General features: G+C 47.9%; 1 protein-coding gene across 1 annotated transcript; it reads right to left on the bottom strand.

Moving 5' to 3' along the window:
- Positions 1 to 41065: 41065 nt before the first annotated feature.
- On the bottom strand, positions 41066 to 123232 carry ALDH1A3 (aldehyde dehydrogenase 1 family member A3). The gene is made up of 13 exons (XM_075346005.1): positions 123066 to 123232; positions 116667 to 116771; positions 101089 to 101229; positions 100685 to 100814; positions 72167 to 72228; positions 71929 to 72057; positions 71687 to 71800; positions 67573 to 67675; positions 65191 to 65375; positions 57372 to 57536; positions 55000 to 55157; positions 52964 to 53038; positions 41066 to 42032 (listed from the first exon to the last, which is right to left on the bottom strand). Exons 1-13 carry the CDS (start codon positions 123159 to 123161, stop codon positions 41960 to 41962), a joined length of 1536 nt encoding a protein of 511 aa, XP_075202120.1. The 5' UTR covers positions 123162 to 123232; the 3' UTR covers positions 41066 to 41959.
- Between the last annotated feature and the right edge of the window lie 20947 nt (positions 123233 to 144179).

Raw genomic sequence — 144179 nt, 5'->3', positions numbered from 1 at the left:
CCCTGTATGACCCCTGCCTGACTGCGTTCTCTCCCCTGTATCACTTCTGAATGACTGATACCCTTCTCCCCTGTATGACCTCTGCCTGACTGAGCCTCTCCCCCTGTATCACCCCTGCCTCACTGCACCCCCTTACCCTGTATAATACCTGACTGATTGCGCCTCCTCCCTTTGTATTACCCCTGATTGGGCCTCTTTTCTCCTTGTATCACCCCTGACTGGCTATCCTCATTCCCCCAGTATCACCTCTGACTGACTGCGCCCCCTTCCCGCTGTATCATCCCTGACTGACTGCGTCCCCATCTCCAGTATCACCCCTGACTGACTGCGTCCCCTCCGGCTGTATCGCCCCTGACTACGCCCCTTCCCCCGTATCACCCCTGACTGACTGGGAGCCCTTCCCCCTGTATCACCCCTGACTGACTTCGTCCCCTCCCCCAGTATCACCCCTGACTGACTGCGCCCCCTTCCTCTTGTATCACCCCTGACTGATTGCACTCTCTTTCACCTGTATCACCCCTGACTGCGTTCTCTCCTTCTGTTTCACCGCTGATTGACTGCGCCCCCTTCCCCCTGTATCACCTCTGACTAATAGCGCCCTCTTCGCCGTGTATCACCCCTGATTGACTGTACCCCCTTCTCTTTCATCACACCTGACTGACTTCATGCCCTTCCCCAGTATGACCCCTCACTGACTGCGCCCCCTTCTTCTTGTATCACCCCTGACAGATTGCAATCCCTTTCACCTGTATCACCCCTGACTGCCCGACCACTTTTACTACATATGGTAGGCGCATTCACATAATGTATATGCTGCAGAATTTCTATAATGCAAATCCCACAGCAAATTAACAGCGGTAATATACACGCAAATATTGCTGTGTTTACTAGTATGCAAATGATTTATTCACCTTTACCACTGACCTCTTTCTTTGTATTAAAAGGATGAAGTCAGTGGTGAATATCCGTAGCATAAATTGACACATTGTTCATGTCAAATCTGTAGCATTGGTCAATTCGTTTAGTGGTTAAAGGGAACCTGTCAGCAGAAATTTCGCATTAAACCTAAAAGATTTCCCTTCCACAGCTCCTGGGCTGCATTCTAGCAAGGTTCCTGTTTCTATTGTGCCCCCTTTGAGACCTAAAGAAATACTTTATAAAGTCTTGTGTCCGTTAGTCGCCCTTCTGCCGCTTTACGCTGTCCTCCATCGCTCATTTCCATAACTGAGGACACCGCCCAGTGCTCCCGAGGTCTCGCGCATAAGCCGTGCCACTCTCGAGGGACTGAGCACTGTGCACAGTGTGACCGCTGGTGACGTGATTGCGCAGGCGTGAGATTATGGGCGGCGCTGTGATTATCATCAGCAAGTACCCCCCCCCATAATCTCGTGCCTGCGCTTTTCACTCTGCCTCCACCGTTATGCTGCTCCGCTCCTCCCATCTACTTCCTGCTCCAGGGAAAAATGGGTAAGAGGTGACGTGTATTCATATGGCCAGTGCTTGCGCATAACGGTGGAGGCAGAGTGAAAAGCGCGGGCACGAGATTATGGGCGGGTACTTGCTGATGACAATCACAGCGCCGCCCATAATCTTACGCCTGCGCAATCACGTCATCAGTGGTCACACTGTGCACAGTGCTCACTCCCGCGAGAGTGGCACTGGGCATGCGCGAGACCTCGGGAGCACTGGGCGGCGTCCTCAGTTATGGAAATGAGCGATGGGGGACAGCGTAAAGCGGCAGGAGGGCGACTAACGGACACAAGACAGCCCGCCCCCGTGTACATAAAAAAGATTTGCATACAAAAAGGTAAGACTTTATAAAGTATTTATTTAGGTCTCAAAGGGGGCACAATAGAAACAGGAACCTTGCTAGAATGCAGCCCAGGAGCTGCAGAAGGGGAATCTTTTAGGTTTAATGCGAAATTTCTGCTGACAGGTTCCCTTTAATACACATCAGGGTACATTTATTTAGTTTTCACCAAATTTGTACCCAGCTCTTCCTATAAGGCCGAGGCCACAGGGGGACTACTGCGATCCTCGCATGACACTCTGCTCACGCTGGCAGCACAGCAGGAGCCAAGTCTCATGCGAGTGTCACTGCGACTGGGTTCCGATCATGCGATCGGACCATAGCTTCAGGGGGTGGCCCGGCTCTGAGGAGGGGAGGGCCAGTGCTGAGGAGGGGCGGGCTGGCGCTGAGGAGGGGAGGGCCAGCGCTGCGGAGGAGATGGAGGGATTTATCTTCCTCTCTCCTCCGTTGCTGGCTATTGCCATTCTCGCTCTGCACTTGCATTACACCAGGGGTGGGATTCAACCGGTTCTGTCCAGTTCGGGCGAACTGGTTGTTAAAATAACAGCTGGTTCGCAGAACCAGCAAGAATCGGCATCCACGAGCCGGTTCCCTCTATTCATTTGTATCGGCGTCTTTAAGACGCCGATACAAATTAATCCCTGTACCGCCATGCACGCCACACTTTCGGGTTCAGTGGGCCAGTTTGCTCTCTGACCCAGTGTCCGGCAGCGTGATGACGTTTAAGAGGTCACGGCAGCGTGGTGAGATTACCTCACCATGCTGCCGCCTGTCAGCGTCAGTTTGTGTGCCGCCCCCGCGTCAGCAGCCGGGCTGCACGGATCCGGATCCGCGGTGGCTCGAGAGGGCTCCGGACCTTCGGGTCGGGGTCGTGTGGCTCCTCTAAAGGGCGGTTATGTACAGGGCATGGTGTGGAAAGTTCGTGACGCCACCCGTGGTGCGTGGTAAGGTGGAGTACCACCGCTGCGGTTGGGAGTATCCGATGGTGTTGGCAGCTAGGTGTTTAACCCCTCCACGGGTAGGGGAAATGCCCCGGGACTCTGTGATGGTGACGGGGAGGTGCCGTTAGGATGGTAAGGGTCAGTTGCGTGCTCACTCAGTCCAATAACGCTGACACCGACAACTGTAGTAAACCAAAGTTCTGGACATCGCTGCCGCTTGAAGGGAGCACGTCTGGATCCCGTGCCCGTTGGTGTTGCCTGTTAGTCTGTGACCTTTTCCTTGGCACCTTGTCTTTTAGTTGGCCCCTATAGTATGAAACTAATTGGGTCCCCGCTCCCCAGTATGGCTAACTGGAGGAGCTTGCTCTCAGGGTTCACGCTTGGGATTTTCTGGACCGTATGTGTGGAAAGTCCTATCCCCCTCATTGCGCTAGTACCCCGATTTTGGAATGGGCGGAGAATGGATCTTGAAGGCTCCGTCCTCGTTGGGTAAATTGTCCGGACGCCTGAAGCTACTCCCTGACCTAGGGTCCACGTACCCCGTCGTGCCCTGGCCCCTACCCGGTGATGGCACAAGGCCACCAGCTATCCTCCTCGACAGTCCGTGCCCCTTGTTACGATCCCCCTGCGACCGAGGTGCAGCTCCTACCAGGCCCAGACCAACGTCTGCCACCTAGTAGTTCCAAGGAGCCTAGCTCCTGACCTCTTCTCTCCTTCACCTCCAACACTACACTGAACTGCTCCTGACACTCCTGACCTCCCCTTAAACCAACCCCCCAAGTGGGCGACCCTATGCCACTCAGGCCGTCCACTGGTGTGTCTGGTGGGTGTGGTGCAGAGTGTTCCTAGGATTTTGATTAGCTTGTTCTTGGCAACACCAATGGTTAGGGATCCTTAACCAAGTAGGAGGTGGATATTGCACAGAAGGGCAGATTGCACAATACCCTGTGACGATCTGATAGGCCAGGGCGTCACATTCCTCCTTGGTTAAACTAGCTCGTCCCCGAGCTACAGGACATCAGAGGTTTATTTTTTATTTTTTTTCTTCAAACTGTAGAAAAAGGTATGCAAGGTTAACATTTTTATTTACATATTCATCCCACATTAGGGAGGCTTGTTACTTGAACGTTACTTAAACATTTTTAAAGAGTTCATCTTCCCAATGGTGGGACGCTTCCGGTTTCAGTGGTAGCGGAGACTCAACCTGCTCCGTTGCAGCCTCTTCTCACGACAGTCCAGTCCCAATGTCCCGGATCCCAATAACCCGCCACCAAAACAACCTGACCCCCTGGAAACCTATGGTGGGTCCGTGACCAGGTTAAGGTCCTGGGCGTTGTGTTAGACGACTCTGCAACAGTCCTGAGCAACCTGGTAGCCGTTGCCCCTTGCGCCGTCCCCCACCGGGGCCTCCTAGTGCCGTCTATCAGCACTGCACCATCCAAGGCCCTGATGGGTTTTTCCCTAGAACAAAGGGTGGAAAAAGGTTCAACAAGGAGGGCGCAGTCTAATGATAACAGAACTCTTCTTGTCACCTTCCATCAGGAACCCTTCTGCCGGTCCTCGACAGCCTCCTCCATTTGAACACTGTAGAACGTTCAACAAAGGTGACAGTCTATACTCAACTTTAAAACATGCAGGTTCCGGTCCCTTCAGCGTTGGGCACCCCCTGGACACACGCAAAGTGCCCTGGTAAACCACAACGATGACAGATAGGCACCACTTCCATGGCATCAACTGGGATTTCCTCATCCGAAGTAGACTCTGCTTCCATCTCCATTATCTCCAATGCCATCTGCGCTCATGACGACAGTATCATCCTACAGCCGTTTCCCCCATAACGTGGCACCCAAGCAACCTCTGGGGTACTGGAACCCGAATCGCCTTCCTCCATCTCTTCCGGTTCCGAGTCCACGGCAACCGGGTCAATTTGGTCAGAAGCCACGGACTGGTCATCTCCATACGAGTTTGAGTGATCCGCTGCCAGTGTTACAGGCAGCGCCACAGGATTAGCCCTGGTTGGGTGACGGCGAACAAGTGCCTGCCGTGAGCGAGGGCGTCCCAGATCCCACAGCCGCATCGGCTGGATTTGGGAAATCAACTGGGACTGGGTGACCACTTACCCGGTCTTCACGTGGGGTTTCGTTCTCACGGGCTTGCACTGCCGCTGCCATCATCCGTGTCTCCATCCGCGGAGCTGCTTCGGGAGCCTCTGCTGAGCAGCCACGTCTCTCCGCCATCTTGACTCTGCGCTGTCCAGGAACGTTATGGCAGAGTCCTGGAGTCCCTGCTTCTCGTCCCCTGTAGTTACATTCCAGCACGCCCCCTCGGTTTTCACTCAGCACTCCTTTGCGCGCTGTGGCCCTCTGGGAACTTCCAGTTCCGGCCTCACTCTCAGAATGAAGGGCGGGGCTTCTGCTTTGTGTGCTTTCGGGGAAGAAGACGCTGTTTTGGCGCGAAAAGATGGCGGAAGATGGCGGAATTGGCGGGAAAGGGATTTTGACTCGTGGTTTTCGGCTCTAAGGCGTCACCAGGCTGTATTTGGGCAGGATGCATGAGGCTGTATTAGGAACGTATGGACCAGGTTGTATTTGGGCTGGATGTGTACCGCCCCGTGGCCTCGGCTGCGACCGCCGAGCCGCTCGGATCCGTGCTCGTACTGCGGGCGGTGGCTCGAGCCTCTCACCGACCCGGGGGTCACGTTGCTCTGCAAGGGGGGGTTGGCGCTATGTGCGGGGGATGCGGGTATTTGGTTTTGGGATGATTGTTCGTGACGTCACCCACAGGTTGTGTTATGGTGGACACCACCGCTGCGGTGAAGGCACGGGGACTCCAGGGAGCGGTGTAGTAGCGTAGCTAGGTGTTGACCCCTCCGTGGGTAGGGGATGTTGGTCCCGGGGCCCGTTTGGGCGAGGGCCGGGGTGCAGGGCGCAGTGTTGCGGTGCGGCGCAGTGCGGTGCCCGAGGGCACAGGTGTACTCATGATTGAACCACACAGAGTCACTGGTAAACCAAACGGGGTGATGAACGGGGCCCGCAGCCGGCTGCAGCTTCCTAGTCGGGTTGGCAATGTCCACCTTTCTCCTGCACCTGTGTTTGCAGTGTGACCACTGTGTCTGGGCACTGGTAGTCCGCTCCCCGGCGTGTATGTGTCATAGGAGCCCCTTTTGCCCGCAAACGCTGGCCCTTGGATCTCTGGCCTCTGGCGGTGGCTCTTATCCAGATGGGTTGGGCTGTTGCCTTCAATCGGGACTTTGGTGGGAATGAACCCCTGAGGTCCAGACCGCAATCAGTTAGTTCGACTATGGTGGTGGCGTATAGCCTAGTTCGGGGTCTGAGTACCCTGCCTGGTGCTCCGGTATCCTGTTGGCTCCCCGGTTCGGTTCCGGCGGGCCACTACCCTGTCCCGGTCCCTTACGGTTCCACCGGTTGTATTCCCGGTCTCCTGCATGCAGCCACTGCGGTCTGCCTGCCTGACTGTTTGGGGGTCCTAGGCTCCAACCCAGGCCCCACGCAGAACCGTAATCCACTACTCTCCACTCTACTGTACTGAACTGTCTGTGTACTGTTTTTCTGCTTCAGGCCAGCAGACTCCTCGGAGGGCGTGGCTTTCCGCCTGACTCCGCCCACCTGGTGTGCCTCTCTGACTCTGAGGGAGGCAATCAGGTCTTTGTGGTTGACGGGTGGTACCTTTCTAGTGTGGGGGGGGGTGTGGTGAGTGTAGTAACCTGTGACCCCTGGGGTCCAGGCCGTCACATTCCCCCTTGGTTTAATGCAGACCGTCCGCGGGCTGCCCGTCCACACCGCTTTTTATTTCTTTTCTGAAAGATAAATAACAGGTAAAACATTCAAAAGCATTTTTTTTTCATTTTTTCCCTTGCGGGAGGCACATTACTTGAACCATTGCAAACGGGAAACATTTTTAATAACGTTAACGGGAACGGGTCCATCCGCTTTCCCACCCAAGCAACCTGAACCTTGATGCCCCTAAGAAACAGGCAGCACCCCTTTTCCCCAGTCCGGAAAACGGGAACTGGCCCAGGCCACCCAAGCGGGAACGGGTACGGTTATACACACCCGGCAGTCATTCAGAGGCCCAACGTCCAAGAGGACTCCTGACCCGGAGGATGGTCACCGGTCCTGATGGTGACCGGACCCCAGCCTGCTCTGCTGCGGGTCCTTCCTCCAACCAGCCTCTCCGGGGACTGGCAATTGCGGGGAGGGGCAGTTGCGGACTATTTACAAACCCAATAGTTTTTGGGTGGCTTGCGAGTTCTCAGCCTTGTCTTTGGGGGAGGGGAAAAGGGGACAACATCAGTCCCAACGGGGACGGGCACTTCAGCAGCCAACGGGCTACCACAAACACTTTAGGTCCCAACGGGGAACTTGCTGATGGGTCCCAACGGGGACTGTCCTTTTTAATAACGTGAGTCTGCTGCCTTACTCTTCATTGTGAGAAGGCGGTGGGGAGGCTCGGACATGCAGCTGAGCACCCATGCACGCCCTCCTTCTGACATCAAGGGCGAACCAGCCCCTCTCCCCGCAGTGGCGGGTGTAGGTGACCAGCTCACCGGCCTTCAGGTCACGATCCGGGTGACCCAGGGACAGGTGATGGTAAACGTCCCTCCTGGAGAAAAAGACTTCGACCTCCAGGCCCGATTTGTAAATAAACCCCCATCCACGCCGGGGGAAAAACTGCCGGACCTGGCCCTCATAGGTCTGGCCCCGCACCCGGTATGTTGCATTCTGGAGATTCTCCTTCTCCCGGATGGTGCGGGCCAGTACCGCCGCCTTCTCCTTTTCACGAGCCTCAATCTCCCGGCCCGTCTGGTTCAGCTGCAGCTCCCAGAATGGGGTTTCCACACACTCCTTCTGCACGGGGGTCGGGCCCAGTCGGCGCTCCCCGATGCTGGCTACAACCGGCACCATCTGTGTTGAGGAGCCCCGCTGTGTCGTGGCCTGTCTTGCTGCCTTGCAGCGACAACCCTCCGCTGCCTCAGCTGAGGCCTGTAGCTTGGGAGCGGCCAGCCTTACCTTCCGGGCCTCCTTCCGGTCAGCGTCCATCATTCTTCTGGCCGGGCGGACTGCCGGGGTCTCTTCGGGCGTGGTCACCTCCGGGATCGGCGGTTCCTCACGGGGAACGGGCACCTTCCAGGGCAACGGGATCGGTGCCGACCGGGCAAGCGGCCGTCCGCGGGCCGCGTTTACAGGCCTGTCCTTGCGGGCAGGTACGGTGGAACCCGCTGCCGGTGTTGAGGGCAACAGACCGATCGGCGGGGCAGCAGCGACCGGTACAGGCAGTGGGGGACGCAGCAGGGTGAGTGGGAGCAGACCGGGCCCCTCGGCAGCAGTAGCCATTCCCTCTGGGAGATAGGGACGTGGGGCGCCTACCCGCTCCTCCAACACTGCCTCCACCTCACGTGCCTGCACGGTCGCAGCTACCTTCTCCATCTCAGCCACCCACCCTTCCACGAGGAGCTGGACTTGGGCCTGTAGACGGCAACTCATCTGCGCCATCCGGGCTTCCACCCACGCCGCTGTTCCGGGCGCGGGCTCCCGGCTTGCCGGACGGGGCGGACATGTTTCTATTCGGGTTCTAGGAACAAGACGGGTGCAGAGTCCTGGCGTCCATGCTTCTTATCCCCGGGATCACATGGAGCCAGCTCCTCGCCCGCCCCCCTTGTTTTTTCTACAGCACTTCTCTCTTTGGGGGCGGGGCTTCACATTCGCGTCATCACTGCTCGGGGAAGACGACTCGAGCGGGAAACTTTCGCGCCCAAGATGACGAATCTTCAGATTTTTCAGCGGGACGCCGCTGACTGGAACCACAAGGCGCACTTCTACTGGTAAGTAGACTTGGTCGATCTTGTTCGCAGACGCCAGAAGAGTCGATGTGTACCGCCCCGCGGCCTCGGCTGCGACCGCCGAGCCACTCGGATCCATGCTCGTACTGCGGGCGGTGGCTTGAGCCTCTCACGGACCCGGGGGTCACGTCGTTCTGCAAGGGGGGTTGGAGCTACGCGCGGGGGATGCGGGTATTTGGTTTTGGGATGATTGCTCGTGACGCCACACACGGCTTGTGGTGATGGTGGACACCACCGCTGTGGTGAAGGTACGGGGACTCCCGGGAGCGGTGTAGTGGCGCAGCTAGGTGTTGACCCTTCCGTGGATAGGGGATGTTGGTCCCGGGGCCTGGTTGGGCGAGGGCGGGGGTGCAGGACGCAGTGTTATGGTGCGGCGCAGTGCGGTGCCGGAGGGCACAGGTGTACTCACGATTGAACCACATAGAGTCACTGGTAAACCAAACGGGGTGATGAACGGGGCCCGCAGCCGGCTGCAGCTTCCTATTCGGGTTGGCAATGTCCGCCTTTCTCCTGCACCTGTGTTTGTAGTGTGACCACTGTGCCTGGGCACTGATAGTCCGCTCCCCGGCATGTATGTGTTGTAAGAGCCCCTTTTGCCCACAGACGCTGGCCCTTGGATCTCTGGCCTCTGGCGGTGGCTCTTATCCAGATGGGTTGGGCTGTTGCCTTCAATCGGGACTTTGGTGGGAATGAACCCCTGAGGTCCAGACCGCAATCAGTTAATTCGACTATGTTGGTTGCGTATAGCCTAGTTCGGGGTCTGAGTACCCTGCCTGGTGCTCCGGTATCCTGTTGGCTCCCCGGTTCGGTTCCGGCGGGCCGCTACCCTGTCCCGGTCCCTTACAGTTCCACTGGTCGTATTCCCGGTCTCCTGCAGGCGGCCACTGCCGTCTGCCTGCCTGACTGTTTGGGGGTCCTAGGCTCCAACCCAGGCCCTGCGCAGAACCGTACTTCACTACTCTCCACTCTACTGTACTGAACTGTCTGTGTACTGTTTTCCTGCCTCAGGCCAGCAGACTCCTCGAAGGGCGTGTCTTTCTGCCTGACTCCGCCCACCAGGTGTGCCTGTCTGACTCTGAGGGAGGCAATCAGGTCTTTGTGGTTGACGGGTGGTACCTTTCTAGTGTGGGGGTGTGTGTGGTGAGTGTAGTGACCTGTGACCCCTGGGGTCCAGGGCGTCACAGATGCAAGAAGCTGGATTAGAGCAGTACAGACCAGGCTCCATTAGAGCTGGATTAGGCCTGTATGAACCAGGCTGTATTAGGGCTGGATGCACAAGGCTGGATTAGGCCTGTATGGACCAGGCTATAGTAAGTCTGGATGCACGAAGCTGGATTAGAGCAGCATTAACCAGGCTTTATTAGAGCTGGATACACAAGTCAGGATTAGAGCAGTATGTACCAGTCTTTAATAGGGATGGATGCACGTTGCTGTATTAGACCTGTATGGACCACTCTGTATTAAGTCTGGATGCACGAGGCTGGATTAATCCTGTATGGACCACTCTGTATTAAGTCTGGATGCACGAGGCTGGATTAATCCTGTATGAATCACTCAGAATGGCAGAGCAATCCGTGATATACAGGCAGGGTCTCGTGGTACGCTGTCCAATCACTTCTATGCCAGTACTCGGCATGGATGTGTCGCGGGCGGAGGAGGGGACGCTGCGCTCTCCCACTGCTCGGGTCCGGCCGCTGCTGCTGCGGCTGCTGCTGCTCGGTGGTGGCTCGAGCGGTGGGCCGGATCCCGGGGACTCGAGCGGCGCTCCTCGCCCGTGAGTGAAAAGGGTGGGGATTGGATTGTGGGGATTTGGTTATTGTCCGTGACGCCACCCACGGTTGTGGTGATATTGGTGACACCACCGCTGCTCTGGACGGGGATCCCGGGAGCGATGACTGGGAGCAGCCTGGATGTTAGTTCTCCCCTCCGTGGGTAGGGGGTTGGTTGTCCCGGGGCCCGGTGATGGGGTAGGGATGGATGACAGGTGGGTTACAGGGCCTGGTGAGGTGCAGGGTCGCGGGGGCAGCGCTGTGCCGCACGGTACGGTGGTACTCACTCAGCCAATGATGAGGACACAGTTCTCGGTAAAACACACGGCTGGATGGACGGGTCCCACAGACGGCTGCGGTGTTGTTTCTCCCGGCAGGTTGATGGTGACTGCCTTTCCCTGCACCTATGTACGGTAGATGGTTCCAATGGGTTCCCACCGGTAACCCGTTCCCCAGCTTGGATATGGGCTGGAGGAGCCCCTTTTGCCCGCAGGCTCTGGCCCTGGGAAACGGTTGCCTTGGCGGTGGCGGTGTCTCCCTCTCTTGGTTGGACTGTTGCCTTCTGTCGGGACTTGGCTGCTGGGAAACCCAGGAGGTTCCCTTCACTAACGAATTCGGCAAATTCACGGCGACTCCTAGCCTTGCCGGGGTCCGTAAGCCCATGCCAGATGGTGCTGGCTTCTCTTTGCGTACCGGTCCGGTACTGCTGGGCCACCGCCCGTCCACGGACGTTACGGTAAGCTCTGATAGGCCACTCCTGCAGACGGTCACCACCGTCTGCCAACCTTGCTGCTCCGTCCGGGCCACACACCCGGACCAACTTTAGTCTGCTCAGCTGCCACTTTCCTTCCTTCCACTTTCACTTCCCTAGCTGAACTGTTTACTTTTCCCGCCTCCAGGACTGTGAACTCCTCGGTGGGCGGGGCCAACCGCCTGGTCCACCCCCTGGTGTGAACATCAGCCCCTGGAGGAAGGCAACAAGGGTTTTGTGTCTGACTTAGGTGTGCCTGACCGGGAGTGTGGGGTGTGTGGGTGTTGTGCTCTGTGGCCCCTGGCTTGTCCAGGGCGCCACATTCCCCCTTAGTTAAATGCAGACCGTCCGCCGGCTGCCCGTCCATCACCGGTTTTATTTTCACAAACTGAAAAATTAGAAAAACGGTAAAACAGGGATTACAATTAAAATAACATCTTCCCACATCGAGAGGTACTCTTACTTAAACGTTACGGTTACGGCTTCCGCTCTCTCCCACCCAAGCAACCTGGCCCTGATGCTGCCCCTAAGCAACAGGCAGCACCCCTGACCCCAGTCCTGCACCAGTTGCCCGAGCGGGTTCTGTCCTTTCCAGGGGACCCACGTCCATGGGGAACCCCTGAAACCCCCAGAGGATCGCCACCGGTTCCGGTGGTGGCTGGGCCCCAGCCTGCTCCACTGCGGGCCCTTCCTCCAATCTGCCTCTCCGGAGGCGGTAACGGTAAAAGCCACAACAACATTATTTACATGCCACAAGTTTGTGGTTGCCCTGCTAGTTCTCGGGGTTGTCCGTAGTAGTTTCTACGCAGAAAGGGGGGTCCCAACGGGGACCAGTTGCCAGCAACGACCGGTTCTAAGCAAGCTGACAATCAGGTAGCAAATCAGATGACATCTCGGTTGATCCTTCACTTATCATCCATAAAACTTTTAAACGGTGCTTTGGTGGTCCCAACGGGGACAACTTTTAGGCGGAGGACCGCTGACCTTAATCTGATTCTTCGGTGTCGGCTGGGGGAGGGGACGCGGTGGACACCCGGGCCTCCTGGCTGCCCCTCAGCTTGGCATCCAGCGCAAACCACCCCCTCTCCCCACAGTGCCGGATATACTGCACCAGGTCGCCCGGCATCAGGTTGTGGCCTGGGTGCTCCTCCGGCAGGTGGGCATTAACATCCCGCCGGGCTATGAAGACTTCGGCCTCCAGGCCCGGTTCATATATGAAGCCATAGCCCCGGCGGACATCAAACCGCCTCACCTGCCCTTTATACAGGGGGCCCCGGACACGGAAGGTCGCTTGGCGGAGGCTCTCCTTCTCCCGGATCGTATGGGCTACCATCTCCGCCTTCTTCCTTTCCCTCTCAGCAATCTCCGGGCCCAGCGGTGTCGGCTCCCTGTCCCAATACGGTGCTGCTGCGAGCTCTGGTGCACGGGTCGGGCCCCGCGAGACCTTCCGGACACTGCCCACCACTGGCGATCTGGGTGGAAGGTCCCGCGGTGACTTGGCCTGGGGTGCTGCTTTGCAGTGGCAACCCGGCGCAACCTCAGCCAAGGTGTGGGGGATGGGCACAGGGGCTTTCTTCCGTTGGGCCTTCTGCACGGAGCGGCCTGTCGGCTCTGGCTCGGGGGAAGTCTCTGTAAATGCCTCCGGCTCGAGCTTCTGGACTTTCCAGGGCAGCACTTCCGGTCGGTCACGGGCTCCGGCTACAGGTCGATACGCCTGGGCGGACATGCAGGGTACCGCTACCGGTTGCGGGGATAGCGGGCCTAGTGGCGGGGTCACGGCAGCCGATACGGTTAGCGAGGGAGGTAGCAGGGCGAGAGGGTTCAGACCGGGTCCCGCAGCCGCGATGACCGACCCACTAGGGGTACCGGGGCGTGGGTCACTCACCCTCCCTTCCGAAGCTCCCTCCTCTTCGCGTCTCCGCACGGTCGCTATAACCTCCGCCATGTCGGCCTCCCACTCCTTCAAGAGGAGCTGCATCTTGACCTGCAGCCGTTGTTGGAGCTGCGCGGTCCGTATCTCCACCCACGCCGCAGTTCCAGGCGCAGGGGCTACGGTGCTACGGGACGGCATATACATCTTGCTGGCGGCCTCTCCCAGGAACAAGATGGCCGCAGGGCCCTGGCGTCCCTGCTTTTATAGCCGCGCGCTACATGCGGCCAGACGCCGTCAGTCCCCCTTAGTCTCTTTTCGGCTCCTCCTCTCCAGGGGCGGGGTTTTGGCCTTCGCGCCTCCACTACTCGAGGAGACGCTCGAGCGGGAATTCTTCGCGCCCAAGATGGCGGCTTCACAAATTTTCCGGCCGGAAACCTCCGGCGGTCACACAAGGCGCACTTCCACCAGTTGGTAGAACGGTAGGATCCTGTTCGTGACGTTGTCGTGGGCGGAGGAGGGGACGCTGCGCTCTCCCACTGATCGGGTCCGGCCGCTGCTGCTGCGGCTGCTGCTGCTCGGTGGTGGCTCGAGCGGTGGGCCGGATCCCGGGGACTCGAGCGGCGCTCCTCGCCTGTGAGTGAAAAGGGTGGGGATTGGATTGTGGGGATTTGGTTATTGTCCGTGACTCCACCCACGGTTGTGGTGATATTGGTGACACCACCGCTGCTCTGGACGGGGATCCCGGGATCGATGACTGGGAGCAACCTGGATGTTAGTTCTCCCCTCCGCGGGTAGGGGGTTGGTTGTCCCGGGGCCCGGTGATGGGGTAGGGGTGGATGACAGGCGGGTTACAGGGCCTGGTGAGGTGCAGGGTCGCGGGGGCAGTGCTGTGCCGCACGGTACGGTGGTACTCACTCAGCCAATGATGAGGACACAGTTCTCGGTAAAACACACGGCTGGATGGACGGGTCCCACAGACGGCTGCGGTGTTGTTTCTCCCGGCAGGTTGATGGTGACTGCCTTTCCCTGCACCTATGTACGGTAGATGGTTCCAATGGGTTCCCACCGGTAACCCGTTCCCCAGCTTGGATATGGGCTGGAGGAGCTCCTTTTGCCCGCAGGCTCTGGCCCTGGGAAACGGTTGCCTTGGCGGTGGCGGTGTCTCCCTCTCTTGGTTGGACTGTTGCCTTCTGTCGGGACTTGGCTGCTGGGAAACCCAGGAGGTTCCCTTCACTAACGAATTCGGCAAATTCACAGCGACTCCTAGCCTTGCCGGGGTCCATAAGCCCCTGCCAGATGGTGCTGGCTTCTCTTTGCGTACTGGTCCGGTACTGCCGGGCCACCGCCCGTCCACGGTCGTTACGGTAAGCTCTGATAGGCCACTCCTGCAGACGGTCACCACCGTCTGCCAACCTTGCTGCTCCGTCCGGGCCACACACCCGGACCAACTTTAGTCTGCTCAGCTGCCACTTTCCTTCCTTCCACTTTCACTTCCCTAGCTGAACTGTTTTCTTTTCCCGCCTCCAGGACTGTGAACTCCTCGGTGGGCGGGGCCAACCGCCTGGTCCACCCCATGGTGTGAACATCATTCCCTGGAGGAAGGCAACAAGGGTTTTGTGTCTGACTTCGGTGTGCCTGACCGGGAGTGTGGGGTGTGTGGGTGTTGTGCTCTGTGGCCCCTGGCTTGTCCAGGGCGCCACAGATGTAATGGGTATGGAGCTGAAGAGCGTGTTGATTGGCTGCTTTTCAGCCTTTCAACCAGCTTTATTCATTTGCCGAATGCAAACAGTTATACGGACTTCAGCTTAGCTGTCCGTGTTCGGAGTATGGTACTGGAGACTAGGTGTCCGGTACAAACCTCCATCTTTACTGTTCGTCTTTCCTCATCCTTAGTCATCAATATTAAACTTCTGGACATCCCCAATAAAGTGAATCAGTCATAGAATCATAGAATGGTAGCGTTGGAAAGGATCTCAAGGGCCATCGGGTCCAACCCCCTGCGAATACAGGTTTCCCTAAATAATCCCAGCTATATGTTTATCCAGTTTCCGCTTGAAGATTTCCATTGATGGAGAGTTCACCACCTCCCGTGGTGCCTGTTCCACTCTCTGTCCTCACTGTCAGAACGTTTTTCCTAATATCTAATCTCTATCGCCTTCCTTTTATTTTCATGCCATTGCTTCTTGTACTTCATTGTACGGCTGGGGCCACACGGGCACTACTGCGATCCACTTGCATGACACTCGGCTCGTGCTGGCAGTACAGCAGAGCCGAGTGTCATGCCTGTGTCCTTGCAACTGAGGTCCGTTCGTGCGAGCAGACCTCAGCTGCGGGGGGCGGGCCGGCACTCAGGAGGGGAGGGAGGGATTTCTCTCCCTCTCTACTGCGTAGCCGGCTATTGCCATTCTCGCACTGCACTAGCAGTACACCGGTGTACCGCGAGTGCAGTGCGATTTTTCTCTCGCCCCATTCACTTGAATGGGTGCGAGAGAAAGAGACTCAGCTTACAATCGCAGCATGCTGCGATTGTTTTCTCAGTCCCATTAGGGCTGAGAAAATAATCGCCCATGTGTGCTGACACACAGGCTAGAATTGGTCCGAGGGGAATGCGATGTTTTATCGCACTCCACTCGCACTGTTTTTCTCGCCGTGTGGCTTAGCCCTACTAGTGAGAATAGTGTCAAATGATTTATGCTGTAAAACTGCAGGAAGCATTAATCAAACCCTAGCTGCATAATTGCAGCCATGTATGTTTCTATCTAGAATGGTCTCGTGTTTCAGAGAAACTGCAAGTCAGTCAACAGAGAGACAAGACTAGTCCCCACACCTCTCAAGGTGATTGATAGCTCTGTCACAATGTTCACACATGAGACAGACTTGTCAAACTACAGTGGTGCGGTGAGGCTCTGATTCATGCTATCCATGATTTGAATCAATAAATCCTCTGACAGGTTACCTTTACAGCTTGTGCAGACAACCGTATTTTCACCTGTTGAAACATTGCATCGCACTTGTGTAAACCTGCCCTGAGCGGTAGCCATGGGCAAGCGCTATGTTTTCTGCTCCCCAAGACGCTACAGAAAATAGTGTAGAGTGAGTGGAGTTGTGGTATCTCTGAGTCGGAGCCTTCACCCTCTCTGGGATTGCACATTGTGCAGTATCAGCTTTCTTCATTCCCATAATAAAGAAAACAGTCCAAGGCTTAAGAACAACATCTCTTTTTTTATTTGGGTAAACTCACACATAGGAAATAACAAGTTACAAATTCTCCATTTTCCTCTTTACAATGAACCGGCTCTCCAGCAAGAGCTACAGATGGCATCTTATTCTCTTTATTAGAGGCTACAAGAAAGTAAGGGGAAGTCTGGATGATCCAAATCTGACAGATATAAAGCCACACGGGTTCCGGTGGGTAGCTGTGGCTGCTATACCTTCGGCACTGCTTTGCTACTTTTCAGAGGCTGCTTGTAGAGCCGCTATTCCCATGCCAATGTCGTTCAACTGGGTGCCCCGTCTTCACTAAAGCGGGCTTTACACGTTTCGACATCGGCAACGAGATATCATCAGGGTCACGTCGTTAGTGACACACATCCGGCGCCGTTACCGACATCGCAGCGTGTAACGCAAATGAGCGACGATCAACGAGCACAAAAACGTCAAAAATCGTTGCTCGTCACGTCGCTCATTTCCTTAATATCGCTGCAGCGACAGGTACGATGTTGTTTGTCGTTCCTGCGGCAGCATACATCGCTGTGTGTGACACCGCAGGAGCGACAAACATCTCCTTACCTGCCTCCACCAGAAAAGGAGGAAGGAAGGAGGTGGGCGACATGTTCCGGTCGCTCATCTCTGCCCCTCCTTTTAAATTGGGCGGCGGTTCAGTGACGCTGCTGTGACGTCGCTGTGACGCTGAACGAACCGCCCCCTCAGGAAGGAGGCAGATCGCCGGTCACAGCGACGTCGCAGGGCAGGTAAGTGCGTGTGATGCTGCCGTAGCGATAATGTTCGATCACCACATATCGGCCGTACAACAGGGGCGGGTGCTATCGCGCTCGGCATCGCTAGCATCGGCTAGCGATGTTGCAGCGTGTAAAGCCCGCTTAAAAGGTTCTCTTTCTGCTGACCAAAGCTGTCTCCACACTTTTCACAAGTTTGCCTCATAGGAGTCCCCTCTACTACCTAAGGCTTGCGACACACATCCGTGCTGCCGGCACGTGTTTGTCATTTTTTACACGTACCGGCGGCACGGAGACACGTTAACCAATGCTACCCTATTGTAGCAGGCACACACACGTAAAACCACATGGAACGTGTGTCCGTGTGCGTTTGTACGTGTGTGCGTTTTTCAAAGCGCTGACATGTCAGTGATTTCTCCCGCAGCACGGATGTCACACGGCCCGCACCCGTACCACACGGGTGTAGTGTGGATGCGGTCCCGTGTGACACGCGCCGGAGAAAACACACATGTCAGTGAAAAAAAAAAAAAACATTAACTCACCTTCTCCAGCCCTCCTGTCTCTGCCGCTGCTGACTCTTGCTGCCGACCGGCGCTCATTATTCTCATTGAATATTCACTTCACTGCCTGGCAGCAGCAGCAGCGGAGAGACGGGAGGGCTGGAGACCGAGGATCAGCACCACGGACAGCAGCGCGGACAGCAGGAAGGGCCAGGTGAGTATGTTAATTACCGGTTCTACGTGTGCTATCGCGGATAGCACACGTAGAACACACGTGTCACGCACGTACCAGAGACACGTACTTACCTGCACGCAACACGCAGGGGAAATACGTGTCTCTCGGCACGTGCGTGAATTTCACGTGAGTGTGGCAGAAGTCTAAGATGTCCCTGCCTTTTGAGAGCTAACTCTGCATATTAAGCCTGGCCTACTCATACACCTTCTCTAAATATCCTTTCTCCTTCACTTCCACCACACATCACACTTCTAAACAGTAACAACTTCCCTGAACTCTAATACTTCTCCCCCTGAATAACTCAATATCAACCATGGCCAGTGTTAGTACTGCGGCCCACATAAAATGATCCATATTATACATTACACTATCTACTGCAGCTAACTGTATATGACACACTTGCATTAAAACTATTGATGTCTTCAGGGGCCACACAACTGTAGGTCCATCCTTTTAAATACCTCCTCTCTTTAACTATGGTCGTCTTCGACCATGTAGCAACCTAGAAGACATCAAACCATAAAAGGATACATAAAACCACATACATTATTTGCTTCTCCAGAAAACAGATGTTTAATTCCTTCAGAGCATCATGACTCCAGTCCCATTAGGTTGGGACCCTCTAACAAGTGTTCATGTACGTATTTAACAGGGGACCAAAGGGTAGCACAGCCCTCATTGTCCAAGGGCACAGTCCTCTATATTAAAACCATTGATGTCTTCATGGAGGGCACACGACGGTAGCTCCAACCTCTTACACTTGGACCAATATTATTCAATGAAGCAATGCATATGTACGATGTTTTTCTCGTGAGTGGTCCTAGGAAAAAATGTCAGCATGCACTTGTGGCGCCCTAGGACCTGGTCGCCACAGCAGCATTGCCCTCCCAAAGGGTTAATGCTGAGCCTGGAGGTAATTGGGAGATCCATTGGCCAGCAGGTTTAACACCCAACACAGTTCTCCCTCCGGCCAGCAGGGGGAGCTCTGAACCTGGAATTCCAGGGAGCCTTCCTCTACCTGACCAGAGGGAGGAAGTGCAGCCAGTCTGTAGGGAGTAGTGGAAGTGAACAGACGCAGAGTGAGCTGTCCTGTGAATCTGGGGCCTAGAGCTGGAGCAGCTTGGCCCAGAGAAGCAGGAATAGCTGAGAGGCAGCAGAGAGACTCAGACATCGGAGTCTGTGGTTGCCAGGGTATAAAATCCGCCCCTGGTAGCCGAGTCCGAAGGGCAGGAGAGCTGCAAGCCCCTGGCCCAGAAACATCCAAGGTACAGCTGCAGCATCAGGGCCCGGTGTGGACTCCAGCGGAGAAGCACCAGAGAGAGGGTCTGCGCAGCCACCTACAGAAAGAAGGGACGTGCCATCGGTCCCAGCAGCAAAGAGGGCCATTGCTGGATTCAGAGAAGCAGGGTCCTATCATCACAAAGCAAAGTACAGGAGTAGGCCTCATACTCAGCTGGCCAGAAAGATCATCCCAAGTACTTCCAGGCCGACCGGATCCCCATCACCACCTGTAACGGTCTCCCAGGACTGGACTGTTCCCAGAGTAAAAGAGGAGAAGGTAAAGAGACTGTTGTTTGTGCCTGGTTCTTTCCTCGCCTGTCGGCCCTGCACCGTGTTAGCCACACAACACCATAGACTTTCACGGGCACCAACTGTATCCCGGGGCATCGCTCCACCTGTGGGGAGCAGTAACATCATAGCTGCCATAACATCACCCCGGAGTTCTCCCATAGCAGCGGCGGCTTAATAGCCGCATACCACAGGTGGCGTCACGAACATTAACTTCAACTCATCAGCCACATATTCAACTGACACCCACCAGGGCCACGGAGCCGGGCCCAGCCACCACTGACTACCACCGGATTAGTCCGGCCCGGCACCGGGTGTCCCCTAGCCCTGGGGTGGGCGAGTCAACTTTTGGCGTCACGAACAGGATTTCGTGCCCGGTTCCACCGGGTACTGTGCGCCTGAATAATTGCGCTTTAAAGACTGTATTACTGCGTGTTTCACTGTTTGAAAACTGCCGCCGCCATTATCCTCACTGAGCGCAGGAAGAAGGGGGGCGTGCCTGACAAAGAGCGCGAAGGGAGCGCGCCATCAGAGCAGAGCGCTGTTAACCCCGCGCGACCCGGAAGGAAATTTGAACAGTGAACGGAGCCTGGTAAGGTTCACTAAGGGGGAGGAAGATGTCCGACGCAGAGGGAGGGCAGGTGGCTGCCATAGCCCGAGACGCCGCAGCGCCCGCCGAAGCGATCCCTGTCGCCGTCGCCCCATCCCCCGCTGTAGCGCCGGTAATGCCGATCACCATGCCGTACATACCGGGCGCAGAATGGCTGCCGCAGTATTCCGGGGAGTCCCATACCTTGAGCGACTTCAGAGAAAGCCTGCACAGCTTATTCCGGGTGTATCCGCTGACTGAGAGCCAGAAGGTGGGCATATTAATGGGACAGCTAGCCGGCACAGCCCAGCGTGAAGTGAAGTCCTGGCCTGATACAGATAAAGGGACAGTAACCCAGAATAGAGGAGTCACTAACAGCCTTAAAGTCAGCTAACTATTTCTCCACCTTGGATCTCACCAGTGGGTATTGGCAGGTTCCCGTGGCAGAGGCGGACAAGGAGAAGACTGCATTCACGACGCCGATGGGCCTCTGCGAGTTCAACTGCATGCCATTCGGGCTCTGCAACGCCCCAGGGACATTCCAACGGTTGATGGAGTGCTGCTTGGGCCACCACAACTTCGAAACCGTGCTGTTGTACCTGGATGACGTCATAGTCTACTCCAAGACTTATGAAGACCACCTGAAGCACTTAGCAGAAGTGTTCGAGTCTTTGTCAAAATATGGCCTGAAGATCAAGCCGTCCAAGTGTCACCTCTTGAAGCCAAAGGTACAGTACCTGGGTCATGTGGTCAGCGCAGAAGGTGTGGCACCTGATCCGGAGAAAGTCACCGTAATCAAGGACTGGCCAAGACCCACCACGGTAAAGGAGGTGCGGCAGTTCCTTGGGCTGGTGGGCTACTACCGAAGGTTCATTGATGGTTTCACCAAGATAGCAGCGCCCCTTCAAGATCTCCTGGTGGGCCAGCCAAAGCAGGCTAAGAAGCAGAGCCCTCCATTTGAATGGAGCAGCCAACTAGAAACCTCCTTTGTCCAGCTGAAAGGGGCTCTCACGGGAGAAGAAATTCTGGCCTACCCTGACTACAGCCAGCCGTTTGTACTGTATACAGACGCCAGCAACGTGGGCCTGGGAGCCGTTTTGTCCCAGGTGCAGGGAGGCAGGGAGAAGGTGATAGCGTACGCCAGTAGGAAGCTTCGGCCCACAGAAAGGAATCCAGAAAATTACAGTTCCTTCAAGCTGGAGTTCCTCGCTATTGTTTGGGCAGTGACTGAACGCTTCAAACACTATCTGGCGTCGGCCAAGTTCACCATCTTCACGGACAACAATCCGTTGACACACCTGGCAACAGCCAAGTTAGGGGCGTTGGAACAGCGATGGATGGCCCGGCTGTCTAACTTTGACTTTACCATCAAGTACCGGGCTGGCAAGAAGAATAACAATGCTGATGCGCTGTCCAGAATGCCTCACTTACCCGAATCTGGAGAAGACCTGGATGAACTCGAAGAGATAGAGTTACCGGCTTTCCATCATCAGGGCGTTTCCCAGTGTGAGCATGCTGTGGGAGTGAAGCGCTCGAGCCAACACGAGGTCCCGGTTAACCCATTACTCCACCATAATTGGGAAGAGACACAGAACGGTGACCCGGCGGTGCGATTGGTCAAAGAAAAGCTAGCACAAGCTGAGACTCATCTTGGTCCAGATGCTCCAGAAGAAGCCCAGCAGTTGTGGAAAGAGAGGGGACGACTGTTCACCTACCAAGGCAAGCTCTGCAAGAGACACGTCAACTGGCGAACAAATGAACTTGTCTGGCAGATCGTGGTTCCGCAGAGGGATGCTCCAATGGTCCTAGCAGCTTATCATGATAACGCAGGCCACTTTGGGTGGAAGAAGTTGGAGGCCCTACTCCGTGATCGGTTCTATTGGGTGCACATGAGAAAGGTGATCGAGAAGTGGTGCCGAGACTGTGGCCCGTGTAACCTGAGGCGGAAGGATGATGCCAGCCAAAGGTCTCCCCTACAGCCAATTGTTACGAAGCAGCCCCTGGAGTTGGTGGCCCTGGACCACGTGAAGTTAACACCAAGCCGGTCAGGCTATGTGTACGCCCTCACAATTGTGGACCATTACTCTCGTTTCCTGGTAGTAGTGCCTGTGAAGGACCAGACAGCCAGAACAGCAGCTAAAGCGTTCCAGGCATCCTTTTGCCGGCCTCACGGTTATCCGGAAAGGGTACTGACCGATCAAGGCCCTGCGTTCGAGGCGGAGGTGTTCCAAGAGTTTTGTAACATGTACGGTTGTAAGAAAATCAGAACAACACCGTACCACCCCCAAACCAATGGACTGTGCGAGAAAATGAACCATGTGGTTATTGATATGCTGAAGACTCTACCTCTGGAAGAAAGGAACCAATGGCCAGAGAAGCTGCCAGATCTGGTCGACCTGTACAACCATATCCCAGTAAATTCGACCAACTGCAGCCCCGCTTACCTGATGCGAGCCAGACCTGGCAGGTTGCCTGTAGACTTTGAGATGTGGACTGTGTCGCCTGAGGCGGTTCAAGAAATAGAGGATTGGGATACAGAACGGCAGCAGCAGTACCGTAAGGTCCAGGAATGCGTAGAGAGGAGCCTGTCTCAAGCCAGAACAAGACAAGAGCAGCAGTACAATCAAACGGCCCCAGCAACTCCCTTAGCACCTGGAGAACAAGTCCTCAAGAAGAAGCGGAGGACGCATAAATTGGATGATCAGTGGGAGAACGAGCCCTACACCATTATCCCCTCCAACTTTGACAACAGTAAGGTGTGCCTCATAAGCAAGGACGAAGGCAAGACTTGTCAAGCAATATCCAGAGACCGCCTGAAGACGTGCCCTGAGCGGTGCAAAGTTCAAAGGGAAGTGGAGGAAGTTCGAGAAGAAGGGGAAGAGATGATACAAACGATCCTCGGCAAATTCCCCAAGACTTGGACCCGCATAAATGGTGCCGTAGTGGTACCGGTCCTGACGTTCCCACAGTTGGTCGAGCCAGAAACAGAACAGGTTCCGGATCCACCCAAAGAACCGTCCGCCCCGACACGCGGTGACACGCCAGCAGTGGAACAGGAGGATCAACCCCCTGTCAGTGGTGAACCTGTCATACCCTTGGCGACTCCTAGACCACATAGGCAATCATCATGCATACCTATTGGGGTTAGGCCTACCGGTAGTGCTGAGATAGGAGACACACTAAGTAGTCAGGGACAAACACCAGAGCTACGCAGGTCTCAACGCAGCACTCGGGGACAACCCCCTCTAAGGTATAGGGAATCAACTATATAAAGAAAGAGTATTTATTAGAATGTAAATAGTTATGTGAAAAGTCTGTAATGTCGTGTACAAAATGTTTTTTTTTGTGATTGCGAAAATGGACAATTGGGCCACTGGACTATGGGTGGCCAACACCTAAATTGTTTATAGTTAGCACCAGTGTGCTCAACACCCCTGAAGAAAAACCCGTCCGGCGTGCATAGAGTGGGGTCATCAATGCTCTGACGCACGCCCAGAGCCTACGTTGGGGGTTTGATCGCGGCGGGTCCCCCATGGAGCAGTGTAATGGACACCCGGCAGGGAGCCACACTGGACTCTTATAGTACTGTCTGAAGTTGTAACGTTAAAAATAATGTGCCTCCCATATTGGGATGAAATGTATGACATGTTATGTTTTGTTTCCACAGTCCGGGAGTACTGAATTTAACTAAGGGGGAGTGTGGCGCCCTAGGACCTGGTCGCCACAGCAGCATTGCCCTCCCAAAGGGTTAATGCTGAGCCTGGAGGTAATTGGGAGATCCATTGGCCAGCAGGTTTAACACCCAACACAGTTCTCCCTCCGGCCAGCAGGGGGAGCTCTGAACCTGGAATTCCAGGGAGCCTTCCTCTACCTGACCAGAGGGAGGAAGTGCAGCCAGTCTGTAGGGAGTAGTGGAAGTGAACAGACGCAGAGTGAGCTGTCCTGTGAATCTGGGGCCTAGAGCTGGAGCAGCTTGGCCCAGAGAAGCAGGAATAGCTGAGAGGCAGCAGAGAGACTCAGACATCGGAGTCTGTGGTTGCCAGGGTATAAAATCCGCCCCTGGTAGCCGAGTCCGAAGGGCAGGAGAGCTGCAAGCCCCTGGCCCAGAAACATCCAAGGTACAGCTGCAGCATCAGGGCCCGGTGTGGACTCCAGCGGAGAAGCACCAGAGAGAGGGTCTGCGCAGCCACCTACAGAAAGAAGGGACGTGCCATCGGTCCCAGCAGCAAAGAGGGCCATTGCTGGATTCAGAGAAGCAGGGTCCTATCATCACAAAGCAAAGTACAGGAGTAGGCCTCATACTCAGCTGGCCAGAAAGATCATCCCAAGTACTTCCAGGCCGACCGGATCCCCATCACCACCTGTAACGGTCTCCCAGGACTGGACTGTTCCCAGAGTAAAAGAGGAGAAGGTAAAGAGACTGTTGTTTGTGCCTGGTTCTTTCCTCGCCTGTCGGCCCTGCACCGTGTTAGCCACACAACACCATAGACTTTCACGGGCACCAACTGTATCCCGGGGCATCGCTCCACCTGTGGGGAGCAGTAACATCATAGCTGCCATAACATCACCCCGGAGTTCTCCCATAGCAGCGGCGGCTTAATAGCCGCATACCACAGGTGGCGTCACGAACATTAACTTCAACTCATCAGCCACATATTCAACTGACACCCACCAGGGCCACGGAGCCGGGCCCAGCCACCACTGACTACCACCGGATTAGTCCGGCCCGGCACCGGGTGTCCCCTAGCCCTGGGGTGGGCGAGTCACACTCTTTGCCTCCATGAGTTAGATTGCCCTCGTCCATTGAAGTCCATGGGTCTGTGAAAAAAAAACGGACCATACTTGGATGACATCTAAATGCTGTCCGACTTTCATGGACTGATAAAATGGAGAAAAGGGAGAAACTTTTTTAATTATTTTCTTTTCCACCTCCACCAACTTATAATTAGCATAATGTGACAATTTTTCTTGGAGAGAATACGGTTGTATGAACCCAGCTGTTTGGAGAGTCGTCTGTCAAGACTAAAATTCTATGCATGAGTTGATAGGCTCAGTATTGGTGCACGCACAGATTGGGCCTTTTTCTAGAGTTTGTAATCTTGTTCTGTGCACATGTCAATACTAACCCCGTTTGGCACATGTGTGGGATATCAAGCTAGACACTATTGGCCCATTGAAAGCTAGTGCCATCAATCAATGAAGGAAGGAGGAACTAGGCATGCAATATTATTGAGAGGAAGGACATAGTGTGCCATGAAGATAATTAGCATATTGGACAAATGATAGTTTTGTGGGAAAGTAGATCATATATTTTGACAATATAGATCCAATTTTTCTTATATTAAGCTGTCCATAATGCTGATACACTAAGGCTCTGTGCGCACTGGGAAATGGAATTTTCTTGTGAAAATTCCGCATGTCCTCAAAGATTACCGCACCCGCGGTAAAAAACCGCGGGAAACCGCATCCGAAAACCGCATGCGGTTTGCCGCGGTTTGCCGCGGTTTTACCGTGGTATTATTCGCGGTATTGCCGCGGTTTTGCCGCGTGCGGGTTGGGATGTGCTTTATTGCATTCAATGCAATAAAGCACATTGAAGAAAAAAAAAAAAAAAGTCCTTTAATTCTGAGATAGTAGATAGACAGAAGAATAGATAGAGGGATAGATAGATAGACAGATAGATAGAGGGATAGATAGAAGGATAGATAGATGACAGATCGCTGCATTTCCCACGGTCGGCAGTGAGTTCACATTACCGGCCGTGGGAAATGACCGGTAATTACCTCTGCTGTCTGCTGCATTCAGCCTGTGTCTGTGACAGTCGCGGCTGGATGTCAGCAGTGCAGGACCCTGTGGATTACACCGGAGCTTTGCTTGGGGGGGGGTTAATAAAAGGGTGAACGAGGCTTGTTTGTTTTATTTAAAATAAAGGATTTTTCGGTGTCTGTGTTTTTTTCCCTTTACTTACGGGTTGATCATGTCAGCTGTCACATAGACGCTGCCATGATTAAGCCTGGGGTTAATGGCGGTGGTCCCCCATCACCATTAACCCCTTATATTACCTTGCCACCACTGCTACACGGTGGCAAGAAGAGCCGAGGACACGCCGGTATTGTCGCATAATACATGCGACAGTGCTGGGGCAGCTGCGGCTGATATTCTCGGCTGCGGGAGGGGGAGTGAGGCAGGGGACATTATCCCTGCCCCTCTCCCTCCCCAGCCTGAGAATACCGGGCCGCCGCTGTGTGCTTACCTCGGCTGGAAGGTAAATATGCAGCGGAGCCCACGTTCTTTTTTTTCTATATTTCCGTTTTCTTTCTATGTGTGTTCTATGTGTCTGTGTCTATGTGTTCTGTGTCTGTGATGTCTGTGTGTGTGTGTGTGTGATGTGTGTGTGTTTACTCTGCACGGCTTCCTCTTCCTGTAATGACATCACTTCCCTGCAAAACCGCAAGCAAGTGATGCACATTACCGGAGGTAAACCGCGAAATACCGCAGGGAATAACGCAGGAAAACGCAGTGAACCGCACAGAATTTGCTGCCTGCGTTATTCCCTGCGGGATTTCATGATTAACATTGAGTCAATGGAGGGAAATCCCGCAGCGCTGTGCGGAAAAGAAGTGACATGCACTTGTTTTTGCTGCGGGATTCCCGCAGCAAAACATGCAGCTGTCAAATTCCGCCCAGTGCGCACAGGATTTTTTTTCTCCATAGGATTTGCTGGTGATTCACTGCAGAGATGTTATGAACATTTTCTGCAGCGAAACATGCAGCAAATCCGCGAAAAATCCGCGGCAAAATCCGGTAAGTGCGCACATAGCCTTAGTGCAGAATAGATTTTTCCGCCAAAATTCCTTTTTACAGGTTAAGCAGTATGCTAGATTGAAAACGGAGCAATAGTGTCTTATCCAGGCAGGGTGAGGTAAATTGAGTGTAGGAATTGTTCACCTTATAGTCTTGTGTGAGAAGCTGCTGCAGGCCCATCAATGGTTAACAGCAGGATGAGAAATGGAATAGCAGGATATGTGAGCTACTGACGATTCCATTAATCAGTCCACGAGATAGAAGATGATTGAAGGTGGTTTATTGTCTTTGCATTTAAAAATCTACTAACTTCTTCAGGGCAACCACAAGGTACAAGGTAGGTTGCACTGAGAAACGTCATAGGAGATAAACTGATGTGATGCCGTGGACTAGTCAGGTCGTCCCAGGTAGTCCCATGCACACACACCCCTTCCCTAAAAAGGTGACAGCAGCCAAACTACAAAACCTTATCACCTCCCTCCATGTTTGATGTCCACACCAGGGGGGTGGAGCCAGGCAGTTGGCTCCGCCCGCCGAGGAGTTCACAGGCCTGGAGGCGGGAAAAACACAAGTTCTAGTGCAAAAAGTAGATTAGCTTTGACAGTGGAGGAGAGAAGTCGAGCTCAAGGGCAGTCCTGTGACCAGGCCTGCCAATAGTCTACTCAGGTGTCTGGGTTGGAGTCCAGTCACCTCTGGCAAGGAGGCAGGGGGTGGTGGCCGCCTGCAGGAGCTGGGATTACAGCCGGTGGAACCGTAGGGACCGGGGTCGGGCGGTGGCCCGCCGGTACCGAACCGGGGAACCGATTGGAAACCAGAGCACCAGGAGGGGTACTCAGACCCAGTACGAAGCCCAGAACCAACAGGGCTGAGTCAAATCAACTGATTGAGGACTGGACTTTAGGACCTTTCCCACACAAGACCCGACTGAAGACAACAGCCCAACCATTAGGGTAAAGCCACCGCCAAGGCATAGAGACCCAAAGGGCCAGCGTCTGCGGGCAAACAGGGCTCTCCCGACATCCAGCAAGCCAGGGAGCGGACTACCATTGCTTAGGCATAGGAATCATAACATTCACATTAAGGAGGTCCAGGAGAAAGGCGGAAACCACCAACCTGTTAAGGAAGAAGCTGCAGCCGGCTGCGGGCCCTGTTCATCACTCCGTTTGGTTTACCAGAGACTCCAGTTTGTTGTGTCATAGTGAGTACACCAGTGCCTTCGGGCCGCGCACCGCATCAGTACCCAGCACACACCCATCCCCTCGCCTCAGTACCTCCAAAAAAAGTGGCACACTTTTTGCACCATTTTCTGAAACCCGTAGCATTCTCATTTTCCGGGATCTATGGCTTAGTGATGGCTTATTTTTTGCATCTCGAGCTGACGTTTTTAATGGTACCATTTTTGTGCAGATGCTACGTTTTGATCACCTGTTCTTGCATTTTGCACAACATTTGCGGCAATCAAAAAATGTAATTTTGGCGTTTGGAATTTTTTTGCCGCTACGCCGTTTACCAATCAGATTAATTGATTATATATTTTGATAGATTGGGCGTTTCTGAACATAGCAATACCAAATATGTGTATATTTTTTTATTTTTTTAACCCTTACATTTTCCATGGGGCGAATGGGGCGTGATTTCAACTATTTTTTTTTTCATTTTTTAAAACTTTTTTTTAACTTTTTTTTTATTTTACTAGGTCCTCTAGGGGACTATAATGATCAGCTGTCTGATCGCTCTTCCATTTCTCCAGATCACAGCTGCATAGCTGAGATCTGGAGAAAAGCTGCTTTAAGCGGGCTTTACACGCTACGACATCGCTAATGCGGAGTCGTTGGGGTCACGGAATTCGTGACGCACATCCGGTCTCATTAGCGATGCCGTTGTGTGTGACATCGATAAGCGATTTTGCATCGTTGCAAAAACGTGCAAAATCGATAATCGGCGACACGGGGGTCCATTCTCAAATCTCGTTACTGCAGCAGTAACGAGGTTGTTCTTCGTTCCTGCGGCAGCACACATCGCGGCGTGTGACGCCGCAGGAACGAGGAAGCTCCCCTTACCTGCCTCCCGGCCGCTATGCGGAAGGAAGGAGGTGGGCGGGATGTTACGTCCCGCTCATCTCCGCCCCTCCGCTGCTATGGGGCGGCGGTTCAGTGACGTTTCAGTGACGTCGCTGTGACGCCGCACGGACCGCCCCCTTAGAAAGGAGGCGGTTCGCCGGTCACAGCGACGTCGCCGGACAGGTAAGTATGTGTGACGGCTGTGGGCGATGTTGTGCGGCACGGGCAGCGATATGCCCGTGTCGCGCAACAGATGGGGGCGGGTACCCACACTAGCGATATCGGGACCGATATCGCAGTGTGTAAAGTAGCCTTTAGGCTGGAAACACATCTATGTGAGTAAAATCGGTCCGACTGGGCTGAAAAAAACTCGGCTGATTTTAGTTCACGTTAGGTCTGAGTGCAACGCAAGTGCGATACTTTTTCTGAATAAATTAATGATTTTACTAGCGTGTGTAATGAGTGTATAATGCGTGTGTAATGCGTATTTTTTACTATGTCATCTGCCATTCAGCTCTGCTAGATGGCCGCTGACAGCAGACACAGACAGCCATGTAGCAGAGCTGAATGGCAGATGACAGCAGACACAGACAGAGCCGCACGATCAGAATGAACTCGGGTGAACTTCACCCGACTTCATTGTCATGCTGCGGCTCTGTCTGTGCCGCGTCCTGATTAGCGGTTACCTGTGAAGGGCTCACCGGTGACCGCTAATCCCCTGAGTGATTAGTTGCGATTAGATAAGTTAACAGAGAGCAAAGGAGAGAGGTGTTCAAATGCCGCGCCAATAGATCACTTCAGCAGATGTTCAGATCAATGTCACTTTATTGTCATTCAGGTCGACGCGTTTCTGGAGCATCTGCCCCCTTCATCAGGACCACCAGGAATAGAAATAACATCCAATCCAATTGAGATTGGATGTTATTTCTATTCCTGGTGGTCCTGATGAAGGGGGCAGATGCTCCAGAAACGCGTCGACCTAAATGACAATAAAGTGACATTGATCTGAACATCTGCTGAAGTGATCTATTGGCGCGGCATTTGAACACCTCTCTCCTTTGCTCTCTGTTATCTACCGGTTTTGGTGGCTGCAGCCTTGGATCGACGATACATGCGTTTATAGTAGTTGTGGCTTTTCACAACTGCAATTGGTGAGTAATTTGACTCCCCCCTCCCTGCACCTCACATATTGGGGTAAGACCCTATTGCGCTTGTTTTTCCACAGCTTTTTCTCCTTGTTCCGATTAGATAAGTTAGCAGCCCTCTCTCATACTCACCGATCCCCGGCGTGGCGCTGCACGGCGTTCACACTGCTCCGGCGGCTTTTACTATTTTGAAAAAGCCGGCCGCTCATTAAACAATCTCGTATTCCCTGCTTTCCCCGCCCACAGGTGCCTATGATTGGTTGCAGTGAGACACGCCCCCACGCTGAGTGACATGTGTCTCACTGCACCCAATCACAGCAGCCGGTGGGCGTGTCTATACTGTGCAGTGAAATAAATAATTAAATAATTAAAAAAATGGCGTGCGGTCCCCCCAATTTTAATACCAGCCAGATAAAGCCATACGGCTGAAGGCTGGTATTCTCAGGATGGGGAGCTCCACATTATGGGGAGCCCCCCAGCCTAACAATATCAGTCAGCAGCCACCCAGAATAGCCGTATCCATTAGATGCGACAGTTCTGGGACTGTACCCGGCTCTTCCCGATTTTCCCTGGTGCGTTGGCAAATCGGGGTAATAAGGAGTTAATGGCAGCCCATAGCTGCCACTAAATCCTAGATTAATCATGTCAGGCGTCTCCCCGAGATACCTTCCATGATTAATCTGTAAGTTACAGTAAATAAACACACACACACCTGAAAAAATCATTTATTAGAAATAAAAAACACTAAGAAATTCCTTGGTTCACCAATTTAATAAAACCCAAAAAGCCCTCCATGTCCGGCGTAATCCAGGATGGTCCAGCGTCGCTTTCAGCTCTGCTGCATGAAGGTGACCGGAGCTGCAGAAGACACCGCCGCTCCTGTCAGCTCCACGCAGCAACTGAGATGAGTAGCTGTCACTGAGGTTACTCCCGGCCACCGCTGGATACAGCTGATTGCGCTACTCACCTCAGTTGCTGCGTGGAGCTGACAGGAGCGGCGGTGTCTTCTGCAGCTCCGGTCACCTTCATGCAGCAGAGCTGGAAGTGACGCTGAACCATCCTGGATTACGCCGGACATGGAGGGCTTTTTGGGGCTTATTAAATTGGTGAACCAGGGAATTTGTTAGTGTTTTTTATTTCTAATAAATGATTTTTTCAGGTGTGTGTGTGTTTATTTACTGTAACTTACAGATTAATCATGGAAGGTATCTCGTGGAGATGCCTGACATGATTAATCTAGGATTTAGTGGCAGCTATGGGCTGCCATTAACTCCTTATTACCCCGATTTGCCAACGCACCTTGGCAAATCAGGAAGAGCCGGGTACAGTCTCAGAACTGTCGCATCTAATGTATGTGGCAATTCTGGGCGGCTGCTGACTGATATTGTTAGGCTGGGGGGCTCCCCATAACGTGGAGCTCCCCATCCTGAGAATACCAGCCTTCAGCCGTATGGCTTTATCTGGCTGGTATTAAAAATGGGGGTACCGCACGCCATTTTTTTAAATTATTTAATTATTTATTTCACTGCACAGTATAGACACGCCCACTGGCTGCTGTGATTGGGTGCAGTGAGACACCTGTCACTCAGCGTGGGGGCGTGTCTCACTGCAACCAATCATAGGCGCCTGTGGGCGGGGAAAGAGATTGTTTAATGAGCGGCTGGCTTTTTCAAAATAGTAAAAGCCGCCGGAGCAGTGTGAACGCCGTGCAGCGCCGCGCTGGAGATCGGGGAACGATGAGTATGAGAGAGGAGGGGAAAATGACCAACAGACTGAGAGAGGGACAGACAAGACAGAGAGACCGACCGACAGAGAGAGAATAGAGACCGAGAGGGAGAGACCGACTGACAGAGAATAGTGATTGACAGACATTGTAAGACATCACTCGTTTCCAGTGTTTTAGGAAACATGCGAGAAATGTATTTAGAAAATCGCATGTCACTAGGATGTTGTGAGTGCCATCCTGTGACATCCGATTTTTTACACGCTCCCATAGACTTGCATTGGAGAGACTTGCAGTAGAAACTCGCAAAAAAGCAGCATGCTGCGATTTTTTTCTCAGTCCGATTTGGACTGAGAAAAAAATCGCAATTGCGAGCTGAATCATTGACTAACGTGTCCGATTCCAATGCGAGATTTTCTCGCATTGCTCTACTGCGAGAAACTCGCAAGTGAGAAGCAGCCCTTACTCTCACACACTGCCCTCTGCCGGCAGTGAGAGAATGTGACTCATGATAGCTACAAGAGTCATCACATGACCCTGTGCTACTATGGCAACCACCAGAAATCATGTGATCATGTCACGTGACTTCCGATGGGGGTGGGTAAGTTATCCTTATGGCGGCGTGCTGATACATCTCACTGTCAGATTTTGACAGTGAAATGTTAGGGGTTAATAGCCACGGGTGGAACGCTATTCCACTCGCGCCTGGCAGGCACACATCTCAGCTGTTTAAATCAGCTGAGATGTGCGTGGATCGCCGTGGACTGCCCACGGCAACCTGCGGGGATCAACCTCATACGATCCATAACGTACCGAGTACATCATCATGTGTCGTGAAGAGGTTTAAAAGATGAGAGAGGCCTGTAATTGAAATCATAGGTAGACCACAACTATGAGAGACAAAATGAGAAAACAAATCCTGGAAATCACCTTGTCTGATCTGGCAAGATTTTTTTTTTGAAAATTATGGTAGAAAATAAGTATTTGGTCAATAACAAAATTTCATCTAAATATTTTGGTATATATCCTTTGTTGGGCAAATGTTTTCTGTAAGTCTTCATAAGTTTGGCACACACTGTTGGTGGTATGTTGGCCCATTCCTCCATGCAGATCTTCTCTAGAGCAGTGATGTTTTGTGCCTGTCATTGGGCAACATGGACTTTCAACTCCCTCCAAAGCTTTTCTACGGGGTTGAGATCTGGAGACTGCCTAGGCCACTCCAGGACCTTCATATGCTTCTTACAAAGCAAGTCTTTCATTGCCCTGGTGGTGTGCTTGGGATCATTATCATGCTGAAAGAACCAACCACATTTCATATTCAATGCCCTTGCTAATGGAAGGAGGTTTGCACTCAAAATCTCACGATACACGGCCTCATTCATTCTTTCATGTACGCAGATCAGTCATCCTGGTCCCTTTGCAGAGAAACAGCCTCAAAGCTTGATGTTGCCACCCCCATGCTTCACAGTAGGTATGATGTTCTTTGGATGCAACTCAGTATTCTGTCTCCCCAAACACAACGAGTTGTGTTTCTACCAAACAGTTTTACTTTGGTTTGATCAGACCATATGACATTCTCCCAATACTCTTCTGGATAATCCAAATGCTCTCTAACAAACTTCAGACAGGCCCGGACATGTACTGGCTTAAGCAGGTGAACATGTCTGGCACTGCAGGATCTGAGTCCCTGGCGGCGTAGTGTGTTACTGATGGTAGCCTTTGTTATCGGGGTCCCAGCTCTATGCAGGTCATTCACTAGGTCCCCCCGTATGGTTCTGGGATTTTTGCTCACCGTTCTTGTGATCATTTTGACCCACATGGGGTGAGATCTTGTGTGGAGCGCCAGATTGAGGGAGATTATCAGTGGTCTTGTATGTCTTCTATTTTCTTATTATTGCTCCCACAGTTGATTTCATCACACCTAGCTGCTTGCCTATTGCAAATTCAGTCTCCCCAGCCTTGTGCAGGGCTACAATTTTGTTTCTGGTGTCCTTTGACAGCTCTTTGGTCTTCCCATAGTGGAGTTAGCTTCGAGTGTGACTGAGGTTATGGACAGGTGTCTTTTATACTGATAACAAGTTCAAACAGGTGCCATTGCTACAGGTAATGAGTGGAGGACAGAGGAGCCTCTTAAAGAAGAAGTTACAGGTCTGTGAGAGCCAGAAATCTTGCATGTTTTTAGGTGAATACATGTTTTTCACCATAATCTGCAAAGAAAATCAGACAGGCTGAGTTTCTAGTAAAGACAGGGACCACCAAGGTAGCTTGAGGCAGACAACCCAGGCAGGACAGACAGGCAGAGTCACAAGCAATGCAGATAGCACAGCCAGCACGGACAGGAAAAGTCACTAGCAAGTTTGGGATCACCGGAGTGGCTGAGGCAGATGGCATGGCCAGGATGGGCAGCAGTGTCATGAGCAAGACTGGGACCACTGGAGTGGCTGAGGCAGATGGTATGGCCAGGACGGACAGGCAGAGTCAACAGATGGCATGGTCATGACGGACAGGCAGAGTCACTAGCAAGGCTGGGACCATTGGAGAGGCTGAGGCAGATGGCACGGGCAGGATGGACACAGTCACTAGTGCTAACAGAGCTAGATAGACAGGTAGCAGGTACAAACAGGACATGATGGATTGGTAGCCAGGCACAGGCAGAACGGAAAGGTGCCAATAGGGCAGGACATGATCCAGGTGCCAACAGGGCAGGTCGCGCTGGAGCCAGGTACATGCAGGACACAACTGGAAACAGTTACAGACAGGACTGACTGGAACCAGGTATAGGCAGGACAGGATGGACTGGAACCAGGTGCCAAGAGGACAGTATGGCCTAGAACCAGGTACAGGCAGGACAAGACTGACAGGTGAGAGGCAAGGGCAGGACAGGGCAGACATGGGGACCTGACAACTAACTAGCTAGACAGCTAATGTGACACCCCTGAATCTATCAGGGTGTCACAGGGAACTGCACTTCTTTCCTTATGGTGCAGAGCTCAAACCCCCATGGTTCTGGGATCCCAACCTTTGGTATTGCTTCCATCAGCACCCAAATCCTAGCCACACCTCACACCACACCCTGTCAGACACACCAGTGGGTGGTCTAGCTGGAACAGGGGTCTAGGGGTCAGGCAGACTGGTGGGAGGGAGGAAGTCAGTGAGAGGAAGAGGAGAGCAGAGCTTAGTCAGTCGAGTAGTAGTTCCCAAAGAGTGAGGAGCTGAGGGAGTTGGAACTCCCTGGGAGACTTTTGGCTAGGTCGCAGACGGTGGTCTGGGAACGAAGGAGTCTGAGACCCAGTCTCAGGGTATTAGAGAAGGGGGGCCAGACTTAGTTTTGGAGAATGGTCGGCACCGGAGTACATAGTAATCGTTACCGAGCACGGCGGGGTACTGGACCCTAAATCAGGGAGTAGCCTCATGCAACCTGATAATTAACCTGTGGAGGATAGTCTCTCTATGAACTGTCCCCAAGAACTCAGAGATTGAAGGCAACAACACAATGAGGGGGTTAGGCTTTCCAGCTTAGGCTAGTTTCACACATCCGGCTTTTCGCCGTTTTGCCGGTACAGTGTATACAGTACAGTGGCAGCGCGACAAGCGACGGTCACATACTGTCATGTGACCGTAGCATGTGACCAGCGGAGGGGAGACCACCGAGGAGTGCAGGGACGCTAGCGCTACAAATGTATTGTTTATATCATATGCCTATATTAACCCACCAAAATGAAAATGCCCTAATGTATTATCTTTACTTTGAGTCCCAGATTCCAGCTATTCTGCAATAAAAATATGAAGCAGAATTGTTGAAACATTATATAGTATTTATTTTGCACTATGAAAATACAAAAACATAGATGATTAATTGTATTCTATCCCATAAATATATAATCTTTATATCTTACTGGTTCATTGAAAAAATGCAGAATACAGACTATTTTATCAGAATATAAAATATTCTGTACTCAGGATTAACATGTTATCAACATCTGTGGGTATTTTTGTAATATTGCTGGTGGAATTTATATGCATTTATATGATTCAATCTTAGGCCGGCTACATATTCTCTGGTTGTAAGGAGAACCAAGAACAAAACCTAATTTTTACTTTCGCTTTTAGATTTGTTTCAAAGAGTCCCTAAAAAGCAGAACAGTAACAGTGATGTAACCAGAATTTATGGATGATTCAGCATGTGGTTACCAGTGAAGGTATGTCGGCCACTGGTGCGTTGGGCACTACTATGGATATTGACAGAATAATCGAAAGGGTATGACAAGTAGTGGTGGGCACTGCTAGAGATATTGTCAGTATAATCTCAAAGGTGTGACATATAGTGGTGGGCATTACTATGGATTTTATCAGTATAACCTGAATGGGGTCACAAATAGTGGTAGGCATTACTATGGCTATTGACAGTATAATCGGAAGGGTATGACAAATAGTGGTGGGCACTGCTAGAGATATTGTCAGTATACTCTCAAGGGTGTGACAAGTAGTGGTGGGCATTACTAGGAACATTGTTAATATAATCTGAAGAGTGTGACATATAGTGGTGGGCATTACTATGGATATTATCAGTATAATCTGAATGGGGTCACAAATAGTGGTGGGCATTACTATGACTATTGACAGTATAATCGGAAGGGTATGACAAATAGTGGTGGGCACTGCTAGAGATATTGTCAGTATACTCTCAAGGGTGTGACAAGTAGTGGTGGGCATTACTAGGGACATTGTCAATATAGTCGGAAAGGTATGAGAGAGTGGTGGGCACTACTAGGGATATTGTCAGAATAATCTGCAGGGGGTAACAAATAGTGGTGGGCATTACTAGGGATATTGTTCGTATAGTAGGAAGGATATGATAAAGAGTGTTGGGCACTACTAGGGATATTGTCAGTATAATCTGAAGAATGTGACAAGTAGTTGTGGGCATTACTAGGGATATTGTCAGTATAGTCGTAAGGGTTATGACAAATAGTCTTAGGCACTACTAGAGATCTTGTCAGTATAATCTGAAGGGTGTGGAGGGCACTACTAGAGATATCGTTAGTATAATCTGAAGAGTGACAAGTCGTGGTTCACAAATTATCAATAGAGAATTAAAGGGTGAGGTTTAGAAAACCAACAGCTGTGTGCACAATATGTACCTATTTCTTTTTTCTATCTCCACTTTGGGATGATTCCACCAGCACAAGATCTAAAATCTCCCCTTGGAGATACCATGCAGATATTGTGCAGATTTTCTGCATGTGTTTTGCGTACAGAAAATCCAGAACATAATATGGTGCTAGCTATGCTGCATACATTTTACACCTGGAAATAAATCTTCGGTGTTTTAAAATCCACCAGTTCTTTGTGTGGATTTAATTGCATCCTTTCCATTGTAACAAAAAATTCTGCATCAAATTCTCCACATATGCATTAACTTTTCCTTTATCAATTTTTTTGCCTTTTCTGTAGATTGTAAAAAGTGCATGTGTTTTTACAACAGATTTTAGTGGCTTTTTATTTTAATCTCATACATTTTTTTAAATTTTTTTTATCGTGCTGTATGTGTTTTTCACAGACCCATAGACTTGTACTGGCCTGTCATCCTTGCTGCTGTAAAAAACTGGACATGTGAATAGTACCATAGATTATAATGTAAAAACAAGCAAAATATTTCAGCTCATCATGTCCACTAATGGTTCCCAGGTCCAGCTAATCATTATGGAGAAATGCCTTGGCGCGGCGTGAACAACACAGAAAGAATACATGGAAGATCCAGCTTTTAGGCTGCTTTCACACATCAGTTTTTTGCCATCAGGTACAATCCGGCAAAAACCTGAAAAAACGGATCCGGCGTCTGTTGTCGCCGGGTCCGTTTTTTCCCCCATAGACTTCTATTAGCTCCAGATTGTACCGGATGACCTTGCGTTCCATACGGCTTTCGCCGGATCTGGCGAAATTTGCTTGTCCGGCGGCCAGATGGAACGGTGAGGGGAACGTTTTTTGTCTCCGGCGAAAAACCGTATCGCGCCATACGGCACCGTACGGTGTGTTTTATAATGGAAGCCTATGGACGCCGAATCCGGTGTAATGCTGCAAAAAACAGATACGGCCGCCGGATCCGGTTTTTTGAACTGAGCATACTCAGTATCACAATGGATCCGTCAAAAAACTGAAGGAACTGATGGAAAAAACGGATGCAACTGATCTGTTTTTTCGTCGGATCCGTCGCATCAGTTTTTTCGCTGGATTGTGCCTGATGCCAAAAAACTGATGTGTAAAAGCAGCCTTAACCAGAAACCATGTCTAAGGCATGCCTAGTTAAAAGAAAAAGGTTTTGGTACCGTGTTAGCCAGTTAAAAAATGATTGATTGCTCTCAGTGAGAGAAACAAAATTAAAATTTTGTAGTTCTGATACCTTTTAATGGCTAACTAAAATAAAAATAAAATATGATGTTATAAAGCAAGCTTTCGAGACATCTCAGGTCTCTTCCTCAGGCATGGTATGACAAAATAGCTGAAGAAACACAAATATATACACAAAACAGGGCAGAGTGATGCATAGTAAAAGGACATAAATGTCATCATGACATCATATTTTATTTTTATTTTAGTTAGCCATTAAAAGGTATCAGAACTACAAAATTTTAATTTTGTTTCTCTCACTGAGAGCAATCAATCATTTAAGGCATGCCTGAAACACGTTATTTTTTTGTTCCATCTGATTGCTATGGAGAGGATTATTTTAATTTATGTGAAACAAACAAGAAATTTTCTTCTTATATATTCTCCTACATGGTCTCACATCGCTGGATCTTCCACGTATTTTTTCTATATAGACTATAATGGGTACATGCTATATCCGTGAAAGGAACTCCAGATACAATATGTACATGCCACACGGATGTCTGAATCAGGCCTAAAGGACAAGATGGGATGGGACTTAATGGAGTGATTCTATAAACCTCCAGGGCACATGCTTTAAATGTGCCTTTAAATGCCAGGACAGCATAGATTGTCCGGTCTATATTTCCCGGAATTTATAACTTAAAGTTACACTGTCTTCACGCTGAGGAAAATGAATGCAATTTATAAAGACGAGAGAACCCTTGTATAAAGTATTGAGTGATAGAGCAATCACCACTTACAGTCACTGCAGAGTAATATATATATATATTTTTACTTTTTGTACCCCTACTATATATACATTATAAAATAAGACGGCTAGCTTAGGAGCCTAAGGTGGACGCTATGTACAATCTCCCCTCTGTAACCTTATAGAATCTATATATGCTTTACCTTTCATATTCAGGTTACAATATGATCCTTTTTTTTAATTTTTTTTATTGATTTAGTGATAAAGGTTTATCCTTCACTTATTTGATTCTTTAAGTATAAATTGGATGGAGTCTTCTTTATAGATATTTTTACCTTTGTTCAAATCTGTCACTGAGATTCCTGTCAGTTGTATATAAATTATAATATACATTGTAAATGGTCATATGAATAAACAAGTGCTTAAAATACAGGGAAGCCAGAATCATAAGATGACTGAGCCCCCTTTGGGTACCCATAGTTTACACACTCCTTGCCAGCCACTATCACCCAAAGCGGTACAGCTCCGTACATGTGTGAAGCCCCACCGGTGTAGTGTCGGTGCATTACCTTCAGGGACTCCACTCGGCTGGATCTGGTCACAGGTAGGAGATCTTCTTCTTGTCGTGACGCCACTCTCAGTATTGCGGCCAGTAGGGACCGCCACTGCAGGTTGAGGGACGCCTGGGGCTGATGGTGAGTGCAGTTAGTTGGAATAGCCTCCTGAGAGTGAGGCAAGCCCCAGGGCCCTGTGTAGGTGCGTAGAACCACAAGGCGCAGAATAACTCCACACAGGCAGAATGTCTTTCAGGGTTTTTACTCACTTCAGGTGGCAGGGTGAGTAAACCGGGCGTAGCTGGGATGAACCAGGCAGGAACCAGGTATCCTTCAGGCTGACTTCTGATGGTGACTACCAACTCGCCTTCCTTAGCCCTTGGTGGTTTGGGGTGACCCCGACTTTTAGTCCCTATGGGGGTCACCCAGGGAAGTTGCTGAAGCCTCACCCCCCTTCGTTTGCCGTTTGCTTGTGGCCTGGACCAGCTCACTCCAGCTGCTTGCCTCCTGTGAGCTATGGGCCCTATCTGTGGCTACGTGGCTGCGGCTTTTAGGTGTTGTGGTGTGGGCTTTGAGGGCCCCCACACCGGCAGGTTTAGCGAGGAAAGGTGGATCTATCCCCGCTCCGGGATCTGCCGCCCGTTTGGGCCTGGTTCTCCCTAGCAGTCTCCTTACTTCCCACTCTGTGCTCTCTCTCTAGCTGGAGATGGGTTTCGGGTAGCCCTCCTAGGTGACCGTTCTCCCCCGTCGGTAGCCACTGCGCGGACGCTGTCAGACTACAGCAGCCCAGGGGAAGGGGTCAGCTCTCCTCGGAGCTCCCTGGACTCTGCTCTGAACCGGCTCACATCTGGGACCTTCACTGCTGCTCCTGTCAGAGCTTCACTTTCCTGCTCCTCACTCCTCCACACTCTGCTGCAGACTGTTTACTCCTCCTTCTCTTTTCCCTTTTGTGCCTGCCTACGCCACCTAGCAACCAGATTCTCTTACCACACCCCTTGAGAGGAGATGGAGGCTTTTGGCCCCCTCCACTATTCCAGTGGAGGCGAAGGCTTTTCCCCCTCCTGGGGTCCCCAGGGGTCCTCTCATAGGTACATGTGTGAGACCTGATCACTATGCGCCTGTGTAGTCACACCTCGGTCAGCCTTCTGGATTGCCTGTATTGTACTGTCCCCAGCATGGGTGCAGTACTCAGTGGTGCCTGACCAGGTCAGGGGCGCCACACATGCAATGTGCAGTGGCCATGAGTGGCTCTGGAGACTCTTTCCTATTCACTTGTCATCAATATTAGAGCCCTGGAAAACCCCTGTATGCCATATGCATTGTGAAACTAAGCACATGACATTAAGCAATGCATGTATAGTGTCTAGTGTCTCTAACTAGGACTAATGTCATTAAATCTCCTTGAGCTGGCCACTTCCTTGTGATAGAAGGGGAATCCCTGGATGCAGCTCTCTTAAAGAGGTCCTGTCATCAAGTCAAAAGTTATCATTTTTTATTCTTATTTTATTCACACTCATTCCCTGAGTATTCAGTTTTGGGTTTTTTTATATTCACCATACAGTTCCAAAGATATGGGTCTTTTTAGTGCTAAACGGTATGGTCTTTACTAAGGGGGCGGAGCTCACTGGATCCTCTGGGGTGGGTCTCTGCATAATTATCATGTAAGCCATGCCCCCTTGCTAAAGACCATAAAAATAGCACTAAACAAAAAGGCCCATATCTCTAGAACCATATGGCAGAATTTAATAACAGAAAAAGCAGATTAATCAGGAACAGTGTGGAATATAAGAAGAGCAAAATCTGGTCACTTTAGTTTTGGTGACAAGTCCTCTTTAAGGCTTGTTATAGTTTAGGGTTTTTGTTTTTTTTTTCAAGCAAACCTGTCATTCGTTTCACTATTCAGATAACGCCATTACGGTACAGTCCTTAGAAATAATTTTTGAAGGATGCCTATGTGTACAAAATCAGCCATCGCCACCCCACACTATTCTTTAATTGATGTCCCACGCTGCACATTTACTAACTTTATAATAATTGAATTCTTAATGCCCTGCTGATTTTGTTGGTTGACCTTGAACATGAATTGGAGATTTTCATTTTTTTTATATTCTCATGTGAAGTTCAAAAGTGAAGTCTCAAAAATCACTTTTATCTACAAGGTCATAAAATTGTGGTTAATGCTGGATTTTGGAGATTACCAATCACAATCATGCCCCCAAAAAAGAGGTCATGATGACCATTGATGGAGAAGTGGATAGTCTCATGTGAACTACATGGGAGTTTTGGAAACCTCTTAATGGGGGACTATTTACCACAAATACCACATCCACCTCCTTTTTTAAAACTTTGTAAAAATAGATCTACATCTACATTTCCAATATTTAATCTAAATCATTAGGAGGGCATGGCAGAGATCAGTAAGCAAGTAACAGGCCAGCTTCGGGTTGAGGTTACGTGAGCTCTACTCCCTATTTTCCGCAGTTTGGTCCATTTATGATGAGGTGCTCAGACGGTGTGTGCCTTGGCCACATATTTTCAATAATGCAATATGGGTAAAACAGGGTATAAAAGACACTGTTTTACCCTCTGCTGAATCACAAGTATAAAATCCCTCCATGACTAGCGGTCAAGTTGGTGCAGAAGACATTTCTGGAATATTTCATGGTAACAAAGTAATTTTCTTATTAAACAAGTTTTTTTTTATAGATTTGTGTCCTATTGGATCATTCTTCTCTGATATCTTCACAGTGTCTTCGGTGATAATTTGATTGTCACAGTTTTCACTTCTGTGTACTCCGCCAGGGCATATTCACCACTATAAGGAAAACAGTTGTTAGACAGGCGGTTGTGCAGGTGGAATATTGATGGAAGCATTCACAACTACGAACAGGTTAAATTGATGAGCAAAGACAACATCTGTGTCCAAAATTTGCTGACCTTGAATACAGTTATACTTGTCAATACATATAGGTGCATCTGAATAAATTAGAATATCATTAAAAAGTTAACTTATTTCAGTAATTCAATACAAAATGGGAAACACATATTATATAGACAAAAAAACAGCAAAAAACTGAGCTGTAACAAATGTTCAATAAACATGCAACATTACAAGCATGTGAATTGCAGCCTCAAGACTAGAAAAAAACCAAGGAGAAAAATTGTAGGAAAAATACCCGGACTATAAATAAATAAATTGCAAGTACTTAATAACAGGGTACTTAGTATATACATTTTTGCAAAAAGGTAAGAAGCTGTCTCACCTCGTCACGGTGTACCCATCTGAGACAGTCCCTAACCTACTAAAGTTAAAAACATATTCTGTACCTGACTTGTGTCATGTCAAAACTTCAATATGAATGGTAAAGTGGTCAGCTAGGTCCCAGATTAAGTACACAGCAAAAGTGAAAAGTAAAACCAAGGAAAAAATTGTGAAAACATACCCTGCTGTAACTAAATAAAAGCATAGTGCATATAAACATAGGGTACTTAGTAAACACTGTTTTTGATCAAAAAAAGCATAAAGCTATCCCACCAACGCCAAGGTGTACCCAGTTGGGATAGTACCTACACTCTCTAATATTAAAACCTTACCATGGGTCTAAAATAGGCCTCAATGTGGCTAAGGGCTGAGAGCGACCGGGTCCCAACAGGACACACACAGTCAGGGGGATTCACAGAATGAAATGTCCATCTCACTGAGAAGGGGGCCACTCCCTGTTTGTACTGAATACAAAAAACTACATAAAAACAAAAAAGTGAGCCGGAGTATGAGATGGTATACATGGAGCTTGTGAGACCATGTTCACACTGGCCATGAGACTAAGAGAAACCAAGGAAAAAAATTGTGAAAACATACCCTGCTGTAACTAAATAAAAGCATAGTGCATATAAACATGGGGTAATTAGTGAACACTGTTTTTGATAAAAAAAAAGCATAACGCTATCCCACCAAACGTCAACATGTACCCAGTTGGGATAGTACCTACACTCTCTAATATTAAAAAAAATATTGCTTTTTTTGATCAAAAACAGTGTTTACTAAGTACCCTATGTTTATATGCACTATGCTTTTATTTAGTTACAGCAGGGTATGTTTTCACAATTTTTTCCTTGGTTTCTCTTTGTCTTATGGCCAGTGTGAACATGGTCTCACAAGTTCCATATATACCATCTCATACTCCGGCTCACTTTTTTGTTTTTAAAAAGTGAAAAGTAAGTAGTTGTTTAGCCTCAGTATCAGGAGGGCTGCGCCCCCAACTTGCAATGAAGCAAGATAACAGACAAAAAAACACCAAAAAACTGAGCTGTAACAAATGTTCAATAAACATGCAACATTACAAGCATGTGAATTGCAGCCTCAAGACTAGAAAAAAACCAAGGAGAAAAATTGTAGGAAAAATACCCTGACCACTTTACCATTCATATTGAAGTTTTGACATGACACAAGTCAGGTACAGAATATGTTTTTAACATTAGTAGGTTAGGGACTGTCTCAGATGGGTACACCGTGACGAGGTGAGACAGCTTCTTACCTTTTTGCAAAAATGTATATACTAAGTACCCTGTTATTAAGCACTTGCAATTTATTTATTTATAGTCAGGGTATTTTTCCTACAATTTTTCTCCTTGTTTTTTTTCTACATATTATATAGAGTCATTACAAACAGTGATCTATTTCAGGTGTTTATTTCTGTTAATGTTGATGATTATGGCTTACAGCCATTGATAACCCAAAAGTCGTTATCTCAGAAAATTAGAATACCACAAAACACTTGCAAAGGCATCTGTGGCGCCCCTGACCTGGTCAGGCACCACTGAGTACTGCACCCATGCTGGGGACAGTACAATACAGGTAATCCAGAAGGCTGACTGGGGTGTGGTACACAGGCGCATAGTGATCAGGTCTCACACATGTACCCATGAGAGGACCCCTGGGGATCCCAGGAGGGGGCAAAGCCTATACCTCCACTGGAATAGTGGCAGGGGGTCAAAAGCCTCCATCTCCTCTCAAGGGGTGTGGTGGAGAGTCTGGTTGCTAGGTGGCGTAGGCAAGAACAGGAGAGGAGGGGCAGTGAGTCAGTTAGAGGAGAACTCCAGAGGGCTCAGTGAGGAGCAGACCTGTGGGGTTGATGCTGTCTAACAGCGCCCGCGCAGTGGCTACTGACGGGGGAGAACGGTCAACTAGGAGTGCTACCTGAAAGCCAGCTTCAGCTAGAGAGAAAGCACGGAGTGGGAAGTAAGGAGACTGCTAGAGAGCACCAGGCCCAACCGGGCGGCAGATCCCGAAGCGAAGATAGATCCAGCTTTCTTCTGCTAAACCTGCCGGTGTGGGGCTCTCAAAGCCCACACCACAACACCACAAAAGCCGCAGCCACGTAACCGCAGTGAGGGCCCATAGGTCACAGGAGGCAAGCAGCTGGAGTGGCCTGGTCCGGGGAACAAGCAAACGGCAAACAAAAGGGGGAGAGAGGCTGCAGCATCTTCCCTGGGTGACCCCCATAGGGACTCAAAGTCGGGGTCACCCCAAACCTCCAAGGGCTAAGGAAGGCGAGTCAGTAGTCACCCTCATAAAGTCAGCCTGAAGGATACCCGGTTCCCATCTGGTTCATCCCAGCTACGCCCGGGCTACTCACCCTGCCATCAAATGTGAGTAAAGCCCTTGAAAGACAGTTCTGCCTGTGTGAGTCATTCTGCGACTTGTGGTACTACAAACCTACACAGGGCCCTGGGGCTTGCCTCACTCTCAGGAGGCTACTGCATCCGACTGCACCCACCATCAGCCCCAGGCGTCCCCTAACCTGCAGTGGCGGTCCCCACTGACCGCAATACTGAGAGTGGCGTCACGATCAAAACCGAAGATTCCCTACCCGTGACCAGATCCAGCTACGTGGAGTCCCTGAAGGTATGCACCGACACAACACCTGTGGGGCTTCACATCTGGCGTCACGAACAGGATAAGGACTAGACCTGTTCAGACAGGTGACCATGTGCCTAGGCGGTCCGCTTGAAAAATTGGAAGCGCCGCCATATTGCCACCATGAAAAGCGCGCTGAAAAACAACAGCAGCCCGCGCTGGAAGAAGTTACCGCCCACGAAGAGGTGTGGCTACCCAGAGATCCCCTGCAGAGTTCTGACCTTGCCAGCTATGAGAGTGGAAGCGTCCAGAGACGTCGGGACAGAAAGGGAGCCATAAGCCTGCTGCTGGGAGAGGCAGAGCAGAAATTGAAGAGCCTGCAACTGGAGGCAGCGACGAGTCCACTGCTGGGAAATCGTGCAGAAGAAGGCGCAGAGGAAATGGCGTCTGAACGCAGAAACCCAGAACCAGGCTCCGCTGCCTGGTGGTATCGGGAGCTGGCCCAGTTCTGCGACCGACTGGAGACCCGGGTCGTGGAGCAGATCCGAGAAGAACGCATGGAACTTCTGGAGATGGCTGCCGCGGTTCAGGCCTATGAGAGGGGAACCGCACGACGAGTGCCAGACCGGACGGCGACGACTCAGACCCCGATGCTGCCACCGATGGGTGAGTCCAGTATTACCCCTGCCGGCCCGGATGCCCCGACCCCTGCTGCCACGCTCGCGGTCCCTGAAGAGGCGCCCGGCGCGGCGACGCTGAGCCAGGCCGCAGCCACGCCAGGTGCGGCCCGCCAAGCCCCGGCCGCCGCAGCGATGCCCTGCTCGGCCCGCCAAGCCCCGGCCGCCGCAGCGATGCCCTGCTCGGCCCGCCAAGCCCCGGCCGCCGCAGCGATGCCCTGCTCGGCCCGCCAAGCCTCGGCCGCCGCAGCGATGCCCTGCCCGGCCCGCCGAGACCCCACCGCCGCAGCAACGCTCGTCCGCGCCGCAAGTGAGGTGCTGAACCAGGCCGCAGCCACGCCAGGCGCGGCCCGCCAAGCCCCGGCCGCCGCAGCGATGCCCTGCTCGGCCCACCAAGACCCGGTCCCTGCAGCGACGCCTAGCCCAGCCTGCACCGATCCCATCACAGCTGCGACGCCGATCCAGGCCGCCGCCATACAGGGCGCGGCCCGCCAAGACCAGGCCGCCGCCATGCCGGGCGCGGCCCGCCAAGACCAGGCCGCCGCCAAACAGGGCGCGGCCCGCCAAGACCAGGCCGCCGCCATGCCAGGCGCGGCCCGCCAAGAAGAGATTACCTCATCATTTACCCCGGCCTGCAAGGCCAGAGCAGACACCGCTCCCCAGTCCAAAGAGGTCCCTGCTAGGAAGACCCTGATAGGAGAGGACCCCGAATACTGGAAGCTGAAGGCTGACCTAGAGGCCCAGTTCCCACAAGAGATGGTGGATCGGTATCTGCTCCCTCCGCATACCCCCAAGGAGATTCAGGCAACCCCTGCAGCCGCGCCAGAGAGTCCACCGCCCAGACCAGCTGAGGACCACTCATCTCCAGCGCTACCACAACCAGAGTGCTCAGAAGCACTAAGGGGGAGAGGAGGCCAGGAAGCTGAGGAGCTGACTCCGGAGCCACCGGCAGTGGAGCAATACTCAGAGCCGGAGATGTTACCCTATTCCCGTTGGGATGAGGAGGACTTGACACCGTCTGCTGATGAAGATCAGCCCAGAAACCTCACCTGGGGCCCTGCAGGCATTGAAGTAACAGCCCGGCAAAACCCAGCCCGCAAGACAAGGCGTCGCAACAGAACAACGCTGTCCCCTGCACCACAGTCTCCAGAGCAGAGAGAAGTCACAGCCAGAGACCTACAGGAGAAAAGGTTCCTGAGAAGAGCCAAAGCCCAGGTCAGAGGACCCCTTTGCAGAGGAGTAGTGGAGGATTTCAATTTGAGAAGTGGATATGGATTCATTGTAGCACCTGGTGTGAAGGAAGGGATATTTGTCAACCGAAGAGATGTGAGCGCTCATCTGCCTAGAGGACACCCTGGCAGAAATCTAAAGATGGGAGATTCAGTCCAGTTTACTATGCATCAAGGCGAAAGAGGATTGTATGCCCTGGACGTAACACAAAGTCCTAAAGAAAGAGAAGGAAGACAAAGCAGAGAAAAAGAACCTACGGATGAGACGACCACAGACGACGATAAAGAGCAGGAAAGCAGCAGGTGCCGCAGCCCTACAGGCCCAAGCCCTGGTGAAATGGAGGAGTAAAGTAAAGAAAGAAGTTACCAGTTAAAGTTTTGAAAAAGTTTGTTTTGCAACGTTCTCAAGTTCAAGCATGTGCCCACAAAAACTATTGTGAGAAAAACCATAAACCTTAAGGCTATGAACTGGCTATAGCCACAAACTCTCGCAGTGTAAATAGTTACACCAGAGGGCACCACCGCCACCAGAGTCAGCCTGTTTAGGGGCTTGGCTCGTCTGCAACCAGGAGGAGCCCGTCCGTATATAGGGCCTTGGCTCACCTGCAACCAGAGAGCACGCCTGTTTATGGGGCCTTGGCTCACCACCACAAAGAGGGTACCTGGTCAGCACCAACTGTGGAGGCCGCCTCTACATCCTGCCAGAAGAGGCTGAAGGCGCGGATCCACCAGGCCAGGTATACCCTGAAAACCACCAGCCCATGTAAGCCGCCTCTACATCCTGCCAGAAGTGGCTGAAGTCGCGGCCAACGTGAAAGGGTTTTGGGTGGGTTAACGGACTTGTGGGTGGAGGGTGGTGATGTATGGTACCTGGTGCTTTTAAAAATGTTTTACATGTTTTAATGTTTTATGCATTTTAAAATGTTGTCTTGCAGCCCGAGGACGTGCTGGTGATAACTAAGGGGGAATGTGGCGCCCCTGACCTGGTCAGGCACCACTGAGTACTGCACCCATGCTGGGGACAGTACAATACAGGTAATCCAGAAGGCTGACTGGGGTGTGGTACACAGGCGCATAGTGATCAGGTCTCACACATGTACCCATGAGAGGACCCCTGGGGATCCCAGGAGGGGGCAAAGCCTATACCTCCACTGGAATAGTGGCAGGGGGTCAAAAGCCTCCATCTCCTCTCAAGGGGTGTGGTGGAGAGTCTGGTTGCTAGGTGGCGTAGGCAAGAACAGGAGAGGAGGGGCAGTGAGTCAGTTAGAGGAGAACTCCAGAGGGCTCAGTGAGGAGCAGACCTGTGGGGTTGATGCTGTCTAACAGCGCCCGCGCAGTGGCTACTGACGGGGGAGAACGGTCAACTAGGAGTGCTACCTGAAAGCCAGCTTCAGCTAGAGAGAAAGCACGGAGTGGGAAGTAAGGAGACTGCTAGAGAGCACCAGGCCCAACCGGGCGGCAGATCCCGAAACGAAGATAGATCCAGCTTTCTTCTGCTAAACCTGCCGGTGTGGGGCTCTCAAAGCCCACACCACAACACCACAAAAGCCGCAGCCACGTAACCGCAGTGAGGGCCCATAGGTCACAGGAGGCAAGCAGCTGGAGTGGCCTGGTCCGGGGAACAAGCAAACGGCAAACAAAAGGGGGAGAGAGGCTGCAGCATCTTCCCTGGGTGACCCCCATAGGGACTCAAAGTCGGGGTCACCCCAAACCTCCAAGGGCTAAGGAAGGCGAGTCAGTAGTCACCCTCATAAAGTCAGCCTGAAGGATACCCGGTTCCCATCTGGTTCATCCCAGCTACGCCCGGGCTACTCACCCTGCCATCAAATGTGAGTAAAGCCCTTGAAAGACAGTTCTGCCTGTGTGAGTCATTCTGCGACTTGTGGTACTACAAACCTACACAGGGCCCTGGGGCTTGCCTCACTCTCAGGAGGCTACTGCATCCGACTGCACCCACCATCAGCCCCAGGCGTCCCCTAACCTGCAGTGGCGGTCCCCACTGACCGCAATACTGAGAGTGGCGTCACGATCAAAACCGAAGATTCCCTACCCGTGACCAGATCCAGCTACGTGGAGTCCCTGAAGGTATGCACCGACACAACACCTGTGGGGCTTCTCACATCCTAAGTGTTTAAATGGTCCCTTAGTCTGGTTCAGTAGACTACACAAACATTAGGAAGACTCCTGACTTGACAGATGTCCAGAAGGAAGTAATTGACACACTCCACAAGGAGAGTAAGCCACAAAAGATCATTGCTAAAGAACCTGGCTATTCACAGAGTGCTGTGTCCAAGCATATTAATGGAAAGTTGATTGGAAGGAAAAAGTAAACAAAGCAACCTGGGCTTCCATAACATCTCTGCAGAGTCACAGGCTGATCGCCTCCATGTCATGCCGCATTGATGCAGTAATTAATGAAAAAGGAGCCCAAATCAAGTATTGAGGCATTTGCTGTACAGACTTTTGAGTAGGCGCCAACATTTCTGAGTTTATAACCATTTTTTCAGTTGGTCTTATATAATAATCTAATTTTCTGGGATAATGACTTTTGGGTTTTCATTGGCTGTAAGCCATAATCATCAACATTTACAGAAATAAACACTTGAAATAGATCCCTCTGTGTGTAATAACTATATATAATATGTTTCCTTTTTTGTATTGAATTACTGAAATAAATTAACTGTTTGATGATATTCTAATTTTTTGAGAAGCACTTTTATCTGCATATATCATCTTGTTAATGTATAGATCGCAGCTCCTGGGTCATGATGCAAAATCTGTGCTAGGATCACCTCAGGCATCATATATGGTGCCACACACTATTATATTTCAAAAACCATTTAAGTACTGTACTGCAACTTCGGCATCCTTTATAAATACATCATTGCTTCCTTTGTCAACCAATATACAAAACAATGAACATATGGAAAAACAAGGTTATCTTGGATCACATATTGCCAGACAGCAGTGTGACCTTATCAAAAATTATATAGGGGTTTTCCACTTTTAGAAAAATTTACCCCAAATGATTCCGGTAATGTAAAATAACAAAGTGAGTTATCATTCACCCTCCCCCGCTCCCGCCACTGCTTTGATCTATGTGTTTCGGATGCAACAGTGATGTCACGTCGACATCCGCCAACCAGTGAGCTCTAAGGCTCGTACTGTATACATCAACCTAGCCCTTAATTTCAGTCATTGGCTGCAGCATTGACGTGAGCTGTCGATGTTACTATACCGCTGCACCCAAAACACAGAGACCGGAGAAGCGGTGGAAGACAGTAAGTACTATCTGTCATGATCCAGGAACGGTATTCCCCCGCTCCAGAGTTTCCTAGACCCGGCCTGGTCATGTCAGGGGTTAACTCCCATCAGCCTCATGCTGGTTTCAGGAGACACTATATCTGATCGTTGCACTTGCATTCCTGTACTGGTTATAGTTTTGTTCTGCAGCCTGTGACTGGCTCTGGTGAGATTTCCTGTTTGATCTGACTCCTTGTTACCGTGCCCTGACCTGTACCCTCCCCCGTTCGTCTATCTGTCCCAGTCCCTGACTTCCCGCTCCTGTCAGTTGTTTACCCATCCTGGTTCATCCTCCTTCCCGTTTTTGTGTCTCCTCATCCTCCGGTCTTGTCTTCTGTTCCCTTTGCCCTTAGTGTTTCCTTCTGAATACCTGATCTCCCGGCTTCCGACTTCGGTTCTGCTTTCTCAGCTGATTTTGATCCTCCGTTTGCAGTGACTTGACTTTCCTGGCTTGACCTTGACTACTTTATTGCCCCCTGGTGGTTCGCCAGTGAACTGCCTGCTGAAGTTACTCTGCTGTGCTTCAACCTACTTTCTGTTACAGTGTTACTTTGACTCTCCTTCACTACTCTGCTGCCACCTAGTGGGGAATACGCTGTACTACGTCTTACCAGCCCTTTGTACAGTGTGACACTACCTGGTTTTCTTATTTTACATTACAGGAATCATTTCGGGTGCAATTTTCAAAAAAATGGAAAAGCCCTTTAAATATATACTGTATACAGTTTTTTTTGTTTTGTTTTATAACATGGGTTAGTATGATCAGGGCAGATCCAGTAAAACCCACTAATTCCCCAATCTGAATTACATGTATGCTTACAGTGCATCTATATAATACAATCTTGGGAGCTTCATAAATCCAATATGTCTATAGAGGAGCTGAATTATTAAACAGGAAACATTTTTTTCAGTTTCAGAATTTAATAATAAAAACATTGATAAGAAACTCTGTAATATATTTTATTACAGAAAAATGCCACTTATCGGACACTTCTTCTCCTCTCCTCCATCAGATTCCTGCACTGATCATTCTGAGTTCATTGGTAAAATCCATCAAGCCCTTGTTAATAAAAGAATAACAGCTCACTGAGAGATCAGGTTACAGGTCAGCTGCTGCACACTGACGTCTATGGAGAGGGGAGGGGGGCAAAATGGCAGCAGAAAGACACTCATAGAGATTATACTGCGGTTTGTAGTTGGCATACTATACCCAAGTGTTGGATTAATAGCAATTTATGTATAGTGTACTCCATGTTAATGAATTTAGTAAGTATTCTGTCCCCCCTAGTGCTGGATTCACAGCTACACAGCGTGTTACTGCTCTATAATCCCATCCTTTTTGCTGCTGCTGTGTGTGAAGTGCAGGGGAGACATCAGAATACCTACTCACATCTCACACAGGAGCTGAATTAAGTAAAAGCTGATACTAATGGAGCATGCAGGTGTGGCGCCGCTGAGGCTTCAGACGCCACAGGGTATTGCAGCTCTTTTAAGGGATAATATCCATCCCGGATTAGGAGGGGGTTAACTGCCGGTGCCTTCACAAAACCACACACATACAACAATAAGGTGCTTTCCCACAGGGGGGTGGACTAGGCCAGACAGGGGATTTAGCCATCACGAAGCATAGGACTTCCCCAGTCACTAGGGCAACCACTGGGGGCAGCACCATGTGGGGTAGAAGTAGGCGCAACCATCTCACTAGAGCAGACTCCCGGGCACAGCTTGGGAAAACATCATACACGGACAACAGGAGTCGAGTGTTTCTCTTTCTTCGTGGGACCCGTGGCTTGGAGCTGGAGGCTCGGCCCGGGTTCCGGATAGCAAACAGGGGACACTTCTCTAGAAATACTTCAACAGGCACTGGTGGTGACCGTCAACTATCCGGGATTGGCTGGAGCCCATTGTGGCGGAGAACGGTACTCTGGGGCAGCGCCAGAACTACCAGTGAGTAAAAGACCTGGAACCTCATCCCCTGTCTTTGCCTCTCCTTTACCGACACCGTCGCCCAGCGCTGCGGCGCAATCGGGGACTACAATCACCCCCGTCCTTCCTCAGTCATCCTCCCTGGGGTAACCCCGCTCCACCTGTGTGGAGCGACACTATTCCGGCTGCAACCTTCACCATCAGCCCTGGGGAGTATAACCCACAGCGGCGGCACATCTCTGGCCGCGGACCACAGGTGGTAAAAGACTTTCCTCACCGTCACCCCATCCTCCACCACCTCCATCCTTCCTACCACCCTCTACCTTTCCATCCCTGTACGCCTCGGGGTCACGAAAATGGGTCAGGCCAGCCCGTGACAACACAGAGGATCTGCATCCCTAGCCCGGTGATTAGTCGGGTGAAAACTCCTCGACCCCAGGGTGTTACACAGGATGAAAACTACTTATAAATGGAGGATACAATTCACATATAGGCTGGAGAGTGAATGATTCTTTCTGACTTTTTGCTATTTGCTCTACATATATACTGTACACTACTAATCTCAGCTTGTTTTCCATTTACTGAATTTTTCTCCTTGAATCCCTTCCTAGCACAAAAATGGAAAATGAAAATATAATGTATATTTACAAATCTTTATATAAGTTGTATTTTATTTTATAGATCTCCTCATATAAGTCACATCTGTAGAAAAAAAAATGATTATTCCTCCCACAGACTAAACAGGCTAACTTACAGTTCTCTGCCATTTCCTGACATCTTGAAGCCTCCAAATGGGGTCTGTGCATGGAGGGCATTGTAACAATTAATCCTGCAAAACAAGATACAGGTTAGGTTAGGATGCTGATACAAGGAAGGGTATTGATGCTTTGATGGCTATAGTTGATAATTGTGATACTTTTCTTGACTAATTATGTTTCGCCAACAACCAAATTGGCCTGACCCTTTGTGAGAATACAGTCACTATTAGGGCTCATGCACACGTTGCAAAATTGCATGCATTTACGCTGCGTATTGCACTGCGGCGTAAATGCATGCGTCCTGTGTCCCCAGCACGATCTATGAAGATCGTGCATGACACGTGCGCACAATGCTTTTATGAACGCAGCGATTTGGGTGCTAAAATTTTGACCCAAATCTGTGCGTTCATAAAAGCAGCAAGTCAATTATTCCGTGCGCTATGGATGCAGCTCCTGCTCTGTCTATGGTGGGGGAAGCAGCCATAGCGCATGAAATCGTCTTTTTTCTACAAAAAAACTGCATCCATTATGAAGTGTTTCTGCAGCGATTTTAAGTGCACATGTGCCGTCAAATCGCTGCAGAATAATCAGCAGTTACGTGCGCATGAGCTTGTAATAAATACTACATTTTGGCTTATCAAGGAGTAACGTATGGCTACCTGAGACTGTTATCATCATTATCACAGTCAGCTGATTGCCCTGTCGTCTTTATTCCTGATGAGACAATGCATTGTAAATATATTGGTATTCATCTAATACATAGACTGGCCAGGTACATTAGGACAAACATGGGCAAAATGTGACCCATGGGTCACATCCAGCTCTCTGGCTGTTTCAGTACAGCCAGTGGACCGTGACAACCGAAGTGCTGAAATCAGTGGCCCACAGGCTGCACTGTGCCCTCCTCTGGCTGCCACACACCTCGTGGTGTCACCGCTATCTGCATCCTCAGAATACATACAGCGGTGAATACATTGTTGGAAGACTAAGCCACCAACTCCTTCCACCAATCAGTGTGCGAGACAACAGATGCGATAACGTCACATCATCGTGTCTGTGCACCGGAGACAGGAGCAGAGCACTTGGGAAATGAAATGAGATATGTGGTTTTTTTTGTTGTTTTTTTTTTTTTAAATATATGTGTATGAGATGTGTCACCCTGTACTCTAAGATGTACAATAGCAGTACAGCGCAGTAATGTGGGACTGAGAGGATTTCTGAAACTACCTGAGAAGGTAGTTAGCTGGTAAACCACTAGGGGGCATTAGAGTGGCAGAAACGTATGAGCAGAGAATTCCCTAGCAGAGGTAATACTAGTCAAGCCCACCAGATGGCAGTAGAATCGTCAGAAAGCCGTGTCACAACATGAGGTCTTGTAAATACACAGGGTCAAAGTCTAAACGTAGTCAGAGGGAAGCAAACAGTCAGTAGCCGGAAATCAGAACTCAGAAGCGAGGGAGAATGGGAAGACAAGACAGAATCAAGGTAAACAGATAAGGAACGAACAGGGAGACAGCGGGAGAGACACTGACAAGACGGAAACAGAGAACAGAGGAGGTTAACAACAGGTCAGGTGAACACGGAGGTTAGGCGGGGGTAGGGCAGACAACAGGTCACTCACGAGCAGAACACAGCAGAGCCAGAAATATCACTAGCGTAGTCCCAGAGAAACAGTGCCCTAATAAAGCAGCCTGACCTCCAGAACGAGGCAGGAAGGATTAACCCCTAACGTGACCTGTATCAGGAGTGAAACTAAAAAAAGTATGTATATAGGAGGATATTTGAGGCTCATACTATATTTAAGAAGCTGTGTGGGGGCTCATACTGTATTTGAAGGGCTATGTGGGGGCTCATACTGTATTTAGGAGGTTATGTGGGGGCTCATACTGTATATAGGGAGGCTATGTGGGGGTTCATACTGTACATAGGAAGCTATGTGGGGGCTCATATTGTATATTGGAGGGCTGTGTTGGGACTCGTGTGTGTGTGTGTGTGTGTGTGTGTGTATATGTGTGTAATATTTCAAACACACCATACTGTTCCAGACTGCAGGGCTGATGCGACGCTGAGTGCTTTGTCCAGGCTTTCTGTGAACACAGCGGCCGTCAGTCCATACTCTGTATTATTTGCTCTCTTTATCACTTCTTCGATGTTCTTGAACTTCAGGATGGACTGAACAGGTCCAAAAATCTATGGTAAGCACAGACAAAAACATTAGATGGATTTATCTCATGCTGTTTCTGAGCGCAGAATTGGACTAAGGCCCCCTTCACACGTCAGTGATTATGGTACGTATGTGCTTTTTTTATACGTACCAGTAAAATTAAAGTTTTCGGATTTATTCTGTGCAAAAAAAAAATTCCCGCCATCCCTCCCTCAGAAGTGATCTGTTTATGGCTGACTGTAAGTAGGTGGAGAGCCAAACTACCCAATTAGTGACTTCCAACGGGGTCCAGCTCAAGTTCGGGTCAGAACAAAACTTTATCTAAAGTCCGGCTGACACATGATTGCGGCACTTTTACATAACATGATTATAGTGTGTGGATGGTTTCTATGGCCATAGGTGCCTATCACATTTCCCCATGTCTGGTACCTTTAAATGAAAGGCAGAACCCACTTCAGTATACAATTATTGCAATGTCGTATGCAAACAATCAAATCATTGCACAGTGAAGTTCCATAATGGGCTAGAAAAAAAAGGTTAAAATATTTTTTATATGTATTTTCCCATCAAGAATGGTTTTTTCATGGTCAAAGATAAAACAGTAAAAACAACTAGTCCCATTTGACATCATTGAATGCATAACAACCCACCTCCTAGAAAAGTCTAAAAATCAAAAAATGAGTGTGTCACTAAATGGAACCAATGAGAGCAATTGCTACCCCTACAAGAGAACAAGCTCTCAAAACTAAATAAGATTGGAAATGGCAAAATCATTCGGACCCAGAAAATAAAGTTAATGTTTAATTTATATTGGATTGTGAATGTTGTACAAACCATATTGGAAAAACCCAGCATATTATATGTAATGACTGCTATCACTGAATAATGGATGAAAAAAAAAATTGCAATATCCATTGAAAACTTGAGCGTGCTGCTTCACTTTTCCTCTTTTGTATATTCACAAGCCTTGCACCCGCACCTGATTATTTATAGTGTGACATCATTATTTTTTCTTTATAAAAAGCCTCCTCTTAGGGCAGGGGAACCTCCGGCCTTATGTGGCTCATGATTACTTTCTGTGGCCCCCGGGCAGATTCCCAGGGACTGAAGCGCTTGGGCGGCAGCCGCATCTTGCTGGCTGTTGGACCTTTAAACCCTTTATGCAAGACATGCCCACCAACCTGGAAGGAGCCCATACATTCTAGGCTCAATCATGCATACACTGGAGGATTACATTCTCACTCTGGCATTGTATGGCTGTGTGCCCCTCCAACCTCTCCAGGCCTCTGTGTACCCCTCCAGCCTCCCCTGGCTTCTGTGTGACCCTCCAGCATTCCCAGGCTCTGTGTGTCCCTTCACCCTCCCCAGGGCTGTGTGTGCCCCTCCACCCTCCCCAGGGCTGTGTGTGCCCATCCAGCCTCCCCAGGGCTGTGTGTGCTCCTCCAGTCTCCTAAGAGCTGTGTGTGCCAGTCCAGCCCCCCAGGGTTGTGTGTGTTTCCCCCCCAGTGCTTTATATACAATCAGCGATGTTTGTGCCCTTCAGTGATGTATATACCACAGTGATATCTGTACCCCAGTGATGTTAATGCCCTCCAGCTTTCCTAGTGATGTATATTCCCCCAGCCCTCCCCAGTGATGTATATGACCTCAATGTCTACTGTGAGGTCAATGAACCCCACCCTCTCCAGTCATGTCTATGCTCCCCAACCTCTCCAGTGATGTATATGCCTCCATCGTCTCCTGTGATGTATATGCCCCCAATGTCTCCTGTGATGTATATGCCCTCAGCAGTCCCGCTGACACAAACCTGGTAAAGCAGTTGTGAGAATCAACAAGATCAATATCGCCTAATATCACAGCCGCAGCAAAGAGAAGCAGCTCCAGCTGCCACAGTGAGTTAATTGTTTGACTAAATATAGTAAACTAATTTTCAAGTTGATAATTTTGTGCGGCCCCCAAATGATGGTAGAAATTTTCACATGGCCCCTGGCAAAAAAAAGGTTCCCCATCCCTGCCTTAGGACATCTAGACACAGCGTCATTCCTCTTGCGGATACATTAGTGTTCTCTAGGCGAGAACAAAGCATCTGTGCCCACAATCAGGATTCTGGCCACAGTGGATTTTTACTATGTTCCTCCTCACAGATTACTCGCATCTCCGCAAGAATAAATTGACATGCTGCAGCTGGAGTGTTTAAGAATGGACAAACATTCAATTGGATAAACATTAGACCAAATTACCTCTTCTTTTGCTATTCTCATGTCATCGGTTACTTCAGAGAATACTGTAGGTTTAATCAAAAATCCTCGTTCTCCAACAGCAGAGCCACCGCACTCTAATTTGGCACCTTGTTCCTTTCCAATCTGAATAAATTCCAATACCTTGTTGAATTGTTCTTCATCAATCTGAGGATCATAAAGAAAGATAGATGTGGTCAGAATGCAAGTTAGGAAATAATAATCTATCCATCTTATCCATCTATATATCTATCTATCTATGATTCTATCTATCTATCTATCTATCTATCTATCCATTACATATCTATCTCTCTCTATCCATTATCTATCTATCCATTACATGTCTATCTATCTATATATCTATCTATCTATCTATCCATTATCTATCTATCTATCTATCTGTCTATCTATCTATCTATCTGTCTATCTGTCTATCTCTTTAAAATAATTCCTGGTTGACTGTACTGATATTTTACATTTAAGCTAATTAAAGAAGTTGTCCAGTTACCAAAACTGATTTTTTTTTTTTTCTGATAAATCTTGCTAATATGTGCCCCTCAACACATCTATTATGTTTTTTCAGCAAAATTACCTTTTATTGTGCACTAGCAGCACACGGTCATTGCTGGCTCCAGCTCTGATGGGGTTAATCTCTCCTCTGACTTCCTGTGTTCAGTTCCTACAAGTCCCAGAATTCTTTGTGGCTCTAGGGCGGTGTCTGGCTTATCTAACACACCCATTGTGTCTAATACACCCACTCTGCTCCCACCCAAACCCTCCTCCCTGCCTCTTCCCAGTGGATGTGCACTGAGATCAATTACACAGAGACAGCAGTAGCTCTACACAGCCAGGAAGAGAAAGTGTGTGTGCGCGTATATACAGTGTATGTGTATGTGTGCGCGTATATACAGTGTATGTAAGTGTGCGCGTATATACAGTGTGTGTGTGTGTGTACATATACAGTGTGTGTGTGTGAGTGTGTATGTGTGTGTGTATGTCATACTCACCTGTCTGCAGGGTCCCGGTGCCATGCCTGCTTCCAGCCCCTGTCTCGGTCCCGCCGCTTCGGCTGTGTGCAGTCTCCCCGGTGCATGCACGAAGCTTGCAGGACCTGGCCGTGGATCACCTGATGCAGTCACCTGACGCATCAGCTGATCGTCGTCTCGCCGGCTTTTTCGCGCCCGGCCGGCTATCAGCTGATCCTGCCGTCAGGAGACTTCATCAGCTGACTACCGGCAGCTCCTGCCGTGATGGGCCAGGATCAGACTCCGCTGCAGGAGCTGCCGGTAATCAGCACAGACGTGAGTATTTATTTATTTATTTATTTTTTTTGCACTGATGCATCTGCTGATTGTATAATCGGCTTTTATACAATCAGCTGATGTGTCATGTGATTCACGTAGTTTAACCTGACACATCATCTGATCGCTTTGCCTTCCAGCAAACCGATCAGATGATATTGGATCCGGATTGGACGGCGCGGGACCCTAACCCAGGATTACTGCGGAGGGGGGTTTATTTCAATAAAGATGGAGTCACTAATTGTGTTGTGTTTTATTTCTAATAAAAATATTTTTCTGTGTGTTGTTTTTTTTTTTTTTATCATTACTAGAAATTCATGGTGGCCATGTCTAATATTGGCGTGACACCATGAATTTCGGGCTTAGGGCTAGCTGATAATATACAGCTAGCCCTAACTCCATTATTACCCGGCTAGCCACCCGGCATCAGGGCAGCTGGAAGAGTTGGATACAGCGCCAGAAGATGGAGCTTCTATGAAAGCGCCATTTTCTGGGGTGGCTGCGGACTGCAATTCGCAGTGGGGGTGCCCAGAAAGCTTGGGCACCCTTCACTGTGGATTCCAATCCCCAGCTGCCTAGTTGTACCCAGCTGGACACCAAAATTAGGCGAAGCTCGCGTCATTTTTTTTTTTAATTATTTCATGAAATTCATGAAATAATTAAAAAAAAAAAAGGGCTTCTCTATATTTTTGGTTCCCAGCCGGGTACAACTAGGCAGCTGGGGGTTGGGGGCAGCCCGTACCTGCCTGCTGTACCCGGCTAGCATACAAAAATATGGCGAAGCCCACGTCATTTTTTTTTTCTTTTTGGGTAAAAAACTGCATACAGTCCTGGATGCAGGATGCTGAGCCTTGTAGTTCTGCAGCTGCTGTCTGCTCTCCTGCATACAATGAACATTTTGAATAAGGAAATGACATCAGACCTTTTTTATTTTTTTTCATCAACAATCTTTAATGGCATTGTGCACTGATTAAAAATGCAGTGAGCAAAAACGCAGCAAAAAAGGCACCAAATCGCGGCAAAAACGTGACATGCAGCACCGCAGGTGACAGAGCAGAGCAAGTTGGTGACATGCTCTGCTCTGACACATAGTGTGCTGCATGTCACTGTATCCACTCTGGGACTTGTTGTGCAGGTGACCGGATGATACATGTCACTAACTGCCCCACTCTGTGATTTCTGCTGCATAGTACCAACTGTATACACTCTCACCTGCACAACAAGTCCCATAGTGGAGACAGTTAGTGACATGTAGCATCCGGTCACCTGCACTACAAGTGCCAGAGTGGAGAAAGATAGTGACATGCAGCACACTATGTGTCAGAGCAGAGCATGTCACTGTCTCCACTCCGCTGACCTCACAGCCCGTACACGCTGCGATGGATGCAGGGGGACACAGAACAAGTAATCGGCCGACACTGGAGTCATCTGATTACTTGGGATGAATTGAGCAGTAAAATGCTCTGGTGCTCGATGGGCGAAGCCCATGCCGATTTTTTTTAAAAAAAATTCATTAAAAATAAATAAACAAAAAAATCACATTGTTTGTGGGCTCCCGCTGCATTTTCTGTTGCTAAGGGTAACCAAAGCAGCTACTGGCTGCTAGCCCCCGCTGCTTGGTGTTACTTTCACTGGCAATAGAAATGCAGGGAAGCATTTTTTTTTTTATAAAGGTTTTTCCCTGAAAACGTTTTTAAGAAAATGACGTGGGCTTCGCCATATTTTTGTATGCTAGCCAGGTACAGCAGGCAGCTACGGGCTGCCCCCAACCCCCAGCTGCCTAGTTGTACCCGGATGGGAACCAAAAATATAGAGAAGCCCCTTTTTTTTTTTATTTCATGAATTTCATGAAATAATTAAAAAAAAAAAATGACATGGGCTTCGCCGAATTTTTGAGTCCAGTCAGGTACAACTAGGCAGCTGGGGATTGGAATCCGCAGTGAAGGGTGCCCAAACTTTCTGGGCCCTCCGCTGCGAATTGCAGTCCACAGCCGCCCCAGAAAATGGCGCTTTCATAGAAGCGCCATCTTCTGGCGCTGTATCCAACTCTTCCAGTGGCCCTGGTGGCAGGTGGCACGCTGGGTAATAAGGGGTTAATACCAGCTATGTTTTACCCGCTGGTATAAAGCCCGAGATTCTGAATGTCAGGCCAAGGTTGACCTGGCCATTAAGAATCTCCAACAAAGGGTTTAAAAAAAAAAGACCACACAGAGAAAAATACTTTATTAGAAATAAATACACAGACACAGTAGGGACTCCATGTTTATTACTCCCTCTCACCCCTCCACGATGGAGAGATTTCTGTACTGACCATGCCAGGAGAGAGCGAGGGAAAAGAGAGAGAGCGAGGGGGGGAGGAAAAGAGAGCGAGCGGGGGGGGAAAGAGAGCGGGCGGGGGGGAGAACAGAGCGAGGGGGGAGGAAAAGAGAGCGAGGGGGGAGGATAAGAGAGCGAGGGGGGAGGAAAAGAGAGCGAGGGGGGAGGAAAAGAGAGCGAGGGGGGAGGAAAAGAGAGCGAGGGGGGAGGAAAAGAAAGCGAGGGGGGAGGAAAAGAAAGTGAGGGGGGAGGAAAAGAAAGCGAGGGGGGGAGGAAAAGAGAGCGAGGGGGGAGGAAAAGAAAGCGAGGGGGGAGGAAAAGAAAACGAGGGGGGGAGGAAAAGAGAGCGAGGGGGGGAGGAAAAGAGAGCGAGGAGGGAGGAAAAGAGAGCGAGGGGGGAGGAAAAGAGAGCGAGGGGGGAGGAAAAGAGAGCGAGGGGGGAGGAAAAGAGAGCGAGGGGAGAGGAAAAGAGAGCGAGGGGGGAGGAAAAGAGAGCGAGGGGGGAAGAGAGCGAGGGAAAAGAGAGGGGAGAGGAGAGAGGGATAAGAGGGGGGCAGAGAAGAGGGGGAAGAGGGGAGGGGGAGAAGAGTGGGGGGAGAGAAGAGAGTGGGGAAAGAACAGGGGGGGGGCAGAGGTGCTCTGTCACCAACTGTCTCCACTCTGTGACTTGTGGTGCAGGTGACAGAGTGCAGACAGTTGGTCCCATGCAGCAGGACAGGTGGCAGAGCACAGCGGTGACATGCCTGTCAGTGTCTTGCTGCTGGGAGGAGCAGATGATCACACTGCCCGACACCGGCCACTCTCCTGACATCGCAGCAGAGCGGGCGGGTGGACAGTGTGAGCACATACTTACGTGCAGGGGGGATTCAGCTGAAGAACCCTCCCCCTGTACTGCACACTGGCGCCCCGTGCCTCAGCCTCACCATCTGCAGGACGCTTAGCCGGCTCCACACAAACGTCATCCGGATCCTCCCCTCGATGCTGAGCTGTGACGTGCGGTAGTTACCGCCCACAGCCCTATCACTCAATCTGAGTGGCGCCGGCATCCTGTGACGTACCCGTCTTGTTTGAGAGCCCGGAAATGCCGGGACGTCAGAGGATGCCGGCGGCCACAGCTCCAGGGGGTCATGTGACCGGCACTGAGCGTGCAGCATAGCGCCGCTCAGTGCCAGAACTGGAAACGGAAGCCAATGCAGAAGACGCCTAGAAAGGTAAGTAGAGCTCATACAGAAAATAAAAAAAATGGGTGAACCACCCCTTTAAATTCCCTATTACACTGATTTTCTTGGATTGAGGCCTTTTTTTATTATTTTTTTAATTGATGGGGAACATGAGGCCTGCACCCTGACCTGCAAATGATCACAGTGACGCTCATTTATTTCCTTTGTAGCTCTCTGTCTGTCTATAACAAAAAAGTAGGCAGCATTCCAATAATTAATAAAAACAAAACAAAATGGGCATATACCTTACAGCAAGTAAATACGGTAGTAATACTGTTGTACATATTATAATAATGGATACTTAGTTAAAGGGGTATTCCCTTCTCCAAGATCCTATCCCAATATGTGGTAGGTGTTATAATAATAATAATAATCTTAGCACATACCTCCAATGTGAAATGTAGTATAGTGCTCCTGATATAGCCATGTCTCTTACCTCATGTGCAGGGCATTGCAACTTAAGTATTCATGGTTACCACCATGAGCAACAAACTGAATAACTAAGTGGCCCTATATGAGTGGACGTAACCATGGATACCAAAGCAGCAATGTCCTGCACATGAGGTAAGAGACATGGCTATATCAGGAGAACTATACTACATTTCTAATTGAAGGTATTTGCCAATATTATTATTATTTCACCTACTACATATTGAGATAGGATCTTGGAGATGGGAATACCGCTTTAATACTATTTTAATTAAGCCATCTCACCATGACAAGGTGTACCCTACCCATCGGGGCGGTTCTAACCTGTCTCTAGTATTAAAATTTTACCATGTGTCAAACTACGTTAATGTGAATAAGTGCAGAGCAGGACCGGGTGTCAACTGAGACACCCACCCATGGGAAGCTATACAGGTTAAAAGCAGCTCAAAAGGGGGACCACGCCTGTTTATAAAAAGATGGTTTTAGGTAGACCTGGCCACGGTGGGATGGCTTTTATACCTGTTTTGATCAAAATAGCGTTAACTAAGCACCCTATGTTAATTACATGTACTATTACTGTTTAGTTACTTGTTGTAGGTTATATGCTCATTTTGCTTTTTGTATTTTTCTTGGGTTTTGTCACAGTGTGAACGAACTTTGCACCGTATAGCAGCCTCTAGATTGGATAACAAACATTTTTGGTTCTCTATTAGCCTGTCTAAATGTCTAATATATCAATGTATCTATCCAGCATATACGTACACTTGTGGTCAAAATTGTTGGTACCCCTCGTCCCTCATTTAGTGAAAGAAAAACCCACAATGGTCACAGAAATAACTTGAATCTGACAAAAGTAATAATAAACAAACAAAAAATCTATGAAAATGAACAAATGAAAGTCAGACATTGCTGCTTTTCAACCATGCTTCCACAGAATTTAAAAAAAGAATAAAACTTATGAAACAGGTCTGGACTGAAATGATGGCACCCCTGAAAATAATGTGACAAAAGGGACATGTTAAATCACTAATTAGCATCACAGGTGACTACAATCTTGTAATCAGTCAGTGGACCTGTATATAGGGCTACAGATACTCACTGTGCTGTTTGGTGACATGGTGTGTACCACACTCAACATGAACCAGAAAAAGCAAAGGAAAGAGTTGTCTCAGGTGATTAGAAAGAAAATTATACACAAACATGTTAAAGGTAAAGGTTATAAGACTATATCAAAGCAGCTTGATGTTTGTGACTACAGTTGCACATGTTATTCAGAAATTTAAGATCCATGGGACTGTAGCCAACCTACCTGGACATGGCTGCAGGAGGAAAATTGATGACAAATCAAAGAGACGGATAATACGAATGGTAACAAAAGAGCCCAGAAAAACGTCTAAAGAGATTTAAGGTGAACTTTAAGCTCAAGGAACATCAGTGTCAGATTGCACCATCCGTTGTTGTTTGAGCCAAAGTGAACTTCATGGGAGACGACTAAGGAGGACACCATTGTTGAAAAAAAACCATAAAAAAGCCAGACTGGAATTTGCCAAACTACATGTTAACAAGCCACAAAGCTTCTGGGAGAATGTTCTATGGACTGATGAGACAAAAATGGCACTTTTTGGCAAGGCAGATGGAAAAATGAAGCATATCAAGAAAAAAACACTATCCCTACTGTGAAACATGGAGGAGGCTCTGTTATGTTCTGAGGCTGCTTTCCTGCATCTGGCATAGAGTATCTTGAATCTGTGCAGGGTACAATGAAATCTCAAGACTGTCAAGGAATTCCAGAGAGAAATGTGCTGCCTAATGTCATAAAGCTTGGTCTCAGTCGCAGGTCATGGGTCTTGCAACAGGATAATGACCCAAAACACACAGCTAAAAACACCCAAGAAAGGCTAAGAGGTAAACATTGGACTATTCTGAAGTGGCCTTCTATGAGCCCTGACCTAAACCATATTGAGCACTTTTGGAAATAGCTGAAACATGCCATCTAGAAAAGGTAACCTTCAAACACGAGACAACTGGAGCAGTTTTCTCTTGAGGAGTGGCCAAAATACCTGTCAAGAGGTGCAGAAGTCTCATTGACAGTTACAGGAATCGGTAGTGATTGCCTCAACAGGTTGTGCAACAAAATATTAAGTTAAGGAGGAAGTAGGGTGCCATTATTTCTGTCCAGGCCTATTTCATGAGTTTCATTTTTAAAAAAAATTCTGTGGAAGCAGAAAAGCAGCAATGTCTGACTGTCATTTGTTCATTTTCATAGAGTTTTTATTTATTATTACTTTTGTAAGATTCAAGTTATTTCTGTGACCATTGTGGGTTTTTCTTTCATTAAACGAGGGGTACCAATAATTTTGACCACGGGATTATCTATCCATCCAGCCTTCTCTCTACACTGTGGAGAAAATTAATACTAATATAATTTATTTTTTTACTTTAAGTCGGGCATATATTTACATTCTCACCTTGATATTTTATCTTTTAATAATTATACATCACATTATGTCACAGTAGAAAATACTAATCAGGTAAATTATTGCTCTAAGCCTTCACCTGGGGACCCTGCTCAGTTTTAGGGTCAAGAGGATCCCCGAGAAGCCGTCTCTTTGCATAATCCACACTTCGCCGGACAAACTCTGGATACACGGATTCTTCTACGTAGACCCGAGAGGCTGCTGTGCAGCACTGGCCTTGGTTAAAGAAGACGCCTTGATGAGCACATTCTACCGCCTGTTCCACTGCCAACAAGAAAATAGGATTTTTAGCACAAGCATAGTAAACCATGTATATAGAAAATCCTAAGACGTTCTATTTGATGAGGCTAAAGCCTTTTTCACATACTATCTGTCCATGGCAAGGTAAGAGAAGCAAGTGCCTTAGGGTCTAAAACAATATGATCCATGGAAAAAAGATTAGCAAACAATCCTCATTACTGCACTTGGGCATTGTATTTAATATAAGGAACCTCCACTACTATTTATTTCTAATTGTCCACAAATGTCAAGATACATTTAGGCTAAGGGGTACTTTGCACACTACAACATCGCAAGCCGATGCTTGCGATGCCGAGCGCGATAGTCCCCGCCCCCGTTGCAGCAGTGATATCTTGTGATCGCTGCCGTAGCGAACATTATCGCTACGGTAGCTTCACATGCACTCACCTGCCCTGCGACGTCGCTCTGGCCGGTGACCCGTCTCCTTCCTAAGGGGGTGGGTCGTGCGGCGTCACAGCGACATCACACGGCAGGCGGCCAATAGAAGCCGAGGGGCGGAGATGAGCGGGACGTAAACATCCCGCCCACCTCCTTCCTTCCGCATAGCCGGCGTGAGCCGCGGTGACGCAGGTGAGCTGATGTTCCTCGCTCCTGCGGCTTCTCACACAGCGATGTGTGCTGCTGCAGGGGAACGAGGAACAACATCGTACCTGTCGCTGCCGCGCAATTATGAAAATGTCGGACACTACACTGATGATACGATTACGACGCTTTTGCGCTCGTTAATCGTATCAAAAACGCTTTACACACACTACGATATCGACAGCGACGCCGGATATGCGTCACTTTCGATTTGACCCCACCGAGATCGCAGCTGCGATGTCGTAGTCTGCAAAGTACCCCTAAGAATCTTTCAAATCTTTTTTAAGAATCTTAAGGAGGAAAGTTCATTAAAAAGGAAGGTATCATAAGAAAATGAACTACTTTTTAATGATGTCGGAATTCACGTTTCCGGGCCTATGTGATATTGTTATGACACGCGAATCCAGCAACCAATCAGTGCCGGTTCCTTCTGCCCATCTTCGGATGCTTAAGAAATTAACAGGAAGTGAATAGAAGCCATAGCGCTCCCTTCACGTTACCTACTTAACCGTATGAAGGTGGGGAGAAGGAAGCCGGCACTGATTGGTCACAGGGCTCGTGTGTCATAACAATGTCACATTGGTTCCAGGAACGTGAGTTATGACATCATTGGAACCGCCCTGGCACCCAAGGGGAGTAAAGGCTTTGTTATTTTTAGGGGGCACACATGGGGAATGAGAAGGGGTTACCTTAGCTTTTTATGTTTAATGTATGTTTTTTATTTATTTTTAAATTAATATATTTTTATTTATTTTCCATATCAAAATATGTATTGAAAGAAATAGAAATCTTGCAATCTTCACAGTGGCCACTAGGGCCATTCTAGACTCATATTTCTTATTCTTTCAGCAAATCTACATGTACATTAGCAGCAATACACTGACTCAGACCCTATCGCTTGTACTGAAGCATCTAATGAGCGTGTATAAAGATCATTGTGAAGGTAGAGGGGGCAGTGACGCTACCTATATTGATTGGGGGATCCTGTATTATCAGCTGTGTATAGAGAGGCATTATCGCTAATCATTCCTGTTATGCTAATGAAACTTTGTAACGTACAGGAAATCTAAAATTACCTTTTGTGGCTTACCCTCCTTGTGGAGTGTGTCAATGACTGCCTTCTGGACATTTGTCAAGTCAGCAGTTCTCCTTTTAATTGTGCGGCCTACTGAACCAGACTAAGGGACCATTTTAAACGCTTAGGAAGCCTTTGCATGTGTTTTGTGGTAATTATTCTAATTTTCTGAGATAATGACTTTTGGGTTTTCATTGCCTGTAAGCCATAATCCTCAACATTAACAGAAATAAACACTTGAAACAGATCCCCTGTGTGTAATGACTCTATATAATATCTGTTTCCCTTTCTGTATTGAATTACTAAATAAAATAACTTTTTGATGATATTCTAATTTATTGCGATGCACTTGTATATCTAGCATGGAGAATAACTGTGTGTTGAAATATTCTAGATTGAAAAACATTCCTCGTTAAATAATAAAAAAGTTCTGTAAACATAAATCACTTGTTTTAGAATAGTTTTCTTGAAGAAAAAGGAGCTTAAGAATTCATTAGAACTCACAATCAGCATCAGCAAAAACAATACAGGGGTTTTTCCCCCCAAGTTCCAGAGTGACCCGCTTCAGATTGCTTGCAGACGCTGCTTCTTTGATCAATTTTCCAACCTGGGTACAGAAGTCCATAAATAAGGTCACATTCTATTATTCAGCACCTCCTATAACATTCATTATTCTGATCAATGGCTAGATGGCGCCGTAGCTTTACAGAAAGTCATCCATTGTTAATTGTTTTAAACAATATTCCCCAAAATCCAGATACAGTGGAACCTTGGATTATGAGCATAATTGGTTCCGGGAGTGTGCTCCAAGTTACTCTTATATCAAAGCGAATTTTCCCATAGGAAATAACTGACACGCAGACAATTTGTTCCACAACCATAAAAACATTTACTGTATTTATACAAACTTATTACAGTAATACAAAATAATTTACTGTATTCATTAAAATTATTACACTGCACTAATAAATACTGTACAGTAAATGCATATAAAACAAATTAAACTATACTTGAGCTTACAATAGAATTGTTGGTGAGCGAGAGGTACAGTATAAGAAATGTGCTGTACTGGTTATCGATAAGAAAGTACAATACTATATCCACAAATGCAAATTGATAGAAATGCTATATAGTATATACTGTACTGTAACTATTGTTATGTGATCAAGGACGCTGCGACGTCTGAAACGCGTCTTCTTTGTATGGTTGGCACCACGCCATATTGATGGCCATTTTAATGAAAATTTAATAAAAGAAAGAAAAATGTTTTACTATCTGGACTGGATGCTGGAGGTTTGTTATTTTTCACTTGGATCTAGGAGTGGCCTCCCTTCCGTGCACCGTCTGGGATTGTCTACACTGGGTGAGCTGGTTTGTCTGTGTTCATGGACTGTGTACAGTATACAGTACATATGTACAGAAATTTGCCTTCAGAGTGGGTCAGAGCGCGGTGAAAGGACAGAACCGGACGTGTGCATGGTATTTGCTCTTCTTGCAAAGCATTGCTCTTAAACCAAGTTACAAATTTTTAGACAGCTTTGCTTGTCTTGCAAAATGCTCTCAAACCAAGTTACTCTTAATCCAAGGTTCCACTGTATTTAACAGCGCCTGTCTACCTCACCAGGTATCCATGCCGCAAACAATTTTGTTTTGCATATGTAAGTGCCTTGTTGCAGGTGCTAGCTTTTTGGTTGTGTACCTACCTAACATTTCTGGGCAAAAGGATTAAATGTTGTTGAAAAAAAATTGAAAAAGAAATTTAAATAAATCTAGACATTTAACTGTGCTTGTCTATTCACTTCTGTTTTATGCATCATCCATGAAACTGTACAAAGGGGACCGCGTACGAGGGGGAAACTACAAAAATACATATAGCTGCACTCTAAAATGCTAACAATGAATAAGGGAACTCTGGTTTTGCATTACTGCTATAGGAATATTTGAAAAAGAGATACTTAGCTTATGTATTGGCCAATGTATGTGAGCCCGGTAACCAGCAGCAAGGTGATTTCAATATACTGGGACCCTAACTTAAATGTCACTATCTGTATTAAAAACCTACATGTCTGGGCAGGAAAGTTACAACGATAATGGAGGATGAACACAGCCTATTTAAAGGGATAACTCCCAACTTTTGAAGAATAGAAAAAGGGATAAAGTATGTGGCGCGCTGCGCATGCCGTGGCATATTTTGACCACACCCCCAAACCACACCCATTTGGCCGTGATGGATGTTCAGCAGATGCCCCGAACTGTTCATTCATAGTCGTATCAGCCAGAACTTTCTCATCTTTATATAAGCATCACTATATGACATGTGGCTTTTTTGTGTCTGTGAAACCGTGTTCACATATTGCAGAAATTCTGTGATTTTTGCAGGATCTGCACCAAATTATACAATAACAATCTTCTCTGATTATTGCATTTTTTTATGCCTTTTCCCCATTATTTCTTCTGTTTTTGTTTTTATAGTATAGAAAAGCTTGAAATCTGCACTTAAAAAAGTAATTGCATTTTTTTCCATGCATTTATTTAAGCTCCATATAGAAACCTCCAGAGAGAAAAAAAACCCGCAGAGTTCAGCAGCATCTTTTCATGAGATCACATCCACTTTGCTTGGTGGTTTTTTTTCACTATTGACGTTTTTTTGGAGCTTGAAAAAAAAATGCAAGTGTAAAAATGCTGTTTCATTTTTAAACAGAATCAAAGCTTTTCTGTAGTATTAAAAAAGCATTAAACACCTGGATTCAGATCTGCACCAAACATGTATCAAATATCAGGGAAACGCATAAAAAACGCAGCAAACACGCGCAAATCAGAGAAGATTGTTATTGTGTTGTGTGGTGCAGAAAAAATGCAACACTTATGCTACGTGTGAACACGGCCTCAACAAGACATTTTTCTTACATTTTTTATGGGTTTTGATAGAGAAAAATGATCAATTGCGCCATTTTCTTTCGCCATTTATTGATCCCCATAAATAATCTGATTGTTGTGTTGTTCAGGTCTTTACGGTTACAGGGACACCATATATGTCCATGTTATTTGCTGATTTGTGATTTTTATTTTTTTTTTTTAAAAAAAGCGTAATCAAAATTGTTATTCTATTTTCTTTATTATTTTTAGTAATTTATTATTAGAAGAAACAATATTTTACTCTCCCTCTAGAATACAGGACACAGAGCTGCTCTATACCAGGAATTTCTATGTTCTGTGTAATCACAGGCTGCAATGCAGGTTCATCTAAGTAAAATCCTTCCTCTGACATCATCACAGCTGGTGGCTCCACAGCTAGGACAACTAGGGGTGCTGTAATGTGTTTGAAAGTTGCTGGTTTGATTCCAAAGGGGGTGAAAAATAAAATTCTATCTATTATCTATCTCTTATTCGATCTATTATCTATTCCTTTTTCTATCTATTTATAATCTATACCTTTTTCTATCTATCTCTCTCTCTATGTAACTGAATAATTTGCTTGTGGCTTCTTCTACCTGTAATACAGATCAAGATTACCAAATCCTCCTATGCCTCTCATTACAGGCAGTGCCTCAATGGTAGAGCTGCTACATATGGGCAAAGAGCTCAAAAGTTCATGAGCTCTAGCCCCTTCCCAGGAAACCAGAGCAGATGAGAATTTAATTTATGCATTGCTGTTCTGGAGTTAATTTATTCACTGCACTGAGGGGGAAGAGCTGTGAGCAGCGGGACTGCGGGAAAGAAGCCTCAAATGAGACAGTCCCGCTCAATCCGGGACGGTTGGGAGGTATGGTATAGGGTGGAGTGCTGAGTCAGAAAGAAATGCACTACAATTATACAATTATATCACAAAGACTGACCTGCATATCCAACCAGGCTATGTCCATCCTCCTTTATAGATGGATCCTTTCTGCCCAGACATGGCTTTTAATCCAGATAGAGGCGTTTAAGTATTTAAGTTAGGGTCCCGGTATATATACTGTATATATATATATATATATATAATATATATATATATATAAAAGAAATCCCCTTGCCGCTGGTTACCGGGCTCACATGTATTGACCAATACATAAGCTAAGTATCTTTTTTCCTATGGCAGTAATGCAATACCAGAGTTCCCTTATTAATTGTTAGCATTCTAGAGCGCAGCTGTATGTATTTTTGTACGTAGTTATATTGTGCTTGTAGCTAGCATCTGTCCACACATACGAGGGGTAAAGACAGCACATGGGGGGGCGGGGTTTGACACACTGCACTAGGAAGGCACTCAGGGACACAACAGTAACAGCACCACCCCTGAAGCTAGGGTCACTGATGACGCTTCATTTCAGGGTGGGGTAGAGGCTGTGACAGTAACAGCAGCCTCTACCCCTGATGATGCTTTGAATATCCCAGCATGCACTCGGGTAGTCAAACAAATCGTCATCAAACAAGAAATAGGCATAATCTCACAGTAGCTATTAGATAATATACCGTAGTTAGGGAATGTTTTAAGCAAGTATATCAGAAAATAGCTTAGATTATGGGGCTGAATAGATAGAAAGTTAGGAGAAAAATGCATTACTTTCTGATTACTCCTTTAAACATGTCAATGTATAGATTACATTAGTTTAGCTCTAGGTTGAAAATTTCCACTTACTTCTGTAGAGCCAGTGAATGCAACTTTGTCAATGTCATGGTGGTGCGATATGGCAGACCCTGTGGTGGGCCCATAGCCTGGCACTATATTTACTACCCCTGCAGGGAAACCAGCCTGTAAATTTAAAGAAAAAAAACCTTTTTGTTTACAATTTTTTTTTGTATATTTGTTATAAAATCTTCCAATATGCTACAAATTTCCAATGTGTAGCCTTACATTGGGATTCAGACATATCGGTTTACCTCTTTAATTAACGATCCCATATAGAGAGATGTCAGTGGAGTCTGCTCAGCCGGCTTTACCACCAAAGTGTTTCCACAGCAAAGAGCTGGTGCCATTTTCCAAATCAGCATCAACAGGGGGAAGTTCCACTGTGAGGAGCAAAATATTACAAGATCCAATTCCCATATATATATATATATATATATATATATATATATATATATACAGGAGCAATTTGCATGTGAAATGGATACTCACAGGTGTGATGGCTCCACAAACTCCAACAGGCTCATGTACGGTAAAGCAGAGATAACTTTCATCTAAAAGAAGATAATGATACATGATACAAAGAAATCTTCACAGAATTATAAAGCATTAAAACTTATGATAAAAGTGTGCAGGAGATGAAAGCTGCCACCATGTGTGTGGAGGCGTCGTTTTCACAAAGCCTGTAGTTCAGTTTCTTATAGCTAGAGGGAGTGTTCCTCCATAGGGGGAAAGGGGAAAAATAGGACCTTTGTTCTGACTGTACGACCCTCAACTGGGACAATAGTTCATCTCTTGGCAAAACATTAAAACAAAATGTGGCACTGTTATTACGCAGGGAAGAATGACTGTAAACCAGTGAAATCATTACACTGTCAATTCATTATGATTATAAACCACTGGCATCAAATTATCAACTATTGTAAAGTTATCAAAGAAGCCAAATGTCTAGAAATGTTTGTCAACTTGCTTTGGTAACAATAAAATATATTGTCATCCACTATCACTATCATTCCACTGTAGAACGTTTCAATAAGGAGTTATGCAAGGCTTAAAGGAGTGGTCCACTACAAAGCATAGTGGCCACATCGATGTAAAGCTGAGACAGAAGGATTTTTCTAAATACCTTCTGTTTTCCATTCTGCCTGTGAGCGGTGCTATCGTTGTCCGCTCATCCCATCCCATCACCTGACTCAGGCTGCAGTGACCTCTAAGGTCCGGTCATGTCATGTCAATGTGATGCCCTGGACTAGCCAGGTAGTCACAGATAGGGCCCCGCATTACACCAGTCCCTAACTAGGTAACACCAACCAACCACATTAAACCCTAGTCACCTCCCTCAGGCTTGATGGACACACCAGGGGGTGGAGCCAGGTGATTGGCCGCGCCCACCGAGGAGTTCAGAGAGCCTGAGACAGGAAAACAGTAGAGCTCGCAAAAGAGGGTAGTCTGAGAGTGCAGTGGAGGAGGACAGGCCCGTGTGACAGGCCTGTGACAGACTGACAGGTACCAGGGTTGGAGCCCTGGTACCTCTGGCTAGGAGGCATACGGAGGCCTCTGCCTGCAGGAGCCGGGAAGATGGCTCGGTGGAACCGTGGTGGACCGGGACAGGGTAGTGGCCCGCCGGTACTGACCCGGGGAACCGACTCGGAAACCGGAGCACATGTGGGGGTACTCAGACCCTGAAACGAAGTCAAAAAACTACTGGACTGAGTTAATTAACTGATTGCGGTCTGGACTTCAGGTCCTTTCCCACCCAAAGTCCCTCATAGAAGACAACAGTCCAATGAGGGGGATAGAAAGCCACTGCCAAGACTCAGAGATCCCACGGGCCAGCGTCTGTGGGCAAACGAGCTCTCCCGACATCCACAAGCCGGGGAGTGGACTTCTCAGGCTGCAAGTGCAGGCAGCCCAACAGTTCAAACAGGTGCAGGAGAAAGTCAGAGACCACCAACTGGGTGGAGGATCCCGACTGCAGCCAGTTGCGGTCACCGACCACCATCATCTTAGTTTACCAGAGACTCGAGTGTTTCATTCTAATAGTGAGTACACCAGTGCCCTCCGGCTGCCCATCTCCCTGCACCGCCAAAACACCCCAACGGGTCCCAGGGCCACCATCCCTGCCCACGGAGGGGTTAACAACTTGCTGCATACCATCTCCCCCGGGTGCCCTGTAACTGCAGCGGTGGTGTCCACCTTCACCACATCCCGTGGGTGGCGTCACGAACTCAAAACACGGCTCTGGCCGTACACCTACGTCCCAAGACCGCCAACCCCCCTTTTAGATCGGAGTTACCGCTGGGGCCCCCGGGTCCGGAGACGCTCTAGCCACCCACCAGCGAGTCCGGATCCGAGTGGCTCAGTTGCAGCTGAGCACGGGGCGGCAGATCAACATCCTGAATTGGATGTTGACCCGGGATCACAGAGGCAGGAGCCTGTTTCCATGAGTAACTGGGCTGTGGGTGAAGTTTCACCGCACGTCTCAGCCCAGCATCGCTTGTGCTTGCGGCGCTCTGTGGTGAAGGAGAGGGCATGTGAAATGAAAAACTGTGACATGCGTTGAATCTCCACCCACAGCGCAGTCACTCATGGAGACAGGGTCCTGCCTCGGTGATGCTGGGTCAACTTCCAATTCAGGAAGTTGACGTGACATCACCGGACATCAGAGGTCACTGCAGCCTAGGTCACGTGATGGGATGAGCGGACAGTGATAGCGCCGCCCACAGGCTGAATTGGAAAAGGTATTTAGAAAAAACCTTTCCCAGCTTTACATCGATGTGGCCACTATAGTGGACAACCTCTTTAAAGATGTGGTGTTCATAAGCTCAGCCATTCTGGGGGTCTGTCTGGCTTTAGAAACCTCCGGTGATCAAGCAATATCACCAGTGGAAGGCATGCCTGGCCACACACTTTCCTTGTGAGTCAATGAAAGAGAATTGTAGCATTTTATGGTGCTCTACATGGAGTCAACAGGTCAGCCATAGCCAATGTTATAATTTGTGCGCAGTTCTGCACTCTGGCTCATTGAGAAAAATCCTAACTATTGGACTTCCCTCCATTACTTCCATATTCCCTTACAGGGAAAATGGAATACGCTTCTGGGCCTTTTGGATAAGATCAAGTATAGTATCTCTTCTTATTAGACTAAATAACAGCATGCAACGTCAATCAGCAGCTACTAAAGCCAACAGGATACTGTCATGTTACTACAAAGGGGTATAATCTTGTGGAACAGGGACGTAATCCTATCACTTAAAGTGTCAGTTAGATCATATCTAGAATATGCAGTTCAGTTCTGGGCACCAGTTCACAGAATAGATTCCCTGGAGTTAGAAAAGGCACAAAGAAGCGCTACAAAACTGATAAAGGGTATTAAGGATCTTAGCTAAGCGGCAAGGCTAAATGAATTACATTTATTTAGTTTTCAGAAGAGACATAAAAGGGGAACATGATTAACTTGACAAGTACACTACTCACAAAAAGTTGGATATTTGGTTTCAGGTGAAATGTATGCAAAATGTAAAAAGTTCACGCTACAGTGATATTTTATCATGAAAGTTGGGCATTTTAGTAGAAGCATGCAATGGTGATATCTCAAACAATTTATTGAAACAAAAGCCGAGAACAGTGGTGGCTAGAACCACCCCTCCCCGAAATAAAAATGTCAGTGTCTCAATAACTTGTCATGTCGCTTTGAGTATCAATTACAGCTTGACAACGACATCTCATGCTGTTCACAAGTAGAATTATTGTCTGCGGAGGAATGGTATCCCACTCTTCTTGAAAGGCGGTCCTCAGTTCATTGAGGTTCTGGGGTACAGAGTTACAAGCTTATACACGGTGACTCAGCTGATCCCATAGGTTTTCTATGAGATTCAGGTCTGGAGAAAGTGCAGATCAATCCTTTTAAGATACCCAGTCTTCAGCAGCCGTTTCCTAATGATGCAACCTTGATGAGTTGGAACATTGTCATCAATGAAGATGAAATTAGGCCTGTGGTGTTCATGCAGAGGCACAATGACTAGATTAATGATGTTGTTTCAGTAGTAGGAGCTTGTCACTGTACCATTCATAAAGTGTAGGGCAGTTCTGTATTGACTAGATACACGAGCGTCACACTGAACACCACCACCAAACGGTCATCTGGTGATACCAGTGGCTGATGCATAGTGCTCTCCTTGATGTCTCCAACATGTTTGGCGGCCATCATTGCTGCTCAGTTTGAATTGACATTCATCAGTGAACAAACCAAACTTTTTTAAGGTTCAACTGTACCTGCCGAATCAAACTTCCAAAGGTACGTCATCTCTATTTTTAACCGATAACATGAAAGTAAGTTTAATAATACAAAATTTATAACAAAATCTTCAGTTTTACTCAAATTAGTTGATGTAAAAATGAATACACCCCACAGCAAAAAGAAGTATTTTAAATAACCTACACCAGGACAGGACAAAATTTTAAGGGGGCTTTACACGCAGCGATATCGCTAGTGATATCGCTGGTGAAAGCACCCGCCCCAGTCAGTTGTGCGTCATGGGCAAATCGCTGCCCGTAGCCCACAACATCGTTAGGAGCCGTCACACGGACTTACCTGCCTAGCGACGTCGCTGTTGCCGGCGAACCGCCTCCATTCTAAGGGGGTGGTTCGTGCGGCGTCACAGTGGCGTCACTAAGCAGCCGCTCAATAGAAACGGAGGGGCGGAGATGAGCGGCCGTAACATCCCGCCCACCTCCTTCCTTCCTCATTGCCGGCGGCCGCACGTAAGCTGTAGTTCGTCGTTCCCGAGGTGTCACACGTAGTGATGTGTGCTGCCGCAGGAACAATGAACAACCTTCGTCCTGCAAAAATCAACGATTTTTTGAAAATGAATGACGTGTCAACGATCAACGATAAGGTGAGTATTTTTGATCGTTAATGGCCATTCGTTGGTGTCACACGCAACGATGTCACTAACGATGTCGGATGTGCGTCACGGAATCCGTGACCCCAGCGATATATCGTTAGATACGTCGTTGCGTGTAACGGGGCCTTTATAGGCATGAAATGAACAAGTTGGTGACATATTGCAATGTCTATCTTTATCAATTCTTTAAGAGCAATCTCTTTTAGAGCCTAGATGCTGGATGGAGAGTGATGCTCAACTTGTCTCTTCAGAATTTCCCATAGGTTTTTCTCTTTGGTTGAGATAAGGAGACACTTGGCCACCAAATCACTTTCACCCTGTTCTTCTTCAGAAATGCAGCAGATGTGTGTTTTAGATCATTGTCAAGTTGGTAAAGTGCACATCTACCAAGGGCATCTATGATACCATCAATGAACTGTAGCTCCTTGACAGCAGGAGGACTCAGGCAGCCCACACTAAAGGCCACTTCACACATAACGAGATCGTAAACGAGATCGTTACTACGTCACAGTTTCTGTGACGCAAGAACGACTTCAATTGCGATCTCGTCACGTTTGACACGTACCAACGATTCACCCCCTGCTGCGAAATCGCTGATCGATGCCGAACAGCTTGGGCCATTTCTGGCTCGTTGGAGTCCTGCTGGGCTGCATGAATCTGTATGTTTGACACCCTATTAACGATTTCGTTGACGACCTAGATGAGATGCACGAAGGCGTGTTGTTGCGTCCCCGTTTCCGCGCCCCTCTCTGCACCGATTGGTTAGCTCCAGGTGCAGGTGCGGCTTCGATCCGAAAAACACACCAACAAAGCGACCGGGTACAATGGACGAAGGAATCAGGGTGGAGACGCAGGTTCTATCTCAAAGTAAAGCGCAAAAGAAGTGACAAAGGGTGACGCGATCCAAAATTTAACCGCTAGATACGCCCCCAATCAGAACGCAGTATTGGCCGCCAATGAAAGCGGAGGGGGGGTATGGAAAAGGCGACGCAAATGCACGCCTACGTGACTCACTGCATTTTACTACGCCCCTAATGGGATTAGAATCGTTAACATAGTTGCTGTGTGACAGGGTCCCAGCGATTTGAAAGATCGTTATACGGGACGCATGCTCGTTCATAAACTCGTTATGTGTGACACCCAACATGCGATTTCAACAACGACTCATAAACGATCCAGAAAGTGTGACGTAGTAGCGATCTCGTTCACGATCTCGTTATGTGTGACTGGACCTTAAGACACTACCACCACCATATTTCACTGTAGGTACCATTTACTTTGAAAAATGAATTTAGAACCACCCCCACACCGTGAGAAAGTGTTTGCAAAATACACAATGGAGGCTAAGAAAGGTAAAAAGGGTTTTTTTCAGCTCACCTGGTAATCAGTAGAACTGGTTCCTCTGTCCAGGACGGTGCAAGGAGGTGGGCTCCGTGTTCAGGAGTGGAATGGCAATAGGTTTTGGAAAGGTGTTTCCTGTCCAGCAACACGTCCAGAGATGGTTTAATTAAAATTTCATTTTATTTTAGAAAAAACATAAAACTGATCACTCCCTTGAACATCATATCATGATCATATGATGTTCAAGGGAGTGATCAGTTTTATGTTTTTTTTCTAAAATAAAATGAAATTTTAATTAAACCATCTCTGGACGTGTTGCTGGACAGGAAACACCTTTCTAAAACCTATTGACATTGGAGGCTAAGGTAGAGGACACACATTCAACATTGAGACTTCTGTTTCTATAATAGCTGCTCCTCTTAGGCTATGTGTACACTAGAAAAAGGATTTTTCTTAAGAAATTTCTTAAGAAAATGTCTTGAGAGTGAAGGATTAGTGCACCTGCGCTAAAAAACGCACCAAAAACGCACCTAAAATAACTGAATCCTGGAAATTATTTTGCAGGATTCAGTTTTTTCTCAAAGTGACAGATTGTGACTGAGGGAAAATGACGGAAATGTGAAAGTAGCCTTATTGACCGACAATAGGTTGTGGCATAGTGGTTCCTGGGTGCATTGCCAGAAAATAGAGAACAGCGCCTCTGTGGTCAGCAGGCAGACTGTAATAGTCTGGTAGAAGATAAGGGCCTTAAGGCTGCTTTAAACGCTATGATTTATCTGACGATATGTCGTCGGCATCACAGTTTTCATGACGCACTTCCGTCATTGTTAGCGACATCGTTTCGTGTGACACCTACGTGCGACTCCAAACTATCGCAAATAGGGTAAAAATCGTTGATCGTTGACACATTGTTTAGTTTCAAAATATTGTTCGTCGTTTGGAACACAGCAGACATATTGCTACGTTTGACATCCTGCCGACGACGAACAACATCCACATGACCGCCTTGGTCAAACAATATATCGCTGAACGATGTAGCGTTGTTTGTGGGATGTGTACGTGTAACCGCTACAAAACGACCTGAGTGATCTCGGCAAATCGTAACAACAATCTGGGCATGTCACATCGCTAATGAGATCGCTAGCGATATCGTTGTGTGTAAAGCAGCCTTTAGTCTTTGGACAGTCACTGTTACTGCCAGTGTTGGGGTTTTCAAATGCAAACCCAGAGTAGCCTATCCCTACGGGAGAAGCCACGTGCCTAGATACGAAGTGGAGAATCTGTATGTTCCACCTCTCCTCTGGAGAAGAATGCTGGTGTATGCATAATGTATACAGTAAAGTTAAAGTGTTTTACAGCAGCCCTGAGTATGTTTTTGGCGCCTATGAACAAAGACCTGCAGCCTGCGAACTGAACCAGCAGCCCCCAGGTAAATACACAACACAGACTCCACCGCACACCCCAGGTCCTGTCCGTGCAAAGCGTCGGGCAGGTGCACGACTACAACCCCTGGCCTCAGCCATCACCCGGACCAACCCTACAAGTGGATTAATATTAAACTATTACCAGTGATGTTTAGATTTTCCTGCATACTATTACAGTTATACAAATTATCATCCTCATACCCATTATTCTGATGTTGTGTCCATCCACCTCCTATTAGTTTAATTTGTCTTTTTTTTTTTTAAATTGGGTTTCCAAGTTTTCTGTTGTCAATAAACTCTTTTTGTATTGAATATTTATTTGTTCCAATCTGGGGCTTTCTAGGTTCTATAACAAAGCAAACATCTCTCGGTGAAAGTGATTCAGTGTCTCCTGATCTGAATCCAACCTAAACACTCTTGGGGGATTCTCAAGACACAAAGTGAGCATCAGTCTCCATCCAGCATCCAGGATCTAAAAGACTTCATTCTTTAAGAATGAAAAAAATGGAAAAAGATAGATGTTATACTTGAAGTGGGGCATATTCATATTTGCATCAACTAAATTGAGTAAAAGTGAAGATTTTGTTCTGAAAGTTATATGACTTAGGAACGTCTGACTGACGGCCCTATCTTGCCGTACTGACCCAAACCAGTTATCCACGTATTACCGCTTCTCAACCCAAAATAAGACACAGACTGCGTGACATTGGATGTAAAGGCCACAGCAGCCTCGTTTATTATCACCAAAATAATAAATAACATTTTAGTCATAAATATAGTAATAACTCCATAAAACATAACCACCAGCAAAGGAGGGGGGGTAAGTGAAGAGTCCCATTGTACATGATTGCAACATCAGCTCCACCATGTGCCCCCAGCCGCACCACACCGGCTCGAGGACACCCAGCCGAGTGTTGCTCCACCATGTGCCCTCAGCCGCACCACTCCGGCTCGAAGACACCCAGCACATTAACATGCCCTGCTGTGACCCAGCACAGCAGGGTCCCACGTTAACATGTCCCGCTGTGACCGAGCACAGCAGGGACCCACCAACCATACCATTGCACCACCAAGGGTAACCCGTTCCTGCACTGGGTTCGCCCCCGCTCTTTGTGCAATCCACCGACTTCAAATACCCCCCTCCTTCACGCCGACTGCTGCGACAAGGTCAATCCTCTTCGTCCTTCCATGTCGATCTCCAGAATTCTTGAAAAGGGTGGGTGGGCGGGACAATTCCGGACGTCTTCCAGGTAGTGAATGAACCTCCCACCTCATAATTCGGCCCTATATATACTATCCCACATCTGACAACCCCCTGACCAATTACATGTCCCCACAGCACTTAACTCCACCTCCCATTTTTCCCGCACAAAATGCCCTACACTTTAACCCCTTGCTAACCCTCAGGCCTAGCATCCCTCCTCAGTCATGTTGCCCGCCCTTGAGCCCCTTCAGGGCAGGCGTCCGGGCTTTTCTTGACTTAGGAACGTCTGACTGACGGCCCTATCTTGCCGTACTGACCCAAACCAGTTATCCACGTATTACCGCTTCTCAACCCAAAATAAGACACAGACTGCGTGACATTGGATGTAAAGGCCACAGCAGCCTCGTTTATTATCACCAAAATAATAAATAACATTTTAGTCATAAATATAGTAATAACTCCATAAAACATAACCACCAGCAAAGGAGGGGGGGTAAGTGAAGAGTCCCGTTGTACATGATTGCAACATCAGCTCCACCATGTGCCCCCAGCCGCACCACACCGGCTCGAGGACACCCAGCCGAGTGTTGCTCCACCATGTGCCCTCAGCCGCACCACACCGGCTCGAAGACACCCAGCACATTAACTTGCCCTGCTGTGACCCAGCACAGCAGGGTCCCACGTTAACATGTCCCGCTGTGACCGAGCACAGCAGGGACCCACCAACCATACCATTGCACCACCAAGGGTAACCCGTTCCTGCACTGGGTTCGCCCCCGCTCTTTGTGCAATCCACCGACTTCAAATACCCCCCTCCTTTACGCCACCGCGAGCACGTATGACACCTTGTACGTGCGAGTCCCACCACCAAAGATCAACCAGGGCCATGACCACGGCTCCAGTAACCAAAGCCTTAATTGCAATACCAATGGGACTAAACCGAACACCATCAGACCGCACAATTCACCACAGACACAAACTCCCCTGCCCCGAACCATCTTCGCAAAAGAACTGACCGAATATGTACCTGAACCCAGCCGACACCCAGGGCCCGATCCTTCACTAAGCCTGCGCGACCAGTCCCCAACGAGCAGCCTGAGTCGCCGACCTGACCCCGAAATAATGGGACGCGAACTCGGCCTCGTTGAGACCGCAACACTGCAGGCACCTCGAAAAGCACCCCAACTAATAATTCGGCAAAGCCGACCTGCCTAATGGTAACAATGGGCACACGCCATGTTTCCTTGATCTCCAGCATTTCCCTGACAACTTGCCATGTCGACAAACCCGGCAAGCCTCCAAACAAGTGATCCATTGTAACCGAACACCCCCCGAGCACTACACCTTGGCGGCATACCAGTGGGCCAAGGCCATCATGCCTGAGGAAACGGAACAAGACCAGGGGCCTCTCCGCGCCCAAGTCAGTTCCACACAGGTACTCTGTCAAATCATCCGGAGGTCCCTCCTCCCTAATTAGTAACACCCATCCTAATCTACCTCACTATATTACCATTACCAAACCAAGCCATAAATTATCCTGGACACCCCGGCAACACCAAAACCAAGTCAATCACCAATCCTAGGTCTGAAAAGACCCCACTACTATCGCCAATGTGCCAAACCTAAAGTAAAGGAAGCACACCTCCAATCTCCAACTGCCATGCCCTGCCCAACAACCCGCGCAACGTATAAGGTCTGGCCTACCATCCGCGGCCAACCGCATAATCACAACCAATCGTATCCCTTAAAGGGAGCTTGAAACAAGTAGCCGAAGCCACTACCCCTTTACAAAAAGGAACATGAATTATTCTCAATGCCGCCACTATAATGCCCACATATCTGCTGAATACTCTCCAACCGCAAGACGACAATAAGGCTCTTCCCGAAGTACCAAAGGGGTTTAACCACAACCATGAAAGACCGTTATCGCATTCCTGAACCACAAGGAAGCACCCGCCGCCCCTATAAGATAAATGTACACGAAATTCCTTACTGTAACTGCCCCAGTAAAAGACCCATTGAATACACGCCCACCACCTGAGGGCAACCAAGACCCAACCCGGGATACCAAAAGAGTCTAAAGACCCACCCTACTATTCCAGGACTGGGGGCACCATTAACCACACCTTTCGCCAAACCCTGCATACAGCAGTACCCGGCACCAACCATAACTAAGCCTTAAACTACCACAACCAACGCCAGGCCCTATTTATGCCACTGACTCGCCCACCCCAGGGCTATGGGACACCCGGTGCCGGGCAGAACTGGTCCGGTGATAGTCAGTGGTGGCTGGGCCCGGCTCCGTGGCCCTGGTGGGTGTCAGTAAAATATGTGGCTTGAAGTAATAAAGTTTGTGTTCGTGACGCCACCTGTGGTCTGCGGCTATTAAGCCGCCTCTGCTGTGTAAGGCCTCCGGGGTGATGATGTGGCAGCAATGTTGGTACTGCTCCCCACAGGTGGAGCAATGCCCGGGGCGCTGTTGGTGCTTGTGAGAGTCTATGGGGTTGTGCGGCTAACACGGTGCAGGGCCAACAGGCAATGAAAGAATCAGGCTTAAACAACAGTCTCTTTACCTTTTCCTCTTTTACTTCGAACACAGTCCAGTCCTGGGAGACCGTTACAGGTGGTGATGGGGATCCGGTCGGCCTGGAAGTACTTGGGGTGATCTTTCTGGCCAGCTGAGTATGAGGCCTACTCCTGTGCTTTTCTTTGTTATCATAGGACCCTGCTTCTCTGAATCCAGCAATGGCCCTCTTTCTGCTGGGACTGATGGTACGTCCCTTTCCCTCTGTAGCAGGCTGCGCAGGCCCTCTCTCTGGTGCTTCTCTGCTGGAGTCCACACCGGGCCTTGATGCTGCAGCTGTACCTTTGGGATGTTTGGGCCAGGGGCTTGCAGCTCTCCTGCCCTTCGGATTCGGCTACCAGGGAATATGTTTAAGCCCTGGTGGCCACAGACTCCGATGTCCGAGTCTCTCTGCTGCCTCTCAGCTACTCCTGCTTCTCTGGACCAAGCTACTCTAGCTCCAGGCCCCAGATTCACAGGACAGCTCACTCTGCGTCTGTTCACTTCTACTGCTCCCTACAGACTAACCACTACTTCCTCCCTTCAGCCAGACTTAAGGAATGCTCCCTGAAGTTCCAGGTTCAGAGCTCCCCCTGCTGGCCGGAGGGAGAACTGTGTTGGGTGTTAACTTACTGGCCAATAGATCTCCCAATTACCTCCAGGCTCAGCATTAACCCTTTGGGAGGGCAATGCTGTTGTGGCGACCAGGTCCTGGGGCGCCACACTCCCCCTTAGTTAAATTCAGTACTCCCGGACTGTAGAAACAAACATAACATGTTAGAACATTTCATCCCATTATGGGAGGCGCATTACTTGAACGTTACAAACTTAAACATTACTATAAGAGTCCAGTGCGGCTCCCTGCCGGGTGTCCATTACACTGCTCCATGGGGGACCCGCCGCGATCAAACCCCCAACGTAGGCTCTGGGCGTGCGTCAGAGCATTGATGACCCCACTCTATGCACGCCGGACGGGTTTTCCTTCAGGGGTGTTGAACACACTAATGCTAACTATGAACAATTTAGGTGTTGGCCACCCATTATTATTATTATTATTATTATTATTTATTTATAGAGCACCATTAATTCCATGGTGCTGTACATGAGAAGGGGGTTACATACAAAATACGTATACAAGTTACAGTAGACAGACTAGTACAGAGGGAAGAGGGCCCTACCCTTGCGGGCTTACATTCTATAGGATTATGGGGAGGAGACAATAGGTGGGGTGTAGGTCAGGCGGCAGCTCCGCACGGTGGTCGGGCGGCAGCTCCGCACGGTGGTCGGGCGGCAGCTCCGCACGGTGGTCGGGCGGCAGCTCCGCACGGTGGTCGGGCGGCAGCTCCGCACGGTGGTCGGGCGGCAGCTCCGCACGGTGGTCGGGCGGCAGCGAGTTCATTGTAGATTGTAAGCATTTCTGAACAGGTGCGTTTTCAGGTTCCGTTTGAAGTTTGCAAGGGTAGGGGATAGTCTGACGTGTTGAGGCAGCGAGTTCCAGGAGACTGGGGATGCTCGGGAGAAGTCTTGGAGTCGGTTGTGTGAGGAGCGAATGAGAGAGGAGGAGAGGAGGAGATCTTGGGAGGACCGGAGGTGACGTGTTGGAGTGTAGTGGGAGAGTAGTTCGGAGATGTACGGAGGGGAAAGATTATGCACAGCTTTGTAGGTCAGTGTTAGAAGTTTGAATTGGATACGGTGGAAGATTGGAAGCCAGTGGAGGGACATGCAGAGAGGAGAAGCGGGGTGGTATTGAGGAGAGAGGTGGATAAGTCGGGCAGCAGAGTTAAGGATGGACTGGAGAGGGGCAAGCGTGTTGGCAGGGAGGCCACAGAGGAGGATGTTACAGTAGTCGAGGCGGGAGATTATGAGGGCATGCACTAGCATTTTAGTAGATTGCAAATTGAGGAAAGGGCGGATTCTGGAAATATTTTTGAGTTGAAGACGGCAGGAGGTGGTGAGGGATTGGATGTGTGGTATGAAGGATAAGGCAGAGTCAAAGGTCACTCCGAGGCAGCGAACTTTGGGTACTGGCGAGAGCGTGGTGTTATTTATTGTAATAGATAGATCAGGTGGAGAGTGTAGGTGAGACGGAGGAAAGATGATTAGTTCAGTTTTGGCCACATTGAGCTTTAGGAAGCGAGAGGAGAAGAAGGAGGATATAGCAGATAGACATTTCGGGATTTTGGACAGCAGAGATGTGGCATCTGGGCCAGAGAGGTAGATCTGGGTGTCATCGGCATATAGGTGGTATTGGAAGCCATGGGACTTTATGAGTTGTCCCAGGCCAAATGTGTAGATAGAGAAAAGTAGGGGTCCTAGGACAGAGCCTTGAGGGACGCCAACAGAGAGATGGTGGGATGAAGAGGTTGTGTGGGAGTGGGAGACACTAAAAGTCCAGTGGCCCAATTGTCCATTTTTGCAATCAAAGAAAAAGAAAAACATTTTGTACACAACATTACAGACATTTTGCATAACTATTTACATTCTAATAAGTACTCCCTCTCTTTCCCCTATACAGTTGACTCTCTATACCTTGGAGGGGGTTGTCCCCGAGTGCTGCGTTGGGACCTGCGTAGCTCTGGTGTTTGCCCCTGACTACTTGGTGTGTCTTCTACCTCAGCACTACAGGTGGGCCTAACCCCGATAGGTAAGCGTGATGGTTGCCTATGTGGTCTAAGAGTCGCCAAGGGTATGACAGGTTCACCACTGACAGGGGGTTGATCCTCCTGTTCCACTGCTGGCGTGTCATCTCGTGTTGGAGCGGACGGTTCTTTAGGTGGATCCGGAACCTTTTCTGTTTCTGGCTCGACCAACTGCGGAAACGTCAAAACTGGTACCACTATGGCATTGTTTATTCGGGTCCAAGTTTTGAGGAATTTTCCAAGGATGGTTTGAATCATCTCCCCTTCTTTCTCTTGACTTTGGGGACTTCCTTGTACTTCTTCCATTTCTTTTTGGATTCTGCACCGTTCAGGGCACGCTTTCAGGCGGTCTCGAGAAATTGCTTGATAGGTCTTGCCTTCATCCTTGCTTATGAGGCATACCTTACTATTGTCAAAGTTGGAGGGGATAATGGTGTAGGGCTCGTTTTCCCACTGATCATCCAATTTATGCGTCCTCCGCTTCTTCTTGAGGACTTGTTCTCCAGGTGCTAAGGGAGTTGCTGGGGCTGTTTGATTGTAATGCTGCTCTTGTCTCGTTTTTGCTTGAGACAGGCTCCTCTCTACGCACTCCTGGACCTTACGGTACCGCTGCTGCCGTTCTGTATCCCAATCCTCTATTTCTTGAACCGCCTCAGGCGACACAGTCCCCATCTCAAAGTCTACAGGCAACTTGCCAGGTCTGGCTCGCATCAGGTAAGCGGGGCTGCAGTTGGTCGAATTTACTGGGATATGGTTGTACAGGTCTACCAGATCTGGCAACTTCTCTGGCCATTGGTTCCTTTCTTCCAGTGGTAGGGTCTTCAGCATATCAATAACCACATGGTTCATTTTCTCGCACAGTCCATTGGTTTGGGGGTGGTACGGTGTGGTTCGGATTTTCTTACAGCCGTACATGTTACAGAACTCTTGGAACACTTCGGCCTCGAATGCAGGACCTTGATCAGTCAGTACCCTTTCCGGATAACCGTGAGGTCGACAAAAGGATGCCTGGAACGCTCTAGCTGCTGTTCTGGCTGTCTGGTCCTTCACAGGCACTACTACCAGGAAACGAGAGTAATGGTCCACAATGGTGAGGGCGTACACATAGCCTGACCGGCTTGGTGTTAACTTCACGTGGTCCAGGGCCACCAACTCCAGGGGCTGCTTCGTGACAATTGGCTGTAGGGGAGACCTTTGGCTGGCATCATCCTTCCGCCTCAGGTTACACGGGCCACAGTCTCGGCACCACTTCGATCATCTTTCTCATGTGCACCCAATAGAACCGATCACGGAGTAGGGCCTCCAACTTCTTCCACCCGAAGTGTCCTGCGTTATCATGATACGCTGCTAGGACCATTGGAGCATCCCTCTGCGGAACCACTATCTGCCAGACAAGTTCATTTGTTCGCCAGTTGACATATCTCTTGCAGAGCTTGCCTTGGTAGGTGAACAGTCGTCCCCTCTCCTTCCACAGCTGCTGGGCTTCCTCTGGAGCGTCTGGGCCAAGATGGGTCTCAGCTTGCGCTAGCTTCTCTTTGACCAATCGCACGGCCGGGTCACCGTTCTGTGTCTCTTCCCAATTATGGTGGAGTAATGGGTTGACCGAGACCTCGTGCTGGCTTGAGCGCTTCACTCCCACAGCATGCTCACACTGGGAAACACCTTGGTGATGGAAAGCCGGTAACTCTATCTCTTCGAGTTCATCCAGGTCTTCTCCAGACTCGGGTAAGTGAGGCATTCTGGACAGCGCATCAGCATTGTTATTCTTCTTGCCAGCCCGATACTTGATGGTAAAGTCAAAGTTAGACAGCCGGGCCATCCATCGCTGTTCCATCGCACCTAACTTGGCTGTTGCCAGGTGTGTCAACGGATTGTTGTCCGTGAAGATGGTGAACTTGGCCGATGCCAGATAGTGCTTGAAGCGTTCAGTCACTGCCCAAACAATAGCGAGGAACTCCAGCTTGAAGGAACTGTAGTTTTCTGGATTCCTTTCTGTGGGCCGAAGCTTCCTACTGGCGTACGCTATCACCCTCTCTCTGCCTCCCTGTACCTGGGACAGAACTGCTCCCAGTCCCACGTTGCTGGCATCTGTATACAGTACAAACGGTTGGCTGTAGTCAGGGTAGGCCAGAATTTCTTCTCCCGTGAGAGCCCCTTTCAGCCGGACAAAGGATGTTTCTAGTTGGCTGCTCCATTCAAATGGAGGGCTCTGCTTCTTAGCCTGCTTTGGCTGGCCCACCAGGAGATCTTGAAGGGGCGCTGCTATCTTGGTGAAACCATCAATGAACCTTCGGTAGTAGCCCACCAGTCCAAGGAACTGCCGCACCTCCTTCACTGTGGTGGGTCTTGGCCAGTCCTTGATTACAGTGACTTTCTCCGGATCAGGTGCCACACCTTCTGCGCTGACCACATGACCCAGGTACTGTACCTTTGGCTTCAAGAGGTGACATTTGGACGGCTTGATCTTCAGGCCATATTTCGACAAGGACTCAAACACTTCTGCTAAGTGCTTCAGGTGGTCCTCATAAGTCTTGGAGTAGACTATGACGTCATCCAGGTACAACAGCACGGTTTCAAAGTTGTGGTGGCCCAAGCAGCACTCCATCAACCTTTGGAATGTCCCTGGGGCGTTGCAGAGCCCGAATGGCATACAATTGAACTCACAGAGGCCCATTGGTGTCGTGAATGCAGTCTTCTCCTTGTCCGCCTCTGCCACGGGAACCTGCCAATACCCACTGGTGAGATCCAAGGTGGAGAAATAGTTAGCTGACTTTAAGGCTGTTAGTGACGCCTCTATTCTGGGCAGTGGATAAGCATCTTTATGTGTAATGCGGTTAATTTGCCTGTAATCTACACACATTCTCATTGTACCATCTTTTTTCTTTACGAGCACTAGTGGAGCTGCCCAGGGGCTACAACTATCTCTGATAACCCCAGCCTCCTTCATTTCTCGTAACATTTCCTTGGCACACTGATACTGTGCGGGGGGTACAGGGCGGTATCTCTCTTTAATGGGATGATGGTCACCCGTGGGGATTTGATGTTTAACCCCTTTCACCTGCCCAAAATCTAGGGGGTGTTTGCTGAAGACCCGCTCGTACTCCTGTACCACCCGGTAAACCCCATGCTTTTGGTGCGAGGGGGTGGAGTCGGTGCCTACATGTAATTTTTGGCACCAGTCTTCCAGCTGCCCCTTGGAGCCATTGTCTTCCGCCTGGTCGGACGGGATCAAGGGTTCCACTGTTTTAATGGTATTGTTGCTGACAGTGTACAGTTTTGCTACAGTGGCGTACCGGGGCAATTTGGCCTCCTCCTCCCCACAATTCAAGACACGGACGGGCACTCTCCCCTTGCGAACGTCTGCTACCCCTCTGGCTATCAGGACTCCAGGCCTACTGTCTGAATACACCGGTTCTACCAAGGCATGGTAATCCTGACCCTTGAGGCCTATTGCTGCCCGACACCATATCAACATTTCACTTCTTGGGGGTATTGCAATGGGGAGGGGGTCACTTACCCTCACACTGCCAATTTCTCCTCCGGCCAGCTCTACCTGCTGCCTCCTCATCAGGGCTCTGATCTCCCTCTGTAGGGCACGCTGCTGCCCGGAGCTGGCAGTTTCAGACGCCTGTTGCAACAAAATTATCACTTCGGCAATACAATTTTCTATCACATTTGTACCAATGGTTAGCAGTGGATCAGATTCTTTGCGATCAATATCTACAATTATCATCCCCTGACATGGCAATTCCACCCGCCCCACTTTAATGGTTACTTCTTTGTACCCAATTTGAGGTAAGGGCTGACCATTACTGGCCACAATTGTTAAATCATCATCTGGGCCATGGTCAATGTCTGAATCAGCCCAATATCTTTTGTACAGTTTGTGGGGGATGGTTGTTACCTGGGACCCCGTATCCAGGAGGGCATTCAAAGGGATCCCATCCAGCACAATGGGAAGGACCGGTCGTCCTCCCACATACTTGCTGCGGCTGGGGTTTGAGCCGGGCTTCCTTACACCTGGGGGTTGGCTCCTGGCCCCAGGCTCAGCCCATTTAAAGGACAGCGTCGTGCAATGTGGCCCGCCTGGCTGCAGCGGCGGCAGATCGGTTGTCCCGTTGAATCATACCGGTCTGTGTCTTTTCCTCGGGTCGGCGGAATCCTCCTCTGTCGCATCCATGGGACGTCATCTGGGCTGGAGGCCAACTCGATTTTTGCGGGCGAGGGGGTCATTTGTAGAGACTGCACGGTCTTGGCAAGGGCAGCCACAGTCTTGGTCAGCTCCTGGACCTGCTGTCTGAGCTCTGCAGTGGGATCCTTATCCAGGGACTGCGCCTCAGCCCCTGCAGTGGCTCGTGTTGCAGGCACCACCCCGGGGTACGTGATAGCAAGAGGCCGGAGGGGTACTGGGTCATTCGGTGTAGATTCTCTCAGTACCCTGATGGCCTGGTCCTTAAACTTTGCAAAGTCCAGAGCAGGGTTCTGCAGGACCAGGATACGCAGCTGGGTCCTGTGGGCATCTGACAGGAGCCCCTCTATGAACTGCTCAGTTAGGAGTTTGTCTTCCTCACGTACACTCTCTGGGTCCACCTGTTTAACTGCTTTCAGGGCCTCTTGCAGGTTTAAGGCATAGTCCCTTATGCTGTCTGTGGCCCGCTGCTTGCACCCAAAGAATCTCATCTTTATCTCTGCTGCGGTGCGGGTGTCAAAAGTACTCTTTAGCTTGGCCAGTATCTGGGTTGCTGTCCCTTTATCTGTATCAGGCCAGGACTTCACTTCACGCTGGGCTGCGCCGGCTAGCTGTCCCGTTACTATGCCCACCTTCTGGCTCTCAGTCAGCGGATACACCCGGAATAAGCTGTGCAGGCTTTCTCTGAAGTCACTCAAGGTATGGGACTCCCCGGAGTACTGCGGCAGCCATTCTGCTCCCGGTATGTACGGCATGGTGATCGGCATTACCGGCGCTACAGTGGGGGCTGGGGCGACGGCGACTGGGACTGCTTCGGCCGGTGCTGCGGCGCCTTGGGCGATGGCAGCCACCTGCTCTCCCTCTGAGTCGGACATCTTCCTCCCCCTTAGTGAACCTTACCAGGCTCCGTTCACTTTTCAAATTTTCTTCTGGGTCGCGCGGGGTTAACAGCGCTCTGCTCTGATGGCGCGCTCCCTTCGCGCTCTTTGTCAGGCACGCCCCCTTTCTTCCTGCGCTCGGCGCGGCTAATGGCGGCGGCAATTTACAACCAGTACACAGTCTTTTAAGCACAATTCCTGCAGGCGCACAGTACCCGGTGGGACCGGGCACGAAATCCTGTTCGTGACGCCAAAAGTTGACTCGCCCACCCCAGGGCTATGGGACACCCGGTGCCGGGCAGAACTGGTCCGGTGATAGTCAGTGGTGGCTGGGCCCGGCTCCGTGGCCCTGGTGGGTGTCAGTAAAATATGTGGCTTGAAGTAATAAAGTTTGTGTTCGTGACGCCACCTGTGGTCTGCGGCTATTAAGCCGCCTCTGCTGTGTAAGGCCTCCGGGGTGATGATGTGGCAGCAATGTTGGTACTGCTCCCCACAGGTGGAGCAATGCCCGGGGCGCTGTTGGTGCTTGTGAGAGTCTATGGGGTTGTGCGGCTAACACGGTGCAGGGCCAACAGGCAATGAAAGAATCAGGCATAAACAACAGTCTCTTTACATTTTCCTCTTTTACTTCGAACACAGTCCAGTCCTGGGAGACTGTTACAGGTGGTGATGGGGATCCGGTCGGCCTGGAAGTACTTGGGGTGATCTTTCTGGCCAGCTGAGTATGAGGCCTACTCCTGTGCTTTTCTTTGTTATCATAGGACCCTGCTTCTCTGAATCCAGCAATGGCCCTCTTTCTGCTGGGACTGATGGTACGTCCCTTTCCCTCTGTAGCAGGCTGCGCAGGCCCTCTCTCTGGTGCTTCTCTGCTGGAGTCCACACCGGGCCTTGATGCTGCAGCTGTACCTTTGGGATGTTTGGGCCAGGGGCTTGCAGCTCTCCTGCCCTTCGGATTCGGCTACCAGGGAATATGTTTAAGCCCTGGTGGCCACAGACTCCGATGTCCGAGTCTCTCTGCTGCCTCTCAGCTACTCCTGCTTCTCTGGACCAAGCTACTCTAGCTCCAGGCCCCAGATTCACAGGACAGCTCACTCTGCGTCTGTTCACTTCTACTGCTCCCTACAGACTAACCACTACTTCCTCCCTTCAGCCAGACTTAAGGAATGCTCCCTGAAGTTCCAGGTTCAGAGCTCCCCCTGCTGGCCGGAGGGAGAACTGTGTTGGGTGTTAACTTACTGGCCAATAGATCTCCCAATTACCTCCAGGCTCAGCATTAACCCTTTGGGAGGGCAATGCTGTTGTGGCGACCAGGTCCTGGGGCGCCACACCACGAGCCTTGGATGCTAATCTCATTTAAATTACGGCATCCAAATAAATTGCTTGCTATCACCCGTACTGAAAATGCCCGCCGGGGAGACCCCCCAGCAAATTATCCACCGGGTACGCCGAAATGGCGCCCGACCCACCGCCCACTTCCAAAACCCCGAAACCCCAAGCGACAAAGACTTCAATCCCTAGATCTTTTGTGTCAGAACCGGCCGCAACCCCCGCCAACGACACAAGACCATATTCGCTGCTTGCTTAACCGCAATTACCACTCCAATACCGTTTACTTGCTACACAATGTGACGGTCATACTCCTGACGTCCCGCACATAAACCACTGCATCAAACTCACCAGGCATACAAACTGAATCACAATCATGTGACAGCTGTCCTTAGGTGAAACGGTCCCCCTACAGCAATACAAAGTGTCACTCCCGTGGGCGCCACATACCCGCCCAGTGGACTGGCGCAAATGGCCAACTACAAACAGGCTTCCCAGACCGGCGAGTAAAACCCCACCATACCATCAGTGAACCCAGATGCACTGATCAACACGCCAAACACCCCCGCAGTCGTCACCCGTCCTACACGCATCCCAGCCCCAATCTGCCGGGGCTGCACAATGGGAAACAAATCCAACCAGGCAAATAGTCCTGGTCACGGAATTTTAGCCTAGTCCAGACCAAGCCTGGGCCCCTAGACCAGCAAGTGGCCCAAAGCCCCAGGCCCGTAGTGATCACAAACCCAAATCTCCTATAAGGAACCCCTTGCCGCCATGGCGTCTGTGTGTTCAAAGGCTGGAAACAAAGCAACACTCTGTCAAATCCACCATCTGTACCATGGTAAACGACCATTAGAATCACCTTACCTGCCCACGTACCAGCCAGTGAAAAGATCTCTCCCACGCAGACCAGGAAAGTGGCATCTGATAACCGTCCCCATAGGCAACGGCAAATACGCCGTCATATGCCGTTAAGCCACCAAGCGCCTTACTCGCGAATATAACTCGGGCCCCGACAAGCAGCCCACTATCCACCAAAAGCCTATTAGCAACCGTCGACATTTTCGCCAAGTAACCAGCAATATAAAAGCCACGCCCCCTGGATATACGAACAACCCAACACCTAGGAGCACCTCGGAAGCCCGGTACCCGGCCCCTGTACCCAAATCCATCAATAGCCCCTTACTGATACCATCCATCATCCACCAGCCCGGACCCCAGACAATCACAAAAACCAATAGGGTGGTAAGCCCACAACTAAAACTGTACTCGATACTTATGCGCCCCAATGAACCCCAAGGTGGGCGCTTAACAGCAGCGGCAACCAACAAACAGTTGCCGAGAAGATCCAGTTCAGGCAGAGGGGGATCCCCAACCACCCCTTATACCCCCTACAGCTCCAATAACCGGCCATAGACACAGGCACCAATTCCCCGGACAAAGCCTGCTGCACCGAATACGCTCAAATTACAACATGCAAGTATATAATGCCTAAACCGGTAGCCTTCCTGCCTCGAAACAACCCCCATGAACAATGAAGATCTGCTGCTGCAGCAAAAGAAGAGCAAACCAATGTCATGTCGGCAGACAACACACCCCCTTCCATCGTCTGATTATAAGCAACTTCCCTGTACCCACCAGCCGGTCTAACGACAGCCAACAAAACCCCGCACAACCACTCAGCCCCTTTTCTGAGTCACCCATACCGAATGAATACCTACAGCCACACACTCAGGGAACAACACCACGGTCCTTAATGATCCAATCGTGACCGCAGACCCATCCGCCAAAAGGCCCCCCACCAACCCCTGCTACTGGGCTATGGAACCCCCAGAGGTGCGGCTAATCCCCGCTACCCCCAAACCACTCTGGACCTCACCGTAGTACCGCCTCATGGCCGTCCACCCTTTAAAACCACATCAGGTATTAAAAACCCCGCGACGCCCCGGAACGTACGACTTAAGACCAACCAACAACCAGAAGCATTTGAAAACCCCCACCACCTACAAAGAACTGAAACTTAAATAAGAGGTGCAAGTGAACCTTAAGCTTACCAGGCTGACTCCGGGGTAACCCCCGGAACAGCCGTCACGTGTCCTCCGCGTCGAGCACCGTCTGAACCTCACCGAACGACGCAGGCCGTCCTCCTCCTGGGCAGAAAACAGGCGACTGGGACCTCGCCAGCGACTGCCGGTGAGATCAATCTGCTGCACCACCCGGAGGACGCCTCAGGAGATGTTCACCGACCCAGAGCCGTAGTCGGGGGCTCCGGCCGCGCAGATGTAAGACTGCCTCCGTGCAGGGATCCAATCGCCCCTGGGTCCCTGCCGAACCCAGCTTCAGAGTCTCAGGGGCCCCCCATAGCTTGGCACCCCCAACCCATCATGTACTAGCAACGTGTCGCTCTGGCTCAGCACTGACATGCCGCCGCTGCCCGGTGGACCCTGTATGGCCACTCGAGCTAAACCTCTGGTGGATCCGGATAGCCATGATGCCAGGGGCCGGTGCTCACGCCGCCAGACCACGCACCGCGCCACGGGTCACGTGGCCGTGTCGCCCATGGTGTCACGCTGACCCCTGCACCGCACCAATATGAAGCTGTCAGGGCCAGTGATGTCACTTACCACCGCCCGCACCGCTGCCGGACTGACATCTGGGTTCATGAAATCCTCCCCACTTCTTGCTTTGCAGCCGCCGACGATCGCTGCAGGATTCATCGCTGACACTTCCGGGTCAGCTGACACCGGCGCCGAAGCATGTGACCGCATCGCCAGACCACGTGACCGCGCCGGGTCACGTGGCCGCGACGCGCGCGTCACCAGTGCACGCCACGACCCGGTAGTGGAGGGGAGGCCGGACACGTCACTCACCGCCCCGCTGCTGACTTCCGATGCAGGTTCCGTCTTCTCTCCTGGCTCCACACGTGACCGCGCCGCCGGCCCACGTGACCTCGCCACCAGCCCACGTGACCCCGCCGACCCCCGTGACCCCGCCGACCCACGTGACACCGCCGACCCACGTGACCGCAGCGGGTCAGGCGAGCGCGGCGGGTCAGGCGAGCCCGGTGGGTCAGGCGAGCGCAGCGGGTCAGGCGAGCGCGGCGGGCCACGCAGCCGCGACGCGCGCGTCACCACTGTGCGGCGCGATCCGGAAGTGGTTGGGGGGGCCGGCCACGTCACTCACCGCCCCGCTGCATTGATCCCGCGGCCCGACTTCCGGCCCAGGCCCCACGTTGTCCCGTCTCCTGGATCCGCCGCCGCTGCCGTGGGTCTGCCGCTGGGGCTCCTTCTCCGCCGTTGGCTCCTCGGCATCGTCTCTGGCTGAGGCGCTAAGGAGGCTGCGGTCTTCGCTGCCGCTTCGGAGGCAGAGGGGTCCCATCTACAGCGCCGCCGACTTCGCCGGACCATCGCCGCAGCTGCTCTTCCTCTTCATCTGTACCATGAGGCCCCCGATCTTCAGGATCCAAGCGATTCAGGAACAATTCCGGACGTCTTCCAGGTAGTGAATGAACCTCCCACCTCATAATTCGGCCCTATATATACTATCCCACATCTGACAACCCCCTGACCAATTACATGTCCCCACAGCACTTAACTCCACCTCCCATTTTTCCCGCACAAAATGCCCTACACTTTAACCCCTTGCTAACCCTCAGGCCTAGCATCCCTCCTCAGTCATGTTGCCCTCCCTTGAGCCCCTTCAGGGCAGGCGTCCGGGCTTTTCTTTATTAACCTTACTTTCAGGTTTAGGAAATATTCTAGGATTCTCAGTGTTGTCAATATGGAAATTGTTCATGTGTTCAGTGAGATGTTGATTTAAATCTTACTTTTCATAGGGGGTGTACTCATTTACCCTGAGCTCTGTATAGCCCTTTGTCCTTTCCCATCCCTCAGTTGAACTTGATGGACAAGTCTTTTTTTCAACATATTAAATATGTAACTAATATGTTTGTTGGTTCTATAATATGGTAATACTATACACACACTGGTTGGAAGCTTCTTGGTATATACAGCCACCTGTCAGTGACACAGGCCTCCAGGTTCAAAGCTCTTGTGCTGGGGTGTTTGGAAGCATAAAATGGAAACGTGCCCCATGAGACGTGACCCAGAGGTGCTGTTGTAGGAGGGTGGTCTGCGACCCTGCACCCCCCTTCAGAAGAGAAGTCATTGCTTTTATGTATAATGTGTAAGGTGTATTTACATGTATAGTTGTGTTAACCTGATTAAAGGGAACCTGTCAGGTGCAATATGCACCCAGAACCACGAGCAGTTCTGGGTGCATATTGCTAATCCCTGCCTAACCGTCCCTGTATACACTAGCATAGATAAAGAGATCTTTAGGAAAAGTATTTCTAAAGATCTTTTATCACATGCTAATGAGCGCAGGTACTAGTCCCGAGGGTGTTATATCACCGACTAGCCGCCCTCTTAATGTTAGGATGCACACGGGCATACTAACATGCTATTCAATTCAGCATCACAAGCAATGTTTGCTGTGACCGCGCTTCTGAATGCCGGGCACTTCCGGTCATGCGCAGTATGAAGCCGGGTGTACGTCCCGGCATCAGAGAGGTCTACTGCGCATGACTGGAAGTGCTGGGCATTCAGAAGAGCGTTGATAGCGAACACAGGTATGCATGTCACCGCTGGTGATGCTGAATTGAATAGCATGTTAATACACCCCTGTGGGCATGCTAAGAGGGCAGCTAGTTGGGGGGTATAATGGCCTTGGGACTAGTCCCTATGCTCATTAGCATAAGATAAACAATCCATTTGTCTCTGCTAGTGTATACAGGGATGATTAGGCAGGGATTAGCAACAATTGATCGTGGTTCTGGATGCATATTGCACCTGACAGGTTCTCTTTAAGTCCTTGTGTATGTTTATGGGCACAGTGCTAGCAGCCACCACTAGATGTCACTAGTTTTGGTTTCCCTAGTTGTAGGGAAAAGATTAGCCTTCAGGAACAGGGGCAGTGATATCAGGGTTAACAGCAGAGTTAGACCACAGTGAGGGAAGGTTATTTTCTGGGTTTAGCAGTGTTGTGTAAGGTCAGTAAAGGCGGAAATAACGTGCAGGAGGAAGCAGAGGTGACCGGAGTCGGATTGTGGCTTAAGCTCCATGGAGGCATATCGAGGGACAAGAGCGCACTTTCCCCACCAAGCAGGTAAGTGTGAATAGTGAAGACACAGGCAGAACAGTTTGTTACAGAAGAGAAAGAGGACACTTGGATGAAGGCTACTGTCACAGAGGGACAGACTCTAGAAGTGTCCCCGGAGAAGTAGCATAGCCGTGCAGGGTACTCTAACCACAGCAATACACATTGACCCAGGTGGTTAGATACTTGGGGACAGACATGGGCCAAACTACCCTTCCCTCCTTTGTAGCTGTCATAAACATGTCTACAGCCGTATTGGAAGAGCCGGTCTGTAATAAGATGTCAGTGCCTTGAAGAAACCAAGTTTGAAATGTGTGTCAAGCAAAGTGACATGGTGTTTGAAACCTGTTGCCAGTAAAGTACGTGCAATTTTTAACTGTTGTGGAGACATTCTTAATGACTTTGAACGCAGTACTGCACAGTGAGAAGCCGGCCTGTGGCCAAGAATTACTGGTGCGACAAGGTAAATCTTCCACACACTCTTAACTCTTTCCTGCAGCGTGCTGGGTGAGGAAACAGAGCCAATCACCCACGACTGCCGCCCCAAGCATACTATGGCTAAGGACACACGGTGAGAAAAACAGAGCGAGTGGAATGCGATAAAAAAATTTGCGTTCCACCAGTACCCATATTACTTTATGGGGCAGCTCCCATGAGCGATTTTTTTCTCAGCCCTAATCGGACCATTCGCAGCATGCTGTGGGTGGAATGCAATTAGTTTTCACTCGCACCCATACAAGTCTATGGGTGCAAGATAAACATCACATCGCACTCGCATTACACCGGTGTAATGCGAGTGCAGTGCGAGAATCCCAGCAGCTGATAATGGAAGGGATAGGGAGATTAGTCCCGCCCTCTCCTCTGCAGCGCCCACCCTGTTCTCCACGGCTGTGCTTTGATCACAGGATTGCATCACAGTGGCTTGGCAGTTGAATGACATTCGGCTTACACTCCAGCAGAGTGAGAGTCGAGTGTCATGCGATTCACTCGCATTAAGGGTGGCTTTACATGCTGCGATATCCGGCCCGATATCGCTATCATGATACCCACCCCCATCGTTTGTGCGCGACGGACATATCGCTGCCTGTCGCGCACAAAATCGCGCTCCCCCGCCACACATACTTACCTGTCCTTCGACGTCGCTGTGACCGGCGAACCGCCTCCTTTCAAAGGGGGCAGTCCGTTTGGCGTCACAGTGATGTCACTAAGCGGCCGCCCAATGTAAGCGGAGGGGCGGAGATGAGCGGGACGTAACATCCCGCCCATCTCCCTTCCTTCCGCATTGTGGCCGGAGGCAGGTAAGGAGATGATCCTCGTTCCTGCGGCGTCACACATAGCGATGTGTGCTGCCGCAGGGACGAGGGTCATCTTCGCCCCAGCGACAGCAGCGATAACTGGCAGCAGACCCCCATGTCAACGAGGAGCGATTTTGGACGTTTTTGCAACGATCCAAAATCGCTCCTAGGAGTCACACGCTACGATATCGCTACCGCGGCCGGATGTGCGTCACAAAATCCGTGACCTCAACGAGATCGCTGTAGCAAAATCATAGCGTGTAAAGCCCGCTTTAAGGGAACCTGACACCAGTTTTTTTCAATATTAAACTATAAGTATCATCTTCTGCAGCTCCTGGGCTGCATTCTATGAATGTGCACCTTGTTCCCTGACTCCCCTTGCAGACCCCAAAAATAACTTTATAAAACATGACCGTTACATTTGCCAATGACATGTGTGGCTCGGATGGGCGTGCTCTTTTTCGACTCCTGTCTCCCCTCCTGCCGCTGTTCGCTGTCCTCCTTTCTTGATTGACGTGATGACACCTACGTCATCACCCATGTTGCTCTTTCAAATCTCGCGCCTGTGCAGTCATGTCCGCTTGCGCAGGCGCAGTTCACTCTGCCATATCGCAGACAGAGCAGAAAGCATGGCTGTCCTTGCGCGCGCTGGTGAGCTAAATGCGAAGGCACGAGGATTAGGTCGGGTACGAGAATGATGCAGTGATGCCATGCACAACGCCGACCATAATCTCGTGCCTGCGCATTTAGCTCACAAGGTGCACCTTCATAGAATGCAGCCCAGGAGCTGCAGAAGGTGATACTTTTAGTTTAATAGTGAAAAAACTGGTGACAGGTTCCCTTTAATGACCATGTGGCCCCAGCCTTGCACTGTAATTCACTGGGTGTGAGAAACCTACCAAGTATGGCACATTTGCATGTACTTCACTTTCACTCAAGTATTAATGCTTTCCTCCACTAAAAATAAATTTCTCAGGCATATGTCTTTTTCTTGCACTTCCTCTATGTTCCCTGGGACAAGTACTTATTAAATCTGGAGCAGCAGAGAATTTTATGGACTTCTCTTTGGCCACAAGGCTGAAAAATCCATTAGTTTTTTTGCAAATATCACTGAAGCTAACCTCTGTGAATAGCTCAACAATTCCTGGTGGTTGTATCCAATTACCTGAAGTGAAGGTAACTTTTCAGATTGGTGCAGACGTGTTGGTGTTGAAGACGTTTCTTTTTTTAGCTTTGACACTTTCTGATACACCGATGCTTTTGGGACTTCTGTGGCTAAGGCTATATGCTCCAATCATTGACTGGTCGTCACCGAGTGGGGATCATCTTCTGGTCATTACTGCTTGAAAATTCCACCTCAACCACTTTCTCATAAACTCTGCTCTGCATCTTCTGCCTCTAATATTCCTGGCTCCTATTAAGACTTTGTAGAGCTCTTCTCCAAGCATGGGACCAAAAAGAACCACAGGGAAGTAACTAAACTTGAATGTGTCCTCGATTCTGCCTCTTCATTTTCAACTCCCCATCTGCACGTTGTTCTCTGACCCTCATCAGGTCATCTTCTACAGTAAAAACAGTTTCTGCTACTGATCCAATCATGAATTATGAAGTCAACCAAGTTCTGGACTGTAAAATGAGGCATGTGGGTGGGACCCCAAAAGGGGAGATACTGTTATGCATCTGCCTCAGTTAAGCAGGGCCTCATCACCCCTTCCCCTATTGCCGTTGCTCTCTGTTGTGTTCCATGCTGGGTTTTACAAGTGTCCTGGCATGCTCCCATGTCATCGTCTACCTAGACCTAACAAAGACCCACTAAAACACACACCTGTGTCTTGGTATTTAGACTCTTGGTCTGTTTTACTTTGCACCGCTACCTGTTCTTGACCTGCCTCTGCCTGCAGTGTCTTGGACTTTCCGGGGCTTCAAGTGCTGGCTCCATACATGCCTTCCTGCTGCTCCACCAATGCCCAGAATCCATGTGCCCACCCGGACCTGGGCTTAGAGGATCCACCTCACAAGGTGAGCCCTTAACAGTACAATTCTCATCATGGACGGAAAACAGAAGTAATACATAAACAGCAACTTACCCACCGGGATTGTCCTTCCTTGGATTTTGTCAGCCCATCCTGCAAAGTAGCGTAGTGTCCGGATACAACCCTCAAGGTCTATAAGGAAGGCATGCAGGAAAGGTTTTCCAGTGTCCATCGTTTCTAAAGTCTGTAATATAATTTGTATTGTACATTAATAGGGGTTTTACAACTAGGCATATGCCCAAACATTTAGAATAATACATTTTTATGACCTATTGGGTCATTCCCAGCACAATTTTCATAGATACCATTTATTGAGGGAGCCACACATGTTTGTATGACAGTGGTGTGCAGTGTGGCCTGTCCTCTGGTAATTGCATTGGCCATACATTTATGACATATCCATGTAAAATTCTATAACCAGAGGTCAAAATGAATTAGGATATAATGAATGGTCTTACAGCCAGAATAACTCTATCTCGCTCCAAAAGGTCCGCCAACTTGTGAAGAAGTTTGCCCCTGCCACTGGCATCCAGTCTTCTCCATGGGGTTCCCTTATTGAATGCTGCTCTTGCTGCTTCCACTGCTTTGTCCACATCTGCCTATTGAAAATGCCACAAAAAATGAAAATGCTGTCACAAGAGTTGCTCGAATGACACATAGCAAATGGGTCTAGGCTACCATTATTGCTTCATGCTTAGGCTTTCATATACCACGTGGGGAAGCAAGGCACATGATTAAATATGGATATCCTGGTTTTAGTATTTGTATAATGAAAAGTTAGAAAACGTTATTGTGCTTTTGGTATCAATCCCAGACAGCCTTAGTGGTTTCTGCTTGCAGTCAATCATAGAGAACTTCCAGTGGATACAAACTTATGCTGGATTATATAGCTTTTCATATTAGAAAAAAATCAAATATATTTTCTGAAACCATAATAATTTTTAAAGATTGTGCTGCGATCAGGTTTGTGATCTCCCATATACAGTGCCTACAAGCAGTATTCAACCCCCTGCAGATTTAGCAGGTTTGATAAGATGCAAATAAATTAGAGCCTGCAAACTTCAAACAAGAGCAGGATTTATTAACAGATACATAGATCTTACAAACCAACAAGTTATGTTGCTCAGTTAAATTTTAATACATTTTCAACATAAAAGTGTGGGTTAATTATTATTCAACCCCTAGGTTTAATATTTTGTGGAATAACCCTTGTTTGCAATTACAGCTAATAATCGTCTTTTATAAGACCTGATCAGGCCGGCACAGGTCTCTGGAGTTATCTTGGCCCACTCTTCCATGCAGATCTTCTCCAAATTATCTAGGTTCTTTGGGTGTCTCATGTGGACTTTAATCTTGAGCTCCTTCCACAAGTTTTCAATTGGGTTAAGGTCAGGAGACTGACTAGGCCACTGCAACACCTTGATTTTTTCCCTCTTGAACCAGGCCTTGGTTTTCTTGGCTGTGTGCTTTGGGTCGTTGTCTTGTTGGAAGATGAAATGACGACCCATCTTAAGATCTTTGATGGAGGAGCGGAGGTTCTTGGCCAAAATCTCCAGGTAGGCCGTGCTATCCATCTTCCCATGGATGCGGACTAGATGGCCAGGCCCCTTGGCTGAGAAACAGCCCCACAGCATGATGCTGCCACCACCATGCTTGACTGTAGGGATGGTATTCTTGGGGTCGTATACAGTGCCATCCAGTCTCCAAACGTCACGTGTGTGGTTGGCACCAAAGATCTCGATTTTGGTCTCATCAGACCAGACAACCTTGAACCAGTCTGTCTCAGAGTCCTCCAAGTGATCATGAGCAAACTGTAGACGAGCCTTGACATGACGCTTTGAAAGTAAAGGTACCTTACGGGCTCGTCTGGAACGGAGACCATTGCGGTGGAGTACGTTACTTATGGTATTGACTGAAACCAATGTCCCCACTGCCATGAGATCTTCCCGGAGCTCCTTCCTTGTTGTCCTTGGGTTAGTCTTGACTCTTCGGACAAGCCTGGCCTCGGCACGGGAGGAAACTTTCAAAGGCTGTCCAGGCCGTGGAAGGCTAACAGTAATTCCATAAGCCTTCCACTTCCGGATGACGCTCCCAACAGTGGAGACAGGTAGGCCCAACTCCTTGGAAAGGGTTTTGTACCCCTTGCCAGCCTTGTGACCCTCCACGATCTTGTCTCTGATGGCCTTGGAATGCTCCTTTGTCTTACCCATGTTGACCATGTATGAGTGCTGTTCACAAGTTTGGGGAGGGTTAATTAGTCAGAAAAGGCTGGAAAAAGAGATAATGAATCCAAACATGTGAAGCTCATTGTTCTTTGTGCCTGAAATACTTCTTAATACTTTAGGGGAACCAAACAGAATTCTGGTGGTTTGAGGGGTTGAATAATAAATGACCCTCTGAATAAACTTTTCTCAATTTAAAAAAAAAAAATAAAAAAGAAATAACATTATTTTTTGCTGCAGTGCATTTCACACTTCCAGGCTGATCTACAGTCCAAATGTCACAATGCCAAGTTAATTCCGAATGTGTAAACCTGCTAAATCTGCAGGGGGTTGAATACTACTTGTAGGCACTGTACTTGTACCCTGACAACATACTTTCTAAGTGTGTCCTTTTGACCACACATTTTTAAACTGCAAATAAAGGTAGCATAGTAGAATAGCGTAGTAGACTTCATTATTCCCTACAACAGTATCCAGTAAAAAATAAAAGTAGTTCGAAGTTGATGGATATTTTTCTAATATTCCTCCAAACCAGAGAATAACATTTACCTTGTTAAGAAAGTAATGGCATTGGTCAGTAGAATTACAGTAGCATGTAGTAACAAAAGACATAGTAGTAGAAGATGGCTGCATTTTTCCTCCTACAATCCAAAAATGCTAAAACGTTTACTGACCTCCATAAAAATTGGCCTTATAGTATGTTTTTCTTAAGGCAATTACAATGTAAACCAATAGACAAACACCTATAAGAGTGAATTAATATAATCTCTGCAAACAAATGAAACTAATACACTCAATTCATTACTGTCCTTCAGCTGGATCAAGGGCTGGATTAAGAATGGTGAATGAACTTGGGCAAAAAATGTGGCGGAAGCCCACCAGACCCCACATCAGCAGAGGAGAAGTAGCACTTGGCCCTTTTCTTACTCTTAAGGCCACCTTACACGCAGCGACATCTTTAGCGATGTTGCTGCTGATCACACCCGCCCCCGTCGTTTGTGCGTCACGAGCAAATCGCTGCCTTTGGCGCACAATATCACTAGGCCCTGTCACACAGACTTACCTGTTGTGAATGTCAGCTATGCTTTGGCTGCTGTGAGGCTCCCTCTTGTGGCCAGGAATGGTTTGGACAGAGACCAGGTGTGTTGAGCAATGGGCGTTTCCATTAGTAACTCTCTGCTTATTTAAACCCTGGTCGTATAACAGGCTATGCCGGATGTCAGTTGTTGTTTGTTCACCAGCCTGCTTCATCCTGCTCCAGACCACATCTACCACAGATAAATGCTTGGCTCTTTATTTTTGTTTGGTTCTTTTTATTCTTATCTGAGTTTGTCATTTGCTATGGTGGTTATAAGTTTATTTGCATGCAGGGATCTTCCCTCTCAGTTGCTTAGCTGGAAAGCTCCCTGCAGCTATGTTTGGCGTATTGCTCCTATAAGTCCATGTGTTTGTTGCTTCTTGAATTCGTAATGGTTACTGCTTTCTGTTCATTGGTATGACAAGAGCGCCTGGTATAGGACGGAGTTCAGATCTAGCGATCTGAGGGCTTTTTTGTACTATTAGGTTGTTGTATTTTTGCAGGGTTTTTCTATGGCCACCATCAGTCCTTTTCCTGTCCTGTCCTATTTAGTCAGTAGGGCCTCACCTTTTGCTAATCCCATCATCTATCTGTGTATTGTGTTTTCCTATATCACCGCAGTCTTTGAATGTGGGGGGCTTGCTATTCTTTATCTATTTTCTGAGGCAGAGAGTTATTCATCTTTTCTTCCTTTAGGATAGCTAGTTCTCCGGGGTTCGCGGTGCACAGGATGTTAGTTCACCCCTCGGCTACTTCTAATTGTGATGGTTAGTAAGGGGATGGCGGCCAGATTAGTTGCCAATGCTATTGTCACCTTTTACCAATGATTTATGGTTGTCTTCCATGGTTCCGGATCATAACACTTACCTTCCTAGCGACGTCACTGTGACCGGTGAACAGCCTCTTTTCTAACTGGGCGGTTTGTGCGGCGTCACAGCGATGTCACATGGCATGCGTCCAATAAAAGCGAAGGGGCGGAGAGCAGGCGCATGACAGTCATGCCCACCTCGTTGCCGGAGGACTCAGGTACGGTGTTGTTCGTCATTCCTGGGGTGTCACACATAGCGATGTGTGCTGCCTCAGGAACGATTAACAACCTGCGTCCTGAATCACCAATGACATTTGGGAAATTAACAACGTGTCAACAATCAACGATTAGGTGAGTAATTTGATCGTTAGCGGTCGCTCGTACGTTTCACACGCAACAACGTCGCTAACGAGGCCGGATGTGCGTCACAAAATCCGTGATCCCCAACGACATCTCATTGCATGTAAAGCCCCCTTAAGTCTAATGGAGTTATTCAGATAATCAAGCCTCTTGCATGCCTGGCCACCTCCACCTCTACTACAGGGTAGGAACCCTAAGTGGACATTAGTAGACCCATGTTTTCCAGAGAGTTAAGGGCCGTAAAGACAATACTGAACTAGATGATACTGAACTAGTACGTTTAGCCTTTTCTTCTCAGTCTAGGTCCCATAGTCATAAATACCTACACATACAGTACTAAGGGATCACTAAATTTCATGAAATGATCTACATATAAACATAGGAGACAGACAAAAAATTACCAACTGTCATCATTTAGAATGAAGTTGGCCATGAATAAATATTTGTGTCTAACAATCACTAGTCCAAAAAAAGACTATTCCATCCCAAGGTGTCTTACAATGTTCACAGAAAAATCATTAGTGCTTTGATTTGAGTCACTGAATATGAATTGCCAGTGTTAAAAAATGTAATGATCAACATGGACTGAAACCTGTATGGTTGTGTAAGCAAAATTACCGATCACCAAACAATCATTTGTTCAACGTTTGCTCAATCATCTACCTACGTCTATGTAGTGTCTGTGGCCACCTAAAACTGCCGAAGTGATAGAGACACATGGACACCTGTCTTATGTCCTCTGTAAGTCCCTGTAATCCGGCCCTGCCGCTCAGTCTATATGGTAGGCTACTGTAGCTCTTGCCTTCAGACCAGCTCGGTTCTTCAAGAGTGTTTTGGCAAAGAGCAACCATGAACAAAGCTAAACTGTTCTATGTTAGCAGACGTCTGTATTCCACTCTAAACTGATTCTCCATCCAAGTGCTGATTTGTATCGTGGATAAAAGGAGAGAACTGAATACAGTTGACATGTGCAATTGAAAACTGAGAGCTGATCTGTCCCTGGAGAGAATGGCGGTTCCTCCAAAAGGTAAAAGTACCTTTGTGTTATTAAAAAACATACAAGTACATTAAACAAGGGTGACAGAACCTCCCACATTATGATCACGTTCCACCTAACTATATATCGACTTGCAAGTAATTAAGGGATGACCAAGTTCAAAGTCTGCAGATGCTTATTGTACCTCTTCTCAACATGCTGGATTCCTTCTCGTTCTTCATAACAAAATATGTGTGAGAAGAACATAAGGTCCACATGTGTCCAGACTACATACATAGTGAAGAATGAGCACACGTTAGAGGAATTGGAAGTAGCGCTTTCCACCCACAAGCTCCTCAAAGGCACAACACCAGCATAGAACGGTCTCATAAACTGCTATGTATTGTCATCTGTAAAAGTTAACACTTCCCTGCTATATACAGTTAGGTCCAGAAATATTTGGACAGTGACACAATTTTCGCGAGTTGGGCTCTGCATGCCACCACATTGGATTTGAAATGAAACCTCTACAACAGAATTCAACTGCAGATTGTAACGTTTAATTTGAAGGTTTGAACAAAAATATCTGATAGAAATTGTAGGAATTGTACACATTTCTTTACAAACACTCCACATTTTAGGAGGTCAAAAGTAATTGGACAAATAAACCAAACCCAAACAAAGTATTTTTATTTTCAATATTTTGTTGCGAATCCTTTGGAGGCAATCACTGCCTTAAGTCTGGAACCCATGGACATCACCAAACGCTGGTTTTCCTCCTTTCTAATGCTTTGCCAGGCCTTTACAGCCGCAGCCTTCAGGTCTTGCTTGTTTGTGGGTCTTTCCGTCTTAAGTCTGGATTTGAGCAAGTGAAATGCATGCTCAATTGGGTTAAGATCTGGTGATTGACTTGGCCATTGCAGAATGTTCCACTTTTTTGCACTCATCAACTCCTGGGTTGCTTTGGCTGTATGTTTGGGGTCATTGTCCATCTGTACTATGAAGTGCCGTCCGATCAACTTTGCGGCATTTGGCTGAATCTGGGCTGAAAGTATATCCCGGTACACTTCAGAATTCATCCGGCTACTCTTGTCTGCTGTTATGTCATCAATAAACACAAGTGACCCAGTGCCATTGAAAGCCATGCATGCCCATGCCATCACGTTGCCTCCACCATGTTTTACAGAGGATGTGGTGTGCCTTGGATCATGTGCCGTTCCCTTTCTTCTCCAAACTTTTTTCTTCCCATCATTCTGGTACAGGTTGATCTTTGTCTCATCTGTCCATAGAATACTTTTCCAGAACTGAGCTGGCTTCATGAGGTGTTTTTCAGCAAATTTAACTCTGGCCTGTCTATTTTTGGAATTGATGAATGGTTTGCATCTAGATGTGAACCCTTTGTATTTACTTTCATGGAGTCTTCTCTTTACTGTTGACTTAGAGACAGATACACCTACTTCACTGAGAGTGTTCTGGACTTCAGTTGATGTTGTGAACGGGTTCTTCTTCACCAAAGAAAGTATGCGGCGATCATCCACCACTGTTGTCATCCGTGGATGCCCAGGGCTTTTTGAGTTCCCAAGCTCACCAGTCAATTCCTTTTTTCTCAGAATGTACCCGACTGTTGATTTTGCTACTCCAAGCATGTCTGCTATCTCTCTGATGGATTTTTTCTTTTTTTTTAGCCTCAGGATGTTCTGCTTCACCTCAATTGAGAGTTCCTTAGACCGCATGTTGTCTGGTCACAGCAACAGCTTCCAAATGCAAAACCACACACCTGTAAGCAACCCCAGACCTTTTAACTACTTCATTGATTACAGGTTAACGAGGGAGACGCCTTCAGAGTTAATTGCAGCCCTTAGAGTCCCTTGTCCAATTACTTTTGGTCCCTTGAAAAAGAGGAGGCTATGCATTACAGAGCTATGATTCCTAAACTCTTTCTCCGATTTGGATGTGAAAACTCTCATATTGCAGCTGGGAGTGTGCACTTTCAGCCCATATTATATATATAATTGTATTTCTGAACATGTTTTTGTAAACAGCTAAAATAACAAAACTTGTGTCACTGTCCAAATATTTCTGGACCTTACTGTATATCTAGATCTACAAGGAGGCATATATTCATACAGATAACACCACGCAGTGCAGGTATAAATGATGTTATCTTATTAAGGAAGCAACTGGGAAGAAGTCCTAACAATTCTGCATTACAGGACCTCAAGTATTGAAAACATTGGTGGTGGTAAGCTAATAAAATAACTGAAGTCCTCAGTGGTTGATACCTTTTAATGACTAACTGAAAAGATGGTAATAATAGCAAGCTTTCGAGACTACTCAGGTCTCTTCTTCAGGCTCAATAAAACACAAAATCTGAAGAGTCACATATTTATACACAACAGGGCATAGAATGGGGCAGTAAAAAGACAAGTTATGTGAAGCAGAACTATCACTATGGCAGGGGGGGGGGGCGGCAAACTGTTGTGGACATAAATATTGCTGCAGTTCAGTGAGAAATTTTTATTGTCCTCTGAGTAGGATCTGGTCCAGGGCTGCGATGCCCCCGGATGGTCTAAGAAGCACATCTCTTAATTGATGTAAAAAGACATGAATCCATGAGACACATTCATTCCTGCTCTGAATGTGTCAAAGGTCATCATAAGTTTGTATTCCCATAGTCTCCTATCTCTCTGGGACTTGTAGTTACCTTTCAATACCAGCAATTTCATGTCCATGATGCTGTGATCTGGGTTACAAAAATGTTTGGCCACAGGTAGATCTATCCTTTTGTCTCTAATAGTGTGGCGGTGAGAATTCATCCTTTACTGGCTAACACGGTACAAAGATATATTTTACCGGTAAGCTAATAGTAAGGCCTAAAGGCCGCTTTACACACTACGATATATCTAACAATATGTCGTCGAGGTCACGTTGTTAGTGACGCACATCTGGCCTCGTTTGACATATCGTAGCGTGTAATACTAATGAGAGACACGTCGCTCATTTTAAAAAAATCGAACGTCCTTCTGTGCTCCGGTTGTTCATTGTTCCCGAGGCAGCACACATCGCTCCGTGTGACACCCCGGGAATGATGAACTGCAGCTTACCTGCGGCCGCCAGCAATGCTGAAGGAAAGGGGTGGGCAGGATGTTATTTCCCGCTCATCTCCGCCCCTCCGCTTCTATTGGCCGGCCGCTTAGTGACGCCGAACGTCCCTCCCCCTTCAGGAAGAGGATGTTCGCCGCCCACAGCGAGGTCGTTCGGGAGGTAAGTATGTGTGACGGGGGTTTACGACTTTGTGCGACATGAGCAACAAATTGCCCGTGCCGCACAAACGATAGGGGCAAGTGCGATCGCACGACATATCGACACGTGTAAAGCAGGCTTAAGACACACGGTCTCTCTCTCTCTCTCTCTCTCTCTCGTCGATCCGCTCAACTCTAGTCAGCACACATGAGCGATTATTTTCTGAGGCCTAATCGGACCGAGAAAACAGTCGCAGCATGCTGCGACTGTAATGCAATCCTTGTTTCTCTCGCACCCATTCAAGTCTAGTTGAGTGCAGGGTGAGAATGGCAATCGCCGGCGACGGAGGAGAGAGGGAGATAAATCCCTCCCTCCCATCCGCAGCACCGGCCCTCCCCTTATCAGTGCTGGCCCGCCCCCCGCAGCTGAGGTCTGATCGCATGATCGGACCTTAGTCGGAGTGACACTCGCATGACACTCGGTTCCCGCTGTGCTGCCAGCGTGAGCCGAGTGTCATGCGAGGATCGCATTAGTCCCCCGTGTGGCCCCGACCTTATAGAGAGAGGCTTGATTGTTTAACTTTTGGACCTCATAAACCTTAAGCTGCTAAAGTTATTTTTTGCTTCTTTAAAGTGATGAAAAAAGTAAGCTAAATTCTATGTACACTTAAAGGGAACCAACGAGCAGCATTTTTCTATATAAAGTAAAGCCAGTGCTATACTGGCACTAGGATGCTGAATATAACCATACCTTTTGTGCAGAAATTGGATGTTTTATGTCATAAATATTTGCAAGTAAAGTTCCAGCAATGCAGTGCTATTTGATTGACAGGTGCAACAGGAAGGGAATATGTGGGTCGGGTCTTGCTATCTAATCCTGCCCCTGTCTGCCTGCCTGGCCTTCTTCCCCCTGTCTCCGTCATAGACAGTAATTCTGGCACAGGCAGACAGACAGCGGCAGAAATAGATAGCAAGACTATTCCCTTCCTGTTGCACCTGTCAGTCAAATAGCAGAGCATTGCTGGAACTTTACTTGCACATGTTTCTGACATAAACCATCCCATCTCTGCACAAATGCTATGCTTACATTCAGCATCTAAGCACCAGTATAGCACTGGCTTTACTTTATATATGAAAATCCTGATAGTTGGCTTCCTTTAAAGGATGATTCCCATCTCTAAGATCCTATCCTAATATGTAGTAGGTGTAATAATAATATTAGCAAATCCCTCCAATTAGAAATGTAGTATAGTTCTTCTGATACACTATGTCGCTTACCTCATGTACAGGGCATTGCAGGATCTTAGGTATCTATGAGCTCGCATATAGTCACAGTTACTTAGTTGCTAGTGGTCGTAACCATGGAAACCTAAAGTCCTGCAATACCTTGCACATGAGGTAAGTGACATAGTGAATCAGAAGAACTATACTCCATTTCTAATTGGAGGTATTAGCTAATATTATTATTATTACACCTACTACATATTGTGACAGGATCTTGGAGACTGGAATAGCCCTTTAACTCCTGGCCACCTTCATTAACTTCTTCACTATTTCAAACTGGTAGGGATATTATCACCTGCAAATTCCTGGACAATACACATAAGACATAAATGTTGTATTTTGCCATCTCCACCATGGACACATAAGAAACTGCTTCAATTCCTAAAACTGCTTTTGCCTCTGCACATGACCTTTCCAGGATGGCATACATTGAACATACTTTATGCTTATACCACATCTTAAAGGGAATCTGTCACCAGGTTTTTGCTACCCCATCTAAAAGCAGCATAATGTAGGTGCAGAGACCCTGATTCCAGAGATCAATCACTTTCTGGGATGCTTGCTGCAGTTTTGATAAAATCCCTATTTTTATTGCTGTAGATCTACCAGTTCTCTTGGGTGAATGGGGTTATACAGAGCTCAGTATTCAATGCTTGACATCTTTCTGTGTACACTGTACATAGGCAGAAAGTTACCTATCAGGAGTGTGGGTGGGGTTATCCAGAGCTCAAGAATATGGAGGACTACAAGGCAGCAGGTTTACTAGTCCTTCAGTGATATTCTCCTGCTGATAAACAGGAGAACATAGTCCAAAACTACAGCACATAGTCCAATAAGTGACATATCACTGGGAATTTGGGTGTTTGCCCCTACATTATGCTGCTCTAGAATTAGATGACAGATTCCCTTTAAGTTCCATAGTACAGCTACGTATAAGGCTATGTGTCCACGGGAGAATGTAGCTGCGGATTTTTCTGCATCAAAATCCGCAGCTTTCCCGCAAAATCCGCACCTTTTCAAAGGTGCGGATTTACCGCGGATCTACCGCGGAATTGCCGCGGATTTGATGCGGATTTTGGTGCGGATTTTTTTTTTTACCAATTTTAAAGCCAAAATCCGGATGAAAATCCGCAACAATAATTGACATGTTGCAGATTTTTCCAGACGAAAATCCGCACGATTTCCGCTGCGGAAAAATCCGCAGCGTGGACACAGCATTTACAAAATGCCATAGAAATGGCTGGGGAGTAGCTGTGCTGCAGATTTTCGGGAAATCCGCGGCTTTTCCGCGAGAAATCCGTGGCAAAATCCGCGCATTTTCCGCAGCGTAGGCACATAGCCTAACACTTCCCCACTGCTAGATCAGTAGGCAGTGGAGCTGTCTATAAACATCACGTGTCCTCGTTGTAACATCTGGTCTCCACACACACTGCCTCTTCTCTGGAGGCATCTGCTCCACATATACCTTATGTCTGGTCTACGGAAAATCTTAAAAAGAGGTATGTGATCCCCTGGAGGGCAGTTTTGCAAAAATAGTGCCGACGTGTAGATAAAGTTAATTTTTGCCACATCTGAATAGTGAAAAGATTGTTTTGAAGGACAATGCAATAGATTTGTTTCTATATTGTGTAATATATAGATTTCTGAGCTGCCATAGAAAGGTTTTCTTTCAAATGAATACCTGAATCTTAGTCATTGTAATGCCTATTGTTCTAATTCTTCATTAAAATTTAAAAAGAACAAAGATTTGACCCGTTTTAAAAAGAACAATTCTGTATTTACTGTCCAGTTCCTAAATTCTGAGATAGTAGAGAAGGAGGAGAGGGGTCCGGTCCTCTGTTTAGGGTCCTCATCTCCTGTTCAGAGTGGAGAGTGAATACAAAGAGTATAGGGTGCTTTACACGCTGTGACATCGCTACCGATCTCGTTAGCGATGTAACACGCCAGATCGCACATACGATTTGCCGAGATCGCACATGTGACCGGCGCGGGAAAAAAATTGACTTATGTGCGATCTCGGCAAATCTTATCTGCGATCTGGCGTGTCACATCGCTAACGAGATCGCTAGCAATGTCGCAACGTGTAAAGCACCCTTATGTCTCGCTCCAGGGGTCTTGTCCTGTCCCGCATTACTCACACATAATAATAGTAATAATCATTTTTATTTCTATAGCGCCAACATATTCCACAGCACTTTACATTTCAACCATGAAACTATTGACATTGATCAAAGGACACAGTGTCGGACTGAGCTGCCAAGGGCCCACCAATAAATAACACTGACGCTGGGGGCCCACTGTTCAGCCAGCCTTATTCACACATTTATCTGTACTTCTATGTAATAATTCAGTGGGTAGTTTGTTGAGTGAATGATGAGACGCTGCTTTTTTCTATACATAGTGAATAATGTAATGGACCAAATACTGCTCATTTTGGGGGTAAGTGACTCACTCCAGCACAGGGGCCCACCGGGGAATTCCCCTGTTCTCCAGTGGGCCAGTCCAAGCCTGAATGGAAGTGTATACTACACAGTCTCTCTTGTGTTGGCATTACAAGGAAATAAAAACTGATTTTACGTTAACCCCTTCACAACCCATGACGTATGGGTATGTCCTTGGCCATGTCTGTCCCATTACCGAGGGCTCAAGTGGCGATCCTGCAGTTATCTCCACACACGTATGCTGACCTAATCAGAGATCCACCCGCTCCTTTTAACTCCTTAGATTGCACTGTCAAATTCTGACCGCGCCATCTAGAGCACTCCAGCAGAGAGCAAGCCATTTCCCACCACCATCGACGTACCTGTGACGCGATCATCAGATGCCAATGGGTTGCCATGGCAGCGGGGGGGTCAGATGATGGCTCCTGGCACTGCCATGATGTATTTCATCAGCACTCACAGGAGAGCAGCATTTCTTCTGATCAGAGCGATGCTGAAGCACTGCTCTGATAAGGAGAAGCGATCAGGTTATGTAGGCATAAAGTCCCCTAGGAGGACTAGTACAATGAATAAAAAAATGTAAAAAAAATATGAAAAAAATAAAAAAAACCCTAAAAGTTCAAATCAACCCTAAAATCAATTAATCTGACCGGTACATGGCTTAGAGAGAAATAAATTCCAAATGCCAAAATTATGGGTTTTTGGTCAATGCAACATTGCATTAAAATGCAATAAGAAGCAATCAAAACATCACATGTACACAAAAATGGTGTAACTAAAAACACCATCTCAAGACACAAAAAATAAGCCGTCACTGAGTCCCTGATCCAGAACAATGAGAACGCTACAGGTTCTTGTACCTCTGTACAAGTCACTAGTGCGACCGCACTTAGAATACTGTGTACAATTCTGGTCACCGATATATAAGAAGGACATAGCTGAACTGGAGAGGGTGCAGAGAAGAGCGACCAAGATTATTAGAGGAATGGGTGGGCTGCAATACCAAGACAGGTTATTAAACTTGGGGTTATTTAGTTTGGAAAAACGAAGGCTTAGGGGGGATCTAATCACAATGTATAAATATATGAGGGGACAGTACAGAGACCTTTCCAAAGATCTTTTTACACCTAGGCCTGCGACTGGAACACGGGGGCATCCGCTACGTCTTGAGGAAAGAAGGTTTAATCATAATCACAGACGAGGATTCTTTACTGTACGAGCAGTGAGACTATGGAGCTCTCTGCCGTATGATGTTGTAATGAGTGATTCACTACTAACATTTAAGCAGAGCCTGGATGCCTTTCTTGAAAAATTTAATATTACCAGTTATGTATATTAGATTTTATGATAGGGTATTGATCCAGGGAACTAGTCTGATTGCCGGATGTGGAGTCAGGAAGGACATTTTTTCCCCATTGGAACTTGTTTGCCATATTGGGGTTTTTTTTGCCTTCCTCTGGATCAACATGTTAGGCTACGGGTTGAACTAGATGGACTGGGGGCCCTGTCACACACGGAGATGGATCTGCGGCGGATGTGTGGTTGCAGTGAAATTGTGGACAATCAGTGCCAGGTTTGTGGCTGTGTACAAATGGAGCAATATATCCATGATTTCACTGCGGCCACGGATCTGCCAAGGATTTGTCTCTGTGTGTGACGGGGCCTTTAGAGTCTCCCTTCAACCTTAAAAACTATGATAGGTCTTGGAAAATGGCGACAAAAGCGCAATTCTCTTTTTTGACAAACATCTGAATTTTTTTTCACCCCTTAGATAAAAGTATATGTATACATGTTTGGTATCTACGAACTCGTACTGATCTGGGGAATCATAATGTCAGGTCAGCATTTCAAAATATTGATCACAGCAAATAAAAAACCCCAAAACAATTGCGCAATTGGACTTTTTTTTACAATTCACAGCACTTGGAATTTTTTTGCCTCATTTTCCAGTATAATGTAGGGCAGGAAGAATGATGTAGTTCAAAAGTAGAACTCGTCCTGCAAAAACCAAGCCCTTGTATGGCTATATTGATGGAAAAATATAAACGTTATGGCTCTTGGAATATGGGAATGAAACAACGAAAACGAAAAACGGAAAATCGCCCAGGAGTGAAGGGGTTATGAAGAACTGCAACTCACGAAGAGCACTGTGCAAACATGATATACCATGATATCATACAGGGACAAACAACACTATAAAAATATATTTGTTACTTAATATCACAATTACAAAAATTCGTAAATAGTGTAGGAGACAAAAGCTAAAGAGACATTCAGGTAAGGAAGGACCTAGATAGCAAACAAAATCCTCTAATACAGAGACTATAGCAGCCCTCTGTCAACAATATTGGTCATTACATCTTACATCTGTGACCTAGTCTCCCGGTACCTACCCGCACGCAACCTCAGATCCTCACAAGATCTCCTTCTCTGCTCCTCTCTTATCTCCTCTTCCCACAATCGCGTACAAGATTTCTCCCGTGCCTCCCCCATACTCTGGAACGCTCTACCTCAGCATCAGACTCTCCCCTACCGTGGAAAGCTTCAAGACGAACCTCAAGACCCACCTCTTCCAACAAGCCTACAACCTACAATAACCCTCAGTCCAGTAGACCACTGTGCAACCAGCTCTGTCCTTACCTATTGTACCATCACCCATTCCCTGTAGACTGTGATCCCTCGCGGGCAGGGTCCTCTCTCCTCCTATACCAGTCTGTTTTGTACTGTTAATGATTGTTGTATGTATACCCCCTTTCACTGTAAAGCACCATGGAATAAATGGCGCTATAATAATAAATAATAATAATAATAATAGGTAGAGTGTCCATATAGCATCATTCACAGCACATGGAGAAAAAGTTGTAAAGATAAGCAAAAGTAACATATAATAAAGGCAAGATAGAAAAAAAAATACACCAGGAAATACTGTATCTCTAAAGGAACAGCATATATTAGATGGTAAAATATAAGAACCGCAAAATACATCCAAGTGAAAGAATAGAATAAATATATATTGAAAGTTGATACAATAGTAGTACAGAAATGTGAGGAAGTTGACCCTATAGTTTGTCTATAGTTTGCAACATATTGATGCAGGTAAAGGGAACCTGATGAAACAAAAAGGGGATAAAGGCACGCAAGCACCTTGACATGTGTTTCGCCAATACTGTGCTTTGTCAGGAGATGTAAGCTTTTTCTGTGTCCTTTTGCGGAAGTCTAGTATTTACATAACTTTGATATGGGGCATTAGATTTAGGTTGTATTTGCTAGGGGATGTTTTATATTATATATCATAGTGGGCAGCACGTTTGCTCAGTGGTTAGCATTGCAGTCTTGGAACACTAGGGTCCCTGGCTCAAATCACACCAAGGACAACATCTGCAAGGAGCTTGTATGTTCTCCCCGTGCTTGTGTTGGTCTCCTCTGGGTTGTCTGGTTTCCTCCCACACTCCAAAGACAAACTGATAGGAACTCTAGATTGTGAGCCTCAATGGGGAGAGTGTTGCCAATGTATATAAAGCGCTGTGCAATCAATAGCGCTATATAAGTGAATAACTATTAGTATATTTTGTAGGTTCTCTTTAGGCTCTTATGATTGCACACTGGCTTGTGTTTCACCGCTCACCTTGTCTGCCTCCTGCACATCGCAGATCTTCTTGCCAGTGGCTGGGTTATACACGGGGAATGTTCTTCCGCTCACAGATTGGTGCCAGTCATTGTTGAGGAATATCTAAAAGACACACCAGCTCTATATGACTATGTTGCATACAAAGATGTAATAATCACATAATATATCATTTATACAGAAATATACTAGAAACATCTAAGAAGCCGCACTGCATACACTACTGAATGCCAATAATGTACCTTTGTTACATAGGCATTATCGAGCCAATGGCATGTCAGATATCATCCATATCATAACGTATCCTCAGTGGTATGCCCCTTCTAAATGATAAACCAAGCACCAAATTGAGTCTACATGCTACTAAATCATGACACCAGATTATAACTATATATATATTGCAGTCATCTGAAATCAACCTTTCTGACAGCAGAAAACACTGCACTGACAAATCTGTCAAAACTGATCAGCCATTACATGCATATATACATTGACGGGTGAGGGAGTAACATTATATCTCATAACAATAGCACCTATCATGGTGTAGGATATATTAGGCAGCTAATAAAGTCATTTCTCATAGTTGCTGTGTTGGAAGTTGAAAAAATGGTAAGTTTAAGGAACTGAGTGCCAGATTTAATGGCTGCACCTCTGTCTCCGTGTATCTCCAAAGAGCAGGTCTTGGAAACAGCACTTACCTAATAGGATCCTAAAGGGTTTCTCAAAATCAGCATTTACCACTTATTCATAGGATAAATGATAAGTGTTGCTGGTAATTGTTGGCAGCTCCATCATTAGGACCCTAACAGATCAAAAAATAGGGGGTCTTGAGTCCAGCAATCCTTCTAACTGCTTAAAGGGAATCTATCAGCAGGTTTTTGTTATGTAATCTGAGGACAGCATGAAATAAGGGATATAGCACAGATGTCACTTATTAGGCTATATTCAAAGCAAGAAGGCCTGCGGAGACACCATCACATGTTTCTCAACGCTGGCAGGAAACTAGCCAGGTCTTTCACCGGGAAGGAACAACCACGGGAAGAGCAGGCTCCAGTCAAGGAGACCACCTATGCCAAACATGGTATCCATCCACAGACAGCCGTTTCAGGGTATTTGCCCCTCATCAGTGTGGAGTAGGAATCTGGCTAGTGGGACATTGCCTAGTAAAAGACTATGTGAGCAAGGATGAGGCAATGTCCCACTAGCCAGATTCCTACTCCACACTGATGAGGGGCAAATACCCTGAAACGGCTGTCTGTGGATGGATACCATGTTTGGCATAGGTGGTCTCCTTGACTGGAGCCTGCTCTTCCCGTGGTTGTTCCTTCCCGGTGAAAGACCTGGCTAGTTTCCTGCCAGCGTTGAGAAACATGTGATGGTGTCTCCGCAGGCCTTCTTGCTTTGAATATTTCCCGGGGGCATTGCTCTAGAATCACTGCGTTGAGAAACACGTGATGGTGTCTCCGCAGTGGTGGATGTTGATCTCCCTAAGGTCAATCATCCTTGCTCACATAGTCTTTTACTAGGCAATGTCCCACTAGCCAGATTCCTACTCCACACTGATGAGGGGCAAATACCCTGAAACGGCTGTCTGTGGATGGATACCATGTTTGGCATAGGTGGTCTCCTTGACTGGAGCCTGCTCTTCCCGTGGTTGTTCCTTCCCGGTGAAAGACCTGGCTAGTTTCCTGCCAGCGTTGAGAAACATGTGATGGTGTCTCCGCAGGCCTTCTTGCTTTGAATATTTCCCGGGGGCATTGCTCTAGAATCACTGCGTTGAGAAACACGTGATGGTGTCTCCGCAGTGGTGGATGTTGATCTCCCTAAGGTCAATCATCCTTGCTCACATAGTCTTTTACTAGGCTATGTCCCACTAGCCAGATTCCTACTCCACACTGATGAGGGGCAAATACCCTGAAACGGCTGTCTGTGGATGGATACCATGTTTGGCAAAGGTGGTCTCCTTGACTGGAGCCTGCTCTTCCTGTGGTTGTTCCTTCCCGGTGAAAGACCTGGCTAGTTTCCTGCCAGCGTTGAGAAACATGTGATGGTGTCTCCGCAGGCCTTCTTGCTTTGAATATTTCCCGGGGGCATTGCTCTAGAATCACTGCGTTGAGAAACACGTGATGGTGTCTCCGCAGTGGTGGATGTTGATCTCCCTAAGGTCAATCATCCTTGCTCACATAGTCTTTTACTAGGCAATGTCCCACTAGCCAGATTCCTACTCCACACTGATGAGGGGCAAATACCCTGAAACGGCTGTCTGTGGATGGATACCATGTTTGGCATAGGTGGTCTCCTTGACTGGAGCCTGCTCTTCCCGTGGTTGTTCCTTCCCGGTGAAAGACCTGGCTAGTTTTCTGCCAGCGTTGAGAAACATGTGATGGTGTCTCCGCAGGCCTTCTTGCTTTGAATATTTCCCGGGGGCATTGCTCTAGAATCACTGCGTTGAGAAACACGTGATGGTGTCTCCGCAGTGGTGGATGTTGATCTCCCTAAGGTCAATCATCCTTGCTCACTTATTAGGCTATGTCCTGTTGTTTCCACACAATGAAGGTTCCACACATCAGGAGATAATCACTGCTAGGACTACATTGCATTACATAGCCCTGGTCCAACTATGCTGCCTCCTGTGATAAGCAACTCACAATCAATAGACAATGTACAGAGTGGTGTGGGCGGGGTTAGCTTTCTGAGCTCTGGTACATGGCTACATCAATAAATTCTGATTGTGTTACAACTGCTGTACCCAGTAAACTAAATGATAAGTTGTTGGAGTCTCTTTTCCTAGATTATGCTGCTCTCACATGAAGTAGAAAAAACCTGCTGACAGATTCCCATTACATGTAATAGGTGTAAACTGAGTAATGTTCGTTTAAATGTAGCAGAGATCACTATTTTGTTACCTTCTTCAGCCGTGAAGACTGAATACAATGGCAGGATGCAATGTCACCGCCGTCTCTTTTAAATTCCTTCTTTGGCTCGGTGCACCGTGCGTCTGTGCACTTAGCCTACAATGCCGGTCGGGAGCTTTCTCTGATGTAAAGTGTAATGTGCCCATAGGCCGGCATTCCCAAGACAGATGCCAAACGTGTGTCCTTCCGGCCTCTATCTATTCCTCCTGAGCATATGTGCCCAACAGTGGCCGCTACTGAAGTGTGCACCGAGCATTACTGCACTAGTGCAGATAGGAGGAATGTGGGACATCAGATCCCTGTTCAGATCAGTAGGGATTCCATCCAATTAAATTCAACATGGCAAGATTTATCACGTGACAATGAGATCACAGTGTTGCATTGTGACATTGCATGTAATAATTTTATATGGTATCACATCTCAATTTGCAACTTACAGCAAATGTTTTTAAATATTTAGGATTTTCTGTTGCTGACTGCAAATCATACATTACTCAGTTACCATAGACTTCAACGCAAGTCGCAATGTGACTGCATATTGGCTGTTCTTTTTTTTACAACGAAATTGCAGCTCTGTAATAGTCGCACGTCAGCAAACTGCACAGATGTTTTTGGTGACATTACTTATCTGAGAATTGCTGTCGCATGGCACATGTCCCAGCCTACATGTGTGACGCCTGCCTGGAGCGACAGGCTCAGGATCGGTGAAACAGGTGGATAGAGGCAACCGCCCACAAAGCAGGAACCCGGACCCCACAACCCTTTAACCCCTACACAGGGATTTGGAATTACGACAGGGCCAAGGTGATCACTGCCCGTAGAAGACTGCAGTCCTGAGAAGAGTAGTAACCAGGCAGGGTCAAATCCAGAAGGTAGAACAGGGACAAAAATCGTCAGGCGTGAGAGTGGTCAGATATCAAGCTAAGGGTCAAAACCGGAGCTAGCAGCGCAGTACAGAAACGGCAGGCAGAAGAGTGGTCAGGTAATCAAGCTAACGGTCAAAACCGGAGCTAGCAGCGCAGTACAGAAACGGCAGGCAGAAGAATGGTCAGGTAATATAGCTAACGGTCAAAACTGGAGCTAGCAGTGAAGTACTGAAACGGCAGGCAGAAGAGTGGTCAGATATCAAGCTAAGGGTCAAAACCGGAGCTAGCAGCGAAGTACAGAAACGGCAGGCAGAAGAGTGGTCAGGTAATATAGCTAACGGTCAAAACTGGAGCTAGCAGTGAAGTACTGAAACGGCAGGCAGAAGAGTGGTCAGGTAATCAAGCTAAGGTCAATATATGGGAATTCAAACAAACAGCAAGGAACCAGAGACTAGCAGGGAATTACAGGACTATATCTGGCACCTGCCAGCAGACGGGAGAAAGCATAAGTGGGGTGTGGTGCCTTCCCATTGGCCCCAGCTGAAAGGTAGTTACTCCAGCTGGAAGGCACACACCACCACAGTCAACCAGTGGTACTACAGGTCCTGGTGAAACCCAGCTTAATAGATGAGCGGAGCCTGCGCCCAACAGAGCCACTGACTGCTCCCCCATCCCCAGTGCCGCCCACAGTGGTGACGCGGCGGCATCTGGTGATCGAAGCAGAAGTCGACTCTGGTGGAGATGTGATAAAATGTTGTGCTGCCTGAAGTTCGAAATGTCCAGCAATGTTATGTGATAGCACCAAAATAATGTGGGCTATTGCTTGCAGTAGGCTGTATTCTGCAAATGAAGCAGCAGATGCAGGCTGTCATAAAAGAGCCAGGTGCATTCAGACATCCGTATAAATCAGTCCGAGATTGGACCACAACACACGGATTGGCTGGAGGGTCTCCCAACCTGAGAGTAACAGCTGCTCAGAAATATTTGAAGCTGTCACGCCCGGGCTGGGAGATCTGCTGGCCAATCTGTGCATTGGAGTCTGATCTCAAACCGATTTATACAGATGTCTGAACCCTATTAGGGAAAGATAGAGAGCGGAGCGTATACCAACCTGACAGAAACCATCGCTTTTTAGAATTCAACATATATCTGCACAGTATAGCACTGTGAGCAGAATCCAGTATTTCAATAATAGATACCCCACAGCACACATGCACTCCAATGCTAATACATGTATGTATATATATATATATATATATATGGATTCAGATTTATATATATATATATATATATATATATATATATATATATATATATATATATATAGCCATGTCATTCATATAGAAATAGACACATCTATCAGAGCTGCACATACACTTTTCAAGCCTATTATATTTGTGAACTTAGTGCATGTGATCACCTGTGTGTTTCCATATGAATAAGATAGTTGTGCACAAGTGTTACATATATACATACATACATACACCGTATATGTATGTATATATATATATATATATATATATATATATATAAAATCAATGCTGTTCTTTCCATCACTACTGATTTCTTTCCATCACTGCTGGCTGTATCTTGCATTTCAGCTATAGACATGTAGACATCACGTTCATCATGTATATCAGCAATACAGAGTCCTGATAACAGTTGTCATTACATGATCTAAACTTTATCTTCAAATATATCTAGAATAATTGGATACATGGAGTTAACGAAATCATTACAAAAATCTAAAATTGTAAGAACCATTCAATCTTGATTTATAGGTTAAGATTAAATTTACCGTATATATGTTTAAAAACATTTAACAAAATAGTTACATTCATACAATGAAACCCTTAAGTGATAAATAAGGGACAAACAATGTTGAGCTAGGAAACAAATTTTAGGATGTTTTACCATCGGTTATCATAACTGAAGAAACACATCCCCAAAAGCAATCTCAATGTCTTGATAATTCAATACATTGAAAATAGACCCCCTTGTCCCCAAACTTTTTCACCCTGAGCAAAATGGTTAGTTTTCGTTCTATATAGTCTGAAAATTAATTTCATATACAGTGTACATGTACACATATGCACATATATACATACACACATACATAGTATATAGTATGATAAGTATCTAACTCCACATTAGTTGAAATTATGGCACTTATATAGTATGTAAAATATAGTGTGTCTGAATTTCTTCAGTTGTGATAACCAATGGCAGACATCCTAAAAGTTGCTCACCAGCACAAAATTAATGGACCCTCATCCATCACCTAAGAGTTTGAATGAATTAATGTAAATATTTTGTGAAATGTTTCTAAATCCATTATATATATATGTGTGTGTGTGTCGTGTGTGTGTCGTGTCTGTGTGCGTGTGTGTCGTGTGTGTGTGCGTGTGTGCATATATATATATATATATATATATAAAAAATATATACATATCTGTACATATATATGCCTACATATGTATGTGTATATATATATATATATATATATATATATATACACACACGCACACACATGTATACAGTATATCTATATGATATATCATTGCACTACGAATTACTCTCCCCATAGGTGCTCATGTGGCCCCAGTGGGCAGTGTTACCTGAGTGTGCAGGATCTCCAGGTTGGGGATGGGTCGGGGCAGCACAGGGATCTTCTTGTCGGACAGTCCATTCTCTATGGTGCCATTGCTGGTCATGATAGTGATGGGCAGTAGATGTCTGTCCTTCTTACCCTGGTGCTGGTGTTCTCGTCTGTGGATTGTAGGAGAGCTCCTCTTCTTTAATAACACAAGTTCAGAGGCATCCTGACATAGGAGAGGACAGGCATGTGATTGGATGGAGGAGCTGCAGCTCCACACCCCCACCAGCCCCTCTCAGCCTCTTAATAGTGATAGGGCTCCCACAGCAGGGACGTGACCGCTGCTCCCACTGTGTGATCACTGTGGACAAGGCTGAGAAGTATCAGCATCTGTCACATTCTCCCAAGGAGAGCTAAATAGCATGAATACAGATTATGGGGCTGTCAGATCTGCCGCCATAAAAAGCTTTATTTATTTACTAATTTATTAATTAATTAATTTATTTATTTATTTAAGTTAGTCATTATAATTTCACATTTTCCTCTCTCACATTTGGGACAGCAATGATTGCCCGCGCTGCACCTCTGCCCATAAATTGACTTTTGGGGACTATTAACACATAGCCTATATGGAGAAGATGAGAAGCGTCGTTGTGTTTTTACTGCTTTTTTTCTACACTAAAAACCAGGAAAAATGCTGCGTGCAATACCCAAGTCTTGATGCATTTGTACATATGGGTTTTTTTTCGAATTTTTCAACCATTCATTTCAATGAATGAAAACCCCGGCAAAAAAACTCTGAAAATATTGACATGGGGCTTCTTGGCAAAAACGCAGCCATGCTCAAAATACGAGAAGAAAAAAAATGTAGTGTGTCCATGAGGTTTCTGAAAGCGCATTCATTATGGTGGGGGTGATAAGCGCTGGATATTTTACTCCACGAATATGCTGCGAAAAATACCCAGCAAAAAAGCTGCAAAAATGTGTGAACATATCCTAATATTTTCCTGTGCAGTAAAACTGTAAACTTATTTTAATTTTGTGAAAGCAATTATTTTTTTCAGAAAAACTGAAAAACCTTAACAAATCATAAATGGAACATGTCATCAGATAAATGTTGGCCAAATCCTAGACATTGAATCAGATACTGCTCAGGGGCATATCTAGGGAAAGGCATAGCCGGCGGGGGGGACGCCATCAGGCCGCCTGATGCGGCGGTCCGAGGTGTTACCACAGTGACTGAATATTACCGCCACCTCGACTGAGATTTGGTAGTTCTCTGAGTCTGCTGTCAAACTTAGGGGTACTTTGCACACTACGACATCGCAAGCCGATGGCAGCGATGCCGAGCGCGATGATCCCCGCCCCCGTCGCAGCAGCGATATCTTGTGATAGTTGCCATAGCGAACATTATCGCTACGGCAGCTTCACATGCACATACCTGCCCTGTGATGTCGCTCTGGCCGGCGAACCGCCTCCTTCCTAAGGGGGCGGGTCGTGCGGCGTCACAGCTACGTCACACGGCAGGCGGCCCATAGAAGCGGAGGGGCGGAGATGAGCGGGATGTAAACATCCCGCCCACCTCCGTGTTTCCGCATAGCCCGCGTGAGCCGCGGTGACGCAGGTACGCTGATGTTCCTCGCTCCTGCGGCTTCTCACACAGCGATGTGTGCTGCCGCAGGGGAACGAGGAACAACATTGTACCATCGCTGCAGCGAAATTATGAAAATGTCGGACACTACACCGATGATACGATTACATCACTTTTGCGCTCGTTAATCGTATCAAAAAGGATTCACATAGTCCGATGTCGACAGCGACGTCGGATGTGCGTCACTTTCGATTTGACCCCACCGACATCGCAGCTGCGATGTCTTAGTGTGCAAAGTACCCCTTACAGTCAGCTCAAAGGAGGTGCAGTGCACCGGCGTCCAGAAAAATTCGAGGACACAGTTTGGGGAGCATGGGTGCTAATGTAGCATGGCATGGGGCGGTAGTCACAGGTGAGGTGCTGTTCACTTGTCCCCCGACACACAACAGGAAAGAAGTGATGGTCCTGGCTGGATGTGTAGATTTGTGTCATCAATGTGATTTGCCCATGCAGGTCACACACTGCTGATGGCTTTGGCTGGCCAGGACCAGATATTAACTTAAGCACAGAAGGAGCCCGCCAGTTCTAAAAACACAGCCCTTTACCTAAATGTAACGTGATAAACACAATTCACAGAGAATAACAGGTATAATTATTTATTATTGCTATAGCACCATTTATTCCATGGCGCTTTACATGTGGAATGTGGTACACACAATAGGAACAAGTACAATAATCATAAACAAAACAAGGCACAGACTGATACAGGAGGAGAGAAGACCCTGCCCGCGAGGGCTCACAGTCTACAAGGGATGGGTGAGGATACAGTAGGTGAGGGTGGAGATGGTCATAGCGGACTGATTGTTACTGCAGGTTGTAGGCTTGTCAGAATAGATGGGACTTCGGGGTCCTTTTGAAGCTTTCAAGGTAAGTGAAAGCCTGATATGTTGTGGTTGAGCGTTCCAGAGTATGAGAGATGCACGGGAGAAATCTTGGATGCGATTGTGGGCAGAGGAGATGCAAGGGGGGTAGAGAAGGAGATCTTGTGAGAATCGGAGGTTACGTGCAGGTAAGTACTGGGAGCCTAGGTCACAGATGTATGGAGGAGACATTTTGTGGATGGCTTTGTATGTCATGGTTAGAGTTTTGATCTGGAGTCGTTGGGCAATGGGAAGCCAGTGAAGGGATTAGCAGAGAGGAGAAGTTGGGGAGTAGCGGGGGTTAGGTGGATTAGTCAGGCAGCATAGTTTAGAATAGATTGTAGGGGTGTTAGAAGGGAGGTTACAGAGCAGGGAGTTACAATAGTCAAGGCGGGAGATAATCATGGTACACACTAGTGTTTTTGCGGCTTCTTGGGAAAGGAGTGTACGAATCTGGGAAATATTTTTGAGTTTTAGGTATCAGGAAGTGAAGAGGGCTTGGATGTGTGGCTTGAACGAGAGAGTAGAGTCTAGGGTTACCCCCAGGCAGTGAACACGTGGGACTGGGGAGAGTGAGCAGCCACTGACTTTTATGGATAGATCAGTTGGGGGGCCTGAGTGAGAAGGAGAAAGATAATGAATTCTGTTGTGTCCATGTTCAGTTTTAGAAATTGAGCAGAGAAAAAGGATGAAATAGCAGACAGACATTGTGGGATTCTGGTTAGTAATGAGGTGATGTCAGGTCCAGAGAGGTAGATCTATGTATCATCAGCATAGAGGTGATACTGAAAGCCGTGGGACTCTATCAGCTGTCCCAGGCTGAAGGTGTTGATGGAGAACAGCAGTAGTCCAAGAACTGAACCTTGGGGGACACCGACAGATAGGGGGTGAGATGAGGAAGTGGTGTGAGAGACGTAGAAAGTTTGGTCGGTTAAGTATGAGGTGATCCAAGATAGGGCCAAGTCTGTGATGCCCAGAGATGAGGGAATCTGTAGTAGAAGGGAATGGTCCACTGTGTTGAAGGCAGAGGATAGGTCCAAGAGGAAGAGGACATAGTGTGCTTGGCTTTGGCGGTTAGTAGGTTATTGGTGACTTTAGTTAGGGCAGTTTCAGTGGAATGATGCGGTCGGAAACCAGATTGTAGCTGGTAAAAGAGTGAGCAGCAAGAGAGGTGTGCGGACAGTTCAAGATGGACATGCTCTTCCAGTAGTTTTGAGGCATAGGGGAGAAGCGATGTGGGGGTGATAGTTTGACACAGAGGAAGGGTCAAGGGAGGGCTTTTTGAGGATGGGTGTGATGGAGGCATGTTTAAAGCATGAAGGGAATGCACCAGTTGTTAGTAATAGCTTGAAGAGATGGGTAGGGTTAGGATGAAGACTGTGGTGAGATTAGGGATGAGGTGGGATAGGATTGGGTCAAGTGGACAGGTGGTGAGATGTGATCTTGAGAGTAGAGAGGAAAGCTGATCTTCTGTCATGGTGGAGAAACTGGATTTGGAGGAAGTGGGCTGAGTAGTTATGAGGAAGGGCTGTGGGGATTGTGGGCCAAAGATTACTCTGATGTTGTCAATCTTCTGCTTGAAGAAAGAGGCAAAATCTTCAGCTGAGATGAGAGTAGAGGGAGGACACGAGGGATAGAGAGAGTTGAAAGTGTTGAATAGTTGTTTAGAGTTGTAAGATAGGGAGGATATGAGGGATGAGAAGTAGGTTTGTCTTGCAGCAGTGAGTGCAGACTTGAAAATAGTGAGAGCATGTATGTGATGATATATTCGGTGGAATGAGGCCTTTTCCATCTCTGCTCAGCAATCCTGGAAGCCCATCTGAGTTCTTTAGTCTGGCTCATGTGCTAAGGTTGGCTGTTGATCATGCTGATTTTAGTATGCATTTTTTAAATTGGGGGTCCCTGTGGCCTGGAGCATCTTAGGGTCCCTCCCTGGTCTTTCCATCTGTCTCTTCCCCGAGTACGTCTGGTAGGAATTTCAGGAAACAGTGTGGAAAGTGAGGTGGATGGGTGGGGATAGAGTATGGGGAGCAAGGTGGAAGGGAGAAATTTAAGGACACAGTATTGGGATCGAGGAAGGGGATGGGTGCAGACAAAGTATGGGGAGTGGAGGGGATGTGTGAGGAAACAGTATGGAGAGTGATTTGATAAATATTTGAGGAGACAGTATGGCTAGCAGGGAGAATGTGAGAAGAGACAGTATAAGGGAGAGGAGAAATGTGTGAGGAGACTATTAAGGGGAATAGAGTGAAGAGATAATATGGGTGGAGAAAAGTGTGAGGTGGGAAAGAATAGAAACTGGGTTGTTTGTGGGGGGGGCAGTATAGAGAGAGAGTAGAATGTGTGTACAATGTTAGGGCACAGCCAGCAGGAGATAATATGCTGAGGAAGAGGAGTGTGATCAGAGGGCACAGTATAGAGACTAGGCAGTATAGAGTAGGACACAGTGTGAGAAGCTAGTGTGACGAGAAGGCCCAGTATGGAGAGGAGAGGAGAGAGCAGAGTGGTCGACATATACCATATGAGGGACAGTGAACAAGTCATATTTTGTGCATGGAACACAGTGAAGGGCAATTACTTTTACAGGAGCATAGCATAGGGCAGATATTTTTATTCAGGCGCATTATAATCACACTGCTATTTTTAAGGGCACCGTTTTTGCATGTGCTGCAGAAGACCGGAGAAGATGGAAGTCTGCAGAGATTACCTGTGGATATGAGAAATCATCATGGCATCTGGACAAGATGAAGAAAATTTTTTCTTAAGGACTGCTTGGCACTAGAGATAGCGGTTCCATGAAGGCACGGTTCGCCAGCAGCAAACGAGCCTAGCTTAACAGGCTCAAGCTTGACCTGAAGCCACTGATTGGCAGTTTGAGTCTCTGCCCACATACAGCCAGCCATAAGCAGATCACTTCCTGGAGAGGGTGAACGGGCTTTTTCAAACTTTTTTTTTGTTGCACACGACATGTGATCACATTGTTGTTACCCCCAGTATGCGCCGTTAAAACACTGCAAGTGGTTCGCTCGAACAGGGCTGAGCACCAAGCGTACCTGAGCACAGCTTTGCTTGTGCAAGTTTTGTTTGAACGTAAAGCATTCAAACCCCGAACCCAAACCTTGATCTTTAAATTTAGTGTTCAGTTCGAAAACCGAACCTCAAGTTTGCTCAGCTCTACTCATGATGGTTAAACCATTGAGCTATCTCAAGACCTTTCCAATACATACCGATAGCATCGGTTACAGAAGAGTTTAGGGCACTGTGGTAAGCTGTAAGAGATTCCAGCGTGTGCGCTGTTTATACAAGCTAATGCTCATTGCGGTTGCTAGCTTTCCCAGTATACATGGTCATTTAATAATTTCCTAATTTACTAATTTCAGATTAAACTATTTTTTGGGGGGTGTTTGTGTTTATTTCTTTTCACTTACAGATTAGTAGTAAGGGAGGTCTCATAGACATCTCCCATTACTAACCTTCTTTATATTACCCCTATTTGCCACTGCACCAGGGCAATTGGGTGAGTCAGGTAAAGTGCCAGGATTGACGCATCTAATTAATGTGACAAATATGGGAGGCTGCAAGTTTTAGGCTGGGGGGGTCAATAACCATAGGTCTTCCTAGCCTGAGAACACCAGCCCCCAGCTTGCTGGCTTTGTCATACCAGCCTCCCAGTAAGCGGTACCAGTGTTGAAAAATTTAAATGCCAGTAGTTTTACGATGCCATAGAACTGTTAGGTATCAGTGTTTTCGGTTGTTATTTTACACAGTTTGTTATTTTTCATTTAGAAAATGTTAGCAAAGTGCTTAATTAACCAATTCCAAATGAACAAAGAAGTTACCTGATTAATAACCAGATTCCTTTACAGTGCGTACAGCCGGTACATGGACTCTGTTGATTTTTATAGTTAGTAAAAATGGACCACGGCCACAGGACTGGCGTGATCAACACGAACTCGTGTTTTGTATATAGTTGCACCTCCTGTGGCCACCAGAGTCGTCTAAAACAACGCCTGGGACCTTAACCTGGTCACGGACCCACCATAGGTTTCCAGGGGTTCAGGTTGTTTGGGTGGCGGGTTAATGGGATCCGGGACATTGGGACTGGACTGTCGTGGGTAGAGGCTGCAATAGAGCAGGTTGAGTCTCCGCTACCATTAAAACCGGTGGCGTCCCATCATTGAGAGATGAACTCTTAGATGTTGGTAATGTTTAGTAAAAGTGCCTCCCCTGCGTGGGATGAAAATGTTAATAAAAATATTAACCCCTTTTTCTACCTTTTTCACAGTTTTGAAAAAATGAAATAAAATAAACCTCTGGTGTCCTGTAGCTCGGGGACGAGCTACGTTTAACCAAGGGGGAATGTGACGCCCTGGCCTATCAGGTTGTCACAGGGTATTGTGCAATCTGCCCTTCAGCATGGTATCCACATCCTCCTTGGTTACGGGTCCCTGGCCTTTGGTGTTGCTAAGACCGAGCTAATCAAAATCCTAGGAACACTCTGCACCACACCCACCAGACACACCAATGGGTAGCCTGAAGGGAATAGGGACGCCCACTTGGGGGGGTTGGTATGGGGGGGTCAGGAGTGTTAGGAGCAGGCAGTTGAGGAGTGACTCTTGTGAGGAGAGGTCACAAGTGGAGTGTTGGAGGTGAAAGGGAGAGGAGGTCAGGAGCTGGGCTCCTTGTTACTACTAGGTGGCAGACATTGGTCTGGGCCTGGTAGGAGTTGGATCCCCGGTCGCAGGGGATCGTGACAAGAGGCATGGAACTGCCAAGGAGGGCAGCCGGCAGACTTGTGCTATTTCCGGGCAGGGACCAGGGCACGACGGGGTACGGGGACCCTAGGCCGGGAAGTCGCTTCAAGCGTCCTGGTAATTTACCCGAGGAGGACGGAGCCTTCAAGATTCGTTCTCCACCCGCTCCAAAATCAGGGTACTAGCGCAACGAGGGGGATATGACTTTCCCAATACATAGTCCAGAAAATCCTAAGCATGAACCCTGAGAGCAAGCTCACTCCGTTAGCCATACAGGTGAGCGGGACCCGACTAGTTCTATACTACAGGGGCCAAACAGTAGAAAGGTGCCAAGGAAAAGGTCACAGGCTAACAAGCAACACCAACGGGCACAGGATCCAGGCGTGCTCCCTCCTTGCTGCAGCGGTGCTAAGAACTTTGGTTTACAAGTTGTCGGTGTCAGCGTTATTGGACTGAGTGAGTACGCAGTGCCCCTTACCTCCCCAACGGTATCCCTCCACCAACATCACCGAGCCCCAGGGCATCCCCCCTACCCATGGAGGGGTTAAAACATCTGGCTGCCATCCCATCGCCACCGGGAGCTCCCAACGGCAGCGGTGGTACTCCACCTTACCACATACTGTGGGTGGTGTCACGGACATTAAACATACAATCCGCCCTGTAAATACCCCCCTTTTTGTTTTGAGTGGCCGCACGACCCCGGGTCCGAAGACCCCTCGGCTGCTGACACAGGGCGATAGACATACAACTTGCAGTAACCCTCAGTCCACTTCAGCGACCATCTCTACTCTACCATCTATACCTGCTGTATACTCACACATCCCTTATAGACTGTGAGCCCTCGCTGGCAGGGTCCTCTCTCCTACTATACCTGTCTGTGCCTTGTATTAGTCATGACTTTTGTACAGTGGGTACATAAAATATTCAGAGCCCTCTAAATTTTTCACTTTTTATTTCATTGCAGCCATTTGGTAAATTCCAAAAAGTTCATTTTTTTTCTCATTAATGTACACTCTGCACCCCATCTTAACAGAAAAAAACCCAGAAATATAGAATTTTTTGCAAATTTATTAAACAAGAAAAACTGAAATATCAAAAAGTCATAAGTATTCAGACCTTTTGCTCACACACTCATATTTAAGTCACATGTTGTCTATTATCTTGTGATCCTCCTTGAGATGGTCCTACTCCTTTATTGGAGTCCAGATGTGCTTAATTAATCTAATAGGACTTGATTTGGAAAGGCACACACCTGTCTATATAAGACCTCACAGCTCACAGTGTATCTCAGACCAAATGAGAATCATGAGGTCAAAGGAACTCCCCAAGGAGCTCAGAGAAAGAATTGTGGCAAGGCACAGATCTGGCCAAGGTTACAAAAGAATTCCTGCGTTACTCAAGGTTCCTAAGAGCACAGTGGCCTCCATAATCCTTAAATGGAAGAAGTTTGGGACCACCAGAACTCTTCCTAGACTTGGCCGTCCAGCCGAACTGAGCAATCGTGGGAAACGAGCTTTGGTGAGAAAGGTAAAGTAGAACCCCATGATCACTGTAGCTGTGCTCCAGAGATGCAGTAGGGAGATAGGAGAAAGTTCTCCAAAGTCAACTATCACTGCAACCCTCCATCAGTCGGGCCTTTATGGCAGAGTGGTCTGACAGAAGCCTCTCCTCAGTGCAAGTGATATGAAAGCCTGCATATAATTTTCAAAACAACACATGAAGGACTCCCAGACTATGAGAAACAAGATTCTCTGGTCTGATGAGATGAAGATAGAACTTTTTGGTGATAATTCTAAGCGGCATGTGTGGAGAAAACCAGGCACTGCTCATCACCTGCCCAATACAATCCCAACAGTGAAACATGGTGGTGGCAGCATCATGCTATGGGTTTTTTTTCAGCTGCAGGGACAGGACAACTGGTTGCAATTGAAGGAAAGATGAATGCGGCCAAGTACAGAGATATCCTTGAAGAAAACCTCTTCCAGAGTGCTCTGGACCTCAGACTTGGCCGATCGTTCACCTTCCAACAAGACAATGACCCTAAGCCCACAACTAAAATAACAAAGGAGTGGCTTCAGAACAACTCTGTGAACATTCTTGACTGGCCCAGCCAGAGCCCTGGCCTAAACCCAATTGAGCATCTCTGGAGAGACCTGAAAATGGCTGTCCACCAACGTTCACCATCCAACCTGATGGAACTGTAGAGGATCTGCAAGGAAGAATGGCAGAGGATCCCCAAATCCAGGTGTGAAAAACTTCTTGCATCATTCCCTAGAAGATTCATGGCTGTACTAGCTCAAAAGGATGTTTCTACTCAATACTGAGTAAAAGGTCTGAATTAGATCTGGTCGAAGTCACAAAAATTGGGACCAGCGGATCCCTGCTAAATTAAAAAAAACCAAAACGGATCCACTCCAGAATCCGGTATCTATATACGTCTATGGGGACCAGTATCCAGAGATTAAAAGCATTGGAGGAAGGGATAGTGGGGTAGGAGCGCGTGCGGTGTACTCACCAAGGCTGTGTCATGGCTGCACACTCCTTCTGGGTCACACTTTCCCTTCCAGAGCTGACAATTGAATATTCAATGCTTTGCCCGCCCACGTGTAATTGGTTGCAGTTAGACGCGCCCCCACCATGAGTGTCAGCGTGGCAGCTGACTGCAACCAATCACAAGGGCCAGGACGGCCGGTGGGCGGGTAAAGCGGGGCAAGTGTCTATGGGTCAGCATAGTGGTATAAAAATAAATTAATACATAGAACAATCGGCGCAGGGTCCCCCATATTCTGATGCCAGCACAGATAAAGCCCACAGCTGCAGCCCCAAGCTGTCGGGCTTTATCTGTGCTATCAAAATAAGCCCAGAGTCATATGTGCGAGGGACTCGCACCACATCACCCAGCACATTCTGTCGCTCTCCGAACATGAGCGTGCAGGTACATAGAAACACATGCGGCCGACTTGCACCTGTTAGGAAAGTGTGCGGCTGTGCCGGGTGATGTGATGCCAGACTTGTGCGAGTCCCTCACAAGTGTGACTCCGACCTAAGAGAAACCGCATGTGGCTTTTTTTTTTTAAAAAAATATAAATAAATAATTAAAAAAAAATGTCATGCAGTCCCCCCAGCTGCTACTAAATCCTAGGTTGTGATGGCACAGGCATCTATGGGATACCTGCATCACTAACCTGTAAATGAAAGTAAATAAGTACAAACACGGAGAAAACATCCTTTAGTTGGAATAAAATGCAAAAACACAACCTCTTTCACCACTCTATTAACCCCAAACATCCCTCCAGGTCCGACATAATCCATACGAGGTCCCACGCTGCTTGCAGCTCTGCTACATCTCACAGTGAGCAGCCATAGAACAAGACTTTGAGTGCAGACAATGACTGAGCCGCGATGAGCAATGACTGCAGGAAGACACTATCACAGGCTGGGGGCGCGTTTGACTGCAACCAATCACAGACGACAGGACGGCCGGTGGGCGGATAAAGCACGGAAAGCTGTGTGTATACGATGAGCCATTAGGCATTAGTGTAGTATAGGAAGTGAATGCGCGACCCGGAAGTAGTTTGCTGCCATGGCACCAAGTCTCCATAAGTATGAAGCGCTCGCTTAATTCTTGTTTTCTTTATTTTTCCTTTAATTTCCCTAGTCCCAAATCCGGATCGTATACCCGGAATCCTGTGCCTGGGTCCGTCACCCGGGCATCTTTGAAGCTGCACGGATCTGGATTTTTACAGCCCTGGTCCACTGAGCCCTAGTCTGAATACTTATGACCATGTGATAGTTCAGAATTTATTGATAATAAATTTGCAAAAAATTCTACATTTCTGTTTTTTTTTCTGTCAAGATGGGGTGCAGAGTGTACATTAATAAGAAAAAAATGAACTTTTTTGAATTTACCAAATGGCTGCAATGAAATAAAGAGTGAAAAATTTAAAGGGGTCTGAATACTTACCGTACCCACTGTACTTGTCCCTATTATGTATACCCCTTTTCAAATGTAAAGCAACATGGAAGTAATGGCACTATAATAATAGATAATTATAATAATGTTTGGTGAGCACCTTGAACCTGAGGTGCTTCACAGAATTTTATAACGTTGAGCCGTTGTCTGAATCCCGTTTTTCAGAGATTTAGGGTATGTACCCACATTCCGCATATGCTGTTTCCTGGACGCAGCGTATCTTCTCTTGCTGTATTCTTTACAGGAGACCTCAGCCTGTGCCCACTATCAGGGTTTGGGGAACTGTGGAGTTTCATTCTATTTTGCTATTTTATTTTATTTTTTACCTTGTTCACTGAAGGTATTAACTAGTGTGACAGTTGTATAGATCAGGTTATTACAGACACGGAAAAACCAATGATGTGTAGTTTTGCTTCTTTTACATAAATGTACTTATTTATTGGAATATTTTTTAATTTTGTTCTTTATTTTTAGATTTTTTTTATATTTTTACCAATATTTAAAACTTATTTTTTTTAGTCCCTTTATGGGACACTAACTTTCAGTGATCTGATGACTGATATAATCCACTGTAGTGCTCGATCACTGCAGTGGACTATGTCAGTGCTGCACTTGCAGCACTGAAACTTTGCCTCACGCACCATGCATTTGGCATGGTGTGTGAGGCTTTCCATAGTTCAGTAACCCAGGGCTGTCATGACAATGACCCAGGGTTACTATGGTGGCGATCGGGTCCCTTTGAACGCATTAATGGGACCCAATCACCTGAGAGAGGTAAGCAATCCCTCTCCCTGCCTCCTGAATACTGCAATCGCATTGATCGTAACATTTAGGGGTTAATCTGCCTGGTACAGCGCGGGCATCGCTTCTGGCAGTGAGAGCTGCAACATCAGCCGGAGACCTGGCGGCGATTGTGGGCGCCTGAGCCCCCATGATCACAGTGATGTACCTATATGTCGCAGGCGGGGAGGACGCCGCCGCCGCGCTCGCTAACGCTCGGGTCCGGCGCTGCTGCTCGGTGGCTCAAGCGGTGGGCCAGATCCGGGGACTCGAGCGGCGCTCCTCGCCCTTGAGTGAAAAGGGTGGTTGGTTTGAGGGATTTAGTCTATGACGCCACCCACGGGTTGTGGTGAAGATAGGCACCACCGCTGCTGGTGACGGGGATCCCGAGAGCAATGGTAGGGAGCAGCTGGGATGTTGTTTTCCCCCTCCGTGGGTAGGGGTCGGTGGTCAAGGGGCCCGGTGGTGTGACGGGGAGGCAGGGTTGGTGAGGTGCAGGGTTGCAGGGACAGCGCGGCGTGGTGCCGGATGGCACGGGTGTACTCACTCAGTAAGAGATGCACAAAGTCCTCGGTAAACCAAACGGCTGGATGGACGGGTCCCGCAGCCGGCTGCAGTGTCTCTCCCCGGACAGTTGATGGCGGCTGTCTTTCCCTGCACCTTTGTGTACTTGTTTGACTACGATGGATCCCCAACGGTAGTCCGCTCCCCGGTGTATGGATGCCGGAGGAGCCCGTTTGCCCGCAGGCGCTGGCCCTTGGGTCTCTAGCCTTAGGTGGTAGCTGTATACCCTCACGGTGTGGGCGGTTGCCTTCTAACGGGTCTTTGGCTGTTAGGAAACCCCTGGGGTTCCTGTCACACTCGGATTTGACTGTTGACAGCGACTCCAAGCCTAGCCGGGGTCCGATGGCCCTGCCTGTGTGTGCTGGCTTCACTTCGCTCCCCGGTCTGTACCGGCGGGCCAACGCCCGACCCCGGTCCTACGGTTCCGCGTTGATTCACCACTCCTGCAGACGGCCACCACCGTCTGCCAACCTTGTTGTTAGTGCCTGGGCCACAAACCCAGACACTCTCCACTTTACTCCTTTCACTTCAACCTCCTCCACTGAACTCCAACTTCTAACTGACACTTTTCCCGCCTCCAGGCCTGTGAACTCCTCGTTGGGTGGGGCCAACTGCTTGGCTCCGCCCCACCTGGTGTGGACATCAGACCCTGGAGGGAGGCAACAAGGGTTTTGTGTTTGGCTAATGTTACTGTCTAGTGGGGATGGGGGTGTTTGTGTGTTACCTGTGACGACCTGGCTAGTCCAGGGCGCCACATATACATCATTGGTTTTGAACACACCAACTTATATGACATATAGGTAACTCAAGTGTCATTAAGGGGTTAAACACCATGCCAGTACAGCAGTCTGACTGCTGTCCTATCTTCAGGGGATAATGGTATGTATAATTATCCTGATCTTACCCCTAGTTGCTCACCCTGGCCCTTAATAGAATGATTTTACAGCACTTAGGTTTGGGTCCCCAGTGACTTATATGGGGAACGGGTTTGAGTTTGGGTAAAGGCCGGGTACCCGGACCAAACTTTGGACTAAACCTCGCGATTCTGAACATCCACCAGTCTGCTCGTTCCGACTACTGTTTCCTAGTCTATCTTTATGACATCCTAATCTTTTCTAAAGATATAGGCTCACATCCTCATCATTTCCGCTCCTTTCTCCTGTGACGGCAACAAAAAAAACCATCTTCACTTGAAGCTGGAAATACAGTACGTCTACATGTATGTCAGAAACTGCCTCTTTTTAGATATGCAATTTTATTTATTCAGAAAAATGTTCTGCTATTGTGTGGTCTCAAAGTTCTCCAAAGATTCTTAGACTTTGCAAATTACTGCCAATTCATTCTACTACTTCAAACTACTCTAAAGTAATTGCTCCTATTATGGCCCTAGCTTGGAAGGGCACTAATTCTCAGAATTTGATGAATTTTGCTGTTCAAGCTTTCTAGGAACTTAATTCTTGTTTCTCCATTGCTCGTGTCTTACACCATGCTGATGTCAAAGTCAACAAGTTGTTTTTCCTTTAAGTAGATGCCTTTGCTATTGAGGTAGGAGAAGTTCTTTTACAAAATTCCTCTGGATCAAGAAATCATCTCTTTGGATTCCTCTCCAAGAAATTTTCTCCAGTGTAATGGAATTACTCCAGGACCGCCGTTAGGAATTTCAGGGCCCTATATTGGCAACATTTTGGTGCCCCCTTGAGACTCCACCCAGACTCCACCCCAGCTCTATTTCCACCCCTCAAACCTTCCACAGCCTCACCGCCACTCTTGGAAACATGTGTGTGCATATACTGTATATACTATATATATATATATATATATATATATATATATATATATATATATATATATATACACACACACACATATACATACATATAAACACAGTCAAAGTGTTAACACCCTTGAAGCTGTTCCAGAAAATGAAGTATTTCCCTCAGAAAATTAATAATACACCCCTACACCACCCCTCTCCATAATACACCCTCTACACCGCCCCTCTTCATGATACACCCTCTACATAATACACCCTCAACACTGCCCCTCTCTATAATATCTCTCCCACACTATCCTATGTCCTATGTATAATGTCCCCCCCACCCACTGCCCCTCTGTATAATATACCCCCACACAATGCCCCTGTGTATAATATTCCCACACACTGCCCCTCATTATAATATCTCCCACAAACACACTGCTTCTCTGTATATTATCCTTCCTACACACTGCTTCTCTATATAATATCCCCATGCACTGCTGCTCTGTATAATATACACCCCCACACACACTGCTCCTCTGTATAATATACCCTCAGACACTCTTCTGTGTATAATATCCCCCCACACATAGTGCTCCTCTGTATAATATTCCCACACACACTGCTCCTCTGTATATCCCCCACATCCCACACACACTGCTCCTCTATATAATATCCACCCCACACACACTACTCCTCTGTATATTCCCCCACAGTACTCCTCTGTATATCCTCCACACAGTGTTCCTCCATATAATATACCACCACAAAGTGCTCCTCTGTATAATATCCCCTCACACACAGCGCTCCTCTGTAAAATATCCCCCACACACCACTGCTCCTCTGTATAATATCTCCCACACACTGCTCCTCTGTATGATATCTAACCCACACACAGTGCTCCTCTGTATATGCCCCACACACAGTGCTCCTCTGTATAATATCCCCCACACACTGCCCCTCTGTATAATATACCTCACATACGCTGTCCCTCTGTATACTATCCCCCACACAAGCTGCCCTTCTTTATTTATTCTCCCACACACTGCCCCTCTGTATATCACCTCACACACTACCTCTCTGTATATTATCCCCCCGCACACACACACACATTGCCCCTGTGCATAATATCTTCCTGGTATATATGTCCCCTTCCTTGTATATATGTACCCTTCCTGGGCCTATCCTAGTATGTATATCCCCATCCTGGTTTATTTGACCCCCTTCCTAGAATATATGTCCTCCTCCTGGTATATATGCCCCAATCCTGGACCTCTCCTGGTATATTAATCCCCATCCTGATTTATTTGTCTCCATTCTGGTATATATGTCCTATTCTGAGTCCCTCCTGGTATGTATATCTTCCTCCTAGGCACATTCTGGTATATATATCTCCATCCTGCTTTCTGTTCCCTTCCTGATATATATGTTCCATCCTGGGTCCTTCCTGATATGTACATCCCCCTCCTAGGCACATTCTGGTGTATATGTTCCTATCCTGGCTTCTGTTCCCTTCCTGGTGTATATGTATGTTATTCTCCTGGTATATATGTTCCCTACAGAGATAAAGGAGCAGAATCGAGATTACTATGGAGATAAGGGTGCAGAACAGAGCTTACTACAGAGATATGGGAGCAGATCCAAGCTTACTACAGAGATATGGGAGCAAAATTGAGTTTACTACAGGGATATGAGATCAGAACCGAGCTTACTACAAATATAAGAGAGCAGATTGTGGAGATAAGGGTGCAGAACAAAGCTTACTACAGAGATATGGGAGCAGAATCAAGCTTACTACAGAGATATGGGAACAGAACCGAACTTACTATGGGGATATTGGATCAGAGCCGAGCTTACTACAGAGATAAGGGAGCAGTCCCGAGCTTATTATGGAGATAAGGGGCAGAACAGAGGTTGCTACAGAGATATGGGAGCAGAATCAAGCTTACTACCCAGATATGGGAGCAGAACCGAGCTTGTTACAGAGATACAAGATCAGAACCAAGATTACTACAGAAATACAAGATGAGAACAGAGCTTACTACAGAGATATGGGAGCAGAACCAAGCTTACTACAGAGATATAGGAGCAGAACTGAGCCTACTACAGAGATATGGGAACAGAAACGAGCTTACTACAGAGATATGGGAGCAGAACCAAGCTTACTACAGAGATATAGGAGCAGAACTGAGCTTACTATAGAGATATGGGAACAGAATCAAGCTTACTAAAAAAAGATATGTGAGCAGAAACAAGCTTACTACAGAGATAAGGGAGCAGAACAGAGCTTACTACAGAGATAAGGGAGCAGAATCGAGCTTATTACAGAGATATGGGAACAGAACCGAGCTTACTACAGATCTATGGGAGCAGAAACAATCTTATTACAGAGATGTGAAGTACAGCGCCAACTTTACTACAGAGAGATGAACTGAGTTTACTACAGAGATAGGAGAACAAAGCAGAGCATACTACAGCGATATGGGAACAAAACCAAGATGACTACTCCCCTCACACAGCATACACTGTAACACCCCTGCCCAGCAGAGATCACAGGAGCACAGAGTGTGCCAAGAGGAATTGATCCCAATGCCCCTCACAGTATAAGGCCTCCTTCCCAAGTCCTTGTTTCCAGCACATATGGTATTTGGGTTTTTTTGTCAGATGTCTGACGTACCCATTTAAACCCATGGTGCTGCCCACAAGTCCTTATTTTTCTGGCAGAATGAACAACAAAGGCTGATACAAATCTATGGATCTGTGAAAAAACACAAACAGCACATAGAGGGCAGCAGTGTGGAGTCCGTGTACTGCACGTGTTTAACATTGCAAAATATAGGAGAAACTTTAATTTCATTTTCTATATCCATACCAGAAAAAACACGGATGGCACACTGATGACACACAGTTTTAATATTGTACACACAAAAATGGGTGATAAAAAATAAACACCCATAGTCAAAACATAGCGTACCACACATATATGTGCTTATATATGGATATGTAAAAGGGCCTAACTCCCACCCGCACCCTAATGTATACAGTGCATCACACAGTACACAGGGTAATATGCCCCTAGCACTTAACAACAGAATGTGCAGCACCTCTCCCCACAGGATATAAAGTGTGGCAGACCTCAGCCACTCATAATTTATATAGCAACAAACCCCCAGCCCCATATAATATACATAGCTCAGACTCCCCAGCCCTTTATAATGATATATACAGCTCAGACCCCCCCAGCACCTTATAATAATATACACAGCTCAAACCCCCCAGCCCCTTATAATACTATGCACAGCTCAGACTCTTCCAGCCCTTTATAATATACACAGCTCAGATCCCCAGCCCCTTATAATAATATACACAGCTCAGACCCCCAGCCCCTTATAATAATATACACAGCTCAGACTCCCCAGTCCCTTATAATATACACAGTTCAGATCCCCCAAGCCCCTTATAATATACACAGCTCAGATTCTCCCAGCCCCTTATAATAATATACACAGTTCAGACCCCCAAGCCCTTTATAATATACACAGCTCAGACCCCCCAGCCTCTTATAATAATATACACAGCTCAGACTCCCCAGTCCCTTATAATATACACAGTTCAGACTCACCAGTCCCTTATAATATACAGAGCTCAGACTCCCCAGCCCCTTACAATATACACAGCTCAGACCCTCCCAGCCCCTTATAATATACACAGCTCAGATTTTTTCCAGCCCTTTATAATATACACAGCTTAAACCCACCAGCCCCTTATAATAATATACACAGCTCAGACTCCCAAGCCCTTTATAATATACACAGCTCAGACTCCCCAGCCCCTTATAATATACACAAATCAGGCTCCCCAGCCCTTTATAATATACAAAGTTCAGACCCCCCAGCCCCTTATAATAATATACACAGCTCAGACTTCCCAGCCCCTTATAATATACATAATATGTAGAGTTCAGACCACCCTAGCCCCTTATAACATACACAGCTACAGACCCTCTATTAGCCCTCCATCCAGCCCACCACAGTGCACAGTATAGCAGACCCAGACTACTGTCACCAGCTGTCTTCACCCCACATCCATCTTAACAGCCTCTGTCTGGCCAGGAGCTCCATGTCTAGAAGGAGAGAAGCCATGAATCACAGCACAGGAAAAGGCGGAGCCTGCAGTGAGCTCCAAAAGTCGTGGTCTGGAGAGCACAGAAGATGCCGGAAATCCTCGTCACGCAGATGATCTATGTCCTAGAACGTGACCACGCACAGTGTGCTGCGTAGCCATGACTGAAGCGGCAAGACAGTAAGGTTTAAAAGTACAGTGGGCCTGGCGAAGAGGAGGACCCGGCCGGCTTAATAAAGATAAGTAATTACCCCGGGCCTCGGCCGGGCCCCCCTCTTCTTCGGACTCCATGCACCAGTCATGGTTGTAATGCCCTGATGGCGGCCCTGAATTATTCTATTGGTTAACTTGAGCTTGTAGTCTTAAAATAAGCTCTTGATAAATTGGCAACATGTACTTGAAGGAGCTAAATTCCCGGTGACCACCTACAATGGGATGCAAAAGTTTCTGCACTCCCTGTCAAAATTACTGTTACTGTGAACATTTGGGCAAGTTAAAGATGAAATGATCTCTAAAAAGCGTAAAATTAAAGATGACACATTCCCTTATGATACATAGGGGCCAGCCAAGGATTGCCATTTTATGCCTGTTCTGTGTAACGATAGAAGCGTTCAGAGCACACAGCGCTTATTTAATTATTTACAGCAGGGTATATGTCCATATTATTTTTAGATTGGCTTTTGTTTGTTAAATGGGCAGTGTGAACATGTGTCTATAATTTACATGTTTACAAACTCATGCTCTGGCTCATTCTGTTGGTGTTTCTCTATGTACAATGTCTAAAGACAGTGAGCTCCTATACAGCAGGGGGCATGTCAAACTACCAGGCACAAAGCAATGTAGTCCAAGCAATGAAAAGGTCCTGGTGCTAAAACAATTGGTGCAACTATGCAACAGCAGGCAGCTTGAGAAGAGAGGTATAACTGAATTCTGTGTTTTAACCCCTACAGCATGCTGTCTTCAGGTTACATAGCAAAAACCTGCTGACAGATTTCCTTCAATATTTTTTGTTTGTCTTCACACAGCAACAGCAAACAAGAGTAGTATTAAACCACTCTGCAGATTTTGCAACTAACAGTTGAATTCAAGAATTGCTTTTGTTTGCAAATGAAAGTGTGATCCCTGTGTTTTGAGATCCGCGATTTTATTTTAAAAAGAGAAATCTCCCAAATCCTGAAACTTACACAACACTGTTTACCTACTAAAGTATACATGTTGCTTGAAATATTTTTTGAGCTGCATTGTTCCAATAGTCTAATATTAGATGGATACATACATACTTATCGCTTATGCCAGGACATGTTAAATGAAGGTGCGGGTACTGGCTAGATGTGTGGACTTGTGATATGGAGCTCCTCACAGGCCTGCCTGTCTGAAATCCTTCTCTCTCTTTTCCCAGGTTTCTCTGTTCACAGCCCAGCCACTGTCCTCTCTCACTTCCTGGCCCCCACCCCTTGCAGGGAGGAAGCCTCTGGGTCCTAGTGCTCTCTCAGTCCTCTTCACACACAAAGAGTTGCACACAGGAAGAGGAGACCTGTCGGCACCCACATAACTTTGCAGACTGTTACATGGCTCTGCTCATTAGCCACATCTTAGGTCTGTTTCTACTACACGCTAGGCCCTATCTGATTTTTTGGGTAGAAACTGTCTCTGTCCCATCCCTTTATCCCCTCCTACTCTGGGCTAATCTCGACATTAACTCTAACTCTCCCTAATGTCAGACAAAACAGTTTAGCACTAATAAGGCATCTCACAATACACAGTAAATATCACAGCAATTCTTGTGTCTTCCAGGGGAAACATGGGCAGTATGTCCACCATCTTACACACACCACATACGGTAAATACAGCCGCTTCTATGTGCTTGCTATTGAGATGTGATCCTATCTAGATTTCCTGGTCCAATTCCATTTGCTATAGGCACATGGGCTTTTTGACTTTTTTTCACTTTACTCATTTTATTGTTTGGGTTTATTTTTAAAAGACAAAAACTATATAATCCTGAAACTCAAACACAATTGTTCACCTACTAAAGTGTGGGAGTTGTTTGAAATAATTTTTGAGGTCTCTTCATGACTCCAATTGGTCTAATATTAAATGTGTACACACGCCACCTGAGTACAGCGGCCAGTTGCACAGACTTGTTTGTGGCAAGAGATTCTATCTTTATTTTCTGGTCCCATCAGTTTATATAAAGGCGTGTAAAAAGTTTTTTTATACAACTTTAACAGAAAAGATCTGTTTAATTTTTAAATAATTTTTATTTGTCTACTTTTGATACCAATCTCCCAAACTGCCATTATTGTCACATATTGTCATGAACCTACGTATGTATAGCAACTTTGCAACTTAGGGATACTTTGCACACTGCGACATCGCTAGCCGATTGTAGCGATGCCGAGCGCGATAGTCCCCGCCCCCGTAGCAGATGCGATATCTTGTGATAGCTGCCGTAGCGAACATTATCGCTACGGCAGCTTCACACGCACTTAACTGCCCTGCGACGTAGCTCTGGCCGGCGACCCGCCTCCTTCCTAAGGGGTGGGTCGTGCGGCGTCACAGCGACGTCACACGGCTGGCGGCCAATAAAAGCGGAGGGGCGGAGATGAGCGGGACGTAAACATCCCGCCCACCTCCTTCCTTTCTCATTGCAGGCGGGACGCAGGTAAGGAGATG

This window comes from Anomaloglossus baeobatrachus, chromosome 4 (genome assembly GCF_048569485.1).
Source record: "Anomaloglossus baeobatrachus isolate aAnoBae1 chromosome 4, aAnoBae1.hap1, whole genome shotgun sequence".
Classification (NCBI taxonomy): domain Eukaryota; kingdom Metazoa; phylum Chordata; class Amphibia; order Anura; family Aromobatidae; genus Anomaloglossus; species Anomaloglossus baeobatrachus.
This window is presented reverse-complemented; position numbering and strand designations above follow the sequence as displayed.

Excerpts from the sequence above, each read along its gene's own strand:
- ALDH1A3 (XM_075346005.1), bottom strand. The coding sequence starts at position 123,161 with ATGACCAGCAATGGCACCATAGAGAATGGACTGTCCGACAAGAAGATC. Across the intron at positions 72,058-72,166 it reads TTTGTGGAGCCATCACACCT|TGGAACTTCCCCCTGTTGAT; the intron begins GTGAGTATCCAT and ends TGCTCCTCACAG. Across the intron at positions 71,801-71,928 it reads TGGGATCGTTAATTAAAGAG|GCTGGTTTCCCTGCAGGGGT; the intron begins GTAAACCGATAT and ends TTAAATTTACAG.